General features: G+C 39.6%; 5 protein-coding genes, 1 long non-coding RNA gene and 2 pseudogenes across 9 annotated transcripts; 5 read left to right on the top strand and 3 right to left on the bottom strand.

Annotated features, from left to right (window-relative positions):
- Window positions 1–9,623: 9,623 nt before the first annotated feature.
- On the bottom strand, window positions 9,624–16,971 carry LOC145466355 (E3 ubiquitin-protein ligase TRIM71-like). Its single transcript, XM_081450069.1, has 4 exons — window positions 15,307–16,971; window positions 10,893–11,186; window positions 10,615–10,834; window positions 9,624–9,914 (listed from the first exon to the last, which is right to left on the bottom strand). Exons 1-4 carry the CDS (start codon window positions 16,751–16,753, stop codon window positions 9,824–9,826), a joined length of 2,052 nt encoding a protein of 683 aa, XP_081306195.1. The 5' UTR covers window positions 16,754–16,971; the 3' UTR covers window positions 9,624–9,823.
- A 12,929-nt stretch (window positions 16,972–29,900) lies between these two features.
- LOC145466150 (uncharacterized) lies at window positions 29,901–41,743 on the bottom strand. Its single transcript, XM_081449915.1, has 6 exons — window positions 41,483–41,743; window positions 37,674–37,759; window positions 33,919–37,438; window positions 33,323–33,616; window positions 33,022–33,241; window positions 29,901–30,064 (listed from the first exon to the last, which is right to left on the bottom strand). The coding sequence occupies exons 1-6, from the start codon at window positions 41,703–41,705 to the stop codon at window positions 29,983–29,985; spliced, it is 4,425 nt and encodes a 1,474-aa protein (XP_081306041.1). The 5' UTR covers window positions 41,706–41,743; the 3' UTR covers window positions 29,901–29,982.
- On the top strand, window positions 39,142–40,088 carry LOC145466381 (uncharacterized). Its single transcript, XM_081450098.1, has one exon. It carries the CDS (start codon window positions 39,200–39,202, stop codon window positions 40,013–40,015), a length of 816 nt encoding a protein of 271 aa, XP_081306224.1. The 5' UTR covers window positions 39,142–39,199; the 3' UTR covers window positions 40,016–40,088.
- A 130-nt stretch (window positions 41,744–41,873) lies between the features above and the next one.
- Window positions 41,874–50,673, top strand: LOC145466352 (uncharacterized). The gene is made up of 7 exons (XM_081450066.1): window positions 41,874–42,329; window positions 43,558–43,658; window positions 44,009–44,963; window positions 45,721–46,632; window positions 47,749–47,985; window positions 48,759–49,026; window positions 49,276–50,673. The coding sequence occupies exons 1-7, from the start codon at window positions 42,086–42,088 to the stop codon at window positions 49,343–49,345; spliced, it is 2,787 nt and encodes a 928-aa protein (XP_081306192.1). The 5' UTR covers window positions 41,874–42,085; the 3' UTR covers window positions 49,346–50,673.
- Window positions 50,674–51,206: 533 nt separating this feature from the next.
- Window positions 51,207–65,462, top strand: LOC145466348 (uncharacterized; annotated as a pseudogene). The gene is made up of 7 exons (XR_014041870.1): window positions 51,207–52,944; window positions 56,851–56,951; window positions 57,284–58,237; window positions 58,673–59,551; window positions 60,589–60,825; window positions 61,700–61,967; window positions 62,284–65,462. The product of XR_014041870.1 is annotated as an uncharacterized LOC145466348 (transcript).
- A 313-nt stretch (window positions 65,463–65,775) lies between these two features.
- On the top strand, window positions 65,776–85,763 carry LOC145466151 (uncharacterized; annotated as a pseudogene). Its single transcript, XR_014041827.1, has 11 exons — window positions 65,776–67,361; window positions 68,056–68,624; window positions 69,436–70,209; window positions 70,707–70,943; window positions 74,440–74,707; window positions 75,025–75,085; window positions 78,099–79,573; window positions 80,270–80,838; window positions 81,273–82,046; window positions 82,956–83,192; window positions 83,984–85,763. The product of XR_014041827.1 is annotated as an uncharacterized LOC145466151 (transcript).
- Window positions 85,764–88,175: 2,412 nt separating this feature from the next.
- LOC145466374 (retinol dehydrogenase 7-like) lies at window positions 88,176–97,263 on the top strand. 2 transcript variants are annotated; one of them, XM_081450091.1, is made up of 4 exons: window positions 88,176–88,651; window positions 92,324–92,509; window positions 93,876–94,115; window positions 95,643–97,263. In XM_081450091.1, the coding sequence occupies exons 1-4, from the start codon at window positions 88,309–88,311 to the stop codon at window positions 95,855–95,857; spliced, it is 984 nt and encodes a 327-aa protein (XP_081306217.1). In that variant the 5' UTR covers window positions 88,176–88,308; the 3' UTR covers window positions 95,858–97,263. The 2 variants fall into 2 exon arrangements, with proteins under 2 accessions (XP_081306217.1, XP_081306218.1); XM_081450092.1 differs by lacking the exon at window positions 92,324–92,509.
- Window positions 97,264–97,346: 83 nt separating this feature from the next.
- Window positions 97,347–98,457, bottom strand: LOC145466393 (uncharacterized). Its single transcript, XR_014041877.1, has 2 exons — window positions 98,224–98,457; window positions 97,347–97,645 (listed from the first exon to the last, which is right to left on the bottom strand). It is a non-coding gene; the product is annotated as an uncharacterized LOC145466393 (long non-coding RNA).
- Between the last annotated feature and the right edge of the window lie 13,943 nt (window positions 98,458–112,400).

The following is a 112,400-nucleotide window of genomic DNA, read 5'->3' on the forward strand; positions in this document are numbered from 1 at the left end:
GATCGCAACACATCAACACAACATATCGAAACATTGTTGGCCCAGCAGTTGCAAGCTCCGGCTAAACAATCGCAACATTTCAGCACAACATATCGCAACATTTTTGGGCGCAAAATGTTGCGCGCGTTTGGCCACCCTATGCTGGGTGTTTAAAATCGAACTAGTGCGCATGCCCGGGTGCAACATTGTTGCACGAGCCTAACCAAATGACTACAACATCATACAACATCCACAAATGTTGCATGAAAAATTTGACCGGTTTCAAATTTAAGCCAACAACACCCAACATATCGCAACACGTCGCAACATGGTGGCCAAACGCATGCAACAATGTTGCGATATGTTGCGTTGAAATGTTGCGATCGTTTGGCCAGGGCTTTACGTTTGATCTATTGCTGCTTGAATCCTATTTGTTCGTCACGCAGTGCTGTCATCCCATTTTAGGGTGTAGGGATGGGACAATTTCTATCCTGATACGTAAGGCTTGGAACCACAGGGAGCACACAATCTTGTTGGAAGGGATTAAAATTAAGAAACGAAAAGAATGAATAGTTTACCATTGTCCCCTAATGTCACCTCTTACTGTACGCGACCTTCCAGGGAAAACCGCTTCCTATATGCCCTGCGTAATATTGTAACGTCAAACTCGTAGCTTGGTCTTTTCGCGCTGTGCAAAATTTTTTGGTTTACATGTAATACAGTGGGCCCCTATTAAGTGCTTAATAGGGCTTGACGGCTTAAATAGAGGTTGTTCTACCTTGAATAATTTTTCACTATCGGATTAATTTCTTAGTGAACATGGAGTCAATTCAAGACAATCACGATAGACGCATGTTTGAATTATCACTCCTCACCTTCAATTTCAGACTCTTATCTGCCATCGCCCTTGCCAAAACAAAGTTTTTTCAATTTTGGGTGGCCATTTAATAGGGGTAAAGACAGTGGAAAAACCCTTATCGTGACGACCGAAAGGTGGCCGCGGCCGCTTTATAGAGGTGGCCGGTTAATGGGGGTTTTATTTACATTTTTACTGACAATAATTTCGGGAATTTTGGGATTGATAACTGGCCGGGGCCGCTCAATAGAGATTTGGACTGTATTATATTGACAAGGGCGGCGAGTGACCCACTCCAGACATTTTGTCGAGGAAAAGGTGGTTGTTATTCATCGTGGTGGATGCAATAATAAAGTGTATTATCGTTTGTCTCACGATGTAGTCACTTGAGATGTAGATCGCGACGTTTCGACTGCTTACTGCTAGTCTTCTTCAGGCGATAAGGTCGACTGATTGCACGGTATCATTTATATCACAAAGGTCGGCTGTGATTGGTGCATTTCGATCCTCCTATTGTTCCATTGTTCCGGCGAGTAGCTGTTCCCTCAGTGGTCCGTTGTTGTACCGTTCTCCTGTTGTTGTGTTTCTTGATCGTGGGTATCCATGCTTCAGGAATTTCAATTCCACTATCCCTGTTGATGTTGTTAGGGTGAAGTCTTATGTGAATAGCTTCCTTGACCCTACGTGTGTACCAGTGAGGATCTCGATCAATAAACTTGACCTCATTCCAGATAGGATAGTGGCCGGTCTCGTGGGTGTGTTCAGAAACGGCGGAGGTCTGGGTACGGGCGAGTCGTATATCCCTGTCGTGTTCTTTGATCCTCTCCTGCATAGATCTCCCTGTTTCCCCGATGTAGATTTTGCCGCACTCACAGGGAATCCTGTAGACAACACCATCTTGTTTAGCCGGGTTGACGGTGTCCTTTGGTCGCACTAAGTGTGACCGAAGTGTCGTGTCGGACTTAAAGACGGTGCGAATGCCTTGTTGTTCTAGGCAGCGGCGGAGAGACTCCGAAACTCCTTGGACATAAGGTAAAACGGCGGTGGATTTAAATTCCGCGACAGGCTCTCTTCTTGGGGCTGTTCGTGCCTTTGTGATCTTCTGTACAAAAGAGGAGGGATATCCGTTAGAAACAAGTACAGATGACAGATGTTTCTTCGCTCCAGCGATTACTGATGGTTTGGTGACGAGACGTTTAGCCCGGTCGTACAGACACTTCACAATACCGCGCTTTACTGACTGAGGGTGGTGTGAATCATACGCTAGGTACTGATCAGTATGTGTTGGTTTCCTGTAGACACTGGTGGTAAGGCGGCCATCAGGTTCTCTGTAAACTGACGTGTCGAGAAAGGCGATCTTGTTGTTGTTCTCGATCTCCATGGTGAAACGGATTGATGGTTGTTGACTGTTCAGGTGTTGCAGGAAGACGTCAACTCTATCCCGATCCAGGATGGTGAAAGTATCATCTACGTAACGTTTCCAGATCTTAGGCTTGCAAGGTGTGGACTCTATTGCTTGTTCTTCAAGTATCTCCATGTAGAGATTAGCAATAACCGCGGATACAGGGCTCCCCATGGCTGTGCCGTCTCGTTGTTCGTAAATCGATCCGTTGTACTGGAAGTACGTAGATCTTAATACGAAATTCAAGAGGTCCGCGATTTGAACTGGTGTAAGTGTAGTGCGGTCAGCCAGGCCTGCGTCGTTCTCCATGTTTTGTAGCGCGGCTTGTACGGCGCCCTCGATCGGTACGTTGGTAAACAGTGACTCTACGTCGAAAGACACCATGATCTCGTGGTCCTGGATCTCCTCACTGGCGATGGTGGAGGCGAAGTCAGTTGAGTTCTTCACTGTGAAGTTCGAGTTACCTGCAAGAGGAGATAATACGTTAGCCAAACAAGCAGACAGGTCGTATGCAAAGGTGTTGACACACGACACAATTGGCCTTAGCGGTGTGTCGGCCTTGTGGATCTTCGGCAAACCATACATCCTAGGTGGTTGTTTGTGTCGGGGTCTGATCTTATTATAAACCGCCTCTGATATGTATCCACTCCGTTTCAGAAACCAACACATACTGATCAGTACCTAGCGTATGATTCACACCACCCTCAGTCAGTAAAGCGCGGTATTGTGAAGTGTCTGTACGACCGGGCTAAACGTCTCGTCACCAAACCATCAGTAATCGCTGGAGCGAAGAAACATCTGTCATCTGTACTTGTTTCTAACGGATATCCCTCCTCTTTTGTACAGAAGATCACAAAGGCACGAACAGCCCCAAGAAGAGAGCCTGTCGCGGAATTTAAATCCACCGCCGTTTTACCTTATGTCCAAGGAGTTTCGGAGTCTCTCCGCCGCTGCCTAGAACAACAAGGCATTCGCACCGTCTTTAAGTCCGACACGACACTTCGGTCACACTTAGTGCGACCAAAGGACACCGTCAACCCGGCTAAACAAGATGGTGTTGTCTACAGGATTCCCTGTGAGTGCGGCAAAGTCTACATCGGGGAAACAGGGAGATCTATGCAGGAGAGGATCAAAGAACACGACAGGGATATACGACTCGCCCGTACCCAGACCTCCGCCGTTTCTGAACACACCCACGAGACCGGCCACTATCCTATCTGGAATGAGGTCAAGTTTATTGATCGAGATCCTCACTGGTACACACGTAGGGTCAAGGAAGCTATTCACATAAGACTTCACCCTAACAACATCAACAGGGATAGTGGAATTGAAATTCCTGAAGCATGGATACCCACGATCAAGAAACACAACAACAGGAGAACGGTACAACAACGGACCACTGAGGGAACAGCTACTCGCCGGAACAATGGAACAATAGGAGGATCGAAATGCACCAATCACAGCCGACCTTTGTGATATAAATGATACCGTGCAATCAGTCGACCTTATCGCCTGAAGAAGACTAGCAGTAAGCAGTCGAAACGTCGCGATCTACATCTCAAGTGACTACATCGTGAGACAAACGATAATACACTTTATTATTCCAGACATTTTGAACGCAATCCAAAAATTCGCCCAGGCTCTAACTTTTACAGCTTCCACGAAACCAAACCACCACAAAACGAAGTCGTAAGATTTTCTTACAACTTGGCCGAACTTGTTTCGAGTACTTCTAAAACAGACGGAGAATTTTAGCTTCTTTTGCAAAGTTTTTCTCAAATCGCTTTTGTAACATGATCGTACCGTTATCTAATCCCAAAGCGCGCACTCGAGCTCCCTCCCTCCCCCACAGATGCTTTTTTGACACGACAAATCTTCACAAACCCTTCCCCCAGTTCGCAGTTTTTCTGACGTGTCCGATGTCGCCCGATCTCCCAAGGAAACAAAATGTCGCAATTTAACGCCTGTAACGTTTTAGTGAGATTCCGCGATAACGACTGGGAGCTGGGGAAGGATTTTGTAAAGATTTGTCAAAAAAAAAAAAAAAAAAAAAAAAAAAAAACGTGTGTGGGAGAGGGAGGAGAGCGCAAGCGCTCGCTGGATGACATGTATGGTACCTGACCCAACTTGTACGAATGGACCAATTTTGTGTCAGATTACCTCTGACTCTTTCTTTCCCAACCCTCGTTCATCTTTTAACCACGGTCCTTTGCCTTTGCAATGGTCGTAAATTTCTTCCGGGACCCTGCACCTGGTGCTGAATGCCCCGGGGGAAACTCTGACATAAAATTGACGGGGCTGCTCGTTGCAGCTTTTAGGGGTTAAAAATGCGACTTTGGTAGTTCTTAGGGTGTTTAGCGTCAAAAGGTCCACAGTGGGAGCTCTTGCAATACCTTTTAGGGTATTGAGCCGAAAAAAGATGACTTGAGATTATGTATTATGTAAGAATTATTATCTTTAAGGGGAGGAAAACACCTTGAAGCCACGCCTACAAAACAGGATCTTGGTACCTCTTACTGGGGGGTTCTTTTCGAAGTTTCCGACTGTTGTACGGGAGTCCCCCTTTCTCCCCCTCCCCACGGAGTGCTGAGCCATGTACTCCACCCTAATCCAAGTTTTGTGCGATGGTTAGGACAGATCGTTACATGGTGCGCAAACTTTCGCTTTTGGTGAACTTCACTGCTCGGCATAAAATCAGCTCGACTTCATCTTCAGGCTCGGTTAATTTATTAGTAAACTTATGATTGTTGATATCCTTATTGCAACGGAACAATTTCAGTTTTACACTTTCGTTAGTGTTATAACCCCAAACTCCACCAACAATAGCTTTTAAAAGAACAACCCTCCATTTTCTATTACAAAACTGAATTAAAAACTTACCAATACCCCGCCACTAAGCAAACAAAAGACGCCAAACATAGTGGCAAGGGTGGGCTTGTTTACTCAGGTAGCTAGCACTTGGCAAATTTTTGCCAGAATTTGTTTACTTTGCGGCCAAAATCTGTCATCGGGGGACATTGACAAGTGCGACCCCAACTTTTCCCGTTGGTAAAAACTTCGAAAATCGGCCAAAACATCCAAGACACCGTAGTGCTTGGGTGGGGCAGGCAGATTTCAGAAAACTCTAGCTGAACAATAGGAATCACAGTGGTAACTGTCAATGCTTGTCAGTGTATGAAAATTTAACAGAACATTTTGTGATAAAATTAAAAAAGCGCGCGATATTGCTTCAGTTCGCGCTTATTCTTTGCCATGGACGGAGGTGGATTTTACAACCATTATAATCCGTCGCAGTTCCCCACTTTTTTCCATGGCCCAATGCTTACATACGAGTTTCCATGACCCAGGCAATAGAGTTTTAACGCAAGTATTTTCTCTGGTGGTAATGGTCGGTATAATTGATCTCTAAACCGCGATTGTTGTCGTAATAAACGGTGTGCCATCATACGAAAGACAAAAAAATGTTGCTGATTTAACTGAATGAAAAGCAGAAGCATCGATTGTGATAGTTATCAGCAATGCTTCAACGGGACGCACTTTTTGGTGGGTTTTTTTCGGGAGTTTTTAAAAGCTCCTGTCTTCCGACAACATGTGGATGAACGTATATCTGGTCGACTTCAGTTGTCATCACTGACACTTTTCTACCCAAGTGCGACCCTACTCAGTCTGGCGCGAGTTTTTGCTTTCCGGTTGCGGTTTTAAATTTTCTGTGTTTTTTTGGTCGGCAAAGATGAAAACTTTGTTCAAGAGCGACCCATACCTAATCAAATTTAGTCTGTTTTTCTCACGAATTAGTCACCTTGTGATTCCTATTTTTATTTCAGCTAGTTTTTGCTTCTTGTATAGATAATTTGTTTATGGCGATTTTTTTAAAATTGTAGTGAGTACAGGCACTTTAACAGCTATTGTCTAAAACATCAGAAAATACAACAAACATGACTTGGAACGAGGCACGTATAGAGTACGATTACCGAAAAAAAAAAAAATATATATATATATACATGTACATGTATATATATATATATACATATATTGATAAAGCAAGGACGGACAACTTCTGACGGTAAAAAAAGTTAAAAAGTTAAAAATTTAATAGAAAAACGTTTCGGTCTTAGACCTTCATCAGTTACAAGAGAAAAAGGACGAAAACTAAGTTTAAATACGGTTACAGTGTGGGAGATTACGTAACGAAATGAAAAATACAATATTGTGCTATTAATACATCGTGATTAATACAATACAGGAAGAAAATGCAAAACGAGAAATACAATGCTGTACTATAAATTGCGTCATACAGGGTGATAATTAATAGACCAAACGAAAAGAATACAATACTGTGCATAAATTACATTATAGAGCGTGATAATTGCAGAACTAGGTTAAATTCAACCTAAAAACTAAAAGAGTTAAAATAGATAAAACGGACTCTTGCAATGCGGTAAATATAACGGGAAAAATAGTTTGCAAAGATAAGCAGTTGAAAAAAAAAAAAAAAAGGAAGAAACCTACGTTTACGCTGGACAAGGTTAATAACAAAATCCCAAATCGAGGCCTTTGGAGCATTAAAGGGTTGACAAACAACAAAATCCCTGGAGGGGCCCTTAAACAATAAGCTGTAATAAGATCCCAGGCAGGGCCTTTGAGCATACCTAACACCCAAAAAGCTGACAAAATCCAAGGAAGGGCCTTTGAACTGCCTTATGGCGCGAACGCATATTTACACAAGAGAAAGTTAATTATAACAAATTCTGTTTTTGGAGTGAAATTCTCTTCTTTTATTTAAGCCATGGGGAGCCAAAGAGAACAGTTGAGCACTCCAATAAGCCTCTTTCGTAATTAAAAACCTATCGATCTCGTCTGAGTCATTAGGGGCCTGCACCTGATCAATGCATTGGAATTCAAAATCATCCAAGGAGTGTGGAATTTTATTGAAATGTACTGCTACCTCACAAGTGGTTTTGTTTGTGAGCATAGCAGACTTGTGGTTACGAAACCTAACCCGAAAATCGGTGGTAGTTGATCCTATGTACTGTAAACGACATTTCTTGCAGGAAACTAAATAGATCACGTTTTTAGAATCACAAGAAAGCCTTGAATGAATGGTGTATTTTCTGCCCGTTTTAAAACTTAGAAATGATTTAGATTCAACAAAGAAATTTCGACAGAGATCGCATCTATTTCTTTCACATTTAAAGCAGCCATTATTTGGCTGAATTGTTTGTCCCTCATCGGCGGTCTTAAAACGAGATGGTGCTAATAATTCTTTCAGGTTTTTTGTTCTACGAAAAGATGGTATGATAGAGCCTTGAGGGAAAAGTTCTTTCAATTTAGGGTTGGATTGCAAAATCAACAAATGCTTTCTAATTATGCTACTCACATTAGGCAAATTAGGATTAAATGTGAGAACAAATGGAAATAATTTCTTCGATTGTTTTCCGCGTTGCCGTAGTAAATCATTCCTAGAAATGGTGGAGGCTTTGGAGAATTGATCGTCAACTAATTTGGAGGGATAACCCTGATTAACAAGATAACCCTTGTACTCAACTGTTCTCTCGGCAAGGAAAGTTTCTTCAGAGCAATTTCTCTTCAATCTAGTCGCTACTCCAAAAGGAATAGCCTTGAAGACATGCTTGGGATGGCAGCTAGAAGGTGGAAGATATAAATGACTATCTGTAGGTTTAGAATAAACATCAGTTCTAATAAACCCATCCACAAGGTGTAAAGTAAGATCAAGTACGTGAAGCTCACGTTCAGAAAAAACTAACTCGAATTTAATAGTAGGGTATAGAGAATTAATGTAATCAGTAAATTGATGTAAGGCAGGAAGGCCTTGCTGCCAAAGATCAAAGACATCGTCACGATAACGCCACCACAAGGACGGCTTTATCGGACCGGAAAACTTAGCTTTAAGATCAATTTCACCCATGGCTAGATCGGCATAACTACATGCATTTTTTGGACCCATGGCCGTGCCATGAATCTGAAGAAAGAAATTCTCCTTAAAATGAATCTTCATTGATCCTCCTGACGCAGTGGCATTCTTTGTTGGCTTGAGGCATTTTATAACCGTTTTATATATATATATATATATATATATATATATATATATATATACATATATATATACATATATATATATATATATATATATATATATATACATATATATATACATACATATATATATATATATATATATATATATATACACAAACACACATATCATATAGATAAAACAGATAAACAATGAATAAATTGTTTCACTTATTTTAAGAGTGCCCTATACAAAATAGATTAAAATATCGGCAGCATATGCCGTGACATCAATGCGTGACGAACTACTCAAGGAACGGCTGCAAGATTGTGCTGCGCCGACACGCTTGTTAGCCTGTCTACAGCCGCCCCTCCCCTCCAAACAAATTCGGCAAGGAGCTCCTTCCCGATTTATTTTGGAGGAGAGGGGCGGCTGCACACAGGCTACACGCTTATCAGCAATCAAACCTAATATTTTGGACTAGTGCAAGCAAATATCTACAAATGACTTAGCCGTTTTTGACTTGGATGCAGTGCTGATCATATGAGCCGAGAGATGGTCACAGATTCATGGTGTTCGACCGTTTAATAGGCTGACTGTTGGCCATGTACATCGGACGTTGTATAAACAGACGTAAACTTTACTGCTTCATCAATAGGTTCGACGAATCGTGAGAGAAACACGTTAAATCAGCCATTATCAGCTCTGTGTTTATTTCAGCTCAATATAAGTCAAGACATGTGACGCATGCTAAAGGTCAAATATTTGCATTTTTAACGTCCTTTGAAAAGCTCTCTCGTCGCTCACAATCATTTGCCCAAAGAAATCTTTACAGGAATCTGTAGACCATCCTTCTACAATTCAACCACCAGACTTAATCCATTTGAAGGTTTCGAACATGGTGAAAACTAATTATATTCGCGAAGTCATTTTTAAGTGAATGAAATACATGTCTTCTAAATTTAATTATTTTCCACCCAAAAAGACGACGCAACATTCCCCAAAATCAACCCAGTACACATTGAAACATTGCACAAAAATATTTGAGTGTTTTAAAGACGGAGGAATGGTTCTCATACTTGCTTAATAAAATGGTGCGTCAAATGACGATTTAAAGGAAATTTGGTAATTTGCATTTTTCTGTAAAATAAAAGGATATTTTGCCAAGAAAGCTATCCAGTAGTTTTTGTCATCCCCTAGCCTATCTACCATGAAAATATGAGCGAAATCGAATCTTTGACCGTTGCCGCAAAATTAAGAAGTTTCCCGATTGACTACTGAGAAATGAGCAATGGAAATATTTTATCTTAGCCGATTGCAATAATCAGTGATTATCCTTCAGACTGCTCGCGGAAAACGTTCGTGCTTCCAGCTTGGAACACTACGTGTAGTATGCAAAGTATGCGCTACTTCTCAAAACGTACGTATAGAAGTGGAAAAATTAAGCTGGGTCGATGCCAAACTCCAGTCTGGAGAAGCACTGTTTGAAAAGAGGATTCCTACGAGACAACAATAAAACAAGAAACAATTTCCTCAAACTATTCAACTCGTATCAAAGTGAGTCGTCACCCGGCAGTGTAATTCCCTTTTCGGCCAGTTGACTCTTCACTCGGTCAAGGTAACTGGAATCTGGATAGCCACAGCTGCAGAGAGTAAAACATACTTAACTTTAGTTTCAGGTAAAAGCAACAATGCTACTCTGTATATTCGAGGGTAAATAAAGTTAAGGCAACTGTTATTAAACCTACAACTTCAGAGGTAGCCGGATGACTAATGTTGTGTTTTTTGTTTCTGATTAATCGAGACTGCCAGCGTTGTCTGCGTTATCTGAGAACCGATACTGAGATTTATTAATACAGCTGAAAAAACTAGCAGTGAGCCCTTTCCTGCATGAGGATTGAGTGACATTGAACGAGACAATCAGGCATTAATATATACGCTTTTGACACGACGGCCGGATAGGATCGCGGAATCGCGAGTTGTGTTCTCGTGCTCCTTCCCACTTGGAACCTTTCACGTACGAGGTCTCGACCACTGCTGCTGCTACGTTTACACATATTTTTGGCCACATTCTAATACTGTTTTCTTTTTAGTCTTGGTAGCTTCTCGTTCCAGGGTGGCGAAGGGTATAACTCTATAGACCAACGGTAATTTGTAATTTGCAAGCGGAGAATAAATAAGGTTTATTTGGTTAGTCATTAGCATACTCTGCTACGTCTTATACAACTTTTACACCGTGACATATCTGCTTAGGCTACAAAAGGCTTTACAGTTTAATACTTGGAAACAAAACGCTAGCATTTAGTCCAGGTTTAAATTTTAAGTTATATTGGGAAACCTTACTTGTTTGGACCTCCACTTCGATTGGTTTTCAGTTCGATGCCGTTGCATATAATGTTATACTCGTCATCGGTAGTGGGAGACTTCCCAATGGTAAACATCAACCGTTCCTCAAAAGCGCTCTTCAACAGGTTGCACAGTTCCTTCCCCGCTGGGTTGTTAGGGAGGTAGGATGTACAAAATAAACCACAGAAAGGCTCTCCTGGATTTGGATGGTCTGAACCTATAAGGAGTGTACATCATCATTTAATCGATATACGTCGAAAATGATTCAACAATACCTTGAATTCCTTCAGCAAAGTTGTACGTTATGACAATGGTTCCACACTCCTCGTATCCTGGAAGTGAATTACATGACTCAGTCCTCCAAGTCATGTACCCTACTGGCTGGTTTCTCATAACTAGATTCTCCTGCTTACAAGTTGGGCAGATCATTGTCTTCTTAAAAAAACATTTCGTACAGGACTTGCAGAAATAGTGACCACATTCAGATAGGTAAACAGGGTCTTTCTGGAGATTCATGCACTTGGAGCATTTTGGTACATTTGTGTTCATGCTGGCTGACGGCTGTAGGCCTATAATTAACGTATAAAATTATGATGATAAGTTAGGTCTGTGGGGCAGTTTAATCAAGCAGTAGACTAAGTATTTATGGTTTATAAGCTGATAAACCACGCGGGATGCTGGAAGACCACGAGAAGAATTCGTAAATCAGGAGCCGCAGGCTTGTGATTTACGAATTATTCGAGTGTTCTTCCAACATCCCAAGTGGTTTATCATGCCTCTAAACCATAAAAAGTTGTGGTCTATTGCTTTTATATAATAATTCAGAAGACACGCGAAATTTCCACGAGTTTACTGGCACAATTAACCATAGCTGATTTACCAATCAGAGCGCGCGCATTCATTTAATTATTATATAAAGAGTGTTTTTAAATTAGACTCAAGGAATCCAAGTAAAAAATGGTCACCGTACCTCCGGCTAGAGTTATCAAGCAAAATAACGAACGTCAAGCGTGGACAACGGGTATTGTTGCTCATTGTTAATGGTCAGTAAAATTAACTTGGCTCGAACCCAGTTAAGTGTGTATACTTAATTGGGTTCGAGTCCCGTTAATATAGTACTCCTGGGCCGGGTATTGTCATACCCTTTAAGACCAGGAGTCTGCTACTATCGTGAAGACACAGTTGAAAGATCTCCGTGTGAAGCTGCAGACTAGTGTTCAACCGGTGTTTACGAGCCGCAAGATTGCCCAGGAGTTCCCGACAAGCGAACTTAAGCCTCAGCTCATTGATCAACTATGCGTTGTGTATAACTTCAAGTGTGACCAGTGCGATGCTGGTTATGTCGGTTACACCCATGGCCATCTGTTCGTACGCGTTGATGGACATAGAAGCAAGACCTCGTGAGTACGCAATCACTATGATAATAGACACGCAGGCAGGATTCCGGATGACCTTCGCAATTGTTTTAGCGTGTTGAAAAAATGCCACAACAAGTTTGATTGTCTCATTAATGAGATGGTACTCATTAAACAATTACGACCGTGTTTAAATGTACAATCAGACTCAGTTCGCGCTAAAGTCTTTGTCTAACTTATGCAAATTAGAAACTCTGAACTCTTAGTTACTCTTGAAATCGCATATTTAATTAGTTTCCCTTGACAATGGCGCCAAGATGTCGCCGAAACGTCGGATTTGTCTATCGTTAGTTTTTGCCTGTATATATTTATCTAAATCATTGTTGATTAGAAGACAGATTTTGAACTATTTCACATTTTCTTAGTTTGCGAAAAATCTGTCCTACAGATTTTTATTTTACTTTGCATTAATGTTAAATTAGAGCCAATTTCTTATTCCTGAAATTTTGAGGTGGGGTTAGACGGGTAGATTTTGAGAAAAACGTGATTTAGCCTACTAGTGCCCAGTCTCTCCTTAGGTACTTGGTCGTTCATTTTGGCCTTTTGTTGCTAAAATGTCATATAGTATGGTAAAAGACTTCAGTAAACAGTAAATAGAGAAAAGAAAAACATCTTGGAACATTTTTCAAAAGAGTTAGAAGTTGGACAGTTATAATCCATCAAAACAGTAGTAAGCCACCTTAATCGAGGTTTGAACAACCTGGCCCTCGAGTCTTAAAAAATAGTACCCCGAAAAATGATAAACTTAGGCATAGTTTGGGCAACTACTAGGCTCTATACTTATGGTCAGTCGTTTTCTAAGGCAATCATTAACCAGTTATATCTCATATCTGTTACCCAAACAATCTCACCGAGTAACTGATGCCCAGTGAAATAATATACTAAGTATTCAGTAGAGTCTGTGGTTTTCACCTGAATGTCATAAAACCCAAACAATGGCAATTACATGTAAGTTACCGCAAAAGCAAATAACAAAGTGGAACAATAACAACTTTAAACAATTCTACTCAAGGGCTCGAATCTCTAAGCAAAGTGTCTGGGCAATGGTCGTACCCTAAGAGACCTAACTCTCAACTCTTTGTCCTGTTTTCCTTCAGTTGTCCTTTTAGGCGAACATAACATAACGTAACACTATAACATAGCATAGCATAACACTTTATTTAACCACGGAGGTATGAAAACAGACAGTGTTGGATTGAGAGCGTGGCAGCCTTATGCGCCTGCTGGCGTGATGAGAAGAGATGATGATATGATGAGATGATGATAAAGTGAAAAAAAAATTAAGATAGTCCTGAAGATGGGGTTGTGGTGATGGTAAGGAGAGAAGATCCTCCAAGATCGTCAACTGGGAGCTAATCTGCAGAGTCTTCATATCCAATCCCTCAAGCCCCAGAGCACCAGAGTCAACTGGCAGACATGAAACTAGTTTATCCATGTCAGAAACCTTGGAAACTAAATTTGAAGCAGAACTTGGTGGAAAAAATCCCACCAAATGAAAATGCTGGGGATTTGCTAAACAAAATATTAGAAATACTGGACGTTAAAATACTTTTGGAACATCCCTCACTGAATACTATCATGTTACTGCACACCTTAGGTTTTGTCCTGCTGAAACATTATGTGACGGATCGCTAAAATTGCGTCAAGTTTGTATTTAGAATAAACAGTTAAAAGCTTAACTTAAGCGACTTTGTTTATATTTCCTTCGTTTCTTTTCACATTTTTGTTTTCAATTAATTCATTGCATCAAACTTAACAGTACAAAGTTATTCCAAATTCTATTCACAAGACTATGCCTTGGTTAATGCCCAGCTTAAGTACATAAGCTTACATAGGGACAATGGCATTTGATCACAAGAAAAAGACCGAGCCAGAATACAAATTAAATAATAAATAGAATAGAATGGTTTTCAATTGAGTTTCAAGTAATCAGGCAATAACTTTGGTTTGGATTTACTATGGTTTGAGATTTGTTGAGTTGTCTAATTGCTGAGTAATTGGTTTGGTTTTGGCTTTACGACACTCGGTTGAAAACTGCTGTAAACAAATTAAATGACAAATAAAATAAACAGTCAAATCTTATCAAAACCAATAAGGTCACTCTTAGCAAACAGACCCATATCCATCAGTGGAAGAAAGTATTGAACATCCTTACGAATTAGAGCTTATCAGAGCAATTTTTGGGGTAGGTTCCCCCTTATGGCTGAAAAAAGTCCCTAACCCATCCCCCCCTGAACATCTCTGTACCTGCCTCTATAAATTATCCATAAAAGGGATGTTTCTTTATTATAGAGGTGTCCAAACAAAGAGATTGCCCATATTTACCACTGGCTATGCTGATTTAAGCTTAAACTTTGTCAACAGAAGGTTGTCAGTATCTCGTGTTAAAACCCTGTGAAAAGTCAAGCTTATTTTCGATGATTTTGATAGAAGTCTCCAACATGCACAAGACAACACCATAAATGACAAAAAATTACTGATCTGGTAAATTAACTTATGATTATCCTTATAAAAACTTGGCTAGGTACTTTAAAGCATTCCCATCTTGATTTAATATTTTTTGTTTGTATTCATTTCGTTATGATGTTCTTGGTAGTGATCAGCAATTCTTGAGGATTGAGCAAGGCTTTACACCTTGATGAAAAAAAAAAATCCATCAGGTTTGATGAAGTTGGTGTTATACCCTTTGCAAAGAAAATGCCATAAATTTTCAAACAAGCGGGTTTAAAAAGGAATTGTGTTGGAAATTCTGCGTACATTTTGTAGCGTTTTGATAAAGTGTAAGCTTATTTATAAAAACCTTCTCCAAACAACACATGCGATCGAATATGATTGCATACATCAAGTAAATAATAGTTCAAAATTTTGCTATGTTTTTATTCACAATGTAAGCTTACTTAAACTAAAATAATACTACTGGTAAAATTTGCAAGAATCATCTGCAAATACGTTTAATTAAGTGTTGTTTTTACATTCGTGGAAAATGATCTGCTTCAATTCTCGGCGTAATGCTTAGGGAAAATCTGCACTTTTAAAAACCGCGAAAACGCCAAAATGCAAAGGCGATTTAAGCCTGTTATAATTCTTTGTTTACAGATTAACTGTTGCCAGGCAGTTAAAAATTGAAAAGGAAAACATACCATACCGCTGCAAAGCAATCTGTTCGCGTGGCGCTTCGCGATTATCGTCTTAAGCACCCTTTTGTTTCGAACCTTGAGAGTAATTAAGACTGGAAAAGATGAACCTTAGCACATTAAAACAAACGTAATAATACCTGACGATTCTCGTTTTCCCTTCTTTATCTCCTTTGCCTTCGTTTTCAGCCGTTCTCTTACTTTCAGTTGGAACGGACTGCCATTGATAGCCTCGCCTGATACCGTTACGTAGACGCTGAACTCTCCTGCAGCCTCAGGTATATACGATACTTTATAACAACCATCTTGTGGGTCTGTTATGTTGACCTTCACGGGTTTTCTCGTCTGTAGAGATCGAATGCACACTCCAAGTCTGTCAATTTCACTGTAAGTTTTCTCTCCCTTTGAATCTTTTGTTATCACCCTGAAAGTACAATCCTCGCCTTGTATAGCCTCTGTTAGGCCCATGCCATCCGCCATTGTTAACAAAGGTTCGGTGTTGGATGTAAATATCTTTCCCGGTGAATCTCTTAGGGACGACAAGTCATTGGCAACATATTTAAACTCAGAATAATCTACCTCCATGATAAATGTACAGGGCTGCAAAAGTTCCTGAAACCTTTGTTCAAGTATGTCTTCCACGTTTAAAATCTCTGGTAAATTGTTCCGTTCAAGAACATTGTTGCCAAAACCTAAGCTGCTCTCTATTTCCATCAGTTTGTTGTCCAAGTCGATCACTGTGTTTGAAAATGAAGCTTCGTAACTTTCTTTCTGCTTCATTAGTTGCTCGGTCATGACTACTTCATGCTGGCGAATAAATTCTATGTTCCGTTCCGCCGTTCTGTGTATTTCGTCTGTCGCTTCTTCGATGCTCTTGTTCATTCTTGTTCTTCGCTTTTCAAGGGATTCTTTTTTGTTCCTCAGACGAGGAACAATGGCCTGGACCTCCTGCATCTTATTCTCAATTTCAAATTTCTTTTTCTTCAGTCCTTTGTCAAGAGAAACGATGTTGTGGTCCCGATGATCCAATATGGCGCAGTCACGGCAAATGCATATCACGCACTGTTCACAGTAAAATCTTACTTCATCGTTGTGTTGCTTACAAACGTTTGCTCTTCTAACGTAATCTCGGGCATCGCTTGGCTTGAACTTGCCAATTTCTTTAACGTGATGGCTTCTAAGAGCTTTCATTTTTCTGTGAGCCCCAGCGCAGTCTTCACACAAGAAGTGATTGCAATCGGCACAATAGAACTTCAATGACTTTTTTTCGTCGCAGCTTCCGCAGTGTGGCGAATCTTCTTGTCCTTGTCCGCTGTAGGCCTCCACAATGTCCACCATCTGCTTGTAAAAGAGGTTGGATGGAAGGCTGTTGATGTTGTTGCTTGGGCATTCGGTGATTTGACGGCAGGTTGGACAACTCAACGCTCCTCCACCCTGCTGTCGCAGCCAAGCTTCCAGACACGATTTGCAAAATGAGTGAAGACATTTCAGTATTTTCGGTTCGTTAGTTTCACTAAACTGTTCTTGACATACAGAACATTCTAATTCCCTCTTAACATCGTCGAAAAAGCTCCTACTTTGAGCCATCACGCGAAGACAACAACATGCCAAGATCCCGGAAATGCTTCTACTGAGCAGGTCCTACGAACGAATGAGCATCGAGTGGTTCTGGAGAACGGAAGCTTATTGGCCTGTAGCTATTGTAGCTTGTTATTGATCTGCTGTTCTCATCATTGAACAGGCCTCAACTTCACAAAATATATCAGCAGGCGAAAGCAAATAACTGAGAGTTTAAGTGGCTAGAAATTGCGTGATTTAGAAAGAGTTTTTTTTGATTTTTGTTGATTCCTGGAAATCGCATGACTTCCGGTTTCGTTTTCTCAGAAATAGCGTGACCGAGGAAAATCTCGCAGCACAGTCGACTAACTCCCAGTAAATAGTGGGCCTTTTCTTTGAGGTGGAAGAAAACATGTACATCGGCTTAGATTTACACACGTGTGAGTTTGGCATTTGATCAAGCGACAGCAAAACCAGGAGATCTACCTCAGTGTTCATATTGAACTGACTACGGAGATCTCAGGATCGTGGATGTGGTAGCTATCACATTCGCCGATCCTGAAGGTAAGAAATGATACAACTGAAAATGTTTGTTACGAGCTTGTTTCTTGTTAGAATCAGCCGGAGTCATGCTACTCAGCATGTGCTACTTTTCACACTTTTCTAGTAGATAAACAGTCGAATCCAGATAATTTAAACCCTCTCTAACTCGAGCCTGAAAACCTCTGTTTCCGGTTACCACTGGGTAGTGGAAATAACACGATGATTTAAAAATTATGGAGTCTGCAGTCTGCATTTCACCCTCAGTCTGCATTTTATCCCCCGGTCTGCAGTGTACAGTCGACATTTTACCACGGATCTGCAGTCTGCATTTTTACCTCCGGTTTGCAGTCTGCAGTCCGCAGTCTGCGTTTTACACTGACCGATTTGTCGGCGTGATCAGCCGGCTAATCACTCGGCGTACAGGCTCAGGTACCTGAACTTCAATTGTCAGATATGATGTGTTGGATGTCTTGGTTTAGTACTACTGTGAGGTCGAACACCGGTTGTTTTACTTAAATTTGTCAATTCTAGTTATTTAGCAGACCCATTTTACCTGCCCACGCATGTTTCGAATCAACGGGACCATGCTATTCCCCACCCCTCCCCCTTCCCTTGGGATCGTGTAGGCTAAGCGGTGGGCCTTTCATCTTGTTTCAGTAATCTTTTTCCATAATTCAGCACAATATTAGGCAAGAAGTTTAGTTATTTTAACGCCCGTCAGCTTTAGCGCGGATAATATTTTCCTACATTATAACATCAGAATAGCTCGACCCAGGCGTACATGTAGTAGGTGTCACGTGGTCTCTTGATGAGGGACACGGGGGCCATGACATGATAGAGAGTATAAGGTCCCATTTACACGGGTCCGGACAAATTTTTGCACGGACAAAAACTTGCATGGTTTCACCATGCGTTTACACGGGACCGGCGGAACTGAGCGAATTTTTGAACGGTTAAGTGTGCAAGTTTGGCACGGTTCCATATTTCGTACTGCCTCTTGTAAACACCCAAATCGTGCAACGTTTTGCTCAGATAGCGCGATTAAGGCCTGGAGTCTAGTTATTTTTGCCTGGTTCCTTAGCAAAAATGAAACATTTTGCTAAATTTTGTCCCTTGTTTGCTACATTTTGTTAAATTTAAGACAAAAGAAACAAACAAAAGCAAACTACCGTATGGGAAGACGAGTGGCAGCAGCATGCATCGCTATTTTAGCCAGATTAGCTGGGCTTTTGCAGTACACGTTGCTCCAAATGGCTATTGTTTCCGATCTTCATCGATCGAAGCAATTTACACGTTTGAATTTCTTGGTGAGCATGTACAGCTTACGAAGCAACCAACCGAGGGAAAAGTCTATAACTACATGTAGCAACAAATTAATTTCTTCATCAGACCACGTAAAGTTTTTGTCTGCCGCCATGTTTGATTTGCCCCGTAAACAGGCGGTCCAGGAACAAAATTCGTCGATGCAAAAATTTGTCCGAACCCGTGTAAACGGGGCCAAGAAAACCACGACGGCAGCGGGAACGTGCAAAACAATGGCTTTGCACGTGCGTTATAATTCTTGGTACATTTCCTCACGGTCCTGTTTAATATATCAAAGTTAAAGTCCGGTAATACGGGCAACATTTTTCTTCAAGTTGTCTCGCAACATTGTTGTATTGCAAGTTGAAACACATTGTTGCTCGTATTACCACGTTTGTGACCAACTTGTCTCGCAGCAAATACAGTGTTTAAGTTGGGGCAACAGGTTGTGTAAAGTACACTCGAGTTCTACTTTCCGCAACAAATTTTAGTTTTGCTGCTCGTATTACCACTGAAGCTACAACTTGTCTCATAACAAATTTGAATTCAATGCTTGTGATTGGCTGTCGCGAAGCGCAGCAATTCGGTAAATAAAAAAAAAAATGGTAGAAGGCGAAGACGAGCCTGAATTCGAAGTAGACCAGTAACTCTCGGAAAGTCATAAATTTGCACTTTACAAAGACCTCGAGGACTATCATAGTCTTTGGGACACTTCGTTTGTCCCTTCAAAACAAACAGCAAAAAGGCGAAAGGGCTGGAAGAACTGCAGTAAAAATACAACTTTGCGCCTAGCTATCTGAAACGAAACAGAACTTCATATTGAGATAACTTCGCTGTTACGGAAAATTAAGAAGGAAATGACGGGCAGAAGTCGAAGTGGAAGTTTGTCGTAACGCTAATTATATGAAAGAAGGAGCGATCTTTATTTACACATGATTGACCAATTATACGTGTAGAATTCGGTAGACTTGCAACACTGTATCTTGCAGCGAGACAAGTTGGTCACAAACTTGGTAATTCGCGGAACAGAGGCTTTCTACTTGCAATGCAGCAATGTTGCGAGACAAGTTGAAGAAAAATGTTGCCCGCATTACCGGACCTTAACGTCCTTTTTCTTGTTCAGACCTTAAACGTCAGTGCTCATGATGTTATTGAAGAGATTTGCTGGAAAATAATGGAATTACTCACCAGCGAACAAACAACAGCTTTTGAAGAAAACGAGAGGAAAACTGGAGTAAGTGAATATTATAACTGCTTCCATGCGTAAATCAGTCTGGTAAATAACAGTATTTAAAAAGACGGAAAGAAAGAAAGTACAACCTAAATATAAAGAAAACGGGTCTGGAGTAAACGAGAATTACCACAATATGACAAACATAGAAATGGAAGGACAACAAACCCTGCAAAAACTGCAAAATGAAATTGCACGAGTGCCTAAAACACTCAGTGAGGAAATATTTTGGCGCAACATGAGAGAGCAGGACGAGCAGGAATTAAAAGAAAAGGAAACAATTGTAGAGGATCTGCAGAAAACGTTAGACCAAGAGAAACGTGAAAGAATGAGATTGGAAGAGGAATCAGTGGTTGTGAAGACTGCCTGTAAGGACCTAGAAGAAAGACTAAATAAACTGCTTGCGCAAATGCGTCAAGTGATCGGTAACAAAATGCTCCTGTCGGTTGCAAATAAAGGGAGTGGATTAATAGAAAATGAACCAGTTCTGGACGAATTAAAGAAAACGATAGCATAAGAAAAGCAAGCAAGAAGAAGAGTTGAAGAGGAATTAAACCGAACGAAGCTTACATGTAAAGAGGTGGTAGAGAGATTAGCAATTGAACTTGCAAAGATGCAACAAGCGCTGCAAAACGAAATAGGATTGCGCAGCACTAGGGAGCAAGAATTAAGAGAAAGGAGAACGATCGTAGACGAACTACGGAAAGAATTAAGCGAAGAGCATCGGAAAAGAAATAGAGCTGAAGAGGAATTAAACCAAACGAAGATTACATGTAATGAGCTGGAAGGGAGATTAGTAACTGAACTTGCAAAGATGCAACGAACGCTGGAAAACGAAATAAAATTGCGCAGTACGTGGGAGCACGAATTAAGCGAAAAGAAGACGTTTCTAGAAGAACTACGGAAAGAATTAGGCGAAGAGAAGCTAACAAGAGGTACCGTGGAAGAGGAATTAAGCCAAGCAAGAAATGACTGTATTAGGTTAGAAAGAATATTGGAAAATGAACGTGACCAGATGTTGTCCCAGCGAGCATTAAATGACGAGGAGATTGTCAGCCTCTCCATGGATGTCGCCAAAGGATTAAATTACCTTCACCTTAATATGCCGCTTCCCATAATACATCGAGACATCAGCAGCGCCAACGTGTTGTTATGGAGACGAGATGAGTGTTGAAGAGCCTGACTGACTATGGTCGGCGAATTTCATGCGTCAATGCATGACTGAAAACCCAGGGGCAAGGATCTATTCTGCTCCAGAGGCCCTCACTTCTCAACAGTCACCATAGGTAATGAAAAAGTGGATAACGCTATTCGCTGGATAAATTACTACCTAGCGGATAAAATGGTTTCTTTTGTTAACACCTATCCACTGGATAGTGATTTATCTGCTGGATATCGTTATCCAGCCTTCGAACAACCTCGGCTAGGAAGAGTAACGGAAGTTGTTTCGATAGCTATGGGGTTTGTGATAATGTTACGTTAGTTGTGAAGACATGCATGTGATCGATGTGCGATTATGAATCTGCGAATTTTATAAGTCAGTTTACCACTTTGAATCCAGTTGAAAGGATTTATTCTGCACCCAAAACACTCACTTCAAATGCTCAACAGTCAACGCGGGTAATAAAGGAGTTTCTTGTTGTCAACGTCAAGGAAACTAGGTACCGTAACATGAATCTGGAAAAGGTTTTTTGGGCTTTGTGTATTGTGGGCTAAAACGCCAATGAATGTCATAACCTTAGTGTAGGCGAAATTTAATAGTAGATTGCATATCAATACTCCTGTTTAAGTTATCGTTCTCCACGATGCGAGAAAATAAGCAAAAAGTAGAATCCAGCGTAGATGTTGCATGAATTTTCAGAAATATAATGCCAAGGTTTCTTTTCATTGTTTTGGACCCAATAATGTGGTTACTAGTGAAGTCAATTGGTTTTTAAGGTGGCTCAAAACACTTTCCAGCGCTTTCCAAGACGTAGAGTTTGATGGATCATCATAAACACTCTTTAACAGTTGATGCTGCCCAATTTTGGAACTTGAAACTTTTGGGTGGCTCTGAACCCCATGTACTGACTTCTTTTAAACTTTGCCAAAAGTCTCATTTCATCCTGCTTATCAAAACTCGATGATAAAGGGTTTCACCATGCCGTTTTTGGAATACATGTACTTGATTAAAGCTAAAACTAAGGGTGTTTTCAGCAGGTCATATTGTTGTTATTGTATCAAATAGAGTCACGAAAATGATAACAACGTATTCACCAATGATTGGGCAGTTTTTTTGATACCATGATTGTATCCATCAAACTCTACGTCTTGGAAAGTGCTTGAAAATGATTTGAGCCACCTTAAGGAAGCAGAAAAATGTGTTGCACGTAAAAAAATACCCATTGTCCATAATCCAGTGAAAGAGGGCTGTCCGTTTCAGTCGATAGAGAACACCTGCATGCTGAAGAACATTAATGTCCCATTCAATCCTAACATTACTTAGTCATAGCTTATTTCTCCCTACCGGTGCCCTTGAACTCAGTGGCTAGTACATTCCACCTTGTTAGGAAACAAGTGACAGATTTGCAGATTTCTTTTGTATCCATGTGGTTGACCGAGAAAAGGAACTCTTCAAATTGCTTTTCAAGACTGTTTACTTCGCTTTAAATGTTGTGGACTCACGAGGTGCAGCCGAGTGAGTCCACAACAAATTTTGACCACTGTGATGACGCGTATCGTTGTCGATAAGAGTACGGACCACGCTAAACCACATTTCGATTTGTTTTTTACCACAATATCAACGTCAAAGAAAATGTTTTTTTCAGAGCGCGAGCTAAAAAAGGTATTGCGTGACACATTGACGCGAGCAGCGTTGTCTAGACTCTTATCGTCAACGGTAAATTAGCCAATCAGATTGCGAAATTAATAGCAATTGTGGTAAAATACTTTATTTTCTCCTCTAGGTGGACGTGTACAGTTTTGGCGTACTGTTGTGTGAAATGTGCATTAGAGAACTTCCGGATCCTCAAGGAATGCGTATTCAGCTAGGGCAGGTGACTAATGGCACCTTGCGAAGACTCATTAGGCGGTGTGTGAAAAGAAACGCTGAAGAACGTCCAACCACAAGTGAGGTGATAAGTAAGTTGGAAGGACACACTAGACCATAGGATCATTATCTCGTATGAGAACTTTGCTTGGAGTTTGAACTCCGTAGATAAACAAAAACGTTTCCATCCGAAGGAACCATAATATCCTTGTAGTAAAATTGGGGGAATCCTTCAGGAAATCTCTGGGGATTCTGTGGAAATTTAAACCCTGCAAGAGCCCAGTTGAAACCCTGAAGACCCTCTAATAATTCTCTTGAGTGCTTATGCCCACGAAAACGATATTAAGGAACTCTGAGTGTAGAGGCTCTGCTGACGTTTTGATTTGGTCATATCATGTGTTTCATAGCCGGCGACCAGCAGAGAAGATAACTAGTCTAAAAGGGCGTTCACCAGCGTCTCCGTGCGATTGCTTACCGAATGTCATATTTTCCAATACAGAAGCAAGCTGGAAGGACAAATATCGGACTGTTGGGAACTCATGAATTAAGATGAGGTCGAGGGAGATTTGCCTGTTAAGCGCCCGATAAAATAATAATAATAATAATAATAATAATAATAATAATAATAATAATAATAATTCTTCGTTGACACGCGCTTCGCGCTTGCAGCCTCCCACCCTGGATAAAACCCCTGCCTTCGCTCTAATAGACCATCCTTTCCGCTTCAAGAGAATGAAAAATCCTGTCATAACTCTAAAACGAATGACTTGAAGTAAGGGAAATCATTTCTAAGGAAAATTTTCAGTGAGTTTGGCGTTCTGAAATCACAAGAGACAATTAGGAGCTTTAGAAATTCCTCTAGAAATTCGATTTTGTGATTACTAACGAAATTGAAAGACTTATTGATCATTCTAAGAACGCCTTATTTCATAAGTAATTTACTTTTTATATTTTAAGTCGAATAGTTTTATTAAGTGTGTAAATATACGACTGAAATGTAACTCTCTCAATCTTTTTCGTATGCCACCTAGCCTGACGGTTGTTGTGAAATTTTAATCGAACATTACGTGGCCATAATCGGATTGTAATTGAATTTATATTTGTATTTTTTGGTCGCTATCAGACAGAAATTTGTTTACTGTGTAAAGCGCTATTGGGCATCGATGGTAATAGTCTTATATATGGGGCTGATCACATTAGCCGGGGCTGCCCCGGTTTAACGGGCTGGCTTTTATTAGTGTGCCTAGATTCACTTTGTCCAGAGTCGGTTGGCATCGCACGGTTCGCCCAGATGACGTTTTGTTCGGTATTACATGACCCGCCTGAGACATTGACATTGAGCATTGAAACGTAAATTAATTGTAGAGTTTTTAAATTCGTGATTATCTAAATTAGAATGTAATATTAATTTTTGTATATTAGTATTTAATTGTAGTATTGTACCATATTGTCTTCGAAAAGCCCCCATGGGGAAAGATAATAAAGGATGTATGCATGTATGTATATGTATGTACCGGAGTGAGCTCAATTTTGGCGCGAAGTGGGCCGGCCCTGTGAAGTTGATTCATGAAAAATTTCAAGCTCGGTTAGCCGGGATCCCGGCATCTTGATACTAATATCACGGCATTCTGAGCCAGCCCGGCTCATGCAATCAGTCATGATCAAGTTTTACTTGATCAAGTCCGTGTATTCAGCATTGAACGTGACATGAATTCCTAGATCCTGGAAGTGCCAGTTGTTTATTTTAGGTGTTTTAGTATCTTACTCGATTCCTCTAATATATTTTTTTTTGTTCCGTCAAGTATTTTCACCCGAGCGAGAAGTGTCGCGTAGTATTTTATCTTATAAAAAAAAATTAGAATTTCGATATAACTGTCATCTCTTGGCGGCTTGAAGTAATGGTCTTTCATTCCCAGCGAACTTTACTGGGAATAAGTCATTGGTCTCAAGCTACACGAGACAGAGTTCTCAAATTTAGACGATCACACATTATAGGAGCCAAATAAAGCCATACTCACGCGTATTTCTGAAGTGCTGGATAACTCGGCCATTCAGGTGGCTGAACACAGTTTTTGATACCTATGTTTCGATCACCTTTTTCTCTAAATTCCTTGATCCTTTGGTCACCGGAAGTGGCAGCAAAAAAGGTAACAGCACAAACTTTGATTTTTTGATAGTGAAGCTGACGTATGTCCCGTTGCCATGGCAACATAAATAATTATAACCAGGCCTTTTAAAACGCTTTTGTTTATTTGTAGAAACTCTAGTCATTAGATTTTCTCTTTACTTTACATGCAGCAAGCTGGTAAAGATGCTCACAAGTTGACACTATTTTGATAATTATTTAACAGACATCTTTAATTATCCCTTGTTGAAGGTTCACTGAAATATTTAAAATTTTCTTCGTTAAAGTTAAATTTTTTTTCAAAACTCCAGTTACTCATTTCTAAAGTATTTTCGAGCCACATTTCGTGAAATTCTAACGAGTGGTTCTTGAGAAATAGGCGTATTTCCGAGAAAGCAATTTCGCATTCAATCGCAATTTTGACTTACTACGCATGCGCTATATTTAACTGGGCTCTTTCGATAACAAAGAAAAATCTGAGAATTGCTCGGTTCTTTGCATCGTTACCTTTTCTAATATACCTTTGTTATTAAAGAGTGAAATATCAACACACTGCATTCAATTACGAAGAAAAATGGCACAGATAGTGCAGGCATTGAGCAAATCAAATGATCACTGTATCAACGTCATGTTTGTTTTTGTAATCCTTGCGCGCGCACTGAATCGCATTAGCAAGAGCGCGCGCGAAAACTGTGTTCGGTCACCTTACGCACGGTGCCTACTTTTGTTAGTGCGCACACGGTCTGCTTTGGCGACCTCTGCAAAACAACAACTTGAAATGATTAAGTTCTACGTATTTTGGAAAACGGTAAACGGAATGGCTAATTTTTCGTATCTTCTTTTGGAAGTGAACGCTGTCGGTGCATGTTTAGCCTGAGCAAGTTTTTAGACCGATAGGCGTACTGACCAGATTGACATTCGAAGGTAAAATATAAATTCATTTTTTACAAGGCGTCATGGCTAATACTCACTGTTGAGGCAATCAACTACGCTACCAAGTACACGACTAAAGTGAAAGCAAAATTTCCTACGGTGACCAGTAATACCAGAATAGCAGCATATCGCTAACCATTAACTGTTAACGTCTTCCAGCTGAAAACTAGCTGTTGTCTGTCGAAAATTGTACTGAAATCCAACTGTAAAAATATGTATCTGCATATGGCGCAGTGGGCGCGCGCAAAACAAGTGCGAGATACACAATTGTTTTATTTACTGGGGAGGTGACAGAAAAAAATGTAATGGGCACCGTAAAAGTTTTCAAAAAGCGCGTAGTTACCCCTACATTTTATGTTATTAAGTGGAAAAGTAGCAAGCCTATTCAACACGTAATTAGTTAGATTAGATTAGCTATTTAGACTGTATTTTAGCTGAACCAAAGGAAGGCTGTCAGAGACGCTAAAAGCGCTGTTGCAACGATTTTGTCACTAAAAACATACCAAAAGTGCCTTTTATGTTACCATTTACCATGCAGTTTTTATACGTTTATAAATGTGTTTGCTTTTCGGTATGTAAAGGCGAATTCTAAGAAAATGTGTGAAGAAACATCCTTTCCATATTTTTTATTTATTTATTTATTTTTTTTTCAGAAAAATGCTAATGTCAGCATTTTTGTTGAGGTTCAAGGCTAAAATGCGCGGCTACCCCAATTTTTCTTTGTGGATTCCAATAGCCCATGCAAAGATCTACTTTTTTCCGCGTGGTCCTAACCTGGCGCAAAAACTTTTGTATTTAGTGGGCACTGTCCTTTAGTAGTGTGTGCTAAAAATTGTTTTTGGCGAAAATTTCTTAATCTTCCCTTCAAGATTTGGCAGCAGGGGAACGAGACAAACTAAAAACAGCCGTATCTATTATGTTATTTTTTCTCACGTGTATTCTCTACACAGTTTGCAGGAAACAAGTGCGTTCAGTGGCAAATTGTTGAATAACTGATCAGAAGAGAATCCGACTTTCATCATCTAATCAAAAACTAGCGGAAACACCGGCACGAGTACTGCGGAAATATTCTTATCGTAGAATATGATCGCATAATAAGCTGAGGATACTATATATGATCCTTTGCAGCTGGCTTTTCATTGCGGTTAAACGCAATCGCGTGAACTAGAAATTTAAAACAATTTCAAGCAAAAATGTGTAAAGGCTTGGTAAGCAGTGGCAGATCATATAACGAGCCATTACACTTGGCGGATAAAGATCATTAAATTTTTTTAAAGAAATAGAAAACATGCACCGTGTTTCTATCGAGTTTTAATATAAATTTACTAGCGTTCTATCACGAATACTTCTCTCTTATTGGCGACGCTACACACTATCTATTCTGTGATAGATAGTAGTGTAGCAGTGCGCGCTTGTTAACAAAATGACGGCCGTTTCTTGGCATTTTGAAGTGTCTGTGAAGATTATTTTGATAAAGTTTTGAACGACTAGTAGATTTATACTAAAACAATTAGATTATTCGCTCTCGATTTCTATGCCTGATAGTTGACGAGGGCGCAACTATCATGCGATAGAAATCTCGAGCTCGTAATCTAATTGCGTAATCTAAACACCATTTTAAACCAATCAGCGCGCGTATTTTCCTTAGGCTATTTTCTAAATGCCTTTGCAGCGTACAAAGCTTAACTTTTCAGTGACTGTTTTAATCTGTAGCTTGAAACCGCAGCACGATATAACCAATCAGAAGGCCAAAAAGCGGTTTCATTTTCGGCAGTACCCTAGCTACGGATCATTTTCTATATATTCTTTCGGCAAATTGAATACGTGGTCTAAATTCGCACACCACCATTTGTTTATTCGTGAACGGCTATAGACCAAAGCTTAATAGCACTATGTTTTTAAATCATTTTAACCAGAGAACGTTTTTACTTCTTTAAGAGATGTCTTATCCTGGTTACAGCTCTATTTTTACTAATATATGTTTATTTGGTTATGTATCGATTGCTAAATGTCGACATTCTTAACAACTAAATGTATTCCAAGGCCGTAGCTATGTTTTTTTTTTTAAATGGGGGGTGAGGTTGGGGGAGGGAGGGAGCAGCCTCTAGGGTGGTCTGGTGGCATGTTCCCCCAGAAAATTTTGAAATCTAGAGACTTGAAAATCTATTTTCAGCAGTCGAGATATTTCGTCAAAAAATCAATCTCGATTAAGTCTAAAATGATAGGTATTTTTAGAACTTACAACAACATTCCCCAGCTTTTGTGTTAATCTGATACACCTATCTCTGCCTTACTATACTGAACATGTATCGCAAAGTAACGGGATAAGTCTATTTCGTGTGAGAAAGATCTCTTCAGTTGTATTTTCTTTCAAAACAGTATTTATCAATCCATCGGAAAAAATTCCAAGTTAAGATTGTTCCGAACAAAATATAAGTACGTACTTACCTAGCTGCAAAGGTAAATTGATCAAAGTATAGTTGGAGCTATCTACTCCTAACAATCCAGAAAGTTACAAGGTTAAAAAAAATCCCTTTTTTTGGGGGGGGGGGGGGGAAGGGGGGGGATTGGGTCATCTGTCCCCGTTGTCCCTAAGCTGGCTACGGCCCTGGAGTCTTTTAAGTCTAAATTAATCCTGAGCCATTTGAATGGAAGATAACAGTTGGTACATAATTAATGATACCAAACCGATGTACGCCTAAACTAAACCCTTTTATTCCTAAAGTAAGAATTAAAATTCCCCAACTGTTCGGTATACAATTCAACTTCTATGTTCAAGTACTACATATATACCCTTACCTTAATTATTTTATACTGCAAAAAAGAACGTTGAAATTAATGTCGGTAGAAACACAGAACTAGCACGAGCTGTTGACGTAGTGATGGTGCGAGCAAGGAGAATTTACACTTTGATAATCAAAGTTAACAAGTTGTTTTCCTTTTTTGCGTCGCGGTGTTTTCTAAAACAAATAGAAAACATGTTCTCCGTGTTTCTATCGAGTTTTAGTAGAATTCTACTAGTATACTAATGCAAATGATTCAATCTGATTAGCTGAGCTACTCGTATACTATCAGCCATTAGTATCACCCAACTAGTGGACTAATGCAAATCCTGCATTTTGATTGGCTACGCTACTAGAGGACTATTAGTAATAGTCCTCGAGTAGCGAAATTGGCGCAATCGAGCGTGACGCTTTCTTTCGTTTTATTCCCAAATAAATACTTCTTCAACTTGCATTTGCTAACTTTATTATTGCCTTTTCTGTCCGACTAGTTGGGTGATACTAAAACAATTAGACCCTTCGCCCTCAAGGGCCTCGGGTCAATAGCCCATTCGGCTTCGCCTCATGGACTATTGACCCGTAGCCCTTGCGGGCTACGGGTCTAATTGTTAATTAGAGTGCAGTGGCTGTCGGTTGTTCACGAAATGCGACGTTTTTATCGTTTTTCTGAAGTTTTGGAAGAAAGTTTAGATGTAAATGGATAATCAAATTCGTGAGAAGACTAAAAGAAGGACATTAAAGGATTCTTGACTTTAAAAACTTGAAATTATTGAAAAAACGGGTGCGCGCGCGCAAACAACTGCAAATTTACCAAGGACAATTCAATACGTGCAATTTTGTCTAAGCGTAAAGTTCAATAAAGGGTTGAAAAATAATTGGAAACCGTTATTTGCGTTAATCTCTGTTAGAATTCTACTAAAACAATTAGATTATTCGCTCATAATCTAATTGTTAAACAGAAACACTCGTGAAAGTTTGGGAGAACTCGAAAAAGCTGTGGAAACACTCGCCTGCGGCTCGTGTTCCAACAGCATTTCTCGTTCTCCCAAACTTCCACTCGTGTTTCTATAGCTCGATAGAAACACGGTACATGTTTTCTATTTCATAAGTGTAATTTGCACTGGTGTTACACTTTTTGCATTGATTTTACACTTGAACTGCACTGCTCTCAGTCAATCAAAATCGAGTAATTTTTTCGTGTATATTATTAGTACTATAAGCCTTGCACCAAGACACGACGACCATCACCTTTTACCTTGCACATAATACATAATATCTTACTTTTCTCTAACTACTCTGCTCGTAGTAATAATGTCACTTCAATGGCTGTGTAATTCCTTTTTCAGCCAGCTGAGTCTTAACTCGGTCAAGGTAGCTGGGATCTGGGTAGCCACAACTGCAAAGTGGATAACAAAAACGTTTATAAGTTTCATGCACATGTGATGGCGTCCTCGGATATATGTTCTAAACTATGCATTCACTTCCTATTTTAATTTTACTAACCCTTATTCATGATTTGGCTATGAAAGATTTTCTTTACCCTGAGTGCTCGATCGCGAGAGTGCGTCCTTTGACCAAGTCATCTGTAAATCGATGGTGTAAACGAATGTGATTGCTAGTGTATTGGGAACTGGATTGAGATGTCTAAGTTAAAGACCACATCAGAGTCCCAGGGGTGTGTTCGTGAATGTGACATTTTCTTCTTGCAGAGCTTTTCTGAAATGACTGCAGACGGATAATAAAATGATAGGGCGGGGATACCTAGTGACGGGCTATATACGTGAAGTGTAGTTTCCCACCCAGAAAATGTGTTATATAAAGTAGATAAATAAACAATAGCCTCCATTTGGCGCGAAAATATGTTCGGGTGTTTGTCCGCGGACATTATCTGTTCCGAGAAAAGAACAGTTTTCCAAGAGCGAAGCTCGATGAAAACCGTGAGCTTCGAGGAACAGATAATGTCCAAGGACAAATATTGTTTTATATCCTTCAAATATTTTTCGCAGCACGTGGGATCTTCTGAAAACTACACGGGAAATATTACTAGGATATTCTCTAGTTTAGCTGGGTCATATTCAGTCACGTGGAGCGTAAGACCAAATCACCTGCGAGCGCAAAAGATTGGTGGATTATAATTAACAATTATTCCACATGCGCGCGTTGGATATGAGTTGGCTATGATTATCTCTTATGAAAGTGAATGAATTATTTGAATTATATGAATTATTTCATATAAACTTGATCATCTTTTATAATATGCTCGACAAAATTTAAAGTGTTTGATTGGTCAATAATGAGTGCATAATAGATTAAAGAGTACAAATGGAGGTTATAAAATGCAATGTGGAAGTTGCTATGGAAACTACAGGGAAAGCGCGAAGTTTAAAAACAAAAAGCAAAATGGCTGAGAGCCGGTATGCTTCGCCCGACGAAATAGTTGTTGACTGACTGAAACTAAATGCAAAAAGCCAAAACGCTACTACATCAACACAAACGTGGTTGAATGTCTGGGAAATATGGGTAAATGAAAGAAAATTCAACCTTAAATTGGAGGAGTACAAGCACGAAGATCTCGATAAAAAGTTACAAATGTTTTACGCTGAAATACGTACCAAAGATGGATTAGAGTACGAACCGGAGAGTTTGAAGTCCACGCTGGCAGCCCCCGGCATTTGAAAGAACATGGCTACAAGTACTCAATTATACGAGACCGTGAGTTTTATCAGTCCAAGTTAGTGCTCGAGGGAAAAATAAAACATCTTCGCCAGCAAGGAAAAGGGAAGAGGCCAAACACGGCAAGTGCACTGACAGCTGAAGAAGAAGAAATACTTTGGACGGCAGAAAATCTTGGCGATTCCAGTCCAAGAGTTCCTTCTCAGACGATGTGGTGGGTTTTAACTCAGCATTTTGGACTGAGGGGACGTCAGGAACACCATTCAATAGAAGTCGAAGACTTCGCATTTTGTGAAGACGACTGTGGCACGGAGTACATTACATTTAGAGAACATCCAACGAAGACAACACAGATCAGTTCATAACGTTGTCCTAAAACAATTCACGCTTGGTTTAGCCTTCACAAGGTTGTAATTGATTGGTTCGAATAAAACATGTGAGCAGTTTGGAAGCCATTACAGAGTTGCGTGTCCATAGAAGCGTGACGGTCGCGTTTCCTTGATTTTTTTTTTTTTTTTATAATTTTGTTGAGAATATTACAAATAAAAAATCGTATGATCACGCGTGCATTTCGTGATATATTGTTACTCGTGATGTTTTTCAAGTTCTTAAAAAACATCACTCGTGCCCATATATTCGCAATGCTTTCGTGTTCATACGATTTTCTATACATATCCAACAAGCGCGAGTGGAATAATTGTTTTATTAAAAACGCCCCCAAAATATAGAAAACTAAACTAAAATAAAATAAAGATGCCCCAAAAGGTCACTCGCACGCTTACCATACTCGTAAAGTATGGTATAGTGGCTCATAACCCATGATGGCTGAGCCTGTGAAAACTCTCGAATTGCATTATCCAATAATCTAGTGTTTAATAATTCCTGAGATTACTGACACCGCACAAATTATAGTGGTATATCCACCGTACAATAGAATGTCCACATCGTACATGCCTCTATACAGCGGAAAGAGCAGTTGATGTTGACTTTGCCAGTTTTATTTGAAAACGAATTTGGATACTAGAGGGGAATTCGGGCCTTTCAATTTGCTTCACTGGTGAATTTTGCTCTGCGTATTGTCAGCTTCGATTACACTGAGCCAGCCTCTGTTGAACTTGCTCACAATCCTTAATGTTTTTCGTTTGAAGTTTTTACCTCCTGACTCACATGTAAGCGACCGCGTTAGCGGAATGAATGAATGAATGAATGACTTCACTCAAGTGTCGGTAGTATTTAGCTTAAAAAAAAAAACTAATTGGGAACACTATTTACACAATAAAAATAGACCTTAGTTAAAGTTAAAATTATTTACAATTTAGTGAATGTTTAAAATAGATAAATTTATAAATTTATAAGTAAATGAAATTTATGAACTTAGTAAGATATAAAAAGCTTAAAAGATATCAAATATATAAAAAATGAAATTTAAAGTGGCCTAGCAGCATATATCACAGTTCTTACAATTATCTATCAAGTGTGATAGGTCTTTACTCTTAATACTAGGGGTTGCGGGCGGAGTGAACTGAACCTAACTTTTGCTTTCGTTGTTCATCTTATGCCATTACATATTAGCATGCTTGTCCACTGCTTAAGCATACTTTGTAGTGTAATACTTGTAAAAAAGGGACCCTCTGCTATTACTCTAAGATTTAGTTGTAGGTGTTATGGGCAAAATCGTACTTAGCTGGGCCTCCACTTCGATTTGTTTTCAGTTCGATGCCGTTCAAAATCATTCTGTTCTCTTCTCCGGTAGCTGGGCATTTCCCAATAGTGAATATCAACCGTTCATTAAAAGCTCTCCTCAGCAACTGGCACAATTCTTGTCCCGCTGGGTTGTTAGGGAGGTAGGATGTACAATATAGGCCCCGGAAAAGCTCTCCTGGATTTGGATGATCTGCACCTAATGTGAAGCGTACATAACTATTTAATCAAAATACGTGCAAACGAACAAGCCAACAAAATTGATTCATTGATACTGTACCTTGAATTCCTGAGTCAAAGTTGAAAGTCAGGACAATAGTTCCAAACTTCTCGTATCCCGGAAGTGAACTATATGACTCACTCCTCCAAGTCATGTACCCTACTGGCTGGTTTCCTCGAGGCAGATTCTCCTTCTTGCAAACTGGACAGCTCATCGTCTTCTCAAGAAAGTGTTTCGTGCAGGACTCGCAAAAAGAGTGACCACATTTGACTTGGCAAACAGGATCTTTGGTTAAATTCATACACATAGAACATGTTACTTCACCAGCTCGTATCTCGTAGAGCGGTTTTGAACCTAAAATTAAAATATATGGGTATTAAATGTATGATTCGCTTGTTACGGGTTAGGGAGTCACAAATAAAATCGTAAGGGCCCCGCACAGGTATTAGTCGCATGAAATGCTGTCAAATAGACTTAATCAACTATCGAATGGCAATGGGGCAATAAAGGAGTAGCAATATATTTTTGCCGGCATTGGTACTAAAAACCAGCTAATTTCGCAGGCTACTGTTAAATCTACAGCAAATAAAGCGTTCAGGGGTTAACCAAGTGGTCTTACAAAAGGTTCGGGTACATCTCAAGAAAGACAAATTTACCTGCGTCTGAGTGTGCAGCTCGTCGTTCTTCCACCATATCTCGTACATTGGCGCTTTCAAGTGAAGCTGTCGGTGTTAAGTTCTCGGACCCTGGAGACGTTTCAGGCTGATTAGAAGGCGATGGTTCTTTGGGATACGATGCCCCATCGTTTGTTGTGTTAGAGCTTGAAAGGTCAGCATGAATGTCTGTTTCTGGCTTATTCTCCTTCTGACTAGGTCCCGCGATGTTGTTCGTATTTTCATCTGTCGGAAGTTCCCTTCCATCGTCAGTCGTAGTTTTTTCAATTGTGTCTTTCTTGGTTTCCTCCGCCTCCGGGTCGGTAGCTCCATCTTTATGCGGTAATCTGCTACCGGGCACACCATTCAACTTGTCGTCATCACTTTTCTGACAGTTATCTTTTAATTCTTGGTTCTCTTCCTTAAAGGCTTCGTCACTGGATTCTTTTCCCGGCAATTCTTCCTCGCCCATGATTGATTCAGCAAGACCAGTGCTCTGATCGCCTTTCACTCTGTTACCATGGTTTCGTGCAAACTGTTTTCCTTCCGTTGTAACACATAGTCCAGGTGGTGAGGTATGATTAGCAAATGTGATACCCCTTGCTTTTCCATCGTAAGCACACGTTGTTTCCCTCCCTTTAGGTAATCGAGTGCTTTCGTTTGACTCAGATTTTGATGCTTCTTGGTGTAGTCTGCCACAAAAATTAGGTGCAAGAATGCCTCTTCCCCTTCCAGACGATGGTCTAGCTGAAGTTACAATGTTTGATGACTTTGAATTTTTCACCAAATGAGAGCCTTTTTCCATGTTCGAGTCATGACTTTCAGTTTGTGCATTTGACTTTTCGATGCCATTGGGTGGGTTGTCTTTGCTTGCATTTGGATAATTATTGTTGTTGAAAGGGAGCCCCTCCTTGACGCCAGCGGGTATCTCTTCACGCCGCTCGTTGTTCTCCGCGTTTGAACCAGCTCCTTCATTTGAGGATTCGACATTATCACTGTTTTCGCCGCTCTTGTTGGACCTTTTCGCCAAAGGAGAGCTTCCTAAGTTTTTTTCTTGGTTTGAGCCGGGAACGTCAGTTTCTACATTTGTCTTTTCGTTGTCATTGGGCAGGTTGTCTTTGCTTCCATTTGGAATATTTCTGTTGTTAGAAGGGTGCACTTTCTCGAGACTATCGGGCTTCTGTTCTCTTGGTTTGTTTCTCTCCGTGTTTGGATTAGCTCCGTCATTTGGTGACTCGACATTGTTGGAAGGGAGCCCTTCCTGGATGCCAGCGGGTATCTCTCCACGGTACTCGTTGTTCTCCGCGTTTGAACCAACTCTTTCATTTGAAGATTCGACATTATTACTGTCATTAGCGCTCTTGTTGGACCTTTTCGCCAAAGGAGAGCTTCCTAAGCCTCTTCCTTTGTTTGAGTCGTGAATGTCAGTTTCTTCATTTGTCTTTTCGTTGTCATTGGGCAGGTTGTCTTTGCTTCCATTTGGAATATTTCTGTTGTTAGAAGGGTGCACTTTCTCGAGACTATCGGGCTTCTGTTCTCTTGGTTTGTTTCTCTCCGTGTTTGGATTAGCTCCGTCATTTGGTGACTCGACATTGTTGGAAGGGAGCCCTTCCTGGATGCCAGCGGGTATCTCTCCACGGTACTCGTTGTTCTCCGCGTTTGAACCAACTCTTTCATTTGAAGATTCGACATTATTACTGTCATTAGCGCTCTTGTTGGACCTTTTCGCCAAAGGAGAGCTTCCTAAGCCTCTTCCTTTGTTTGAGTCGTGAATGTCAGTTTCTTCATTTGTCTTTTCGTTGTCATTGGGCAGGTTGTCTTTGCTTCCATTTGGAATATTTCTGTTGTTAGAAGGGTGCACTTTCTTGAGACTATCTGGCTTCTGTTCACTGGGTTTATTGCTCTCCATGTTTGGATCCGCTCCGTCATTTGGTGACTCGACATTGGAATTGTCTTCACCGCTCTTCTTGGATTGTTCCTCAGATGAATCGTCACATGAAGAAAAGGAAGGATGTCTTACAGGGACGTGTAACGCTGATGAAACTTCTTGTTCCTCATTAGATGAAGGTGGACGGAGTTCCTGGTGTGGCCAGGTTGTTGATGACGTCTCTTGAGAAGTGTAGCGTTTCAAAAACTCTTCTTGGAAGACACTGATTGTTTGGTCGTCAATGATAACAATACGCACGTCACGGAGAGTGCTGAATTCGGCGTCAGTGATGGAGCTAAATTCCTCGATTGCTTTGAACATCACTTGGGCGCAAATGCTTTTTGGCATGCCGAAAATACCAGAGCTTATTGCTGGAAGGGCAATGGACGAAAGTTTCAACTCTGCTGCAAGACAGAGGCTTTCCATGCATGCTCGCTGAAGAAGCGAAATGCTCCTTTGTCTGTTATGGTCATTCCATCTCGGACCAACCGTGTGTATGACATATCGACAAGAGAGATTACCACCCTTGGTATATACAGCATCGCCTACGTTAAGCGGCCGCTTATTTCTATGCAACATTATTTGCCTGGACTGTTCTTCAATCAGACGACCTCCTTTCCGCACTATTGCAGCTGCCACACCACCGCCGTGTTGAAGCCACTCGTTAGCTGCATTGACAATGGCATCCACCGTCTCGTCAGTTAAATCACTTTGGTATAGCGAAAAACTCACTCCATTACTCAAAATCTGCTTTAAGACCTGTGCAGGCAATGCCGAGAATTGATTATCCTGGAGAGTCTCATTGTGTTGTAGAGCACCAGGAGTCGTGGTTCTTTGATGACTGCGTCTGGTCTTTCTGCTACCACCTTGTTGTAATCCAAGCTTTTCCCTTAAGGCTTGCAGCGAACTCAGAATTTCATTCTTTTCTGCATAGACCACTAACTTGTTTTCTGCTATTTCGATAACCACATTATTTTCAGTTTCCACGGAATTAATCGCCTCGATTACCCCATCGTCTGTCCTTTCTATTTCAACTTCTTCTCGGCGCATGTTCGGAAAAACGCTCTGGTAAAGATCAATGAACGAGTCGCATCCTTCTTGATAACTTCGTGGATTGCTTGATGCTTTACTGGGACGCATTTGTACGTTGAACGCGTTTTCAAACCAGACGATCTTCAAGTCATACGTTTCTTCTATGTACCGAAGCTTGTTCTCGTGCACCCGTGTAATAAGCTTCATGAACTGTGGCTGCACCTCAAAGCTGTTTAGATCCTTAGTATCGAAATTATCAGAGACATCATTGTCCCAAGTTTCTGGAGAACTTTGCTGGGTCTGTGTTGTATCACTTTGAAGAATTGCATCATTTTCTCCTACTGATTTCTGCAGGACTGAAGAGCGTCGATGAAAAATGTCTTGAAGAAACGTTTGCGCGTTGAGAATCTGATTAAACGTTCCATAGAGAACACATTCCTTATTGGAAACATGGGAACATTCTACTTCCGTCTTATGCGTTAGGACTTCAAGTGCTTTTCCCCATTCTTGAGATGATAACGGAAAACTATCAAAGTTTACACGTGCCTTCACTAGCTGAAAAACCTAAAACAAAGCAAACAAATGGATAATATTACTTATTTCTAGGAGAAGTGATTAACGGCAATAACAACATATTCTTCGCATTTAAATTTGTCAGTTCGGTTTCAGAAATCAGATGACAAAGTTGCTAATTGGGGCAACAGATAGTAACACCACTCTTCTTTTTTGCAATCTGAGAAAATAATACGCATCTTATTTCTGAGCGAGACATTACAAAAAAGAACGATTTGTATCTTACCTCAGGAGGATCATCCGGGATCAATTTGTGAAGCTTTAATGTTGATCCCCCAAGTATGTGAGAATGTTCTAGTACTGTTTTCACATCTAGATAGGTTAAGGAAAAACAACCATTACATGAGAAGTCATCCTAACAAGCAGTTACTCGCAGTATTTTGTATTTGTTTTCACCTACTTTAGAAAGTTAACAATATTTCTCGAAAATTCTCTGCAGCTTAAACAAAGCACTCCCGCAAGAAATCCCCCCAGCGAAGCGGGGTACACCTTTCAATGAGTTGATCAGCTTCCCTTTTTAGCTTTTACAATTTAACATTAAACAAAAACAAACAAACTAACAACCAAAAAAATAAGCAAACATCGATCTTTTATACTTGCGCCAAATGAGAGAACGTTTGACTCGCTGCTGTCCGTTAGTCCAGCGTTTTAAGCCCGTTTCTCATTTAATATAAAACAAAAAATACAGTTGAACCCCCACTAAGGGCTATCATCTTACAACAGCCACTTTTTCATGTCCTGGCGGACGGCCCATATATCCACTCTTATTAGTTTAACCGATCCACATCGACAACGGCAACTAAAGCGCGTCCCAACTGCCAAAATAACTTCTCCACAACGGCCCGTTAATCAACGACTGACAAACAGTGTATACAAGAACCCATTTTTTTGTTGTGAAAGGTCGCGAAACCTGTTCCGTACCGCGCGTTGGTCTCTGTTACAGTTTAGCTTCGGTTTTATTGATAACTCTTGATTGTGTTAAGTATTTATATGCTACAATAAGCATATAAATTTTGTATCCCCCGTTCCCCCAAAAAGAAACAAAACCAGGTGTCATATTACCCCTTTTTCTCCCCACAACCGCCACCTCCATACAACAGCCACTTTCCTCTGCCCCAAGGAAGACGTTATGCTAACGTTCGACTAGACACCCGCGAAGGATATATTTGTTCGTCATTTTGTTTGAATTGGACCCCTTGACAGGGTGCAGATGAATTGTTCCTCTTCCTTACATCATTTGCTTGAACGATCCAAAGAAACCAAAGCATAAAAATGGAAATGGTTGAATAGAGTTATAGGGGATTTTCTGTCAATAGGGAGACTCAAAACAAATCCTTGTCAGGTGCATTGTTGAGCATTTCTTTTCCTTTTTTCCTTTGTTTTGAGCCTTGCTCCTCTTACTTACGTCTTTTGACAGCCTCAGTAACAACATTTCACGACCTACGACGTAACCACCGTAAAAGGGTTTCCAATTTTACCTAAAGCAAGCATCAGTTTTTTAGCCCAAGGGCGAATTTTTGTTTTTCCGTTCGCACAGAAGTCTCACAATAAGCGTCTTATCTAAAAGACACTACAGATTTTATTAATTTCATTGAAAAGACGAAAGTGAATAAACAAACATTCCTTGTATCAATGGACGTAACAAGTCTATATACTAATATACGACAAGAAGAGGGTATAACTACAGTATGCAGAGCATACGAAAACTTTCACAGAAATAACCCTCCTATCCCCACACAATATCTCAAAGAAATGCTAAGCCTGATACTGAAAGAAAATTCTTTCCAATTCAACGGTAAGAATTATCTACAAATCCACGGTACCGCCATGGGTACTAAAATGGCCGTTGCTTTTGCAAATATTTTTATGGCCAATATCGAAACAGAGATTCTTAGCAATAGCGTCGCAAAACCCACAATCTGGAAACGATATATTGACGATATTTTTTCTTTGTGGGATGTCAGCCAACCTGATATAGACAAGTTCATCGAACAAGCAAACTCACATCACCCTACAATCAAATTTACAGCTGAAATTTCAAATACTGAAACTACATTTCTGGATACAGTTGTATACAAAGGCAAACGATTTAGAGATCAATCCATCCTGGATATAAAAACACACTTTAAGCCAACTGAAACCTTTCAATACACTCATTTTTCCTCTAGCCACCCACCGGGTGTCAAAAAGGGATTCGTGAAGGGCGAAGCTCTAAGACTCTTACGAACTAACTCTTCAAGAGCAACATTTGAAGAGAACATTTACAAATTCAAATCACGTCTCCTTGCTAGAGGTTATCCAAAAAATCTGATCGAAACACTCCTTTCAGATATTAAATTCACAGAAAGGGAATCGGCGCTAAGACAAAAACATGAAAGCCGGAAAGAACTCTTGCCTTTTGTAACACAATATCAACCATCAGTGCCCAACCTCAAAAATGTTTTAATGGAAAAATGGCACTTGATACAAAATCAGCCTTCTCTACGGCAAATTTTCAAAGAGCCACCACTAATATCGTATAAAAGAGGTAAATCCCTAAAAGACATACTCGTAAGAGCAAAACTATAAAGGGGTCATATATTACATGGTACAAAAGTTTCCATTGTTAGAAGTTGTGCAGGCCTGTCACTCCTTGCTAATTCCTACTATTACTATTACTATTACTATTACTATTACTATTACTATTACTATTACTATTACTATTACTATTACTATTACTATTACTATTACTATTACTATTACTATTACTATTACTATTACTATTACTATTACTATTACTATTACTATTACTATTACTATTACTATTACTATTACTATTACTATTACTATTACTATTACTATTACTATTACTATTACTATTACTATTACTATTACTATTACTATTACTATTACTATTACTATTACTATTACTATTACTATTACTATTACTATTACTATTACTATTACTATTACTATTACTATTACTATTACTATTACTATTACTATTACTATTACTATTACTATTACTATTACTATTACTATTACTATTACTATTACTATTACTATTACTATTACTATTACTATTACTATTACTATTACTATTACTATTACTATTACTATTACTATTACTATTACTATTACTATTACTATTACTATTACTATTACTATTACTATTACTATTACTATTACTATTACTATTACTATTACTATTACTATTACTATTACTATTACTATTACTATTACTATTACTATTACTATTACTATTACTATTACTATTACTATTACTATTACTATTACTATTACTATTACTATTACTATTTTTACTATTATTATTATTATTTTAAGTCCTTAAAGTCTTGCCGCTTTTAACTTATGGTGCCGAGTTCAATCCATGAGCCTAGGGCAGTCATAAGTCTGCTGGATTACTTGATGGATAGAGTCCTCCTAAGTATGGAGTCCTCCTAAGTATGTGAGCAGTTCAATTATCATCATCATCATCATCATCATCATCATTTTCATTATCATTATTACGTCAATCGTGCATCTATCCTCATAGGTAAGAACCAATCAGATTATAGGCAAGAACCAATCAAAATGCGAGAATAATTTGGGTTATTATATAATTTTCTATTGAACTCATAATATAATTGTTGAATTTAAATGAAGCCCTTAGAACGCGCTCTCTTACAGGCCGTTTTCTAAAAATAATACAACCCGCCACTCCGTCGCTACCTCTCCCCTCTAAAAAATAATACAACCTGCCACTTCGTCGCCACCCTTCCCGCTTTATCATGTAAAATATTTCTTGAAGTTCTCCTAATTGTGGCAAGTATTATTTTTGCAAAGAAGGCATCAAAGCCACCTTGCTATTTATCGCACGTTCAAATGTGACGTATGACGAATATTCCATATATAAGCGGTTGAATCCGAACTGAAACTAACTGAAGAAACCGGAAGTGAGTTATGTTGAAAATTTATAATAGCAGGGAACTATACGTCGGAAACACTTGTAGTTTCGGGCAAGTAATAGCTAGACAAGACAAGGAATGCACAAACCTTCGATTTTGTCGTACGTTATAACGGCTGTTCCTTCCTTCGGAATGTTTAGATCATTGATTTCACCTCCGCCATTCTTTCGCCGCTGGAAATGAATCATAACATCTTCCTTTGTGGTCTGTGGCGATATGTTTGATACCACAATACTCCTTGCCGCTTGCTCTTCCTCAAGAAGCTCTATTTTTGGTACATTGGAGAGACATTTGCCTAAAACGCCCGACATTTTGGGTTACGGCCACGAAAACCACATGCAAGCCAGCGTAGACGATCTCACTAACGCTTTCGATTTTCCGAGAAACGAAGGAGGGAGACTGGGACAAAGCTTCTCCTGCTACGTCGATAGACAAAGCCTGCGTGTTCCTTGAATCTTCCTGCCGTTTGATCCGTAAATGTAGGGCAAGATTCTTCACTCTAACTGATCAGAAATGTTCTCATTATCGCTCTAACTATAGCTGAAGGAGAAATATTTCTTTGGCCTTTCGATTTGGACAGTTTCAATCAGTAACATCATAGGGGATTCCCGGAAAGCGAAGACTTCCGCTTTCAATTTCTCAGAAAGCAGTCGCATATTTAAGTTCGTCCTGCATAAGAGCTTGAACGAACATGGCCGAGAAGATGGCAAACGCAGAAGAAACTGCTGGATCGTTAGTTGTTCAGGTGGAAGGCGACATTCACATGGACCCGGCTTTAGTTTCTCGCAGCGTTTATGTCACTGGTTATAAATCGACAACAAAATCGGAAGACCTAATTATTCATTTTCAGCGTTCGAGAAACGGCGGCGGTGATATCGACAGCATCGTCATCAGTAAGCGAGGAGCTGCAGTAATAACATTTGAAAGCCCTGAAGGTAAAATGTTTATGGTTAAATTGAGTCCTCAGTTCATATTTAGAAGACTCAAGCCTCGTGTCGGAACATTACGGTTATGAAAGGAGTATGTTTAATCACTGCGTTACTTGTCTAGAAACCTAATATGCAGTCAGGATGTCTTTCATTTTCGATAACAGTTAGAAGCGGCACCGTGTTACATTTTCCTTTCCGATAATTCAGGCTTTAGAAATGGCTCAGTCTTTCAGGGATCATTATTTTGGTGCTCAGTTTTCTCCAAACATATTCTTTTGAGATGATAGCAAACATTAAAAAATGCGACCTTCTTTCTACACGCAGCCGAATTAATTGAGCATGTAAATTTAGACGGGACTCGTTAATAAACTTTTGCAAACGCGGTGAATATTTATTCGTTAAAGCTTAAACCTGATAAGTGAGTCTACACATCTGTAAAGAACGCAGAACTGGAAGATCTTTTTTAGTTTCAATTTATTTTATTTTGCATGTGCACAATAATCAGTAACGGGTATAGAGACAAACGACATACAGTAGCTCTCATGGAGATTAAAACTGTCGCACAATAACGGTTGCGCTCCATGACACATTGCGCCCGCACGACCTTAGTTTTTAAAGCATAGTTATATTCTCCAAAGTAATCATGGGGATCTTCAGCTCAGTAAAGAAGTCATTACGTGGGTTTATCAGAATCACGAGCCTGTAACTCTCCTTTAGTTCGATTTAGTGTTGTGTTACACTAGATGTATAGTATCTTTGTTCATATCATTGTTTAACTTACTAAATTTGGCACAATTATTGGTGTCTTCAATTTACTTTTAGCATTATGTTATACTGCTCGGGCTGCACTGAGTGTGTAGAGATGCAAAACAGTATTTTTATCTACTTGACCCAATCTCTAAAACAGAAAACAACCAGGTCCTTTGTACTACTGTTAGCAAGCAAAATTAACCCTACAGTCACTGATTTGAGACAACATGTCGTCTTCTGCAGTGTTCTTTTTCACCACACACATTCTCCCCAAGTAATAATTCATTATAACTGCATGAGCACTTTGATTATATTCATTTTACTGAGTGACACCTTTCATGATTTGCAAACAACAAATCAAGAAATATTTAGTGATTCTTACAGTTTCCTTGTACAGATCTATTTCTCTTTAAATGCAAGCAAATTTAAAATCAGCTTCAATGGATGCTGTTAATACATCTAAGGTATTCTCTTGTGCCATCAGTTGTGAAAACAGTTCTACAGAAGAAACAGGAGTTTCAAGGAACGACTTTAATTGTGAAACCATATGACGAAATCATGGAGAAGGATAATCAGGACTATGAGGTATTCCATAACTGGTGCAATACTTTGTATAGTTTTTCTTCACTGAATAAAAGGTGATATTTGCACCTTGTTTTCGGTTAAATATACACTGTATATGAACTGATTTGTTTGCAAATGTGATTTTTCTCTTAGTCAGGGTGCCTGTGAGTCCACGAAGTGTTATTGTTCTCAGTATTTTTCAAGTTTGCAAACCAATATCATTTTGAGAAACTGGACATTCTTTTTATTTTTCTCCATCTAAAAATTCTTCTTTGGCAGGTTTTATAGAACGTCATTAAAACATATTTATTCTTTACAGCAGTGCAATGTGGGTCCAACTTACAACAACGTTTTTTTTCCCTTTAATTAAGGTATTTGAGCTGGTTTCTGCAGAACTTTGTTTAGAAACGGTGGAACTCCTCACCCGTGGGCAAACGAAAACCCTCTTAGACGAAATTGCTGGCAAAACTGGTATTAAGTGGATTGAAGTCAGTGAAACTTTCACTATGTCAGGAGGTTTCAAGCAAGTGGAGCTGTCCCGTACCTACTTGCAACAGGCTATAAATCAGTCTGGTGAAATAGCTGTATTTAGTGGCCTGAAAAGAAAAATGACGCAACCTCATAAGCATGATGAAATCGAGTCTCAGTTTGGAGGCGATGAAAACGATGGAGGTCTGAACCAAGCCAGCACCACGGCAATCGCTTCACAAAATGGGGTACACCGCCAAGACCAAGAACCACACAAAACACAGATCAACCACGTTGCTTCTGTTACACCCCCTGTCATTCAATACTTTGAAGTCGAGCCGAAGTTTATAAAAGTTTTTGTCAAGGCACATAAAACTGAAGTGGATGAGATTGAAGCCGAATATCATGTGGGGGTACCAAGAGAGGCCAAAGGAGGCAAAATCAGCCTAATACCAAAGGATGGGTGCAGCGGTGACCAATACGACAAGGCTTGCGACCTGTTCATTAACTCGTACCAACAAATGACTCAGGCAATGAAGATGGAACGTTTCTCCCTGAAAAAAGAAAAAAATGTTGTCCGTGCTCGAAATAAAATTCATGAAATGAGTAAAACTTTTCCAGTCTGTGTCGAGTTGTCAAGGGATCAAAAGCGCTGGGAGCTGTATGGAGAAGAACGCCATTTGGAGGCAGCCCTGGAATTTCTTAGCAAGGAGGGGATAGAAATAAAGAGGGAATCAGGAAAAGATAAGCGTACTGAAGAATTTCAAGAGTCAAGCCACGATGAGGAGGAAATGGATGTGGACCCTCCAGATCCTTCCAGAGGGTTCCAAAGTAAAGATCTACTAGAAACCTACATAGGTTAGCAATACTTTTTCCATCTTGGTGAATAGAATTTAGTAAACATTATGTAACATTATTCATTAGGTAAAGTAAGGTAAAGTCTGCATACGAGCCAAGTGGCCCATCAGGCCGGAGCTTATCCCGGTTTCTGTAGCATGAAGCGACTAGGAGTATTTCTACTCCCCCCTGGATGGGATGCTAGTCCATCGCAGGGTTACCCCCAGCATTAAGTTCGCCGGTACCCATTTATACACCTGGGTGGAGAGAGGCACTGTGAGAGTAAAGTGTCTTGCCCAAGAACACAACACAATGTCCCCGGCCAGGGCTCGAACCCGGACCGCTCGATCCGGAGACGAGCGTACTAACCATGAGGCCACCGCGAAACATTATTCATTAAGGTAATGTTAAATGACCCTTCAAACTATAATTTGCTCTGTTAATATAAACGAAAAAAGGGTCCCTAAATCGTGATACAGGTCTCACACTTAAATTGTGGAGGTTTTGTGTAAGCTTCCACCTGGAGTAAGGAAATTTTTAGATACGTCAAAAGTGTGAGAAAGTATAATTACGCTATTACATTACTAGTTCGTATATTTTGCTTTCATCTAGTTTTTGGGGAGACTATTGAGGCCTCCTCACCAGCTTCTATTTTTCTGCCTGTCGTCACATTTTTGTTTTAAGGCAGGACAGATATATCCCACGACTGAGAAGGCCGTAAACTAATCCGTCAATTTACGTGGAAAAACTCTCTGTAACTCATCTTTTCTCTCGGTAGGTGGTGTTAAACTGTCTGTTTACAAGGGAGATCTTACCAGTGAACGGGTTGATGTCATTGTAAACGCCGCTAACAATCGCCTGCGACACGAAGGAGGTGTGGCTAAGGCCATACTTGACATAGGAGGAAAGGTAATCGAGATAGAGTCAAACAAGATTATAGCAAAACGCACATCATTGAAAGATGGTGAAGCAGTTAAAACAAGTTCCGGATATCTACCTTGTAAGAAGGTTGTCCATGCTGTAGGACCAGTTTTCCGAAACGTAGGATTGTCCCAAAGCAGGTATCTCCTTCGCCGGGCCTGTTTGAACAGCTTAAACCTCGCACAAGAAGAGAAAATGACCTCCATAGCATTACCAGCCATTGGCTCCGGCAGTTATGGCATGCCGAAAGACGAATGTGCCAAAGCCATGTTTGATGCCGTTGAGAACTTTATTAAACAAGGCAACCCAAAGAAGAAAACGATCATTGATATTAGATTCGTGAATATTGACGATCTCTCAGTTCAAGCCTTTAGGACGGAGTTCATCAATAGGTATGGAAACAACCAAGAACATTCCGGCAGATCTGTGAAAAGGCCACCAGATGCCACCAACTCAATGCCTTCGTCTTCAAGGCCAAATCGTGGTAAAGACAAGAACAGCTCTGGCAACAATCGGTCATCAACGAAACAGGGTAACGTGGTTAGCAGCCATCATCAGAATACTTCAGGTAGTTCTGTTGCTACAAATGATCACTTTCTCAGTAATTCCAATCTACCGTTACTTCCAAACACATCTTACAGTAGTGCAGTGAAGAGCAATACGGGCGGAGGTACTGAAACAAGATCGCCAACAGCTCAGGAGCCTGGAGGTGCAGGGAAGAAGGGATATTATCCCTCCAATTTGGCCACGACGGACCGGAAAAATGAAGGTATGGCAATACCAAATAAACCAAACATGTTAACCTTATTTAAATGAAGGGCGATTATTTTGTGTGTTTTAGGCTGCAGTTTTCCTCTCTAAAATAAAAACTGTTCATGACGTTTATTTCTAACATTAGACAGCGTTTGCAAGATCAGTAACAAATTGGCAAAGAAACAGGCATGTTTAAACCAGAAAGAATCAAGAAAAGAGACATCACAACTCGCCTGCACCCTGATTAAGTCATTATAGACTCATTAGGCTTCTTACCTCAACGGCAGAATGTGCACTTGTATTTTTTATTCCTCTCCATAAATTGAAGCGTTCAATAAATTATATCCTTGTCTTTGCTGGTCTGACAAATATAGACAAGGGTACTGAACATGCAAGTTCACATTAAGAAGCAGAAACCTGATAGACTGGATGCCAGAATAGTAATACTACTATCTCGTGTAATTCCGTGCGAAACATAGAATCTTCAAACATCCGGGTTATCGTAATCTTTGTAATCAAAAGTGAACATTACATCCTGGTGTCTTGGTGAAATGCAGTAGTAGTCAGCGTTATCATATCGAAATAGCGAGTCACTACTTACAGGGTAAGCTGAGCTTTTAAGCCAGCCTGGTTTTCATATGCCTTGAGAATGCCTTTGACATCATCACCCACACTGCATGGGGATACTGGCCAAATGCGTGACAACATCTGTCCAAATAGCAAATTGCCCCAGGGCTTTACCACCTATGTACTTGCGAGCTTGATTTGATTTTAACTTCGCAGACATCATCAGAGTCCTTAAGATATAAGTGCGGTAGAACGATTAACTTGAATATCATCTTGACATATGGGCAATTGCCAAGGGGGGAGGGGGGGGGGGACTCGTAGTGTTACGTAGGCATAGGGAAGAAACAGCGCAAAACGTTTTGGGGAATTATTAGAAGTGAAGAGGTACCTTATAATTTATGGCAGTGCCAGCTGACCTGGCACTGGTTGGCGTGAAACCCTGAAAGACATTTTAGCAGAAGCCAGATTTCTGGACGCGGCGGCTTGTGTTGGCCATCATTGGCGTCTCTTACAATGATAACCGACACACTAAATTATTTCAAGTTTTAATTTCTTGAACTAACAGATTCTGCAGCTGGCGGAGCAGGCTCAGAAGCTGAATGCCCCATCTGCCTCGATACCGTGACAAATGCACGGACTTTGAAGTGTAAACACGTCTTCTGTACAGACTGCGTGGAGATTGCGCTAAAGCATGACAACAGATGCCCCGTGTGTAAAGAAGTGCAGGGCGTTATGAGAGGAAATCAGCCTGCAGGACAAATGCAGTTTCAAAGAAGACCTGAACGCCTTCCTGGCTATAACGGTAACATTACATTAATAATTTTAACTATAAAAGGTTTAACGAACAATCATTATGTATTTATGAGGGACCTTTCAATGCATATAAACGCACAGCCAATCCATATGTAACCCACTAAAATGACCTTAAAGCAAACCAAAAAGCCCACGCTTTATGAGATGTTTGGAGTATGCTTTAAGGGCATTTGATCAAAGTAATATAAAGCCCTCAGTACGCGAAGGTTGTGGATGTTTTAAACTGTGCGGTTCTGCACTTGTTAATGGCGACGCCGAAACGTCGTAGACAAGCGTTTATATTTCTTTCAAAATATTTCTCCGTATTTTCTTCAATTTGAACAAAAGTGTCTCAATATAATTAAGCACCCTGGCTGTGGGTCTACAACTGCTGGGTAATGGGTCAATATAAGATGAAGTATACTGCAGAGGGCGCTATTTCTGCCATCGACCTGTCTACAAACAGCTTCATGCTGCTTAAACGTATTGGATTGACATGTAAACAAGCCGCTTAACATCCCCCCCGCCCCCCCTCCGCCCCTGCCTTAAACAGTTCTGTATGTATGTCGTCAAAATTGGAAGAGATCTTCTGGGCAACTGTCGCCGTATTGTACGTACAGCACGACCAGCATTGAGGTGGGTTCTGACTTGCTAAATGCATGTGTAACTTTTCTTCTAGATCTTTTCTGTGCGTAACACTTTCCGGTGTTATCGTAACAATAGTAAGAATAACACAAGCAACAACTAATTTTGTTTTCAATTCTGTACGTCACTGATCTGCAGATTGTGGTACAATCGTCATCGACTACTATTTTCCATCGGGAACTCAAGGCAGGGAACATCCTAACCCTGGCCGAAGGTACGACGGCACCGGACGTACTGCTTATCTTCCTGATAACCGAGAAGGTAATGAGGTCCTGCAGCTTTTGAGAAGAGCTTTTGATGCTCGATTGGTTTTTACTGTTGGAACCTCGGTAACATCAGGACTGCAAAACCAGATCACGTGGAATGATATCCACCACAAGACTAGCGTGCATGGAGGTCCTCAGGGGTAGGTATTTGACGTGGATATTTTACTGCAAGCTGTTGTTAGCTTTTTCAGACAATAGAGACCCTGTCGTTGACTTTCCTTCAGTATGGGAATTTATTTATTGTACATTTTGTGAGAGAGTCATGTTCTCTTCAGCGTCCTGTTAATTAGAAAATTTTTCATGCTAACAACTGATACATCATTAAACGTAACCGGCTTTCACGCGGCTTTAAGATGAAATGTAACTGATTTTGAGTAAAATTTATACAGATTTGGATATCCAGATCCTGACTATCTGAGGAGGGTCAAAGAAGACCTGGCTGCTAAAGGAATCCGCTGATTGAAAGCAATCCTACGTCGGAGTTATTGTATCTCTTTACAGTAGTATTGAAAGATTAGGCAAAAAGCAACTTAATTTAAATCACAGGCTTACCACCTCGAATCGGGTTGATAAGATTCTGCTAAGTAAACAGTTACCCTCGTCTTCGCGGGCTCAATTTTCTTTCCTTCTCGAGAGACGTGCGAGACTGGACCTAGTTTGGTTAATGTTGTCGCACCAAAGGTGAAACCCAACTACTAATCGTTGGCATCACGGGCTTCGTGGTCATAATAGAACAGTTCGGGTCAAAACTAAGACTGTTTCTCGTGAAGGAAGAACACAGTTGGCGCGTCTAGTAATAATATTCATTTGCATGCTTGAGTAAAACCTTTTCTGGTTAAAATTTAAATCTGCTGGCCTTGTTTAAAGCCAGAACAAGCTACGAACCAAATTAAGGCATTTCGTTTAAGTTTGAATGCAATATACGTGTGTTGCGCAAAATAGTGAAAAAAGCAGTCTTTAGTGGATGACGTTTCATAAAAAGTGAGTTAATAGGTTTCACGTTAGTTCTTTACAGTTTCAAACAGTTGCATTTAAAGCACATAATGAGACAAGATTAGTGTTTTGCAGACCTTGCTGGATTTGTGGTGAATTTTACCGGAATACTGGTGAAAGTCGTTTGTCGATAGTTTTACTGATTGATGTAACTAATGAATTTATCATGTCAGCGTTCAAGATATGGGGATAACGTATCAATGTGATATCGTATGTCCCTGAATAGTCTACTGAATTCTACCTAGCTTGGCGATGTTGCTGTGTGTAGTTTTATGTCATCTTGGATTAGTTTAACATGTAAAGGCAACAAAGCATATTTGTAGATATGGTAGTCTAGCAGAGTATACCCGGCTGATTCATCTTTTCTTGTTAATTAAAAATACTTAAAAAGACTTGTGACTGAATTGAAGTTAAAGTTAGTTCGGAATCTATCTGAATCATCACAGAGCAGATTGTTCTTTTTCAAAGCGCCATGGTCTTGTCCAGCTTACGAAATGGCGAGAACTCAGTACGGAAGGTAAAATACAATACAGTTGCCACAACCCCCTCGCTCCCGGGAAACGCCCATGTGAAATGATCTGGGATGCCTCCTTTTGCTTGAAAGTTTTATTTACCTCTGAAAGATAATTGCAAAAACAATTTCATGCCTGAGCGGTCTGGACCACCAACGCAGTATGATGACGCTTTTAATTTCTTCTTCACCCCTGAGCTAGCCCTTCACGGCTAAAATCCTACACCTCGAAGCCTTCCAGCCTTTCCCATGGAATATCTTTCCGGTAGGCAACACCGACATGGTGGTTTTGAAGAGCAAGTGACTGGGATTCAGTAAAGAGAGCAGTACTTTTTGACTAGAGCCATCTTAAAAAATTCGAGAAGCCCCTTCACCTCCTTCTCCCTTTGTCCTCTCTCTTTCCAGTATTTCGTCGAATTTCACGTAATACTGGCTTCGGGCTACGAAACCTTGAAAGTAAATAAAGTTGACGTGGACTGGACAACAGAGAAGACCAGAGATTTGGAGCAAACATTACACTAGCAACAAATCGAGAAGCTCACTGAACTCTTGCCGTTAATCGCAATGCAATAGCAGAGTTTCAGTGATTGAATGGGATGAGTCTCGGTAGGAATAGAAGGCAGACTGCAGTGACAAACACGAAAGACAATGCATGTCGTAAAAACTGTCGTTTTATAAACTTGACGTTTCAAAATCATAGTTTTACGACTTACGTTGTTTTATTACGTTTGTTACCACAGTGTACCTTTAATTCCTATTGAAATTAAAGTTGTCGAAGAATAGGAGTGTTTTCTCACATAACCTGCTATACGTGGGCGCTTAATGTTTCAGCGGTGATCCTGAAAGTGACCGCGGTATAACTGAACGACCTTTACGACGGGTTCTTTCTTTCTTATTAAATAACATCGTAATAAATCTTCTGTCAGGTTAAAATTAGTGTTAAGTCCCTTCGCAACAATAATATCGATGGGACCGTGACATTCTCGACCCCAGGCCTTTGTTCGAGTCCACATTCGCCTAGTGCCAAGGCTCTCCTGCCTGAGAGGGACAGACGAGACTAGGGTCCAGTCAAAACTTCCGCTTTTCCGAGAATTATCATCACGCAATTTATTTTGATCAGATTTACTTCTTTTGTCGAGAGCTATGGCTCAAAGTAAAAGGTTTTTTGATGATGTGAAGAAGGAAATAGAATGCCCAGTGTGCCAGGAGCAGTTTAGTGGAATCAAAGAGCCGAAAATCTTAAAGTGCTTTCATACGTTTTGTAAATCATGTTTGGAAGGTTGGCTGCGACAGCAAGGTGGAGGAGCATTGAGTTGCCCGAAATGCCGTCGAATCACCGAATGCCCAGACAACAACGTCGGCAGCCTTCCATCCAACCTGTTTTACAGACAGATGGTGGACATTGTGGAGGCTTACAGCGGACAAGGACAAGAAGATTCACCACACTGTGGAAACTGCAACGAAAGAAAGATGTTGAAGTTCTATTGTGCCGATTGCAATCACTTCTTGTGTGAAGATTGCGCTGGCGGCCATAAAAAGTGGAAAGTTCTTAGCGACCATCGCGTCAAAGAAATTGACAACTTCGAATCAAGCGATGCGCAAGATTATGCTCGGAAAGCCAACGCCTGTAAGCAACACAAAGATGAACTCAGGTTTTTCTGCGAGCAATGTAAAACTTGCATTTGCCGTGACTGCGCAATATTGGATCATGAAGATCACAAGAAAATTTCTCTGGAGAAAGGACTTGAGAAGAAGAAATCAGAAATAGAGTTTAAAATAAGAGAAGTTCAAGTAAATGGTTCCCGCCTGAGGACCCACAAGGAATCTCTGGGGAAACGAAGGCTACAGGTAAACAACTGCTTCGAAAAAGCGACGAAGGAAGTCCAGGAGGCTGCAGAATGTTGCATAAATTTGATTCGCAGACATGAACAAAGCGTGACGGAAAAATTAATGAAGCAGAAGGGAAGTTTTGAAGCTGAATTTGTAAACAAAATGACTAGCTTAGATGGAAAACTCACAGAAATTGGCGGCATCTTAGAGTTTGGCGAAGAAGTGCTTTTCCGAAAGAATTTACCGGAGATTTTAAACGTAGAAGAAATGTTAGAGAAAAGGCTGCAAGAACTTTCGGTTCCTTTCGAGCCGATGCTTAATTTCCCCGAGGTCAGGTACACTCGAAATGATATGTCATCCTTGAGAGATGCCCCTGGAAATTTACACACGACCAACACCGAACCATTCTTATCAGTAGCTGAAGGCCAGGGTCTGACCGAGGCTGTACAAGGCGAATGCAGCACATTTACAGTAATTACAAAAGATGCGAAGAACCAGACAACCTACAGTGAAATCGACGAAATCGATGTAATCATCAACTCCCCGAAGACAATGTTAACTTTGAAAACCAATGTAACAGACTGTAAGAATGGTCAGTATCTAGTGAAGTACAAATCCGATGTTGGAGGTAAATTCAGCGTGTCCATTTCAGTACGAGGCGAAGCTATCAAGGGAAGTCCGTTCAATTTGAATGTGAAAAAGAAAACAGCAAAAGGATTAACAGGTACTCTGAATATTGTTTTGATACTGTTTTGCTCAGGCACTACGCTGCATTCTTACGTGTTGTACGTGTATTTTACGTGTATTTTCGTATAATTTCTACATCATCCAAAATGCGAACCTTGGCTCAACCAAACTCGCCTAATATGCCGCCAAAGCGTACGTGAAAGTTAGGATTAGACTCTTATTGCACTCAAATCAGGCCATAAATCCAAAAATATCTGGTGAGTAACTTGATATAGCAGCGAATCAGGGTAGTAAACAAGGCCTCTGATTGGTTGTAAGTGTAAGGAAGATCGAAACTCTATTTCACTCTAAGTTTGCTCGATACCTCTTCATCGACATACTAATTGTCACCAGCAATGAACCCGGACAAACTACAAGGAATGAACTACTTTAATTTTTTGCTCTATGGCAGCTATTTTTTTTTTTATGCTAACTAGTCGGCTTGAAAGTCATCTTCTTATACTCATAATTTTTTCTGTTGAGTTTCAGTCAATGCACCAAATTCCGAACAGCATGTTTTATTATAATCATAAAGCCGTTCTTCAACGGCTTGCTGTTGGTATATTTCGTGCAGTACTGAGTTGTAACATGAAGTACCCCGGCTTTCCCTAGAAGCCGGCAAATACTCCACTCCATCCCACTCCTTTTTGAGGAATTGGAGTTGATTAATTTACTCTGATGGGTTTAAATATAACCCCACGGAATGGCCCTTTAAGGGTATTTTTAACTCCTCATTTATTTTTTCTGAAGCTAAAAGTAAACATCATTAATTTAAACTAGTTCACTGGTTAAACAGAACACAATGACTATGTGGCCATAATTTAGTTTATTGACGCACAAGAAAATCTTTGTACAAAACACCAAATTTGTCAATACATTTGTGTTAACTTCTCTTTGGCGCAGCTCGCTGGTGGTACCCATACGTACGTACATTTACACTGCAACGTATTGCTAGTTTTCATGTGACGTAATCATTTTCCAAAATAAGTAATTACCAATCCTTCTGGAGTTTTAGCTTTATCAAATGTAAGACCTTCTAAGAAGTTGACGCTTTGGAACATTTTATGCCCGACAGCTGGGTTCGTCATTTTGTAAATTTTTAAGTTCATGCGTTGCGTGACATGAAAATGGCGGCCCGATAAGGCTCTCAAGTAGGTCAAAGGATGAGTTATTGCTTAAGGCTTTGCTAACAAACAGGTCTCGCTCTGGAAGAAGTATCAATTTCAATGTGTCGGAGCTCTATGGTAATAACCACACGGCAGCTCTATAAATTTGAGTGACACACTTTTCTGAATAACGCGCGAATGAATAACCGCACAGACCTAAATCTTGACGAGGTTGTTTATATAACAATAACAATAACAATAACAATAACAATAACACAACATTTATTACTTATATTGCGCTTTTTCTATGAAAATAGTCATATCTCAGCTTCTTGACTTTATTTATTGAGTGGTTACGATTTTTATTTTTGATGGCGTGACAGTGCAAACCAGTCATAAACTGAAGAAATACGTCCGCAATGCAACCTTGTGTGGGATTTCAGTCAAATAACAGTTGATGCGCTATGGATAAATCAGAAAAATTTTAGCTTTACAGTGAATATTTATACATTTTGTCATGTTGTAGCGATGAATGTCGAGTAAAGATACCGTAGAGTCCTGTTTATAAAACCCCAAGCTGCAGACGGAAAAACGGTTACAGGAGAAACATGTTTGGACTTTAGTTTCCAGGAAATTTGCTCTCTTAGGGTTCGGTTACACGGGGTTCTTTTTACCGTGGTAAATGACCCTTTTACCGCGGAAAACTGTATTTAATGAGTATGACCAATATTATCGGAGGTAAATTTTGTGAGTGTTTGAAAATGTGAGAGGTCCTATCACTGAACATATGCTCACGTACGCGCGTGGAAAAATGACGGGTGGTTTCGCCGACATATCAGGCATTACAGCCCGCACTAAAAACCTTGTATACCACATCTGCACGGAGCCCACGAGGGATAGGATCTTTTACACCAAACATGTTACCGATTTAAAAGGATGAGAAAACTAACTTAATAGCAATGCTGTTACAATAACGTTTGGCAAAGTGGCGAACCTTTTTTTTTGCGTGATGATAGAGAAAGGACCAATGTAAGGTAATTTAAAGTGAAAGGTATGTATAGTGTCAGAGACGGAAGCCGGGGGATTACAGTCGTGACGAGTAAATGTAAGATAACGATTAAAAATATTTTCAACTAGATGGAATGGTAAAAGATTCTTTTAAAGGTTATTGGTAAGTTTCGTGATGTCCTCGTAACCAAGTGTTGTTGATCTATCAACAAGCGTGCGAATGAGTTTGTAAGAATGCGATGTAAAACTAAAGTAATTACTCAATAGGCCCGTGAAGGTTTTCTTACGGTAAACATTAGTAACAAGAAAATGAGTGTCGTTGCTGATCATAAAAAAAAAGAAATGTATTTTGTGATCTATTTCTCGTTCCATGGTGAATCTGATGTTAGGGTGCCTAGAGTTAACATAGTGGGAAAATAGTAGCGCTTGATTCTCCGAATGAACTAAATATATATCTATTTGATATCTTTTAAGCTTTGTAAATCTTACTAAGTTTATATATTCCATTTATTTATTTATTTACTCTATACATTATTCATTAAATTGTAAATAATTTCAACTTTAGCTAAGGTATATTTTATAGTGTAAATAGTGTCCCCAATAGACCAATTTCGATATATTAAAATTCAACCTAACACAATAGACCTCAGCACGAGGCTCTGGGGAGTAAACCCCACAAGCTCTGTAGTTATTCCCCAGAGCCTCGTACTGAGGTCTATTGTTTAAGACTGAATTTTAATAAATTAAAATTGGTCTATTAGTTTTTTTTCAAAGCTAAATACCATGAGACTTAAATAAAGTAATTCCTTCATTCATTCATTCATTCATAAGTAAAATGTATCATCAACATAATGGAGGCAAAATAATATCTCGGAGTCCTGAAAATTTTTCAATCATAATTTTTCGTGATGCCCCATAAATAAATTAGAAAGAACAGGAGAGAGAGGAGAGCCCATAGCTACACCGGCCGTAAAAGGATTGAGAACGTCTGGAATAAACCAAAGCTCGAGAGTACTTTTTTTTTTTCTATCTAGTGAATTGCAATGAAACACTGAATTGGTCATGCCGCGCACACAGAACTTAAAATTTAAAATATATCAACAACCGAGGTGGGTTTTTTTGGAGGTCTCCTCGCCGCCTTTTTATTATTGTTATTATCTTTTGTTGTTTTTAACGGTGTAGCAAATAAAATGATAAGGCTAATGACTTGCTTAATGGGAGCCCACTTTTATTTGAAAAACATATTTGTCTTCATTGTTCAATCAGCGTGGGTATAGGGTGGGTAAGCTTGAGCAAACCTGCTAGTATACTATCCCCAGCATTGGGGTTGAGCAATATGTCTCAAACAATCATTGTCATTTTTGTCTGTCTTCACGCGCTTGGACGTAATTTATTCAGTAATAAATGAACAAAGACCGCGCGCGCCAACTTATCATGCTTTGCGATGTCATCGTGTTCTGGATCCCATTTTATGTAAAGCCGACATAGCCTTTGTAGAGGTTAAAAATTTCGCACAATAACGTTTCCGCCCCATTACAAATTGCATCTGCACGATTTTAGTTTCTAGAGCATACAAGGTATTCTCTGAAGTAATCATGGGCATCTTCAGCTCAGTAAAGAAGTCATAACATGGGTTATCAGAATCATGATTTGCTAACTGTAAATCAAGGAATCTTTAGCGATTCTTACAGTTCCCTTGTACAGATCTATTTCTCTTTAAATGCTAGCAAATTTGAAATCAGCTCCTATGGATGCTGTTAATACATTGGGGTATTTTCTTGTGCCAATAGTTGTAAAAATAGTTCTACAGAAGGAACAGGAGTTTGAAGGAGCAGCTTTAACTGTGAAACCATATGAGGAAATCATGAAGAAGGATAATCAGGACTATGAGGTATTCCATAACTGGTGGAATGGTTTCTATAATTTTTCTTAACTGCATGCATATACAAAGGTGACATATGTGTCTTGTTTTAGGTTAAAAACATTTGTTTTGCAATGTTATTTTTCTCTCATTCAAGGTGCCTGTGAGTCCACAAGGTGTTTCTGTTCTCAGTGTTTCTCAAGTTTACAAAACAATGTCATTTGGAGAAACTGGACATTTCTTTTTAATTTTCTCTCTCTAAGAATTCTTCTTTAGCAGGTTTTATGGAACGTCATTTAGAACACATTTATTCTCTACAGCAGTACGAAAACTTACATCAACGTTTGTTTCCTTTGGTTAAGGTGTTTGAGCTGGTTTCTGCAGACCTTTGTTTGGAAACTGTGGAACTCCTCACCCGTAGACAAACAAAAACCCTCTTAGACGAAATTGCTGGCAAAACTGGTATTAAGTGGATTGAATTCAGTGAAACTTTCGCTATGTCAGGAGGTTTCAAGCAAGTGGAGCTGTCCCGTATCTACTTACAACAGGCTATAAATCAATCTGGTGGAATAGCAGTATTCAGTGGCCTGAAAAGAAAAATGACGCAGCCTCAGAAACACGATGAAAACGAGTCTCAGTTTGGAGGCGATGAAAACGATGGAGGTCTGAACCAAGCCAGCACCACGGCAATTGCTTTGCAAAATGGGGTGCATCGCCAAGACCAAGAACCACACAAACCACAGTCCAACCATGTTGCTTCTGTTACAACCCCCGTCATTCAATATTTTGAAGTCGAGCCGAAGTTTATGAAAGTTTTTTCAAGGCACATAAAACTGAAGTAGACCAGATTGAAGCCGAATATCATGTGGAGGTACCAAGAGAGGCCAAAGGAGGCAAAATCAGCCTAATACCAAAGGATGGGTGCAGCGGTGACCAATACAACAAGGCTTGCGACCTGTTCATTGACTTGTACCAACACATGACGCAGGCAGTGAAGATGGAACGTTTCTCCCTGAAAAAAGAAAAAAATGTTGTCCGTGCTCGAAAAAAAATTCATGAAATGAGTAAAACATTTCCAGTCTGTGTTGAGTTGTCAATGGATCAAAAGCGCTGGGAGCTGTATGGAGAAGAACGCAACTTGGAGGCAGCCCTGGAATTTCTTAGCAAGGAGGAGATAGAAATAAAGAGGGAATCAGGAAAAGACAAGCGTACTGAAGAATTTCAAGAGTCAAGCCACGATGAGGAGGAGATGGATGTGGACCCTCCAGATCCTTCTAGAGGGTTCCAAAGTAAAGATCTACTAGGAACCTACATAGGTTAGCAATACTTTTTTCCATCTTGGTGAACAGAATTTAGTAAACATTACGTAAACATTATTCATTAAGGTAATGTTAAATGACCCTTCAAACTATAATTTGCTCTGTTAATATTAAATAAAAAAGGGTCCCTAAATCGTGATACAGGCCTCACACTTAAATTGTGGAGGTTTTGTTTAAGCTTCCACCTGGAGTAAGGAAATTTTTAGATGCGTCAAAAGTGTGAGAAAGTATAATTACGCTATTACATTACTAGTTCGTATATTTTGCTTTCATCTAGTTTTTGGGGAGATTATTGAGGCCTCCTCACCAGCTTCTATTTTTCTGCCTGTTGTCACAAGGCAAGACAGATATATCCCACCACTAAGAAGGCCGTAAACTAATCCGTCAATTTACGTGGAAAAACTCTCTGTAACTCATCTTTTCTCTCTGTAGGTGGTGTCAAACTGTCTGTTTACAAGGGAGATCTTACCAGTGAACGGGTTGATGTCATTGTAAACGCCGCTAACAATCGCCTGCGACACGAAGGAGGTGTGGCTAAGGCCATACTTGACAGAGGAGGAAAGGTAATCGAGACAGAGTCAAACAAGATTATAGCAAAACGTAAATCACTGAAAGATGGTGAAGCAGTTACGACAAATTCCGGATACTTACCTTGTAAGAAGGTTGTCCATGCCGTAGGACCAGATTTTCGAGACGTAGGATTACCCCAGAGCAGGATTCTCCTTCGTCGAGTCTGTTTAAACAGTTTAATCATCGCACAAGAATTGAAAATGACCTCCATAGCATTACCAGCCATTGGCTCCGGCAGTTGTAGCATGCCGAAAGACGAATGCGCCAAAGTCATGTTTGATGCCGTTGAGGAGTTCGTTAAACAAGGCAACCCAAAGAAGAAAACGATCACTGATATCAGATTCGTAAATATTGACGATCCCTCAGTTCAAGCCTTCAGGACGGAGTTCATCTCGAGGTATGGATATAACCATACCCGGTCCAGTTGTAAAAAGGTGGCAGGAGGAAGGTCTATGAAAGCGTCAATGCAAATCTCTGACAACTGTCGGTCAACAAAACATTTGTGTGACATAGTTGGCAGCCATAATGACAGCTCTTTTGGGAGAACAAATGCTTCAGCCAGTCACCCTTTGAGTGGTCCCAATTCACGGTCTCTTCCACCGTCATTTTACAGTGGCGCAGTGAAAATATCTACGAGCGGAGGAACTGATGCAAGATCGTTCACAGCTCAAGAGCCTGGAGCTACAGGCAAGACGGGATTTCATTTCCCTCCGGGGTCCTCGACGGGCCGAGAAAATGAAGGTAAGGGAAACAATATCAAATACACTAATCCTGTTAGCTTCATTACAATTAGCAGTGATAATTATGTGTGTTAGTCGGCGGTTTTCCTCTCAAAAAAAGGAAATAAAAGTGATTATGACACAGAAAGTGTTGATATTGGCGCTCACGCTCTGCGTTTGAAAATTGAACAAATTATGCATAACAGAGTTGCAAAATAAATAACAAATTGACAAACAAACAGGCAAGGATAGTGAGTCTAAATAAACATGAAAGAATCGAGAAAATATGCGCAGCTAAAACTGGGGAATATGCGGGTGATATTCCCTAGTTTTCAAAATTGCACGGGTTGCGAAAAATATACGAAGGATAATTACCACAACCGTCTCCATTTGGTGCGAAAATGTGCACGGATATTTGTCCTCGGACATTATCTGTTCCTCGCAGCTCACAGCTTTCAACACTCAACACTTCTCGGACCACACCATGTCCGCGGACAGACATCCGATATTTTCGCGCCAAATGGAGGCTATCGTTTATTTATATCATGCTCTACAAATACGGTAAGCGTACGCATAATTTTTTTGGAGCGTTTTTTAAAAAATAAAATTATTGTCCTTGCGCTTGTTGGATTTGAGATGATTATAGCCAACTTGGCACTACGCGACGCATTGGCTATCTAATAGGCTGATTTAGCAACAGGACGGGAACGTCACATGACGACTGCAGGGCGCGTGGAATAACCTGGATTCTGTTCTAATTTGACCATATTTGGGTATTTGTACTGCGAGCGTCGTCGTCAAGTGACGTTCCCGTTCTCTTGCTAAATCAGCTTATTATCTCATATCCAACGCGCGTTCTTAAAATAATTGTTAATTAGACCATTTTTACAAACCAGGCATACTCTAGTGTAATTTTTTAGTCAATTTTTACCTTTCCTGGTAACGTTTTTCCAGATGCCTTAGCTAGAAGATACTCATTAATGGAACTATTTGCAGCCTTTTTTAGAGTATTTATATCGGTACGTTATTATAAGGACTTTCACGTCTTTTACTTAACAGATTCTGCATCTGGAGGAGGTAGCCGAGAAACCGAATGTCCCATTTGCCTCCTTACCTTGAGCAATCCACGAACTCTGAAGTGTAAGCATGTATTCTGTACAAAGTGCGTCGAGACTTCCTTAAAACATAACAACAGATGCCCGGTGTGCAAAGAAGTGCAGGATGTTATCCAAGGAAATCAGCCTAAAGGAGAAATGAGGATTCAAACAAACTATGACCGCCTTCCCGGATATTATGGTAACAGTAATAGTAAATGAATGGGAAATATAAATATATGTATATATGTATATCTGACTGATTTTCCAAGCATATGCCCATATAATTGAACCCCTTCATCCATGAATCCTGTCATTTTTTAAAATTTTATTATTTTTTTCCATGCTGCTTCCTAAACGCATCAGCTTCTAAAGCTTGTCTAGCCTTAAATTTAGAGAACTGCTTGTTGCATTTTTCATTAACTGATTGAATGACTGATTTAGATTTGTCGTCCCCCCTCCAACTTTTAATTGGTGTTAAGTTTAGCCCAGTCTACACTCGTATGAATTTCAGTTCGCGCAGTGACTCGGAGAGGGCGCTAATCCATTAGCTCTCTATATAACTTCTGTGTAAAGGAAGTCTGCCCGAGGACATCATTAAGTCCAATGAAGGCGCAAGTTTAACGATTTGCTAGGAAGCGTCGTCCCATTATCGTACATGAAACGGCCCTGAGACGTAACGAGTCGCGGTTTAGCCTCGTAGTTAAGCCGTTTGCAATGGCGATAATTTTGTGTTTGCTTTGGACATCAAAGAGCTTTAGCCATATCAGTTAGGGCTTAGAACTACAACTGACATTTCTAGCTTTAGTGGACAGAGCCTTCAAGATTAGAAACTCCTGGTTGGGCTTTCATGAGGACATCAAAAAGGTGATTTGAAAATAAGCTCCTCAGAAGATACCCCCCCCCCCCCCCTGCCCTTTCCCGAACGAAACAAATCTCAAGGGGGAAAAGTTTGTATATAGATCCTGAAGAGAAATATAATTTCTTCTGATTGCTTTCCGTTTATAATACACTGCACTGCTCCGTAGCAAGTGCAACAACAATAATGTGCTATTGTGGACTTTATTAATTTGCAGACTGTGGTACAATTATCATCCACTATTCGTTTCCATCTGGAATTCAAGGCCAGGAACATCCAAACCCTGGCCGAAGGTATGACGGCACCCAACGTACTGCTTATCTTCCTGATAACCGAGAAGGTCGAGACGTACTACAACTTTTCAGGAGAGCTTTTGATGCTCGCTTAGTTTTCACTGTTGGAGCCTCAGTAACAACAGGACGCCCAAACCAGGTCACGTGGAATGATATTCACCACAAGACTAACATTTACGGAGGTCCTCAAGGGTAAGTGAAAGCGAATATTTTACGGTGAGCTCGAAACACATAAAAGCTTGCTGAAAGGATCTAGATGTTATGTAAGATTCTCGAAAACTTGTGCTATCTCATACTAACAGTAGAGGCACTGTTTGATGTTTTAATACTTACAATGTTATGAACTTAAAGGAGATAAACTTTCAGTGAGGCAGTTTATTTTCTGTGCCCTTTCAATTTCTCTCTGTAAGGCATGTTTTCTTCTAGCGTATGAATGTGCGTCAAGCAATTACCTAATGTTCGATTTATAGATAAGACACAGAACATTTATTTCTGTCGTCTGTTTCAGGTTTGGCTACCCCGACCCAGGCTATTTGAGGCGGGTTAAAGAAGACCTAGCTGCTAAGGGGATCTACTGATTTAAAGCAATCCGACATCTTTCTTTTTCTACCTTAAACTGGAATGCATTTAGCAGTTCTGCGCTCAGTAGAAATTGAAGCTCAGGGGTAAAGTAGCGTCACTATAAGCTTGATAAACAAATTTCTCGAAGCGCCTTCAGCGGCCTCTTACATTTTCTTAAGATTAAAGTGGCTGAGAACCCTCTCCTGCATGTTTCAACACTGGTCAATTAATGTGTTATCTTGTTTCCATGGTAACCTTTCATTGTCAAGCCAAAGTGACCAAACTTTGTGTATTTAATGCATGGGTATTTGTTAGATGCCATTATTGTAGCATCTACTGAAAAGCCATCTTATAAATCGGGCATTATTTGGCGTATGTAACAATTCTAAGATAGTCTTGCTCTTCAGAAAGGGATGTGTGGTTCAGCATAGTTAACGATGTGGTCTCCTTCTAGTGTGAAAAAAAGTTACATTTTAGAGCAAGGTTAAAGAAGAAGGTCACTCCAAGAAACGTATATTTTTTTTGTCAATGCTAATAAAAACCTCCCATTAAGTTTCGCCACACACCTCTAAGTGCAGGTTTTCCTTATGAAATTCGCCTCCAAAGAAGCTAAAAATTCGACATCGTTGCCGCCATTTTGAACAGTACTCAACAACCAGGCCACGTTTTCGTGATGTCATTCCGTCCAAGAGATTTTGTCCAAATGGCTTCCGGCAAGCCTTTTAACTATCACTCTGGTTTATGGCTACTCTTGAGCCAGATTATTTTGAGCCAAACATGCTCCAAACTCCGAAAATGATAGCAGTGAAGATAGTGAAGTAGATAATCGCTTGGAAAAATACATTTTGCCGACCTTGTGAAGGATGCAAAATTGGTCGCAGGTTTTTCTCCTTGCCGCCAATTTTTTCGAGTCGGACGGAATGATGTCACATAGGACACGGCCTGGCTGCCAAGTACAGTTCAAAATGGTGGCCTCCGAAGTCGCGTCCTTCGAGGCGAATTTCTTCAGGACAGCAGGCACTTCAGAGACTAAAACTTCGGTGAGTGAAAAAGCTGAACGTTTACTTGCTATAGTTGAAGACCAAAACAGTAAGCTTTTGGAGTGACCTCCTACTTTAAAAATTTTGTTGTGTTCTGCTTACGATTGCTGCACAGGTCCTCTCATTGCGTGTGGCCGCTTTGAGCTTTCAATTTATCCAGGGGGGGGGGGGCACTCCCTTATTTGGGCTATATAGGTATGTGCGGCCCTAAAGGGTATGGTTTTTCAGCCGTTTTGGTCATAAATAGGGTGTCGATTTTAGCAAATTTTGGTCATAAATAGGGTATGGCTTTTGCACTCTAACCTTGATATGAATATGTTTTTAAGAAGAAGCCGCTTTTTCGTCATTACCGAAAAGAAAATCAACAAAAGCCCTTCATAAATTACGTTAACGGTAATTTAACATTGGTCTGAACTAGGGAACTAATTATAACGCAGGTCTGAAACAGAGTATCGATTTAAGGGTCATAAATAGGGTTTCGAATTTTTGGTCAGGTCGTAATTGGGTAAGGAATATCGCAGATTTTGGTCATAAATAGGGTAAGGGTTTTGGGAAGCGGGCCGCACACTCCCACCCAATTTTTCTGGGAGTACCCCCCTGGGCAATTTATACGTCGTCATTTCGGACATCTTAACTGTAAATCGAAGATGCCTTCTCTTGTTAACGCCTAAAGCGCTCGGAAGCGATTACAGGCGGCTGTGTTTGCAGGATGCTATTTTAAAAACTGTTTCTCTTTTGAATATAGAACGGTCAGAAAAGTCGAGGAACTGAAGAAACAACCGCAGGAAAAAAAAAATCCATTTCGTTTACATGTAATGTTAGAAGAAAGCATCGATAGTTTATTTATCCTGCTAGTCTTAAAAATAAATCTGATCACGAAGGGTAGTTTTGAAGAAAATGATTTCAGAAGATAAGTGCGGTTATGTAGTTTCCGAGACACGCAGATTACTTTTAATTGACGATCGACTTTTCCCCAGTCGTTATGGAACTGCTCAATAACGTTTTCTTCTTGCCAGTCTTCTAGTAGCTTTGTTGATAAAGGATAGATCGATTTTGTCAGGAAAAGAACAAGAAAAGCAGAGACTGTTTATCTCGTTATTGCCGCGCGTGGAGGGAATTATAACCAGTGCCAATTTCGGCTCATTCGAAAACCCAACTGTACGATAAACTCTTCCATCCTTCCTATAACCACTGGAGCAGTGACCCTCAGCGAAGAGTTCCGAAGCACAAATGCGTTGCTCTCGTATAGTGTAATCTGAATTATGATGAATTGAAATCAAAAGAAACGGCAGCATACATACAAAGGAGACGGTAACGAGAATATTTGAACTTTTGATCAGAACGATCATATGAGAGTGGAGAAGACCACTCCCCCGCAACCCCTCCCCTCCCCACCCCCACCCGTACTTTCCCACTGCACTGGCATCAAACAAGGACATGTTGGAGTTAAATAATGCTGTCGCGGAACGCATTTGGACCAAAGCATTACGATTACGTCTGTGGAATGATCTCGTGGGGTCATCATCTCTGATTTCTAAAGCCTACGATTCTTTTTTGCAACTGAATAACCCACTGGGAATCCTATTGTATTCTCCTGACTCAGTTCATGTGAAATAGTTTCGTTTCGACTCGCAACTAGAATCTCCATTACCTGTTAGGCGAATTAGAGCGGTTTTCAGTTGAGCCTCTTAAGTGATTAGGCTATTAATTTGGCTTTGGTTTTGGTTTTACTATGGTTTGAGATCAGCTGAGTAGTCTAATTGGTAAGTAATTGGTTTTGGTTTTGGTTTCACGACACTCAATTGAAAACCGCTCAATTACTTGATAGTTTACTAAACAGTGATCCTGAAAGAGATCACACTATCACTGGACGTCCTGTACCATGGGAGATTTCTTTGATATTCGACGGTGTAGGAAAAGTTTGGTACAAAACTGTTTAGAAGTAGAGATTTTTCAAGGTATATAACGGAAAAAAGAATAACGATAAAACACCTGCTGTTCCTTCCTCTACCTTTAACTTTCTTTCAAAGGTGTTTTCAACGATTCTCCACTGGTTTTAAAAATAATTCCCAGCCCGTATTGCGCCGTCTCAGCACCCTAATGTTTATTCATGAAAAGTCTCACTCGATGGAATGCGAATCGATGTTATTCGTTACGAACCACATTCCTTATCTTTGAAGCCTTTCAAATTTTTCACCAACAGCTTCATTTACTTTTACAGCTGTGAAGTTGTTTCATCAAGTTATATGAGAAAGAATGAAACATAAAGCCGCTTCGCGTCTTTAAAGGCAGTTGACATGAAACTTAATTTGAATTTACTCCATGTGAGTAGTTGCAAAATTCTCACATTTTGTGATGTCTTACATGAAACAAAACAAAAAACGTAAACAAACTCTCGAGAGTGCGCAGTACGGACTGGAAATCAACAGGTTAATAAGCCGAGAGGTCATAGGCACTAGTATAGGTGGGATTTCCGCTTTTCCGAAAATTATCCTCATGCCAGCATGAGCTAAGTATTAATTTGTTTCTCTTCTTGAGAGCTGTATGGCGCAAAGTAAAAGCTTTTTTGATGATGTCAAGAAGGAAATAGAATGCCTAGTGTGCCAGGAGCAGTTTAGTGGAATCAAAGAGACCAAAATTTTAAAGTGCTTTCATACGTTTTGCAAATCATGTTTGGAAGGTTGGCTCCGACAGCAAGGTGGAGGAACGTTAAGTTGCCCGAATTGTCGTCAAATCACCGAATGCCCGAACAACAACGTTAATAGTCTTCCATCCAACCTGTTTTACAAGCAGATGGTGGACATTGTCGAAGCTTACAGCGGAAAAGGACAAGAAAATTCATCACCCTGTGGAAGCTGCGACGAAAATAGATCATTAAGTTGTTATTGTTCTGAATGCAGCAGCTTTCTTTGCGAAGAATGCGCTGGTGCACACAGAAGATTGAAAGTTTTTAGCGGCCATCAAGTGAAAGAAATTGCAAACTTTGGGTCCAACGATGTGGAAGATTTCGCTCGGAAGGCGAACATTTGCAATCAACACAAAGATGACCTTCGTTTTTTTTTTGCGAGCCATGTGAAATTTGCATTTGTCGTGATTGCGCCACATTGGATCACGTAGATCATAGGAAACTTTCCCTGGAGAAAGGACTGGAAAAGAAGAGATCCGAAATTGGAATTAAAATGCTGGAAGTTGAAGGAAACGGCACTCGCTTAATGAAACACAAAAAATACCTAGAGAAACGAAGACTTAAAGTAGACAATAGTTTCGAACAAGCGACAAAAACAGTCCACGAGACTGCAGAAACCTGCATAAATTTGATTCGTCAGCATGAAGAAAGCGTGACAGAACAGTTAATCAAGCGGAAAGGAACTTTTCAAGTGTCATTCGTAAACGAAATGACAAGGTTGGATGGAAAACTAACAGAAATTCATGATAGCTTAGAGTTTGGGCGAGACGTTCTTTCTCGAGATAATTTACCGGAGATTTTGAACGTAGAAAAACTGTTAGAGAGAAGACTTCGGGAACTTTCAGATCCCTTCCAGCAGATGCTAAATCTCACCGAAGTCGGATACACTCCAAATGATGTATCTTCCCTTACAAGATTACCTGGAAAATTATTTACAAGCAGCACCGAACCATCCTTATCAGTAGCCGAAGGCAAGGGTCTGACTATGGCATTTGAAGGGGAAAAAGCAACATTTACAATAATAACCAAGGATTCAAAGAGCCAGACAACCTATAGCGAAATCGATCAAATAAATGTTGAGATCAGTTCCAAAACGGAGACCTTGAAAACCATCACAACAGACTATAAAAATGGGCGCTATCAAGTAATGTACACGCCTAATAAGGGAGGTGATTTCAATGTGTCCATTACTGTCAGAGAAGAAGCTATTAAAGACAGTCCGTTCAGACTGACAGTGACAGAAAAGACACACAGTAAATCGAAAAGATCTTTTTCAGTCCAAAAAATGGGGCCGCTTCGGTGAGTAAAATACAGTACTATTTTTGGGTCTAATTTAGCCCACTTGGAATAGGGTTGTTTTGGCCCCAGTAAATTTCGTAGAAATAGCCCTGTATAAGGTAGTCAAAACTAAGACACTGAGCGGCTACGTTGGTACACTGCAAAACAGTCGTTTTTGGACGTTTTCGGAAGGCGCGAAGCGCCGTAAGCGCGATCCTCGCGTGTGAAGCGCGAGAGCCTCACACGCCCGTAGGGCTCGTATCTCCCCATTCTTCCTCGCTGTTTTTACATTCCCTTCAGACCTTTCGTTCGAATATTGACCGTCGCCCGCATTCGCAAAAAATACGACTGTTTTGCAGTCTACTATGTTGGAAAAATGGGGGGTAGTTCTGGTTTCTAAAGGGGCTGAAATGGTGTGTTTGGATAGCCAAATTGGCCGTCCTCAAGCCGTTTTGTGCCTTTAGAAAGGAAGAAAATTGGTCCATATTTTGTGGTCAATTTAGCTCAATTTATGTTCAAAACAACTGTTCTCTAAATACGTAAATTAGCACCATTATGTCTGACACAACATTTTTTATAAATGCTGTTTTGGGTCTTAATTATTTAAAATAGCCCTCTTACAAGGACTGAAATGGTTAAAAGGCAGTTAAGATCGAAAACTCTGCATTATACACGTATATTTCAATTAAAGATCGAATTTGGTGTTGCGTTACAGTAAAGGATCAAGAGACGAGGAGAATCAGGTGGAAGAAACAGAATCTGCAGAGCTGAAACCTCAACAGTACGAAACTACGCAGAAGTTCTTTCCTTTGTTTGTTAGAGCCCATGGGGAGGATTTACAGAAAATCGAAAACGACTTTAAAGTCAAGGTATCCAGGCAGATTGATGAAGGTAAAGTTACAGTTGCGCCATGTGAGCACTGCACAGGTGAAGAATTTAATGAAGCTTGTGAGGCTTTCATAACCCTGTACCAAAATGTGCATCAACGAATGAAGATGGAGCAGTTTCTTCCCAACGACCAGTATTCACCAGTGCATAATCGGCAATGTATCAGAGACATGGGAAAGGCTCACCCAGTCTTGGTAGAAGTATCTGAAGATCGAAAACACTGGCAAGTCTACGGAGAGAAGGATTACGTCGAGAAAGTTCTGAACGACCTCGAAAAAGAAAATCTGATCAGTAGAAAGATGTCTGTAACTCGTGGCGCGGAGGCATGGAACAGAGAAGAAGTGGAGGAAAACGATGCTGGTTTTGATGACAAGAATCATCTGGAACATATGCTGGGTTAGTATATCTTTCATATACCTTAACTTTTCCAGAAATGCGCAAAGGGTGTAGCATAATTGTGATGACTTTTAAAAGCTACTTAAATAAGCAGGGAGGAGGGGGGCAGGGGGTACCCGAAGAACTTTCGTTAAAGCCGATGGATGACGATGAACAGAAAAGAGGATTTTCCTGGTATCTGTGTTAGGCTTTGTGTCTAGAAAGCCACAAAATACACCATCCTTTCGTGGAGAGCTTAACTCTGGTCTGTGTTGGATACGATATCGATGGCGTGTAAGAGAGTCGGCTTTTGATCTCGTCTGCGGAATTACTCCATGGGAACTTCAAACATCCACTTCCTAAATCGTTGTCCAGGCCCTCTTAAAGGGACACTATCACCATTTTTAGCATGATTTTGGAAATCTCAAAAACATATATTGATCTTTGGAAGCTGAACAATAATGGTTTTATATTGTAGAGCAGTACTCGGCAAATAATTAGAACCTATTAGGAAGTGAGGATGGCCAACGATGGCGAGGATGGAAACGGATTGTGATGTGGATTTTTGGAAAAGCGTCAGCACGTCAGTTTTTCAAAGGTTCAAGTTTTGCGAGAAAATCGTTGAAATCCTGCAAAAATGTTGCTGCAGTGTTGACTTTCTTCAAGAAATTGCTTCTAATCATTTAGTTAGAGCTAATTAAGTTCTTATTGCATACATTTAGGGACCATTTCGTGAGTTTGTAACAGTTTTAAGCAAATATACCGTGACAGTGACCCCGCTTTAATATTGCTCATAATAATTATTAACTCGTTATATATCGTTGTTTTGCAGGTCAAGTGAAACTGTCAGTTCTAAAGGGTGACATAACGGATCAGCACGTTGATGTTATAGTGAACGCAGCTAATACCAGGCTGGCTCATGGTGCAGGAGTCGCCGGTGCTATTGTCGAGAAAGGGGGCAGAGGAATACAGAAGGAATCAGATGATGTCATCAGGCGCATTGGATTTTTAAGTGATGGAGAGGTAGCCATGACTGGGCCTGGTAGGCTTTCTTGTAAAAAGATTATCCACGCTGTTGGTCCTGAGTGGCGAATTGGAGAGGAAAAAAGCAAACTGCTTTTAAGAAGGGCGTGTCAAGAAAGTCTTGTCACTGCTAGTAACAACGGCTTCAAATCCATAGCCTTCCCAGCGATTAGCTCTGGAATCTATGGTATGCCAAAAGATGTTTGTGCGAAGGTCATGTTTGATGCTGTGAACGAGTACGTATTGCGCCGAGATCCAGCAAAGCAAATTGTGAGTGATATAAGATTCGTGAACATCGATGATCCGACTGTAAAAGTCTTCAAGAAGGAGTTCGTTAATTTCTTTCAACTCGAGAAAGAACCGTCTTCCGCAATCGCTGCCAAAGCATCCAACAGCCGAAGATCTAAACGGGGTGGAAAGAAAGGTGGCCATCCAGATCACACTGTAAAAGATAAACATGATGATATAGATGATCCGCTGAGGACCAAGCACTACCCAACACCCAAGTCCTTTAGCGCTGCAGTGAAAGGTGACAGACGTGAGGGTGCTGATAGTCGAGATGGGGCGTCAGCATCACCGAAAGGTAAAGTGTCAAAACCTGAGGTCTTTAGTCTCTAGTCTCGAAGAGCTCATTGTGAAAGTCACGTTTGTAATGGTTGCGCCGGCGCCTTCTTCATAAGAAGCTGAAAGTATACTGTCCTTTACTAAAAACTGGATCATTGGATAATGCAATTCAAGAATTTTTATTGGCGTAGCCATCATGGGTTATAAGCCATTATACCATGCTCCACAAACGTACGCGTAATTTTTGGGGGCGTTTTAATTCCTATTTTAGTTTTCTATATTTTGGTGGCGTTTTAATAAAACCTCATATCCAACGCGCGGTCGTGGCATAATTTTTAATTAGACCACGTTACAAACTACATTGTAGGCATACTCAAGTGTAATTTTTTAGCAAATTTTTACCTTTCCTGGTAACTTTTTTCCATATGCCTCAGCAAGAAGATACTCGCTAATTCCTTTTTAGAGTATTTATATCGATACGTTGTTATAAGGAAGTTCATGTCTTTTACTTAACAGATTCTGCATCTGGAGGAGGCAGCCGAGAAACCGAATGTCCCATTTGCCTCGATACCTTGACCAATCCACGAACTCTGAAGTGTAAGCATGTGTTCTGTACAGAGTGCGTCGAGACTGCCTTAAAACATAACAATAGATGCCCGGTGTGCAAAGAAGTACAGGGTGTTATCCAAGGAAATCAGCCTAAAGGAGAAATGAGGACTCACAAAAAATATGACCGCCTTCCCGGATATTATGGTAACAGTAATAGTAATAAATGGGAAATATAAATATATATATTTATAATATGACCCGTTTGGCTCCGCGCGCAGTTTCCTTGGAAAACCATGTTACGCCGCAAAATGTAATAATCGCCACAAAATGTAATATTAACGCAAAATGTAATAAAAATCGCCGCAAAATGTAATAAAAAAGTCAATGCAAAATGTAATAGCTTTTCAACGCAAAATGTAATAATTTTTCTAACGCACATTGTAGTAACGCAAAATGTAATAACTCTCGAACGACAGGTACGATGTCTCGAAACAAGTATTATGACTCGGTGGTACATCGGGTTGTAACCCCTTCATACTTTCACAATCTTTAACTCCAGAGATTACATGTTTCGAATAAGCGCTGTTATTGAAGGGTTTAGTGATTGGAATATATGGGTACAGTCATTTCTCGCCTTGTGGACACCTCCCTATTTCGGACACCCCGCTAATATGGACAGCTGCTGAATCCCCGGCAAAAATTATCCACTTCTGATTGAAAAAAAAAAAACTTTCGTTATTACGGACTCTTGCTTTTACAGACCTAACCGACACATGCCCCGGTCCTGACATTTCAATTCTACTGTTCTAACTCTCGTCATAACGGACAACGAGCGGCATTTAGACAGCAGCAGGATTTATTTCTTCCATTTTAATGATCTAATTTCTCTTTCAGTTACTTTTTTTTCAACTTTTAAGACCAAATTTCTGGTTTTAATGCAATTAATAGGTTCGTCCACCTCGTCCAAATATTTTCTGCGCTAAAGTTGGTTATAAAGTCAATCTGAAAATAAAGATCTGTTATCACTGTAAAGCAAATGTTATCAATGAAATGTCTTCTCGTAGCCCGTTATTACGGTCTTTCGCTATTAAAGGACAATTACTTCGAATCGTACATTTTGTTTTGACCTTAGACAGGGTAATAATTGCACTGTCAGGACCGGGACATGGTCGGTAAGTCTGTAAAAGCAAGAGTCCGTAATAACGGAATTTTCTTTCGAATTAAAGTCTAATTGTTTTTCAGTGTGTGTAAGTTTTGAGTTGACTGTACCATATATTTCAATCACCCGACACCCTTCAACAACAACCTGGCGCCTATTCAAAACACTATCTCTGGAGTTGAAAATTGTGAAAGGATGACGGGGTTACAACCCGATATTCCACCTGATTCCGATCCACAGAGCTTTCAAACTGAAAGCTATTACACATTTTTTTCGAAACAAAACCTATACATCATCAAACTGAACCAAATATTCAATTCACCTACACGTCACAGTATCACCTACCCCAGGATAACGTTGGCCGAGTGATAAAACTGGTTTCGAGATATCGTACATGTCGTTCGAGAGTTATTACATTTTGCGTTATTATAATATGCGTTAGAAAAGTTATTAAATTTTGCATTACATTGTTGCATTACATCATTACATTTTGCATTGCATTATATTATTACATTACATTTTGCGTTGACTTTTTTATTTCATTTTGCGCCAATGTTATTACATTTTGCGTTAGTATTACATTTTGCGGCGATTTTTGTGACATTTTGCGTTAATATTACATTTTGTGGCGATTATTACATTTTGCGGCGTAACAAACCATAAGAATAAAGGTCCCGCATGTGGGCCGTACGCGTCGAAGTGATAGGGCCGGAAAAACGCGTACGGCCCTACTAGAAACGCGTTCAGCAAAATCGATGCGAGTTAATGACAAAAACAACTTTTTTTGCTGCAAAATTTTGCTCTCTTCAAAATGAGTGATGAAAGTGAACATTCTGGGAACGAATTTTACTATCCAGGCGAACTGTCCAATGTAGAACTACTTCAGTCGCCAACCTCACTCCGAAAGCACAGAAAGAAAGTCAACACTCCTCACAAATGAAAAAGTTCACGACTTTTTCTCAGAAGCCAACAAGCAAACGGACGGTCAAGAAAACATTTTTTCCGGAAGAACTGTCCGATAATTAACCTTTGGAATAAGCAAACAGTCTTGAGGCGAAAATTCATCGTGGGTCAAAAGCAAGAAAACCGGCAGCGCGAAGAAAACAAAGTACGATATAAGCTTAAGTGTTTTCTTCGATTTTCCAGAGTTTCTGGCAAGTTGGTTAAACTAGAGAAATCACAAACATACCTTGTGTACAGTAGGATAAATTGCTCTTTAGTTTCTACCCAGTGTTGTTTGAAGAGACAAAACTGAGTACGAGCTCAGGTTCATTACCGCACAGTTCATCCACATAATAAAACTGACTCAATTTCAGTGAAGCGTGATGCGAACTTTTGTCACTCGTTAAGTTGATGGTTTCGACATATTTTTGACAGCTTTATGTCAACTTTCTGTTGGCTTTTTAGCATGAATTGTAATTGTAGACTTACAGTGAAAAACAAGAATGAGTCGTGTTTCTCGATGAATTGTAAATTTCTTGCTCGACGCGAAGAACTAAATGACAAGTTTTTGTTGTAGAAACTGTTCTGTAGTTCCTCGCGCGGCCGTCTGATGTTAAGTAATCGCGTCCTATCTAGGTTCAAACAGAATTTTCAAACTTTTCAACACTAAGGGGTCATATGATAAAATGCTTAGTGCCTGAGTAAGGTCGGGCCGGACGGGAAAATATTTAGCTCTCGGTCAGGACGTACGGACCGAGAGCCAAATATTTTCCCGTTCGGCTCGACCTTACTCAGTCAATAAGTACATAATATCTGACTGACTGACTGGCTGGCTGACCGACTGACCGGCCAGCCGACCGACCGACCGACCGACCGACCGACCGACGGACCGATTGATTTAGATTTATCGTCCCCCTCCAACTTTCAATTGGTGTTAAGTTTAGCCCAGTTAACAGCCGTCTGAATTTCAGTTCGCGCGGGTGACTCGGAGAAGGCGCTGATCGATTAGCTTTCTATATAACTGCTGTCTAAAGGAAGTCTGCCAGAGGACTTCATTAAGTCCAACGAAGATGCAAGTTTAACGATTTGCTAGTAAGCATTGTCCCATTATCGTACATGGAACGGCCTTGAGACGTAATGGGTCGCTGTGTAGCCTCGTAACTAAGCCGTTTGCAATGGGGCAGTAATGTTGTGTTTGCTTTAGACAGCAAAGAGCTTGAGCCACATCAGTTAAGGCTTAGAGCTGCAATTGACATTTCTAGCTTTAGTGGACAGAGCTTACAAGATTAAGAACTCCTGGTTGGGCTTTCTGAGGAAATCAAAAAGGTATTTTTTTTAAAATTTTATTTTACGCAAGAATTGTTTTCCCACTGGATTAATTGAGATTAATTGGAAAATAAGCTCCTCAGAAGATGCCCCCCCCCCCCCCCCTTCCCGAACGAAGCGAATCTCAAGGGGAGAAAAGATCCTGGGCCTGTATGTAGATCTTGAAGAGAAATATAATTTCTTGTGATTACTTTCCCTTTATAATACACGACACCTCTCCCATAGCAAGAACAACAACACCAATGTGCTATTGTGGATTTTATTAATTTGCAGACTGTGGCACAATTGTCATCCAGTATTCGTTTCCATCTGGAATTCAAGGCCAGGAACATCCAAATCCTGGCCGAAGGTATGAAGGCACCCAACGTACTGCTTATCTTCCTGATAACCGAGAAGGTAGAGACGTACTGCAACTTTTGAAGAGAGCTTTTGATGCTCGCTTAGTTTTCACTGTTGGAACGTCAGTAACAACAGGACGCCCTAACCAGGTCACGTGGAATGATATTCACCACAAGACAAGCATGTACGGAGGTCCTCAAGGGTAAGTGAAAGTGGATATTTTACGGTGAGCTCGGAACACATAAAAGCTTGCTGAAAGGATGTAGATGTTATGGAAGATTGTCGAAAACTCGTGCTATCTCATGCTAACAGTGGAGGCACTGTTTGATGTTTTAACACTTACAATGTTGTGAACTTAAAGGAGATGAACTTTCGGTGAGGCAGTTTATTTTCTGTGCCCTGTCAATTTCTTTCCTGTAAGCCATGTTTTCTTTTAGCGTATGAATATGCGTCGGGCAATTACCTAATATTCGATTTATAGTCAAGATATTAAGCGTTTATTTCCGTCGTCTGTTTCAGGTTTGGCTACCCCGACGCAGGCTATTTGAGGCGGGTTAAAGAAGACCTAGCTGCCAAGGGGATCTACTGATTTAAAGCATCTTTCTTATTCTTCCATAAATTGAAATGGATTTAGTATTTTTGCGCTCAGTAGAAATTGAAGCTCAGGATTAAAGTAGCGTCACTATAAGATTGATAAACAAATTTCTCGAAGTGCGTTCAGCGGCATTTTATATTTTCTTAAAATCAAAGTGGCTGTGAACCTTCTCCCGCATGTTTTAACACGGGTCAATTTATGTGTTATGTTGTTTCCATGGTAACCTTTTATTGTCAGGCCAAAGGGACCAAACTCTGGTTATTAATGCCTGGGCATTTGTTAGGTGCCATTATTGTAGCATCAACTGAAAAGCCATCTTATAAATCGGGCATTTTTTGGTGTATGTAGCAACTCTAAGATAGTTTTCCTTTTCAGAAAGGGATGCGTGGTTCAGCATAGTTAACGATGTGGTCTCCTAGTGTGAAAAAAAAAGTTGAAATTTTAGCGCAAGGTTAAAGGAGGTTACTCCAAGAAACGTATATTTTTTGTGAATGCTAATAAAAACCTCGCACTAAGTTTAGCCACTCAACGAAGTCTCAGCCTGCAAAGTGCAGGTTTTCCTTATGAAATTCGTCTCCAAAGAAGCTAAAAATTCGACATCGTTGCCGCCATTTTGAATAGTGCTCAGCAGCCAGGCCGCGTTTTCGTGATGTTATTCCGTCCAAGAGATTTTTGTCCAAATGGCTTCCGGCAAGCCTTTTAACTACCACTCTGGTTTATGGCTGCTCTTGAGCCAGATTATTTTGAGCCAAACATGCTCCAAGCTCTCGAAAATGATAGCAGTGAAGATAGTAAGTAAATAATCGCTTGCAAAAATACATTTTGCCGACCTTGCGAAGGATGCAAAATCGGTTGCAGGTTTTTCTCCTTGCCGCCAATTTTGAGTCGGACGGAATAATGTCACATAAACACGCGGCCTGACTGCCAAGTACAGTTCAAAATGGTGGCCTCCGAAATCGCTTCCTTCCAGACGAATTTCTTTAGGGCAGCAGGCACTTCAGAGGCTGAAACTTCGATGAGTGAAAAAGCTGAATGTTTACTTGCTATAGGTGAAGACAGAAAAAAAGTAAGCTTTTAAAGTGACCTTCTCCTCCAAAGAGTTTTGTTGTGTTCTGCTTGCGATTGCTGCACAGGTGCTCTCATTGCGTCCGGCCGCCTTGAGCTTTCAATTTATACGTCATCATTTCGGACTTCTTAGGTGTAAATCAAAGATGCCTTCTCTTGTTAACGCCTGAAGCGTTCGGAAGGGATCAGAAGCGACTGTGTTTGCAGGATGCTGTTTTAAAAACTGTTTCTCTTTTGAACAGAGGACAGTCAGAAAAGTCGAGGAACTGAAGAAACCGCAGGAAAAAAAAAAACTCAATTTCGTTTACATCTAATATTAGAAGAAAGCATCGATAGTTTATTTATCCTGCTAGTCTTAAAAGAATCTGATCACGAAGGGTAGTTTTGAAGAAAATGATTTCAGAACAGAAGTGCGGTTATGTAGCTTCCAAGATACTCAGATTACTTATGATTGACAATCGACTTTTCCCCAGGTGGTATGGAACAGCTCAATAACGTTTCCTTCTTGCCAGTCTTCTAGAAGCTTTGTTACTAAAGGATAGATCGATTTTGTCAGGAAAAGAACAAGAAAAGCAACGTCTGTGTTTATCTCGTTATTGCCGTGCATGGAGGGAATAATAACCAGTGCTAATTTCGGCTCATTCGAAAACTCATCTGTACGATAACCTCTTCTATCCTTCCTACCACTGGAACAATAAAGAGTTCCGAAGCACAAATGCGTTGCTCTCGTGTTGTGTAATCTGAATTATAATGAACTGAAATCAAGGGAAACGGCAGCATACTTGCAAAGGAAACGGTAACGAGAATATTTGAACTTTTGATCAGAACGATCATATGAGAGTGGAGAAGACCACTCCCCCACAATTTCCCCCCCCCCCCGCCCCCCCGATAATTTCCCACTGTACTGGCATCAAACAAGGACATGTTGAAATTAAATAATGCTGTCGCGGAACGCATTTGGACCAAAACATTATGATTACGTCTGTAGAATGATCTCGTGGGGTCATCATCTTTGATTTCTAAAGCCTACGATTCTTTTTTGCAGCTGAATAACCGACTGGGAATCCTATTGTATTCTCCTGACTTAGTTCACGTGAAATAGTTTCGCTTCGACTCGCAGCTAGAATCTCCATTACCTGTTAGGCGAATAGAGCGGTTTTCAGTTGAGTCTCGCAAGTAATTAGGCTATTAATTTGGTTTTGGTTTTGGTTTTACGACACTCAATTGAAAACCGCTCTATTGCTTGATAGTTTACTAAACAGTGATCCTGAAAGAGATCACACTATCACTGGACGTCCTGTACCATGGGAGATTTCTTTGATATTCGACGGTGTAGGAAAAGTTTGGTACAAAACTGTTTAGAAGTAGAGATTTTTCAAGGTATATAACGGAAAAAAAGAATAACGATAAAACACCTGCTGTTCCTTCCTCTACCTTTAACTTTCTTTCAAAGGTGTTTTCAACGATTCTCCACTGGTTTTAAAGATAATTCCCAGCCCGTATTGCGCCCTCTCAGCACCCTAATGTTTATTCATGAAAAGTCTCACTCGATGGAATGCGAATCGATGTTATTCGTTACGAGCCACATGCCTTATCTTTGAAGCCTTTCAAATTTTTTACCAACAGCTTCATTTACTTTTACAGCTGTGAAGTTGTTTCATCATGTTATATGAGAAAGAATGAAACATAAAGCCGCTTCGCGTCTTTAAAGGCAGTTGACTTGAAACTTTAATTTGAATTTACTCCATGTGAGTAGTTGCAAAATTCTCACATTTTGTGATGTCTTACATGAAACAAAACAAAAAACGTAAGCAAACTCTCGAGAGTGCGCAGTACGGACTGGAAATCAACTGGTAAATAAGCCGAGAGGTCATAGGCACTATTATAGGTGGGACTTCCGCTTTTCCGAGAATTATCCTCATGCCAGCATTAGTTAAGTATTAAAATTGTTTCCCTTCTTGACAGCTGTATGGCGCAAAGTAAAAGCTTTTTTGATGATGTCAAGAAGGAAATAGAATGCCCAGTGTGCCAGGAGCAGTTTAGTGGAATCAAAGAGCCCAAAATTTTGAAGTGCTTTCATACGTTTTGCAAATCATGTTTGGAAGGTTGGCTCCGACAGCAAGGTGGAGGAACGTTAAGTTGCCCGAATTGTCGTCAAATCACCGAATGCCCGAACAACAACGTTAATAGTCTTCCATCCAACCTGTTTTACAAGCAGATGGTGGACATTGTCGAAGCTTACAGCGGAAAAGGACAAGAAAATTCATCACCCTGTGGAAGCTGCGACGAAAATAGATCATTAAGTTGTTATTGTTCTGAATGCAGCAGCTTTCTTTGCGAAGAATGCGCTGGTGCACACAGAAGATTGAAAGTTTTTAGCGGCCATCAAGTTAAAGAAATTGCAAACTTTGGGTCCAACGATGTGGAAGATTTCGCTCGGAGGGCGAACATTTGCAATCAACACAAAGATGACCTTCGTTTTTTTTGCGAGCCATGTGAAATTTGCATTTGCCGTGATTGCGCCATATTGGATCACGTAGATCATAAGAAACTTTCCCTGGAGAAAGGACTTGAAAAGAAGAGATCCGAAATTGGAATTAAAATGTTGGAAGTTGAAGGAAACGGCACTCGCTTAATGAAACACAAAAAAAACCTAGAGAAACGAAGACTTAAAGTAGACAATAGTTTCGAACAAGCGACAAAAACAGTCCACGAGACTGCAGAAACCTGCATAAATTTGATTCGTCAGCATGAAGAAAGCGTGACAGAACAGTTAATCAAGCGGAAAGGAACTTTTCAAGCGTCATTCGAAAACGAAATGACGAGGCTGGATGGAAAACTAACAGAAATTCATGATAGCTTAGAGTTTGGGCGAGACGTTCTTTCTCGAGATAATTTACCGGAGATTTTGAACGTAGAAAAACTGTTAGAGAGAAGACTTCGGGAACTTTCAGATCCCTTCCAGCAGATGCTAGATCTCACCGAAGTCGGATACACTCCAAATGATGTATCTTCCCTTACAAGATTACCTGGAAAATTATTTACAAGCAGCACCGAACCATCCTTATCAGTAGCCGAAGGCAAGGGTCTGACTATGGCATTTGAAGGGGAAAAAGCAACATTTACAATAATAACCAAGGATTCAAAGAGCCAGACAACCTATAGCGAAATCGATCAAATAAATGTTGAGATCAGTTCCAAAACGGAGACCTTGAAAACCATCACAACAGACTATAAAAATGGGCGCTATCAAGTAATGTACACGCCTAATGAGGGAGGTGATTTCAATGTGTCCATTACTGTCAGAGGAGAAGCTATTAAAGACAGTCCGTTCAGACTGACAGTGACAGAGAAGACACAGAGTAAATCGAAAAGATCTTTTTCAGTCCAAAAAATGGGGCCGTTTCGGTGAGTAAAATACAGTACTATTTTTGGGTCTAATTTAGCCCACTTGGAATAGGGTTGTTTTGGCCCCTGTAAATTTCGCGGAAATAGCCCTGTATAAGGTAGTCAAAACTAAGACACTGAGCGGCTACGTTGGTACATTGCAAAACAGTCGTTTTTGGACGTTTTCGGAAGGCGCGAAGCGCCGTAAGCACGATCCTCGCGTGTGAAGCGCGCGAGCTTCACACGCCCATAGGGCTCGTCTCTCCCCATTCTTCCTCGCGTTTTTTACATTCGCTTCAGACCTTTCGTTCGAATATTGACCGTCGCCCGCATTCGCAAAAAATACGACTGTTTTGCAGTCTACTATGTTGGAAAAATGGGGGGTAGTTCTGGTTTCTAAAGGGCGTGAAATGGTGTGTTTGGATAGCCAAATTGGCCGTCCTCAAGCCGTTTTGTGCCTTTAGAAAGGAAGAAAATTGGTCCATATTTTGTGGCCAATTTAGCTCAATTTATGTTCAAAACAACTGTTCTCTAAATACGTAAATTAGCACCATTATGTCTGACACAACATTTTTTATAAGTGCTGTTTTGGGTCTTAATTATTTAAAATAGCCCTCTTACAAGGACTGAAATGGTTAAAAGGCAGTTAAGATACAAAACTCTGCAGTATACACGTGTATATTTCAATTAAAGATCGAATTTGGTGTTGCGTTACAGTAAAGGATCAAGAGACGAGGAGAATCAGGTGGAAGAAACAGAATCTGCAGAGCTGAAACCTCAACAGTACGAAACTACGCAGAAGTTCTTTCCTTTGTTTGTTAGAGCCCATGGGGAGGATTTACAGAAAATCGAAAACGACTTTAAAGTCAAGGTATCCAGGCAGATTGATGAAGGTAAAGTTACAGTTGCGCCATGTGAGCACTGCACAGGTGAAGAATTTAATGAAGCTTGTGAGGCTTTCATAACCCTGTACCAAAATGTGCATCAACGAATGAAGATGGAGCAGTTTCTTCCCAACGACCAGTATTCACCTGTGCATAATCGGCAACGTATCAGAGACATGGGAAAGGCTCACCCAGTGTTGGTAGAAGTATCTGAGGATCGAAAACACTGGGAAGTCTACGGAGAGAAGGCTTACGTCGAGAAAGTGCTAGACGACCTCGAGAAAGAAAATTTGATCAGTAGGAAGTTGTCTGTAACTCATGGCGCAGAGGCATGGAGCGAAGAAGAAATGAAAGAAAATGATGCTGGTTTTGATGACAAGAATCATCTGGAACATATGCTGGGTTAGTACACCTTTCATGTACCATGATTTTTTTCCTAAAATGCGCAGAAGGTGTAACATAATTGTGATGACTTTTAAAAACTACTTAATTAAGCAGGGGGGAAGGGGGGTGTGTGTGGGGGGGGGGGGTGTAGAGAGAAGAGGGGGTTCCTGAAAAACTTTCGTTAAAGCCCATCAATGACCATGAACGATGAACAGAAAAGACGATTTTCCTAGCATTACCTAGAAAGCCACACAATGTACTATCTTTTCGTGCTGAGCTACTCTTGTTTGTGTTGGATACGATGGCGTGTAAGAGAGTCGACTTTTGATGTCGTCTGCAAAATTAGTCTGTGGAAACTTCAAACATCCATTTCCGAAATCGTTGTCCAGGCCCTCTTAATATTGTTCATAATAATTATTAACTCGTTACATGTACATATCGTTGTTTTGCAGGTCAAGTGAAACTGTCAGTTCTAAAGGGTGACATAACGGATCAGCACGTTGATGTTATAGTGAACGCAGCTAATACCAGGCTGGCTCATGGTGCAGGAGTCGCCGGTGCTGTTGTCGAGAAAGGGGGCAGAGGAATACAGAAGGAATCAGATGATTTCATCAGGCGCATTGGATCATTAAATGATGGAGAGGTAGCCATGACTGGGCCTGGTAGGCTTTCTTGTAAAAAGATTATCCACGCTGTTGGTCCTGAGTGGCGAATTGGAGAGGAAAAAAGCAAACTGCTTTTAAGAAGGGCGTGTCAAGAAAGTCTTATCACTGCTAGTAACAGCGGCTTCAAATCCATAGCCTTCCCAGCGATTAGCTCTGGAATCTATGGTATGCCAAAAGATGTTTGTGCGAAGGTCATGTTTGATGCTGTGAACCAGTACGTATTGCGCCGAGATCCAACGAGGCAGACTTTGATTGATATAAGATTTGTGAACATTGATGATCCGACTGTAAAAGTGTTCAAGAAGGAGTTCATTAAATTCTTTCAACTTGAGAAAGAACCGTCCTTCGCAATCGGCGCCGTAGCATCCAACACCCGAGGATCTAAACGGGGCGGAAAGAAAGGTGGCCATCCAGATCACACTTTAAAAGGTAAACATGATGATGTAGATGATCCGCTGAGGACCAAGCACGACCCTCAGCTTAAGTCCTTTAGCGCTGCAGTGAAAGGTGGCAGACGTGAAGGTGCTGATAGTCGAGATGTGGCGTCGGCATCGCCGAAAAGTAAAGTGTTAAAACCTGGGGTATCTTTAGTCTTAAGTCTCGAAGAACTCATTGTGAAAGTCATGTATGTAAAGGTTTCGCCGGCGCCTTCTTCATAAGAAGCTGAAAGTATACTGTCATGTACTAAAATCATTGGATCATTGGATAATGCAATTCAATTTTTATTGGCTTAGCTATCATGGGTTATGACCACACCTCCCAACTCAAATACGTTTCCCAATTGGAGGAGAATGTGTCACGTATCGTGGGTCAAAACTCACTAACTCCCTAGGGCGAACAAAACTCACTAACTCTCTAGGAAACAACAACTTGAACTTTAAACTCGCACGTGATCAGGTCGTGCTCCTTGAAACCGTGGCAAATTTGTGAGCCAGCCGGCCTCATGCAAACGATATCTTCGCAGTTTTTTTTCTATTTTCGAGTTGGGAGGTATAACAAAACACTTAATGACTGGTCCCACGGGAAACAGTGAGTTTTGTTTCCCCTCGACCTCGGTGTTCCCCTCGGCATCGCCTTGGGGAACATTGAGGGTCTCGGAAAAACAAACCTCACTGTTTCCTTTGGGGCAAGTCAATAAGTGCCTATTATACCATGCTCTACAAATATGGTAAGCATACACGTAATTTTTGGGGGCGTTTTAATTCTTATTTTATTTTAGTTTTCTATCTTTTGGTGGCGTTTTTGATAAAACCTCATATCCAACGCGCTGTCGCGAAATAATTGTCAATTAGACCACTTTACAAACTTCATTGTACGTGTAGGCACACTCGAGTGTAATTTGTTAGTAATTTACCTTTCCTGGTAACGTTTTTTTCCAGATGCCTTAGCAAGAAGATACTCACTTAATTCTTTTTAGAGTATTTGTATCGGTACGTTATCATAAGGAAGTTCATGTCTTTTGCTTAACAGATTCTGCATTTGGAGGAGGCAGCCGAGAAACCGAATGTCCCAATTGCCTCGATACCTTGACCAATCCACGAACTCTGAAGTGTAAGCATGTGTTCTGTACAAAGTGCGTCGAGACTGCCTTAAAACATAACAACAGATGCCCGGTGTGCAAAGAAGTACAGGGTGTTATCCAAGGAAATCAGCCTAAAGGAGAAATGAAGATTCAAAAAACATATGACCGCCTTCCCGGATATTATGGTAACAGTAATAGTAAATGAATGGGAAATATAAATATATATATGTATATCTGACTGATTTTCCAAGAATATGCCCGTATAATTGAACCCCTTCATGCATGCCATGCCAAATTTTAGTTTTTTCTTACTGCTGCTTGCTAAACGCATAAGCTTCTAAAGCTTGTCTAGCCTGAAATGTAGAGAACTGCTTGTTGCATTTTTCATTGACTGATTGATTGATTGATTCAGATTTGTCGTCCCCCTCCAACTTTCAATTGGTGTTAAGTTGCTCCTGCCCGAGGACATCATTAAATCCAATGAAGGTGCAAGTTTAACTATTTTTTTTTTAATTGCTATTAAGCGTCGTCCCATTATCGTACATGAAACGGCCCTGAGACGTAACGGGTCGCCGTTTAGCCTCGTAATTAAGCCGTTTGCAATGGGACGATAATGCTGTGTTTACTTTAGACAGCAAAGAGCTGTAGCCACATCAGTCAGGGCTTAGAACTGCAATTGACATTTCTAGCTTTAGTGGACAGGGCTGACAAGATTAATAACTCCTGGTTGGGCTTTCATGAGGACATCAAAAAGGTGATTTAAAAACAAGCTCCTCAGAAGATACCCTCCCCCTCCCCCTCCCCCCCCCCCCCGCCCTTTCCCGAACTTGACAAATCTTAAGGGGAAAAAGCCTGTATATAGATCTTGAAGAGAAATATAATTTCTTCTGATTATTTTCCGTTTATAATACACGACGCTCCTCTGTAGCAAGAGGAACAACAGCAATGTGCTATTGTGGATTTTATTAATTTGTAGACTGTGGTACAATTGTCATCCAGTATTCGTTTCCGTCTGGAATTCAAGGCCAGGAACATCCAAACCCTGGCCGAAGGTATGACGGCACCGTACGTACTGCTTATCTTCCTGATAACCGAGAAGGTAGAGAGGTCCTGCAACTTTTGAAGAGAGCTTTTGATGCTCGCTTAGTTTTCACTGTGGGAACGTCAGTAACAACAGGACGCCCTAACCAGGTCACGTGGAATGATATCCATCACAAGACCAGCGTGTACGGGGGTCCTCAGGGGTAGGTATTTGACGTGAATATTTTACTGCCCACTATTGTTTGGTTTGACAGACAATAGACCAACTGTCGTCTACTTACCTTCATTATGGGAATTCATTTATTGTACATTCTGTGAGAGAGCCATGTTTTTTTCAGCGTAGTGTTAATTGGAAAATATTCCATGCCAACAACTGATACGTCATTAAACATAAACTGTTTTGATATGCTTTGTAATGGTAATTGAACTGAGTGGAGTGCAATTTGGTCTGAAATCATACGCAAGATTTCAAAATCGAACGAACGCGCAGCGTAAGTTCGATTTGGAATCACAAGTATGATTTCAGACCAAAATTGCACGACACGAAGTTCAATTGCCACTCTATTAGACCCATTTTGAAATCAGACAATTTTATCGCGTTATATTTTAGATTTTGGTGTATTGTTCCAGTGGTCGGTTTGTTAAAAATAGCGCAACCGGAAACGCCTTTACAGCTTATTTAGTATGCAAAACGATGTATTGTGATGAAAACTCGTTCGAGCATAACAAATGACCAAGCAGTTCTGAAGTTAGAACGAAAACGTCTAATTTATAGATAAAAGTTCGATTCTCGTCGCCTGAATCAATGATAGAAGGACTTCCTTTCTACTTTGGTTGAGGCTGAGACTTCTCATTGTCTTTGGAGAAGAAATTTGAAGGTGCATCCTGTGTAATTCCGCGATGGATTTCTCTTGAGTTAAGTGAAACTCCCTCGAGTGCGGGATGCCCAGTGGATAGTTTTTCTCTTTTAAATACCGTTCAATGGCGCTCTGCATGATTTTAAGGGATTTCAGCTCGTTATCATTTCCGTTTCTTTTTGTGACTTCGGCGTAGAACTTTGCAATCAGGACCTTGTCAAGTTCTTGTGGCGCCATTTGTTTCAAGATATTTTCAAGATGGCGGGACTGGCACCAGCTTCGGAAGGCGTTCGTTCCTTCAGTGTTTTGTGGGGCGGGGTGTATTTTGACTATGTTTAAAATTTATTCACAGCGACAGAGTTGAGCTCTTGTGTTGCTTTGTTTGAAACTACCGGAATCCTGGAAACATCTACCTTCTTGAGATGGCTCTCAATTCGTTGTTGTGTGGTTTTTTGTTTGTTTGTTTCGCTGGACTCGGTATCTCACGGATCTTGAGCAGATGTTGAAGAAAAATCCCCAACATCTTCGTCAAAATGGACGGTGAAAGTTAGAAACTTCCCTTAAAGTAGGTGTCCAGCCTGGAGGAGCTCATAATCATCATTCAGAAACTGTAATTAGATAAATTTGACAATTGTTTTGATAAAAAACAACAACAACAACAACAACTACACTGAGAGTTTTGGCAATAATAGTTGTAAAAAAAATTTTGTCTTCCATTTTCCTGAAATTCTATTGGTTACTTTAAACTAACCTTGAAATCTGATTGGTTGTTTTGTTTTACTGTCCCATTCTCATTGGCTAAAAAATGGTGCGATTCGTGAATAAATCGCACCGCTGAGAGCCAATCGGATTGCAAAGATAACCATTTATTTCAAAAAGTATTTAATAAAAGATGAAATGTAACTGATTTTGGGTAAAATTTTTACACATTTGGATATCCAGATCCTGACTATCTGAGGAGGGTCAAAGAAGACCTGGCTGCTAAAGGAATCCGCTGATTGAAAGCAATCCCGACGTTTATCTAAGGTTAAAATACGTCGGAGTTATTGTATCTCTTTTAAAAGTAGAATTGAAAGATAAAGTAAAGAGCAACTTAGCTTAAATCACAGTCTTGTCACCTCGAATCAGGTTGATAAGCTTCTGCTAAGGAAACAATTACCCTACTTTGAGGGCTCAATTTTTTTTTCCTTCTCGAGAGACATGCGAGACCAGACCCGAAACATTCCGTACTGATGACCTAGCTCTACAGAGATCCATGTAATGAACCTGATTCGTTAATGATGTTGCACCAATGGTGAAACCCAAGCAACTGCTTATCGTTAGCATTACGGGCTTGGTCATCATGATAGAGCAGTTCGGGTTGAAACTGAGAGTACTGTTTCTCGTGAGGGAAGAGTACAGTTGGTGCGTCTAATAATAATATTCATTTGCATGCTTGAGGAAAAACTTTTTCTGTTTCATATTTTAAATCTGCCTGCCTTTCTAAAAGAAGCAACAAGTTACAAGCTAAATTAAGGCATTTCGTGTAAGTCTGAATGCAAATTACGTGTGTTGCACAAAATATTTTAAAAAGCACTCTTCTGGTGTGTGACGTTTCATAAAAAGTGAGTTAATAGGTTTTACGTTAGCTCTTGACAGCGTCAAACCGTTTCATTTAAAGCACATAACGAGCTCGAGACGAGATTAGTGTATCAAAGACCTTACTGGATTTGTGTTTAATTTTACAGGAATACCGGTGAAAGTGGTTTGTCGATAGTTTTACTGATTGATTTATCTAATGAATTTAGCGTGACGGAGTTCAAGATATGGGGATAACGTATCAGTGTGATATCGTATGTCCCTGAATAGTCTACTGCATTCTACCTAGCTTGGCGATGTTGCTGTGTGTAATTTTATGTCATCTTGGATTAGTTTAACATGTAAAGGAAACAAAGCATATTTGAAGAAGTGGTAGTCCACCTGAGTATACCCGGCTGATTCATCTTTTCTTGTTAATATCTTGTCGTTAATGCTTCTGATTAAATTGAAGTTAAAGTTAGTTCGGAATCTATCTGAACCATCACAGAGCAAATTGTTCTTTTTCAAAGCGCCATGGTCTTGCCCAGCTTACGAAATGGCGAGAACTCAGTACGGAATGTAAAATACAATACAGTTGCCAGAACCCCTCGCTCCCGGGAAACACCCGTGTGAAATGATCTGGGATGCCTCTTTTTGCTCGAAAGTTTTATTTACCTCTGAAAGATAATTGTCAAAACAATTTCATGCCTGAGCGGTCTGGACCACCAACAAGGTATGACGACACTTTAAATTTCTTCTTGTTCATCCCTGAGCTAGCCCTTGACGGCTAAAATCTGCAATTCATAACCCGAAGCTAGAACACGAACATCTCCAACCTTTCACATGGAATGCCCTTCCGGTAGCCAACACTACCATGTAGTTTTGAGCAGCAAGCAGCGCGCATGCCAAGGATACAAAAATACTGTAACGTTAAGACTATCCAAAGCGATCTTGAAAAAAATAGAGAAGGCCTCCACCTCCTCCCTTTCTTATCTCTCTTTCCAGTACTTCGTCGAATTTCACGTAATGCTGGCTTCGGACTATGAAACCTTTAAATTTTATAATGTTGGCGTGGACTAAACATCAGAGAAGTCCAGCCGGAAATATGTAGCAGACATTCAGACTGGCAGCAAATCTAGAAGCCCACTGAATTCTTGTCGTTAATCTCAAGAGATTGAATGGGATGAGCCTTGGTAGCAATAAAAGGCACGCTGCGGTGACAAACACGACAAGATAACGCTAGTCGTAAAAAAAAAACTATCATTTTAAAAACTTGACGTTTCAAAATTATAGTTTTTTTTACGGCAAGCAAGATTCCTGTTTTTAAAGATTTCTGCTTTTAAAGATTCCCCATTGTAAAGATTCCCATTTTAAAGATTCCCGCTTTTAGAGATTCCCCATTTTAAACATTTCCACTTTTAAAGTTTCCTCTTTTTAAACATTTCCGCTTTTAAATATTCCCCATTGTACAGATTTCCGCTTTTAAAGATTTTCGCTTTTAAAGATTCCCGCCTTTAAAGATTCCCGCTTTTAAAGATTCTACATTTTAAAGATTCCCCATTTTAAAGATTCCCGCTTTAAAGATTCTTTATTTTAAAGATTCCCCGTTCCTCGTTCCCCGTTTCCCGTTCCTCGTTCCTCATTTTCCATTTCCCGTTCCCCCGTTCATATTCTCCCATTCTCCCATTCTCCCATTCTCCCATTCTCCCATTCTCCGATTCCCCGATTCCCCGGTTCCCCGATTTCCTGTTCCTCGTTTTAAAGATAGCCTATTTATAAGTTGGCTCAAAGTCCTGCAGAGAAGATTTGATTGCTGGCTGGAGCTGTGTGTCGCAAGTGGTAAAAGATGGATTTCCGCGGAGATTTAGGTTCCCTCCCATCCTTGTTGGTGTTGATACTTATTGCTCTTCTTTCAATTTATCTGGTCACCTGTTTGTTTTGGAGGAAGAAAATCGATATAAAAGGAAAATTTGTCCTGATTACGGGCTGCGACACGGGCTTCGGTCGCGCGACAGCGATTAAGTTGGATAAAATGGGAGCTTGTGTGCTGGCGACTTGTCTGACGAAAGAAGGAGAACAGAGCTTGAAATCAGAGGCGAGCGACAAGCTGGAAACATTCCAGATGGATGTGACAAATTCCAAGCAGATTAAAGATGTGTATGAAGAAATCAAGACAGCAATTTCACCTGGTAAGATCAAAAGAAAAAATGTTAGGAGACACTTAAGAATTCCCAGTCGGTTTTCTGTAGATATTTCTTCTGCAAATTTTGCTGACAATCCAGGAAAGCTGAGATCATTTTGGAATTCTACCGAAGTTACGTAACATTCGGTCCTACCAGTGATCGGGTGTTCTTTTTCGTTTCCCGCGCTCTCCAAATAAATGTTTCTTTAAAAGGAAGCTTCTTCTTCAGTTTACATTTTCTTGACAATTTGGGAAGTAGCTCGAGTTTCCGGGAAAAGCAAAGTCATTTTGGGATTCTGCCGACGTTACGTAACATTCGGTCCTACCAGTGATCGGGTGTTCTTTTTCGTTTCCCGCGCTCTCCAAACAAATGTTTCTTTAAAAGGAAGCTTCTTCTTCAGTTTGCATTTTCTTGACAATTTGGGAAGTAGCTCGAGTTTCCGGGAAAAGCAAAGTCATTTTGGGATTCTGCCGACGTTACGTAACATTCGCGATCGGATGTTTTTTTTCCCTTCGCGAACTCTCCAGAAAAATTATAATAATTATATGAACTATTCAACCAAAGTATGCTGATGTATCAATGAAGCGAAAACGAGTCAGGTACGAAAATAATCATAATAATAATTCAATAACTTCTAGAGTGCTGTTTACATTTACTGATCAACAGCGCTTTACACCTTAAAATACCACAATAAAATTCAAATATGTAAAACTAATTGCATGTATATTAATAAAATAGGATATTTATAATAATGATAATAAACTTAGTAATCTCGGCTAATAAAAGTGAATATCAAGCAAAAGACGCTTTAAAAGCTATACGAAATCATAAGCTTTCAGCTTACATTTAAAAACAGCTAATGACTGAATATCATGTATTTCAGCCGGCAAACTATCCATAAATATGGAGCAGCAACTGAGAAAGATCTATCACCTAAAGTGACAAGCATTTTCCCTGTAGGAGGGTCTAACAATAAACTTTGATTTGATCTAAGATTATATATAGATCTAGGCATAATGTTAATTAATTCTACGATATGCTTGGGTACCAATCCATGAATGGCTTTAAATGTTAAAATTAATATCTCAAAATAAACACGATGTTGTACTGATAACCAATGAAGTTCATAAGGCGCGGGAGTAATATGCAAGTACTTTCCGAAGTTCAATACAAGTCTAGCCGCAGCATTCCAACTTAGGCAGGCCATACAAAAGGCTATTACAATAGTCTAACCGGCTAGTGATAAAAACATGAAAAAGCGTTAATAAAGAATCGTGAGACAAATACTCCTTAATCCTTTTAATATTATGTAGGCGATCAAAAGCGGCATTACAGACTTTAGATACATACGTTGACATTGACAACTTATTATCAAACCATACACCAAGATTTCTAACACATGAACTAAGATATATATCATATTCACCTACTGAGATATTGCTTACATCATTGATCTTACCTAATTGCTGTCTAGTTCCTATTAATATTTATCAACTCCGTTTTATCATCATTAATCATTAACCTATCCCTAATCATCCAATTCCTTATGAAAAAGAAACTGTTCGGTTAAGTATGAGCGCACGAACATGTAACATTCCTATTCTGCTTTTAAACCTTTTGCGGAAACTACAATGCCACACATTTCTGTAAAGGTGCGTCCAGGAAAATGATCTAATTAATTTCCTACTCCCAGAGATTGAAGTCTCGACAGAGCGTTTTTAACGGCTCACTACACAAGTGTTATATCTCGTATCTCATTAATAAAAAGATCATATAGCTGTCTCTACTTCGTTCTTCGATTTTTATTCGATTTTTAAAGCCAAGAATATTGTTATTCGGTTGGAAAAAAACCGCTCATGTAACTTTGGAACTGCCAAACTGCAGGATAACTATCATGTAGTAAGCTTGACTGTCTCGAGTTGTGGTTCAGGAGTCAAGGCGGTGCGTGGAAAAGAAGATTAAAATTAGGAGACAAGGGTTTTACTTGGACAAGCGACTGTAGACGCCGTTTATTAGATTTGATTACTTTCGAGGAGATTTAGATTTAGATGACTTTCGAGTATAACCGCTAAACTCTTTAAGACTGTAAGCTTAACTAGGGAGAAAAAGGATTAAACTTTAGGAAAGCGGAACGGAAAAGACAGCGTGAACAGAGACAGTCCGGGGGCACTTTCAATTCTACCAGAAGTTTCAGCAAAAAATTGAGGTAGTTTCATGTGCCAAATGGGACAGCATAATCCGGTTGGGCGCTCCAAACCAATCAGATAAACAATGTAAACAACCATTTCGCCCAAGGAGAATGGGACGCGATTTTTCCGGTTGTTCCAGAATTTTGGAGCACTTCGCCATGTATGGCCAATTTTCCGAAAGTTTTTCCGGAATATTTTCGTTCCTTACTCGGTTATTTCGAAAGTTTTAGTTACAAGATTCAAAGTCCCGTATCTAAACGTGATCAACACATGACGTAGACTAGTAACAATCCTTTTCAATAGAAATGATTTTTGACTGAGCGCGCGCGAGTAAGCGACACACGCAACTGTTGACCGGAAATTAAACCGGAAATGAATTTCATGAGGAGTGTTGAGCAATATCTCGAAACTTAGCTCGCTCACCAATCCTGATTGTTTGCATACAAGTAAAATGTTTTCTTCACATTCGTAAAGAAACTTTCAAAAAGTTATCTGGTGAAATTTACTTTCCATCTCCCAACGGCATTTCCATAAATAACACAAGAACACAAGTTCTACTAGATAATTTTTTTGCATGCTACGTATTAGGTAAGAGAACTTCATACATTTTTCGAAATTAAAAACAAAAACTTCTAGGTCACCGAGTTAGTTTTTATGATATTTTCCAAAAATTGAATTTTGTAGGGTCTTTTAGAAGTGCGTGGAAAACCCTTTCTTGGAGGGTGTAAACTGCAGGTTAGGGTTGCAGGTCATTGTTTCACCATAGCTGGAGCAACCCAAACCTTTGCTAATACCAACATTAGGCGTAAAAGGTGATGTTTAAGTCTAAGGTTAGCACTTTTGTACAGGTTTGGGTTGCTTCAGTTATGGTAAAGCAGTGACCTGCAACCCTAACCTACAACCTGTACTTTACACCCTCCGACCCTTTGTAGTCTCCTGAAATCAGGGATTGCTAGAGTATTTGTCACTCAATTTAAGTTTATGGAATCTGCAAGATCATTATATAGTTGAAGTCACTCAGTCCGAGTACTCGAACGTCGTGGTCATGTAAGTCCTTACTGTAGTAACTGCATGCAAATTATTAAGGTTTATGGGACTACAGGATGAGCTCTGCAGTTTGCTTGATTGTTTTATTATCAAATGAATGTTATTCCCTTGCTATGAAAAATCATAGGGGTTTTCCCTCTTGTTTTATGAGAAGAAATCTTATTCAAAGCAGTGAAACAGATGTAGTTTTTTGTCAGTCTGATTATCCCTGATCCTTTGGAATAATTATTGATTATTCGCATCATTGTATGTAATTATTTTCTGACCAAGCCATTTGCTTGACTACCAAGCTTAACCAGCTTTAATTTCACTTTTTTGTTTGGGTGAAAAGCCAATTACGACCCCAACTTATCCACTCATCCTTGTTTAGTGATGGGTCCAAATTCAAGAAAAATGTGAAAATTTGCAACCATTCAATATTTGAACTTCATCTTGGTTTCAGATGGATTATGGGGCCTCGTAAACAATGCAGGTATTTTGTGTTTAGCACCAATTGAGTGGTCGCCACTGGAAGACTTTAAGCGAACAGCAGATGTCAATATATGGGGAATGGTTGATGTCACTAAGACCTTTCTCCCACTGTTAAAGATGTCCAAGGGACGAGTGGTGAATGTGGGCAGTATGGCAGGTTAGAGGAGAGGGCTCAAGTTCTTGTACTACATCTACTGTTTATGGTTGCACAATAGTTTTGCATCAAAGACTTCAATGTTCTTACATGTAAAGCCCTGTCCAAACAGGAAATTTTTGTTGGTGTTTGAACAAGTTTTTAACATGTTTTATTGGAATTTGGTAGAATTTGAAGGCCGTCAAACATTTCATAAAACATCATTAATTAAATATTTATTTTGTTCTCTTGTTTGGTGAGCGCTTTTTTGCACATTTGGACAGCTACAGACAAGGTTGATGCACGCAAGATCCTTGAGCCATAAATAATTGGTCATTCTCCATGAATACAGCATCACGCAGTCACTGTTTTTAAGATGACAAATAAAGGAGGCACTCCTAGTCTTCCGTCGTTTACCTTCTTAATTTACTATTATCTTCTAACACTTCAATGAGCATTGTGGCAGCCATACATCACATTAATTTGCTCAGCTGGATCTCTTATTCTGCCACATTGACTGAGTTGTTAACAAACCGATAATCGAATCCAGTGGCCCACAATTCTTTACATCTAACATGTCACCCGACAAAGTTTTCCTGCGTCTTGTCGCAAAACTATTCCCATTTGGACAGGGCCAGTTTATATGAATGTTCCAGGCTGTGGGCACATTCCCCATTCCTTTGGCTTGACATTAAAGACATTAAAAGCATGATACCACTTGACATCCTTATTCCGGAGTTGTGTAGCCACAGGTAGCTCAAGCTCCGTCACTGTTGCCCAACCTAATTTAACGTCGAGGTTTTGTGTAAATGAATCTATCATCTAAACAGTTAAAAGAAATGAGAATTATTTCTAATTTTACATGTAGCTTAATAAAAACTAATGCTCCACCCCCCTCACTGTTACCAAAACAAAAACGAAAGAAGGCTCTAGACCCAGAAATAACAAAAGAAATAAGCTGACTTTGTCATATCCACTGTGATTAGCTGCATTGGGGCCATTCTGTCCACTGGTTTGCTAAATATTTCTAGTAAGGGATAGCAAACAGTCGCTAATAATGGTTGGATATAGACAGTCTTGTTAAAAAAGTTATGTATTTCTTTACTCAAGTATATGACTTCCTTTAAGTGTAGTTACACTGTATGACGTAAATAATGATACAATTTTAATACCATTATTTTGTCTGTTGTAAATTAAAATGTTATTCTTGTTGGTACCTTTAGGGCTTCCATTACGAGTAGCTTAGGTCTGTTAAGTGGGTGCCATGCAATTTCATGAGCAGATACATTATTTTTTCAGCAGATGTGTTACTTTACCAGCAATACAGTACGTGCAGTTTTTGTGATACTTACATATTTCTATAACTGTTTATACTTTTCATCAACTACAGGCAGGATTTCAGTTCCGCTTTATGCTTCTTATTGTGTGTCAAAATATGGTGTGGAGGCATTCTCTGATGCTCTACGACAGGAAATGCAACCCTGGGGAATGAAAGTCATTGTGCTGGAGCCGGGATTCTTTGCCACCAAACTCTCTGCTCCTGAAGCTCTGGAGAGAGGCTTAAGGAAGGGATGGGACCACATTAACGACGACCTGAAAAGGGACTACGGAGAGGCGTATTTAAAGAGAGGTACTGACTCCTACCCTTGTAACATAACCCTTTATCTTACTGGCGGCAGGTTATAGGCTTCTTACATTAATAATTTATCATTATCATTATCATCATCATCATTATCGTCATCATCATTATCATCATTATCATTATTATTATTATTATCATTATTATCACTATTATCATTATTATCATTGTTATTATTCAGGGTTGTATAAAATTCCATTGTAAGAAACTACATTTTTCCCATTTTTGCTTACTTTGTCAAAACCTGCATGAGTTACCAGTCGTAGTGAACAACACATTACCTGTAAGAAATAAATGGAATTTAAGCAATAACATGACTTATTAACATCGTCAAATTTGATAGTGATGACATGAATTCATCAGCACGTCATGATATTTATATAATCGTAAGTTCTGCTTTTTAGACGTTTAGTTTTGGCATCTGAACAACCAAAAAAAGGTTTTGCAGGAGTTATTAATTTATGTTTTGAATTCTGCTTTCTTCTTAATAATAATAGTAATAATCCCTTTCTTTAAGTCTCAAGGTTGAGCACGAGAGCTCAAGTACGAGTGCTCTATTGATTGGGGAGGCTGCAAATCAACTGAAATCAGAACAAATCAAGTCAAAATGTTGGTTTTGAAGAGGGGGAAACCGGAGTAACTGGGGAAAAACCTCTCGGAGCAGAGGGGAACCAAGAAACTCAACCCTCATATGGCGTCAAATCCGGGAAATGATCCTAAGCCACATTGGTGGAAGGCGAGTGCTCTCACCACTGCGCCAACCCTGCCAGCGCCAACTTCATGGCCTTTCTCGTATTAATTGGGTTTGTTGATGATTCTCTACTCTGTAACACTACCAAAAAAAAAATATCGCTCCAAACAAAAAACCCACTGTACATTTTGATCAAAACCAAAAACCATCACAACCAAGTTTATATAACCGTAATTATACTAATTCATTGGTAATACGTGGACAATACGAACTTGAGTCTGCGTGAGAAGGCTAATTCAAGAAATGGGGGTAACATCGCAGATTGCGTGTGCATGTGACTGACCGCTGCACTGAAACCATACACCTAACAGGAAAAACCAGAAGCTGCACTGGATGAACTGATTATAGGTTTGCCAAAAACCGAAAAACAATAGTTAAAAGCTGGGATAACCGAAGACCACTGAACAGATACTAAAACTGAAAAACTGATCTAAAAAACTTATGCCAAAACTGCAAATCCCTATGCTGTCTCCCAGGAGGTTTTTCTCTGGCTAGTCTGGTTTTCCCCTCTCATTAAGAAACCACTTTTGACTCTGATCTGATTGGCGTCAAAATTACACTACTCAAGAAGTGCAGCACTTGTATTATATTATTATTACAACCTTTTTGCTTATCATTAGGCTGTACTTTGCACAGAATGAGAAATGCATTCATCTCTTCAATAAAAATAATAAGATTAACTAATACTTCTCTGTCCCATTTTTTTGAACTATAGCCATCAATTCAGTCATTCATGTCAAGGTTGACTTTTTTGTTTTTCTTTTCAGCAGTACAGAAAGTGACAAATTACCGTGCCCTTTCCGATAACAGCGTAGTTGTTAATGCAATAGTAAAGGGCCTGACTTCGCCCTCTCCATCTGATCGCTATATGGTTGGCCTAGACGCTCGGTACATGCTCATACCTTTGGGCTCTTTGCCAGCATTTATTGCCGACTTTATCTTCCGTGTGCTGTTCAGACCACCACAAGCACGTGCTGGCTAGAGAGCAAGTGCCACAATGTTAATGAGCAACTTGCTGTTTCATTTCAAAAGGAAACTTTTTTCTGTTTTCATGTCTTTCATAATAACGTAGTCTTCATCAGTTTAAATGTAGAAGCATTTACTAAAGAAAAAGTTGAATAGTGTAGGGAGAACGTTTTACAAGTAGCTAATAAAAATCCCGCATTCAAATTATCAATAACATTGATTCTATTCTTGCATATGAATATAAGACTTAGGAACTTGGCTGAAGGAAACTTGCAATAGCTTACTGTAGTTTTGTGCGCTCTTATAGTGTTGAACACACATGCATCTCTTTAAAAGTCACTTAATGTTTTAACTGGAACAAATAGAGAAGCATATACTTTAGAGACGTTTTAAACTAAAACATTTACTGCTCTCAGTTATGTGCAAATCCCTTAATAGCCTGCATATTGGCTGTCTTGTGTTCTTTGGAAGCCAATCGATGATGTATGTATGGACGAATTTCCCCCTCTCATCTGATCCTTTTATTTTTGTATTGTGTTATTAATTAAGGACATGGTCAGACATGGCAGACATCCCTAAACTTTACAATCTTTCTGGATTGCAGAATATCCTGTCCCTTATCATTTCAAGACAAAGTTAAGTTAATTTAAATTAGTCAGATTTTTCTCACCAAATGTAATTCACTACCCTTTCACCTTTCATGGTGTTTTTTGCATGTGGAAGAGAATAGGTGAATTTGCTCTTGTCCCAGAACTCTTGATCTTTATTTAAAATTATGCTTTTAAGACTGAGCTCATCCCAATGGGTAGTGTAACACTTCATGATTGAGACTTAATTTGCTAAAACCTACGAAATGTAACTTGCACTAAACAGACACAGCTCTTTAATAATACATAATAATAATTATCGTGAAATGTTATTATGAGCATAAAGAACACAGATGAAAAGCAGTGAACACTATCAAATAAAAATCCATGAAAATCCTGTGAATATACTCATGGTATATTCACAGGATTTTCAAATGTTTTTTTATGCCATTTTCATGGATTAATCCCCCCAGGTTTTTCATGGGTTTGATACCATGAAAAATCCATGGGAAAAAACATCAAGATGCAATGAAAACTGCATGTTTTAGTCCACGAAAACTCTTGCCTTTTTGTCAAGCCCATGAAATAACCATGCAAAAAACCAATAAAATGCAGTGTAGACTGGAGCTGGTTTTTTAATGGAATTTCAATGGTGATGAAAATCCCATGAATTAAACAGCATGAGTTTTGTGGTAAATTTTCATGGGTTTATCATGCCATTACCAAAATTCATGGCTCATGGAAAACTTGTGGTTTTTCCCTGAATATGGCCATTTTAATGGTCCATGAAAATTTTCTCTCTACTTTAACTACCTTTCACGGAATTTTTATGGTCCATGAAATTTGACTCCCTGTTAATTTCATGGAATAAATGATTACAACTGCAACCCATGAAAATCAAATTAATAGTCCATTAACTCAAAACAACTTAACACTTTTATTCCAGTCATTTTGATATTATTACAATTTGTTTCATCATAATTTTCTAAAATATTATTTGCAAAAAAAAAAAAAAAAAAGTACTAGTAATAATCGACTGGTTTGTATGGCCTGGATGTAAAAAGTATCCTGGGTACTCATATATCTAGACTTATTGATAAGTTATGTCAGGCAACAAAAAACACACTTGGCTACTGGTTCAAAGACTTCTAGTAAGATGCACAACATTAACTGCTCTGCTGGGTTGCCCTCTCTAAACGATTTGTTGGTCTTTTCACCTGTGAAAATTATAAATCAAATAAATTCCTACTGACAAACTTTTTCTTATTTCGAATTCACACACGTTTGGAGTTTTTTTTTTTTTTTTAGCTTGTAAGATCATAGTCGACAAGAAAATGGATTGTAACTTCAAGTGCAACAACAGAATGGTAAGTACTGGGAGATTACAATCACAAAAGTGTAATTTTTTTGCACTCTCCTCTTCTGAGCTGTTTGCAGAATCTCATTTCAGAATTTTATTCTTGAACGAAATTCAGGAAATTCTGTTGCTTCATGACACGCGCCTCCATGAATTTCGTTTTAGCACAAGCAATGTAACTTGCCGTGAATTCTGTAGATTACTGTCACTTACATGTAAGCCTGGAGGATCTGGAGGCTTTGTAAAACTTTGTATTGCAAAAGCACAACACAAACTATTGTGCAAGCATTTCTTATCAGCAAATAATTGTGAACATTCTTAACCACAGGTCCTAAGAAAATCAGGAACACGAGCATTGTTCTAGAGTTTCAATGAAATGAATAACAGCAAATCGCTTCAGCCATTTGTAATGTCGAGCAAAAATTATGATTTACTTACTTTTCTGCGACTTGCCTACCCTTCACTGAAGCAATCATGATGCTCATTTGAACTTGCACGCAACATTTTAAAGGGAATTCCATGCTAAAACTATTTTTAAAAGAGATTACTGTACATGTAAGATCGATATCGGGTATCGGTGAAAACCGACTCTTTCGGTGTGGTCATCCGCTGGTCACATGTATACATTTGTCACATTTTCCAAAGCATTATGGGACGGAAGCATCAAAATGGCGGTCAAAGAGTTGGGATTTGAAAATCACAACTCTGTCCTCATTTTAAAGCCTTATTATTCGTTGGAAATTAGTCAGAAATTGTTTCCTGATGCTCGTTGTGATTCCAGTTGAGTCAAGTTCTTGTGAAGGTGGAGAAATATGGAATTATCATTGGCAAAAGAGTAATCAAGCTATGTTTGATGATATGATCCCTGTATGATCATGAGTGAAGCTGAGTGAAGGCGGCTTATTTTACACTGGTCAGGTTTACAGAAGACTTACGGTTCCTGCAGCTTTCTAACAGGTAAACTGATTTTTTGCATCATTTGTAGAAGCTCTTGAAATACTGGAAACGTATTGATCATCATGTAAAGATTCCAGAAGATTAGGATGCTTTGACACGCAACCCGAAGTCTTGTTGATGCGATTGGTTAAATTCAAATGTCCATCACTTTACGAAATAAAGAACAATATTATTCAACACAATAATACACCAAAAAAGTCCTGTTGAGAGTATTTTCCGCGTAAAATCTGTCATTACAATGGTTGTAAGCTCTCTCATTAAGCTTGCTGATAAAGCAATGTCCTTCTTCTTGTTTTTAATTTTCAGGATGATGATGGTGCTAGCTTGAGCAATGTTAGAAGTTCACATAACACTATCAAGGCCTTTTTATTTTCCACTAGCAATTACTAAGGTTTCAAAAGATCGACATGTTATTTCAACAGGCTGGTTAAAATTCTCTGTAATTGTGCAGAGTTTTATAGGTTATTTTGTGGCTTTTTTATGCAAAGAAAGATTATTTAGAACAGCAAAATAATATTATTCGAACAGGTTACACAAAATCACTCTCAAGTACTGTAGTTCTTTACATTTACTTTGTATGTATGCTAAGTATTTATTACCTTTATTTTTCATAACCCATGATTCATGGATAATTTATTGGAAAATTCATTGAAAATACTTTTATGGAAAATAAATAACCCTTGAAATTCAAATCTAGAGATCATGATTGTGCTGTTCATGGGTCATGAAATGTAGCTTTCCATTTCATGGAAAATTTATGCCCCATGAAATCCCACTTTGTTATTTGTTCTATTTTTTTTCCCCATGAAAGTACTTTTTATCGATCATAAATTTTATCACTTTAGATTTCATGGATATTTCAGATTTTTCATGGCCTTGAAAGATTTTTTCATGGGTCATTAATAACATCAGTTCAAATTTCATGGAAATTGATGATTGTATCAAGAACTGGCCGGCTATGACTGGTGTTTCTAAAGTTTCCTTGCATGGGTGTAGCCCACGGCCTATAATTGCTATCAAATGGACCCCGTATCCCTAGGGATAATACAGCCAAAACCCGCAACCATTTTTCCTTTCCACATAACAGACCACCCCAGGGAAAAGTAGGGATGGCCTCTACACTCTTTCAGGACAACATAGGGGCCTCTACTTATTATTTAAATTCTGTGTCATATCCACAGGACCAAGATTGCAGAAATAGTTGCAATTTCCCAAGGAGAACACATAATTTTAATCAGTCGAATTTCCCACAAGACTATGGAATTACTCTCTCCAAGTTGGAACCCACTAACTCCGATAATATTACACACACCATTACCCCATGGTTCTGTCATAATACAACACCTTCACACTAACAGTAGGTCACCACCACCTGCCATCGCTTGGATACCCATGCACCTGGAACTAAGTTCATGCAAACACATTCAACCGGAATTTTTCCTAACAATTTAAGTTTAAACCCATCGGGAACAAATTTAATTTATGTGGCTCAGAAAGCAAAGAAATAGACCCAGTTCCAGTGGCCAAAATTTATGAAAGTCTTATGCCATTAGGAAATACGGGTGCAGACAGAAATGTTGCTAAAGTTCAGTTGTTAAATGTCATTGTTTCAGAAATCACAGACAATAATGATGCAGTTAAGTTATTACAAGAAGCTGTCTCCAAGTTAGATGGGCAGCACAATGAATTAAATGCAGGCACAAATGTCTCCCAGGAATAGGTGGCAAGAGACCCAGCATATATAAAGGAATCAACTGAATTAAACTCTGGATATATTTCAGTCAATGAAGAGATACAAGAGTCAAATGAGCTCGAAAATATAATATTGTAACTATGAAGATATTGGGCAACAAGACGTTATTGTAAGCCAGATTAATTTTTCCGATACAGAGCAGGTCGCCTCAATCTCACGCACATTATCATCCCACTTAGAACATTTAACAAATACCGATTTCCAGTCTCCCACCATCCTGAGGATTCCATAATAGAATTAAATGTTAAGTCAGGCCATCTCACTCTTGAGGGTTGTATTGGTGGGTTATCTCTTCCTTTCCTAGTAGACACTGGAGCCGCTATAACCGCAATTAGTTCAGCTCTCTGGCAGCCCCTACGGGCACCCGTGAAACACCCTCCCCATTCAATTCCACCTTAAGTTCAATCGGAAGTCAGTGGGGACCGCATGCTAGTGCAAGGCAGAGTAACAGCCCCTTTCCAAATTGGACAACGCACTTTTACCCATAATGCCCTTGTCATTACCAATCTCTTGCATGATGTTATATTAGGAAAAGATTTTTTGGAACATTTTAAATCCATTATAATCCTAGAACAACATACTATTTCCCTCCATAACGAATCTCCTTTTCATTCGTTGGCTCCAATATTTCTGTCAGAGCCAAAAATGCTCTACAATGAACTAGGGCTATCTTTGAAAAGTATTTCCGCGCTGACGTTATGTTTCTTGCGCAACGAATTTGGTTCTATCTTCGTTCGAAAACTGTCCCGTGAACCGGGTCCATGCATTTGTCTTTGCATTGCTTGCTTTGATTTTCGCCTCTGACGTTTGCATCCATTTTGAACATGTTATATTTGTACAATATAAAAGTGTGAAAAATGAACTACTCAACATGACACGAGCGTGGAACAAAGAAAAAATCTGAGTTCCCGACAGGAATCGAAACCATGACCTCCCAATTGTCACGCAAAAGAACGGGGAAACTGTCTCCTTTGACGAGCCGATCCCAAAAATAAATTTCATAAAACTTATCATGATGTAGTTTATTTAACTCCTGGCATAATCTGAAACGTGTTGGGGCAATGTTTAGAGAAAATGACACGGTTGTATCTTTACCTGAGGGGCATTATACTGTTGACAGCCTCGCAAAAGAGGTAACAACCAGTTTTGAATATTATTAAAGAAAGGCTAAATTGTCCGTAGAAAATGATAAACCCAAATCTGTATGAGAAATTATAACCTGGGAAACAGACTCGAAAAAAGACTTTTCAGTTACTCACGATTCGGCAATGTTGATTGGTAGTGGGAGGAATTAAATGATACAATGTACACCAAAAAGCTAAATAGCCCGCGCACATATTTTATTCTCTGTGACACGTTAGTTACACGACCCCCCAAAGCATTTAGTGCTTAAACGATAATCGTGCTTTAAATAAAGGATTTTACTTTACTTTACTTTACTTACTTTACATTGCCATCCCAAAAACTTTTTAAACGAGAAGAGATCTGATATTTTGGCTACATTTGAGATGAAAGGTCGTCCTTATGAAAAAATTAAGTATATATCACCTCCACAACAGGTTTTGCGTGACCGCTCGACAGATACATTTATAAATAGCATCGCTCTTAGTGTCAGAGATGACTGATTTCAATGCCTTGCCACTTAAATTTGAATTAAAAATAAATTAAATTCCTTTCTATACAATGTCGTCCGCTAACGCATTTCCGTAAATAACACAAGCTCTACTAGATAGCTTTTTCGCATACTACGTATTAGGTATGAGAACTTCATACATTTTTCGAAATTAAAAAAACAAACAAACAAACAAACAAACAAACAAACAAACAAACAAACAAAAAAAAACTACTAGGTCACCGAGTTAATTTTTAAGACATTTTCCAAAAATTGAATTTTGTAGGGTCTTTTAGAAGTGCGCTGTACCGTTGCCATAGAAACAGTTGGAGACTCGCAGACACCCTTAAAAATTGCCTGACAATAATATTTAACGATGGGCCTTTTGCAGATTAGTGATCACATGGTACAAAAACCGCCATATTGGAACGCAAATTGCGTACTTGGACATCTAAGCAAAGCAAGTTAATCGGCTAAATTTTCTTTGTTTTAGATGTCCCAGTGGGCAGTTTGCATTCCAGTATGGTGGTTTTTGTACCATGTGATCACTAACCTGCAAAGGGCCCATTATTCGCCGAGGGCGAGGTGATTGTCGGCGAATAAAAACCGAAACGAAGACGAGGTCTTTATTCGCCGATCTTCACCAAGCCTGGAGTGAATAATTGTTTTAGTATAATTACATAAGTGATTATTTGAAAAATATGCATTTTCTTTAAAACAATTAATTTCTTCGTCTGTGACCTCGACAAAAGGGCCTGCGGCCATTTTGAAAAAAAACCGCTTAAGTGATTATCGCCTATTAATCACCTCAAATGCAACCAATCAGCGCAGAGAATTTTCAATAAACACTTATGTAATTATACTAAAAGTCAATATCAAAACGTTTCCCTACTGAAAGGATTGACAGTGTGGTAATCCTTTTCCACTGGAAACCCACTGTTACCCGGGGAAAACCCTTTCTTGGAGGGTGTAAGCTGTAGGTTGCAGGTTATGATTGCGGGTCATTGTTTCATAGCTGGAGCAACCCAAACTTTATTAATGCTAACATTGGGCCTAAAAGATAATGTTTAAGCCTTAGGTTAGCATTTTTGTAAAGGTTTGGGTTGCTTCAGTTATGGTAAAGAAGTGACCTGCAACCCTAACCTGCAACCTGCACTTTACACCCTCCGACCCTTTCTAGTCTCCTGAAATCAGGGATTGCTAGAGTATTTGCCACTCAGTTTACGTTTATGGAATCTGCAAGATCATTATGTAATTGAAGTTGCTCAGTCTGAGTACTTGAACGTCGTGGTCATGTAAAGGGATCCTTGCTGTAGTAACTGCATGCAAATTATTAAGGTTTACGTTACTACAGGAGGAGTTCTGCAGTTTGCTTGATTATTTTATTATCAAATACATGTTATTCCCTTGCTATGACAAATCATAGGGGTTTTCCCTCTTGTTTTATGAAAGTTGGGTAAGGGAGGGCTTAAGGAGAAATTTTATACAAAGTAGTGAAACAGATGTAGTTTTGTGTCAGTCTGATTATCTCTGATCCTATGTAATAATTAATTATTGATTATTCACATTATTGTATGTATATTTACTATCCAATCGCAGCCAAAGACGGCTTTTTTTGATGTCAAGTAATTATTTTCTGACCAAGCCATTTAGTTGACTACCAAGTTTAACCAGCTTTAATTTCACTTTTTTGTTTGGGTGAAAAGCCAATGACGACCTCAACTCATCCGCTCATCCTTGGTTAGTGACGGGTCCAAGTTCAGGAAAAATGTGAAAATTTTCAACCATTATTCAATATTTGAACTTCATTTTGGTTTCAGATGGCTTGTGGGGCCTCGTAAATAATGCAGGCATTTTGTGTTTAGCACCAATTGAGTGGTCGCCACTGGAAGACTTTAAGCGAACAGCAGATGTCAATATATGGGGAATGATTGATGTCACTAAGACCTTTCTCCCACTGTTAAAGATGTCCAAGAGACGAGTGGTAAATGTGGGCAGTATGGCAGGTTAGAGGAGAGGGCTCAAGTTCTTGTACTACATCTACTGTTTATGGTTGCACAATAGTTTTGCCTCAAAGACTTCAATGTTCTTACATGTAAAGACCTGTCCAAACAGGAAATTTTTGTTGGTGTTTGAACAAGTTTTTAACATGTTTTATTGGAATTTGGTAGAATTTGAAGGCCGTCAAACATTTCATAAAACATCATTAATTATATATTTATTTTGTTCTCTTGTTTGGTAAGCGCTGTTTTGCACATTTGGACAGCTACAGACAAGGTTGATGCACGCAAGATCCTCGGTGAGCCATAAATAATTGGTCATTTTCCATGAATACAGCATCACGCAGTCTCTGTTTTTAAGATGACGAATAAAGAAGGCGCTCCTAGTCTTCCGTTGTTTACCTTCTTAATTTACTATTATATTCTAACACTTCAATGAGCATTGTGGCAGCCAGACATCACATTAAGTTGCTCAGCTGGATCTCTTATTCTGCCACATTGACTAAGTTGTTGACAAATCGATAAGCGAATCTAGCGGCCCACAATTCTCTGCATCTGAAGTTTAAAACATGTTTAACGTGCATTTGACAGTTTTTTGTTTTATATACTCAATGGAAACATTATGGTTTTCTGCGATGAAACAATTAGAAAAATTCTATACCGATTTTCCTTCCGTGTCCTTTCAGCCTCTTAAAATTCGGATTTGTCACCACCGGTGGGGTACAAAATCCCGCTGGTAAGGAGACTGGGGATAGCAAAACGGTGACGTCAAAACAGGAATGAAATTTCTCCAGGGCCCGAATTTTCCTTTTTTTACATTTAGCAGTTGCCGAAATTGCTTCTGAGATGCATTTTCATTTTGGTTGCAGTAATGAAATTAGACAAAAGAACGAAATGTCTATCCCTAAAATTTCATTCATTCTTGTTTTGACGACACAGTTCTGCTATCCCCAGTCTCCTTACTAGTGCGGATCTGTTCCCCACCGAAAGTGAAAATTCCGAGTTATAAAAGCCCAAAGGACGCTGAAGGAAAATCGGTATGGAATTTTTCTAATCGTTGTTTTATCTCGGAAAACCATGATCTTTCGATTGAGTAAATAAAAAAAAATCTGTCATGTACACTTTAAACAATTCGGCCACCCTGTCAAACACTAGCATGTCTGGTCACCCGACAAAGCTTTCATGCGTCTTGTCGCAAAACAATTCCCATTTCAACAAGGCTTGTTTATATATATGTTCCACGTTCTGGGAACATTCCTCATTCCTTTGGCTTAACATTAAAGACATGCAAAACATGACACCACTTGACATCCTTATTCCGGAGTTGTGCAGCCACAGGTAGCTCAAGCTTCGTCACTGTTGTCCAATCTAATTTAATTTCGAGTTTTTGTGTAAATGACTCTATCATATAAACAGTTAAAAGAAATGACAATTATTTTCAAAAGGTCTAGATAGCAGCAGACATGTAAAGATTTTAAGGAAAACGACCAATTTTTTAAGTTTAAAAGACATGTTTCGACAGAACTTCTGTCATCTTCAGTTGAATGAATGATTACAAAGCAAGTTGAATAATAAGTAGGCAAAAATGCTAATGAAGACAAATAGTAACAACAGAACGTGAAAAGGTGTAAATTAAAAGGATAATTTTAGATTTACATGGTGTAATTGCTGATTGAGGCAAGGTAGTTCTTTTTGAATATGGATAGCCTCCTTTATCTTGAGTTGAAAGCTGGTAGTGGCGTGATCTAAAATATGAAAGCAGTCTATTGAACACAATGAGCGACAACGTTCAGAATTCTGAAGATGTTTGAAGATGTGAGAGGCCCTATCAACGGCTAAGTGTTCACGTGCGCGTGTGGAAAAATGTCGAGAGGTTTCGCGGACATAACAGGCATTACAGCCCGCACATGTAAACTTATAAACCACACGTGAGCGAAGCCTGCTGGGGATAGGGTCTTTCACACCAAAAAGGTTACCTATCTTAAAGGAAGAAAAAACTAATTTCATGTCTAAATCATTACAATAGCGCATGATTAAGTGTCGAATCTTCTTCTGAGTGATGACAGAAAAATGGCCTATTTACGGCAGCTTAAAGTAAAACGTGGGCGAGGTGGTAAGGGGGTAGCCCCGGGGACAATGATTGCTATGGGTCCCAGTGATGTAACGGTTAACCACTTTTTCAATTAAATGGGCAGGGAAAAGGTTAGTTAGTTAGTAGCTTAATAAAAACTAATGCTCCACCCCCCCCCCCCCTACTAATGTTACCAACACAAAAACGAAAGAAGGCTCTAGACCCAGAAATAACGAAAGAAATAAGCTGACTTTGTCATCTCCACTGTGATTAGCTGCATTGGGGCCATTCTGTCCACTGGTTTGCTAAATATTTCTAGTAATTATAAGGGATAGCAAATAGTCGCTAATAATGGTTGGATATAGACAGTCTTGATAAAAAAGTTATGTATTTCTTTACTCAAGTGTATGACTTCCTTTAAGTGTAGTTGCACTGTATGACGTAAATAATGATACAATTTTAATACCAGTATTTTGTCTGTTGTAAATTAAAAATGTTATTCTTGTTGGTAACTTTAGGACTCCCATTACCAGTAGCTTAGGTCTGTTAAGTGGGTGCCCTGCAATTTCATGAGCAGTTACATTTTTTTTTCAATATATGTGTTTACTTTTCTAGCAATACATGCAGCTGGTGTACCACTGTTTTTCTGAAGTTTTTGTGATACTTACACATTTCTATAACTGTTTATACTTTTCATCAACTACAGGCAGGATTTCAGTTCCACTTTATGCTTCTTATTGTGTGTCAAAATATGGTGTGGAGGCATTCTCTGATGCTCTACGACAAGAAATGCAACCCTGGGGAATAAAAGTCACTGTCCTGGAGCCGGGATTCTTTGCCACCAAACTCTCTGCTCCTGAAGCTCTGGAGAGAGACTTAAGGAAAGGATGGGACCACACTAACAAGGACCTGAAAAGGGACTAGGGAGAGGCGTATTTAAAGAGAGGTACTGACTCCTACCCTTGTAACAAAATCCTTTATCTTACTGGCGGCAGGTTATAGGCTTCTTACATTAATATTTTATTATTATTATTCAGGGTTGTATAAAATTCGATCGTAAGAAACTACATGTTTCCCTTTTTTGTTTACTTTGTCAAAGCCTGTGTGAATTTCCAGCAGTAATGAAAAACACCAACCTGTAAGAAATAAATGGAATTTAAGAAATAATAAGCACTTAATGGCTGGCCCCAAGGGAAACAGTGAGTGTTATTTCCCCGAGACCCTCAATCCGCCAAATTAAAAGCTTGAAGACACAAAATGTTCACATTTTCCCCTTTGTTAAAATGATATGTTTTTGCCGAATTATAAATCTCTGTTCTTGAATAATGAATGCCCTCTCTGGTGGGAAACGTTGCCCGACTTCAGTGGCTTTTTGACATCAGGCCGACTAGCACACAAATTTGCCGCCGTTTCAAGGTGCACGGCCTGATCACGTGCGAGTCGGAAGTTCAAGTTGTTGTTTCCCTAGGGCGTTAGTGAATCGGAAAACGTATTTGAGTTGGGAGGTATAACAACATGACTTATTAACATCGCCAAATTTGATAGTGATGACATGAAACCATCAGAACGTCATGATATTTCCATAATCGTATGTTCTGCTTTTTAGACGCTAAGTTTGATCTGAACTACAAGAAGAGGTTTTGCAGGATTTATTCAATTATGTTTCGAATTCTGCTTTCTTCTTATCTGATTGGGGAGACTACAAATCAACTGAAATCAGAACAAATCAAGTCAAATGTTGGTTTTGAGGAGAGGGAACCGAAGTAATACGGGAAAAACCTCTCGGAACAGAAGGGAGAGCCAACAAACTCAACCCTCTCATGGCGTCAAATCCGGGAATTGATATCGGGCCACATTGGTGGAGGGGGAGTGCTCTCACCACTGCGCAAGCTCTGCCAGCGCCAGCTTCTTGGCCTTTCTCGTATTTGGGTTTGTTGATGATTCACTACTCTGCAAAACTACAAAAAAAATTATCGCTCCAAACAAAAAAACACACTGTACATTTTGATCAAAACCGAAGACCATCACAACCAAGTTTGTATAACTGTAATCAAACTAATTCATTGGTAATACGTGGACCATAGGAACTTGAGTCTGTGTGAGAAGGCCAATACAAGAAATGGGGGTAACATCGCAGATTGAATGTACATGTGACTGACTGCTGCACTGAAACCATACACCTAACAGGAAAAACCAGAAGCTGCACTGAATGAACTGATTGTAGGTTCGCCAAAAACGGAAAACGAAAAGTTAAAGGCTGGAAAACCGAAAACTACAACAGATACTAAAACTGTAAACTGAAACTGAAAGTTTTTCGGCACAAAAACTCGCAAAACTGATCTAAGAAAATGCCAAAACTGCAAATCCCTATGCTGTCACCCAAGAGGTTTTTCTCTGGCTAGTCTGGTTTTCCCCTCTCATTAAGAAACCACTTTTGACTCTGATCTGATTGGCGTTAAAATGACAGTACTCAAGAACTGCAGCACTTCCATTGTTGTATTATTACTATTATTATTATTTTTTTAATCATTAGGCTGTAATTTGCAGAGAATGAGTAATGCGTTCATCTCTTCAATAAAAATAAGAACAATAGTAACTAATACTCTCTGTCTTGACCTTTTTGTTTTTCTTTTCAGCAATACAGAAGGTGAAAAATTACCGTGCCCTTTCCGATAACAGCACAGTTGTAAATGCTGTAGTAAAGGGTCTGACTTCACCCTCTCCATCTGATCGCTATATGGTTGGCCTAGACGCTCGCTATATGCTCATACCTTTGGGCTCTTTGCCAGCATTTATTGCCGACTTTATCTTCCGTGTGCTGTTCAGACCACCACAAGCACGTGCTGGCTAGAGAGCAAGTGCCACTATGTTAGTGAACAGCTTGCTGTTTCATTTCAAAAGGAAACTTTTTTCTGTTTTCATGTCTTTCATAATAACCTAGTCTTCATGTTTAAATGTAGAGGCAACTAAAGAAAAAGTTGAATCGTAGAGAGAACGTTTTGCAAGTAGCTAATAAAAGTCCATTCAAATTAACAATGACATTGATTCTATTCTTGCATATGAATATAAGACTTAAGAACTTGGCTGAGGGAAACTTGCTACATGTAGTGTTGAACACACATGCATCTCTTCATAAGTTACTCAATGTTTTTATTGAAACAAATAGAGAAGAATATACTTTAGATAAGTTTTTCACTAAAACATTGCTGCTCTCAGTTATGTGCAAGTCTCTTAATAGCCTGTACATTGGCTGTCTTGTTTTTTCTGGAAGCCAATGGATGATGTATGTATAGACATATTTTTCCCTCTCATCTGATCCTTTAATTTTTGTATCATGTTATTAATTAAGGACATGGTCAGACATGGCAGAAATCCCTAAATGTTACAATCTTACTGCATTGCAGAATTTCCTGTCCCTTATCATTTCAAGACAAAGTTAACCAAGTTAATTCGAATTAGTCAGATTTTTTCACCAAATGTAATTCACGTCCCTTTTATCTTTTCATTGTGTTTTTTGCATGTGGAAGAGAATACATTTGCTTATGTCCCAGAACTCTTGATTTTTATTTAAAGTTGTGCTTTTAAGACTGAATTCACACCAGTGGTTAGTGTAACACTTCATGAGCAAGACTTAATTTGCTACAACTTGCAAAATGTGATGTGCACTAAACAAGATCAGTTCTTTAATAATGCATGATAATAATTATCGTGAAATGTTATTATGAGCATAAAAAACACAGATGAAAAGCACTGAGGGCTATCAAATGAAAACCCATGAAAATCCTGTGAATATGTTAATGGCAGACTGACGGATACAGACCTTAGGCTAAGGGGAAGGGGGGGGGGGGGGTTGGGTGGGTTGTTTTGCTTGCCCTGCTGGCTTTTTTCCCTTCTGTGATTTTCTCTTTTTTTCCCAAAATGAGGGGTGGGGGCCCAACCCTCCTGGGCCTTCCCCTTAATCCGCCACTGCATAGTATATTCACCAGATTTTCAAAAGTTTTTCACGCCATTTTCAAGGATTAATTCCCCAGGTTTTTCATGCGTTTGATACCATGAAAACCCTTGGAAACAACATGTTTTATGCATGTTTTAGGGTCCATGAAATTTCTTATCTTTTTGTCAAGCCCATTAAATAACCATGAAAAAGCCATTAAAATGCAGTGTAGACTGGAGCTGGTTTTTGATGGAATTTTAATGGTGATGAAAATCCCATGAATTAAACAGCATGAGTTTATGGTAAATCATGTCATTACCAAAATTCATGGCTCATGAAAAACTTGTGTTTTTTCCCTGAATATGGCCATTTTAATGGTCCATGAAAATTTTCTCACAACTTTAATTACCTTTTCACGGAATTTTTATGGTCCATGAAATTTGACTCCCTGTTAATTTCATGGAATAAATGATTACAACTGCAACCCATGAAAATCAAATTAGTCCATTAACTCAAAACAACTAAACACTTTTATTCCAGTCATTTTGATATTATTACAATAATTCTTGTTTCATCATAATTTTCTAAAATCTTATTTGCTAAAAAAAAAAAAAGTAATGATAATAATCGACTGGTTTGTATGGCCTGGATGTAAAAAGTATCCTGGGTACTCGTATATCTAGACTTATTGATAAGTTATGTCAGGCAACAAAAAACACACTTGGCTACTGGTTCAAAGACTTCTAGTAAGATGCACAACATTAACTGCTCTGCTAGGTTGCCCTCTCTAAACGGTTTGTTGGTCTTTTCATCTGTAAAAATTATAAATCAAATAAATTCCAACTGATAAACTTTTTCTTACCTCGAATTCACGCACGTTTGGAGTTTTTTTTTTTAGCTTGTACGATCATAGTCGAGAAAATGGATTATAACTTCAAGTGCAACAACAGAATGGTAAGTCCTGGGAGATAACATTCACAAAAGTGTAATTTTTCGCACTCTTCTCTTCTGAGCTGTTTGAAGAATCTCATTTCAGAATTGTATTCTTGAACGCAATTCAGGAAATTCTGTTGCTTCATGACACGCGCCTCCATGAATTTCGTTTTAGCACAAGCAATGTAACTTGCCGTGAATTCTGTAGATTGCTGTCACTTACATGTAAGCCTGGAGGCTTTTTAAAACTTTGTATTGCAAAAGCACAACACAAACTATTGTGTGAGCATTTCTTATCAGGAGATAATTGTGAATATTCTTAATCGCGGGTCCTAAGAAAATCAGGAACACGAGCATTGTTCTAGAGTTTCAATGAAATGAATAACAACAAATCGCTTCAGCCATTTGTAATGTCGAGCAAAAATTACAATTTACTTACTTTTCTGCGACTTGCCTTCCCTTCACTGAAGCAACCATGATGCTCATTTGAACTTGCACGCATCATTTTAAAGGGAATTCTATGCTAAAACTATTTACAAAGATTAAGATCGATATCGGGTGAAAACCGACTCTCTCGGTGTGGTCATCCGCTGGTCACAAGTATACATTTGTCACATTTTCCAAAGCATTATGGGACGGAAGCATCAAAATGGCGGTCAAAGAGTTGGGATTTGGTAATCACAACTCTGTCCTCATTTTAAAACCGTATTATTCGTTGGAAATTAGTCGGAAATTGTCTTCAGATGCTCGTTGTGATTCCAGTTGAGTCAAGTTCTTGTGAAGGTGGAAAAATATGGAATTTCATTGGCAAAACAGTAATCAAGCTATGTTTGATGATATGATCCCTGTAAGATGAGTGAAGGCGGCTAACATGTATTTTACACTGGTCAGGTTTACAGAAAGCTTACGGCTCCTGCAGCTTTCCAACAGGTAAACTGATTTTTTGCATCATTTGCAAAAGCTCTTGAAATACTGGAAACGTATTGATCATCATGCAAAGATTCCAGAACATTAGGTCTTGTTGATGCGATTTCCTGAGTTCAAATGTCCATTACTTTACGAAATAATGAAAGCAACATTATTCAACACAAAAATAAGCCAAAAATTTCCTGTTGGGAGCGTTTTCCTCGTAAAATCTGCCATTGCAATGGTTGTAAGCTCTCTCATGAAGTTCTCTGATAAAGCAATGTCCTTCTTGTTGTTGTTAATTTTCAGGATGATGGTGGTGCTCTTGAGCAATATTGGAAGTTCACATAACACCATCAAGGCCTTTTTATTTGCCACTAGCAATTACTAAGGTTTCAAAAGACTGATGATGTTATTTCAATGGACAGGTCAAAATTCTCTATAATTGT

This window comes from Orbicella franksi, chromosome 13 (assembly GCF_964199315.1).
Source record: "Orbicella franksi chromosome 13, jaOrbFran1.1, whole genome shotgun sequence".
Lineage (NCBI taxonomy): Eukaryota > Metazoa > Cnidaria > Anthozoa > Scleractinia > Merulinidae > Orbicella > Orbicella franksi.

Excerpts from the sequence above, each read along its gene's own strand:
- LOC145466355 (XM_081450069.1), bottom strand. The coding sequence starts at position 16,753 with ATGGCTCAAAGTAGGAGCTTTTTCGACGATGTTAAGAGGGAATTAGAA. Across the intron at positions 10,835-10,892 it reads CTTTGCTGAAGGAATTCAAG|GTTCAGACCATCCAAATCCA; the intron begins GTATTGTTGAAT and ends CACTCCTTATAG. Across the intron at positions 9,915-10,614 it reads CGAAGTGGAGGTCCAAACAA|CTGTGGCTATCCAGATTCCA; the intron begins GTAAGGTTTCCC and ends TACTCTCTGCAG.
- LOC145466381 (XM_081450098.1), top strand. The coding sequence starts at position 39,200 with ATGCTAAGCCTGATACTGAAAGAAAATTCTTTCCAATTCAACGGTAAG.
- LOC145466150 (XM_081449915.1), bottom strand. The coding sequence starts at position 41,705 with ATGTCGGGCGTTTTAGGCAAATGTCTCTCCAATGTACCAAAAATAGAG. Across the intron at positions 37,760-41,482 it reads AACGTACGACAAAATCGAAG|ATGTGAAAACAGTACTAGAA; the intron begins GTTTGTGCATTC and ends TAACCTATCTAG. Across the intron at positions 37,439-37,673 it reads TCCCGGATGATCCTCCTGAG|GTTTTTCAGCTAGTGAAGGC; the intron begins GTAAGATACAAA and ends GCTTTGTTTTAG.
- LOC145466352 (XM_081450066.1), top strand. The coding sequence starts at position 42,086 with ATGGCCGAGAAGATGGCAAACGCAGAAGAAACTGCTGGATCGTTAGTT. Across the intron at positions 43,659-44,008 it reads AGGATAATCAGGACTATGAG|GTATTTGAGCTGGTTTCTGC; the intron begins GTATTCCATAAC and ends CCTTTAATTAAG. Across the intron at positions 49,027-49,275 it reads GTGCATGGAGGTCCTCAGGG|ATTTGGATATCCAGATCCTG; the intron begins GTAGGTATTTGA and ends AAATTTATACAG.
- LOC145466374 (XM_081450091.1), top strand. The coding sequence starts at position 88,309 with ATGGATTTCCGCGGAGATTTAGGTTCCCTCCCATCCTTGTTGGTGTTG. Across the intron at positions 88,652-92,323 it reads CAAGACAGCAATTTCACCTG|ATGGATTATGGGGCCTCGTA; the intron begins GTAAGATCAAAA and ends TCTTGGTTTCAG. Across the intron at positions 94,116-95,642 it reads AGAGGCGTATTTAAAGAGAG|CAGTACAGAAAGTGACAAAT; the intron begins GTACTGACTCCT and ends TTTTCTTTTCAG.